General features: G+C 40.6%; 7 protein-coding genes across 11 annotated transcripts; 3 read left to right on the top strand and 4 right to left on the bottom strand.

Annotated features, from left to right (window-relative positions):
* Positions 1-3255: 3255 nt before the first annotated feature.
* Positions 3256-5917, top strand: mstnb (myostatin b). Its single transcript, XM_034134177.1, has 3 exons — positions 3256-4043; positions 4379-4749; positions 5523-5917. The coding sequence occupies exons 1-3, from the start codon at positions 3665-3667 to the stop codon at positions 5901-5903; spliced, it is 1131 nt and encodes a 376-aa protein (XP_033990068.1). The 5' UTR covers positions 3256-3664; the 3' UTR covers positions 5904-5917.
* Positions 5918-17592: 11675 nt separating this feature from the next.
* On the bottom strand, positions 17593-48547 carry pms1 (PMS1 homolog 1, mismatch repair system component). 3 transcript variants are annotated; one of them, XM_034134223.1, is made up of 13 exons: positions 48529-48547; positions 35456-35599; positions 35069-35251; positions 34095-34227; positions 33103-33266; positions 27514-27630; positions 24425-24547; positions 24148-24294; positions 22917-23707; positions 20092-20559; positions 19770-19900; positions 18074-18234; positions 17593-17996 (listed from the first exon to the last, which is right to left on the bottom strand). In XM_034134223.1, exons 1-13 carry the CDS (start codon positions 48538-48540, stop codon positions 17796-17798), a joined length of 2775 nt encoding a protein of 924 aa, XP_033990114.1. In that variant the 5' UTR covers positions 48541-48547; the 3' UTR covers positions 17593-17795. The 3 variants fall into 3 exon arrangements, with proteins under 3 accessions (XP_033990114.1, XP_033990117.1, XP_033990115.1); XM_034134226.1 differs by having other exon boundaries at positions 34125-34227; XM_034134224.1 differs by lacking the exon at positions 48529-48547 and adding an exon at positions 37308-37397.
* ormdl1 (ORMDL sphingolipid biosynthesis regulator 1) lies at positions 37677-43716 on the top strand. Of its 2 annotated transcripts, none has more exons than XM_034134230.1 (4): positions 37677-37810; positions 39077-39256; positions 41600-41751; positions 42789-43716. In XM_034134230.1, exons 2-4 carry the CDS (start codon positions 39083-39085, stop codon positions 42922-42924), a joined length of 462 nt encoding a protein of 153 aa, XP_033990121.1. In that variant the 5' UTR covers positions 37677-37810; positions 39077-39082; the 3' UTR covers positions 42925-43716. The 2 variants fall into 2 exon arrangements, with proteins under 2 accessions (XP_033990121.1, XP_033990120.1); XM_034134229.1 differs by having other exon boundaries at positions 37755-37832.
* Positions 43798-48584, bottom strand: adat3 (adenosine deaminase tRNA specific 3). The gene is made up of 2 exons (XM_034134227.1): positions 48529-48584; positions 43798-45268 (listed from the first exon to the last, which is right to left on the bottom strand). Exons 1-2 carry the CDS (start codon positions 48538-48540, stop codon positions 44231-44233), a joined length of 1050 nt encoding a protein of 349 aa, XP_033990118.1. The 5' UTR covers positions 48541-48584; the 3' UTR covers positions 43798-44230.
* Positions 46215-48590, bottom strand: alkbh6 (alkB homolog 6). Its single transcript, XM_034134228.1, has 2 exons — positions 48529-48590; positions 46215-47441 (listed from the first exon to the last, which is right to left on the bottom strand). The coding sequence occupies exon 2, from the start codon at positions 47434-47436 to the stop codon at positions 46732-46734; it is 705 nt and encodes a 234-aa protein (XP_033990119.1). The 5' UTR covers positions 47437-47441; positions 48529-48590; the 3' UTR covers positions 46215-46731.
* A 224-nt stretch (positions 48591-48814) lies between these two features.
* On the top strand, positions 48815-58137 carry osgepl1 (O-sialoglycoprotein endopeptidase-like 1). 2 transcript variants are annotated; one of them, XM_034134221.1, is made up of 7 exons: positions 48815-49218; positions 49778-50165; positions 51567-51771; positions 53502-53650; positions 57589-57719; positions 57811-57882; positions 57951-58137. In XM_034134221.1, exons 1-7 carry the CDS (start codon positions 49025-49027, stop codon positions 58033-58035), a joined length of 1224 nt encoding a protein of 407 aa, XP_033990112.1. In that variant the 5' UTR covers positions 48815-49024; the 3' UTR covers positions 58036-58137. The 2 variants fall into 2 exon arrangements, with proteins under 2 accessions (XP_033990112.1, XP_033990113.1); XM_034134222.1 differs by having other exon boundaries at positions 49181-49241.
* Positions 58138-63976: 5839 nt separating this feature from the next.
* LOC117485859 (general transcription factor II-I repeat domain-containing protein 2-like) lies at positions 63977-65581 on the bottom strand. The gene has a single exon (XM_034134565.1). The coding sequence runs from the start codon at positions 65579-65581 to the stop codon at positions 63977-63979; it is 1605 nt and encodes a 534-aa protein (XP_033990456.1).
* Positions 65582-121896: the final 56315 nt, after the last annotated feature.

Genomic DNA, 121896 nt, shown 5'->3' with positions numbered 1-121896 from the left:
AGCTAAACCCCATTAGAGAGGTCTACATGGCAGGAAAGGGTTGTTTAATTTGAAATAGAGAGAAAATGTAACAAGACGAATAGGGAAGAGACAAAAGACACAGAAAGAGACTAGAAAATCGGTAAGGGGAAGAAGAAAGAGAAGAGAAAGAGAAGAGTATAGAGCAGAGGAGAGGAGAGGAGAGGCGGGGGAGGCACCTTCTCATATCAAAGGTAAATATATGTTTTAACATTTCACCTTTTATTTACCTGTGTCTGCATTTGTTTATTTTATAGGCAAGGCAAGTTTATTTATATAGCACCTTTCAACACAAGGCAATTCAAAGTGCTTTACAAAATGAAAGACATTAAGAGGTATAGACAGGTGAGGAGAGGAGGGGAGACCACATGAGGGAGAGCAAACTAAGCGTTACCTCGTGCAAAAAGTTAAATCTAAATATTAAATGCTATTACCAGATTTTTCGATGTTCAGTTCATCTGTTCACAAGTTATTTTAACATTTGAACCCTTATTCTCTTTCTTTTTAGCAGAGGGGAGGGGGCCCGAGGACAAGTGGGACCTCTCACTTAAAAGGTAAATAGACATTTCTTTAATGTTTTCAGGATCCAACTATGAAGTTGTTTCAGATAAAAAGTCAACACTAGAGGAAATGTCTCTGTTGGGTTTCTAAGGTGTATGCTGCTGTTGATATTCTCTGTTGAAAAATCAAGAGGCACATATATTCATATTGTTTTATTATTATGTTTTGTACAGAGCTCTTATTTTTAAAATACGCTCACAGTGCAACAATAACACCATTTCCAAATGATTCAGGTAAATTGTTAAATAAGAATTAGGTTGTTAAGCCCAACCCTTAGGGCTAACACAATTCCACCAAATACACCACATAAAGACTCCTTTAAAATAATCAAATCCATAGGATTAATTGTAATGAAACATGCAAAATGTACAAATATGAATCCCAGGCTGAAAGGCAGAAACCCAGCAGTCCAGCGGCCTCCTCTTCTGCTGCTCTGGAGCTCTGGAGCTCTGGAGCTCTTCCTTCCCAGGTGCACCTCGCCATGCGCCTCGTTACAGCCATGCAGCACACCTGGGCAGATCTACTGGAGGGAAAAGGGCACAGGAACACAAATAGCCGTAGCAAGGTAAATGGTTAACTTAAAAATAAATAAACAATTCTATTATTCAGACCTAAGCTCTTAGGTCCTTAACTGTACTCATCACTCTGTGGCTGCAAGAGTTACACATTTTCAGTTAAGTTGTAGGTTCTGTATCTTGCCTTTACTCTCTTTAAACAGCTCTCCCATTATGTGTTTAGTTTGTTTTTATTACTGGGTATATTACTTTGTTGATCTTAGAAATGAATAAATGGATAGTCCAGGTTGCATTATAACGCTATCATTCACTCAGTGTCTGTTGTTTACCAAGGTGTATTGGAGCTTAGCCAAAGAGAACACACACTAAACTATACAAGCGACCGCTGAGATGCAGTCACATTGAATGCCACCATCTTTATGTTGTGAAATTCAAAAGGTTTGAAAAGCAAGAGAGTATAAGTACGTTGAAAATATCATGAAAAAGTCTTGGCATAGTATGTCAACAAATAGTAGTGTTTGTAGTAACACGTGAAATAAAAAAGTATACATTTGTATAGTATGGTGAAACTATCTTTAATAAAAGTCAAAGCAAATCATTTTGAAAAATCTATAGTATGGTATGTCAATGTATGGGAAAAGGAATAGTGTGTAGTGTATCGAAAAAAGTCTTGAAAATATAATGAAAAAGGTCAGTGTACCATGTCAAAACATTTGTTAAAAAGTCATAGAATAGTTTGTCAAAAAATATACAAATGTCATAGTATAGTATTTTGAAAAATACAATAGACTTGTGGTAAATTCTTTAGAAGATATCATGTAGAAAGTCATAGCATTATTATAAAATATCATGAAAAATAGTAAAAGATATGTGAAAGCCAGAGTAAAGTATATCCTATATGTTGAAAATATCATTACAAAATGTATAGTGTAGTGTGTTGAAATGTAATGAAACGGACCAAAAATGAAGACAAAAGTCAAAGTATAGTATGAAAGTAGATTATCATGAAAAAAAGTCATGGTATAGAATGTATAAAAATGAAAAATGAAAAACGTGGAAAAGTCACGTTACATAGTAGGTTGTAAATATGATGCATAAAGTTATAGTATAGCATGTCAAATTATGTTGAAAAAGTAAAAGTATAGTATGTTTTGAAAAGGTAAATTAAAGTCATAGTACACCATGTCAAATTAAAGACAGTATGTATGTATAATATGTTGGAAAAGAGGAACAAATACATTATACAGTAGTATGAGGTAAAATATTGAAATGATCATGACAAAAACCTGGTATTGTTTTTTGAAAAAGTCATAGCATATAATGTCGAATATCAGGAAGCATTCATGGTATAGAATTTCAGAAAATATTTTAAAAAGCAACCATATAGAATTTTGAAAATATCATGAAAAATGTCACAACATTAAAAACATTTGTACAATATTAATTATTTCTTTACATTATGTATTTAGTAGCCTTTTATACATTCAGATGTGTTTATAAAAGTAATAATAAATGGTTTATCAATCCCCGTATTTATCTAGCCAAGTGTTCGAAGCTTGGCTCTGTTCCTGACTGTATTTCATTTCTCCACCCATGTTCAGGTCGCCATGTGATTGCTTGTTGTTGATAATGACAGGTGTCATGGATGATGTGTCCTTGCCACACGGTGGCGCTATCCTCTCATATTCTACTCCCTGGTTTCACCAACAACGATTTAAACAAGAGGATTAAGGTTTCTTTCTTTATCGTTGCTGATTTATTTTTTAAATCCTGAACATGGAAAGATGCATCAGTTCCGAATTGATATGGGCCAATAATGGTATAAAAAGACTTGAAAGGGAGTTTACAAAAATTGTAAATGTATGCATGTGTATACAAATAAAAGCCCATCCACAAATCAAGAAACATAACTATAAAATAGAAGAACATTTGAATAACAATTTTGAAGAAATACTATAACATTATGTTTATAAATTCAAATAAAAGCTCTTAATAAAATGTATTTCCAGGAACATGCTGGCCCAGCCGCACATACCTGTCTTCAGTTAAAACACTTCTGACACAAACATTTTAGGTTGTATCTTTCTCAACGTGCGAACTCAAACACGTATTAGGCTACACTCTGATCCGAGTATGGTGCTACTTCCATTTATGAAGTCCACATTTGGTTGTCTGGTGTTAATGTGTGGTGATGTAACTTCATCAGGTTCATCTAAACGTTACATATAACGCAGACAGTCCGTGGGCGCCTCTCCGCTCATTGCGCAATCCGTGCTGGAAAGTGAATTTGTGTATCTGCGGACACGTGTTGCACATGCTCACAGCCTCCATCCCTTTATGGTTTGACAACGAAAAAAAGTGTTCATGTCAGTCGGTTAAAATTCATTGTTGCCTGTCCAGCCAATCATAGTTTTTGACGACACAAAAGAGGCTAAAGTTGGAGTATAAAAAGGTGTGCGCTGATAAAGTATGATGCCTATCATTGTGGGACATTAATCCATCCCAGTCCGCTCGCGCATCAGGTCCAGCACACACCCAGGGATCCTTTTAACTCAAACACCTAAGAGACAATGCATCTGTCTCAGATTGTGCTGTATCTCAGCCTGCTCATTGCTTTGGGTCCAGTAGTTCTGAGTGACCAAGAGACGCACCAGCAGCCCTCCGCCTCTAACCCGGAGGACGCGGAGCAGTGCGCCACCTGCGATGTCCGGCAGCAGATCAAAACCATGAGACTAAACGCGATTAAATCTCAGATTTTGAGCAAACTGCGGATGAAAGAAGCTCCGAACATCAGCCGAGACATCGTGAAGCAGCTCCTGCCCAAAGCGCCGCCGCTGCAGCAGCTCCTCGACCAGTACGACGTGCTGGGAGATGACAACAGAGAGGTGGTTATGGAGGAGGACGACGAGCATGCCACCACGGAGACGATGATGATGATAGCCACTGAACGTAAGTCTTTATTTCGTTGGTTTTTTTTGAATAATAAGAAGGACGCGCTCAGACGTCTCCAACATGGGGTTTTACTCACGGGACTGACCGCACGGGAGACGCAGTTCATTTTTAACGCGGAGCTTCAGCTGCTTTTGATAACAAAAGTGGGCAAGTATCAACATTATCTAGATTTGAAACTGTTGTATGGGTCGGTGCGTCATTACGCCAGGTCATTACGCGCACAAATGTCAGGGTTTTTAAACTGTAACAGCCCACTTCTAGAGTTTAAATGTCGTGTTAAGAATTTCTATTTTCTGTCTGTAAAGGTTTTTCTGTCTCTTTCTTTTCTGCAGCCGAGTCCGTCGCCCAAGTGGATGGGGAACCAAAGTGCTGCTTTTTCTCTTTTGCTCAAAAGTTTCAAGCCAACCGCATAGTGCGCGCTCAGCTATGGGTGCATCTGCGCCCTGCGGACGAGGCGACCACCGTGTTCCTGCAGATCTCCCGCCTGATGCCGGTCACAGACGGGAGCAGGCACATACGCATCCGCTCCCTGAAGATCGACGTGAATGCCGGGGTCAGCTCTTGGCAGAGTATAGACGTCAAACAGGTTCTGGCTGTGTGGCTGCGGCAGCCGGAGACCAACTGGGGCATCGAGATTAACGCATTCGATTCGCGGGGAAATGATCTGGCCGTGACCTCCACAGAGCCTGGAGAGGAGGGACTGGTGAGCTAAACCTTAATTTACATTAAACTGTATGATTATGGTCAAGTTTGTTTTACTTAAAGGGATAACAAGCCGTTTGTCTCATCACAAAATGTTATATTTACTGCTGTAACAGGTGAATTAGATCTGGGACCAGATCATCAATCGCTCATTTCTAAAAGTCCAGTTCTAACTCTGTTTAAAGAGACATTTTGGATTCTGTATCTTACTGCCCTGAGGCAGTAGTGTGCAGAGAGGCTTTGCAGAGTCAGCAGGTGGTTAAACATTCATGCATCTCACTGCTCGGAAAGGGAATCAAGATTTAAGACTTTTGAAAGCTGTTAATCAACACAGACTCCATGCAGGCGCACACCTGCATTTGGACACATGCCCGGCCCACAATAACCTCAAATCTTATTGCTTGATTACATAAAAGTTCACCTGCCCCACATTCCTCAAAGTGTTCTGTGTGACTGTGCAAATCAGACTAATTGCCTGCACAGACACACACACACACACACTGTTGCTATCAATGACAAACACTTATCATACAGCTCAAAAGCTGGCACCGGGCTCTGGGGCAATTAGAATACCTCGACGGCTGTGGCTAACCAACCATCATATGATTTAATTTCCTAAAAAAGTCAAAGTTTCATAATATTACCGTGCCGTGTTTAAAAACCAGCTGCCAAAGGGCACCAAAGTAAAAGATGTAAAATGAATGCTGTCACCCGCCTTCCTTTTCTGAAACCCAGCTGATGTCTAAGTATTCACACATGATCTCTCGTTTTTAGCAACCGTTCATGGAGGTGAAGATCTCTGAGGGCCCCAAGCGCCTCAGGAGAGACTCTGGCCTGGACTGTGACGAGAACTCTCCCGAGTCCCGCTGCTGCCGCTACCCGCTCACTGTGGACTTTGAAGACTTTGGCTGGGACTGGATTATTGCCCCAAAGCGCTACAAGGCCAACTATTGCTCCGGGGAGTGTGAGTACATGCACTTGCAGAAGTATCCGCACACCCACCTGGTGAACAAGGCCAACCCCAGAGGGACCGCAGGCCCTTGCTGCACCCCCACCAAGATGTCGCCCATCAACATGCTCTACTTTAACCGAAAAGAACAGATCATCTACGGCAAGATCCCTTCCATGGTGGTGGATCGTTGTGGATGCTCTTGAGTTGGGACGAAGATCCTGGCGAGAGGGACGGGGGGATGGGGGACGGGGGACGGGGGGGGGGGCACAGCTCAGTCCGCCCTCCATCTTCAGACTTTTTGACACAACCAACCCACCAGCTCCAATGCTTTCCTGCAGAACACGGTGCAATAGAACCAGATTAGAAACAGCCTGACCTTCGGCAGGGCAGCGCTTTCACACCCGCCACAGCTCTTACTTTTCTTTCCACCCCTTGAAATCTTAGCCATAGAGGCTTCAGGTCAAATGGCTGTGGAAAACACACACACACACACACACACACACACACACACACACACACACACACACACACACACACACACACACACACACACACACACACACACACACACACACACACACACACACACACACACACACACACACACACACACACACACACACACACACCTGCTGGACCTTGGAGTGAATGTAGAAATGATCAAAGTTATCCAAAACTTGTTTTCCTCTGTATTCTGTGCTGTCCATTTATATCCACATGCCGACAGATTATACTCATACGCCATCCACTCCACTCATACCCTCCATACAAGCTCTTAAACTCTCTGCTAAGCTGTGTGATGCTCGATAATCATATTAGAGTGAAACTCTTCACTTTTCTAAAGTTTTTGGAGACTTTGAGAGTGGTATTTCATACTGGTGGAACACGAAGGTTCATAGGAGTCGATACAAATATGAAAACGGATTCTTTTTATAGCCTCTTAAATAATCCTGGTCAAACATTGCAACATAAGTAATTTGGAAAATCATCTTTCTAGTATAGGATCAAACTTAAATGTGTGGTGGTGACTTGGTGGTTGACCATTCCTATGAACAATGTTCCACCTGTGTGAAGCACCACTAAAGGTCTCGACACGTCTTTGTGTACAAACCCGACCAAGGAGCGTTCTTGCTCAGCATTATCTTCACTCTCCAACGCGATAGCCTGACCTGCCCGATACACTTGAACTATTCTGATTGTAAATTCACATGACTGGACGGGAAGGACTTGAACTGAAGGCACAATGAATGCAGCCTACAAATAAAGAATGTGTTTAAGACAGAGGAAATGAGATGTGTGAATTTTGAGATCATGCTTAAACTCTGTCTCACCAACAACACAGTTTGCACTATGGCACACCAATAGAAAGAATTGGTTGCTACAAAAGTTGTAAAAACTGATTTTGATATGTTTGCTCATTTGTATTGTATACATATGCCATTGTTTCCATAAGGAGTTGCCTTTCTAAACCACTGTTGGTAAATGTATAAAACCACAATCTAGCAAGATGAAAGATGTAATACAGAAACTCTATATACTTGTTTTAACAAATAAAGTTTATGCTTGTTTGTTGAATACGGCTTGTGTGAGTATGTTGTTCCTGCGTTACATTCAGAAAGTCAGAGTTTTAAGGTTATAGTGTTGAATTTCAGGTACATTTAGTTCAGTATTCAGTACATCTATGTTCCTAGAATATGTGGAGAACAATGGGTTCTTGAATTCAGTTATGAAGCATACAAAATATGAAATGACCACTTGCAACTATAAAACATTAGAAAATAATTAAATGGAGTTGGTTTTGTTCTTATCATTCTGCTGACTTTGATTATATCAATACTCGATGTTTCAGTATCGGAACACAACAACCTGTAAACAAACATCGCAGCACACACTTCTCACACTCCAGCAGCTGGGAATCTTTATGTCTTCTACAAATGGGTGTAAACTGATAGGAAGGCAATGTGTGAGTGTGTGCACTTGATGGGTTGGTGTGTGTGGAAAAAAGTCAAAATACATACACACCACACACTGTCTACCTGACTACACCTGCACAATCCCATCAACATAAGCCTGTTTTGTCACGGGTGCAATTCAGACCAATTCCCCTGACTTTGCTTTTTATCCAGTGAAGGGATGTTGGAAGTATTGCTGTCTAATGAGAGGATGTGAACTCTGGTGTGCTCTGACAGCATGACCTATTCGACTGACGGCCTCATTGAGGCTTGACTTCCGCCCAGTAGAGGGCGAATTGAGCACTGCCCCTGAGAGCCACTTCCTTTCCTGCTGAGAGCTGGAAAGCTGCCACGCAGAGTGGATCCACAGAACCTCTCTCCCGGGGGAAGGTTTCTTGGTTTCTCCCCTTTAATGCTTTTTATTGACAGAGGGGAATAGTGTCTGAAAGGATCTTTAAATGAGAAAAGCAAAAGTTTAATATCAAATTTAATGTAGGTTGTATACATCATAGTAGATTTAGTAGACGGAACCAATTTAAACAGTAATCTCCATTCTCATGCGTGTTCCTACAACTGTGATGTCTCCATCTGCAAAGTGACATGAACTTTTTATAAATCTAAAAATCTCCAACAGTGTCCAACTCTTAACTTTCACGTTAATACTATGACATGTGTATTAAAAAAAGTAATTAAAGAGTATAAAAGTGCCATTAAACTGAGGTACTACCTATAAATGTCAATTCAATGTCAATGTTATAGCCAGCACAAAAATTACTTCACTTCTTGACTTTACATTTAAATGTAACAGCTGCTTATAAATACAGACATCCGACGGAAAGGTTTCAAGCATCTCTGCCTCTTTAGATAGTGAGATGTAGCAGGAAAAAAGAATGTCTGCCATAAAACAGGTTTATTGTGATGTGCCTATCAGCATTGTTCTTTTTACCTCCGCTGTAAACAGCATGCACCAGTATTCAGTTTATCATGCCCATGTGCATCGTTTCATTCCGTTGTGTCCTGCAGAGATGGCTGCTGCTGCTTGTTTCAGGCTGCTTCTTGAACAGGAGCTGGGAAACGTTTTGACTGAGCATCGCTGCGTCTGTCAGGAGTCGGACCCTGGAGGACTGTATCCGCCAGCGACATTCCACCTCTGACAGGTGAGGAAGTGAGAGTGAGAGAACGGGAAGAAGGATGTTAGGGGGTAAAGGAGAAGTCCAAGGCAGCTGGAGACCTTGTTATTGGAAAGGGTTCCTGTTGCGCAAAGTTAATAGAATTTGAATGGATAGAACCTGTATACCTCTTCACGAATGCTCATTAAATGACACATTATAGAGCTGCATACAAATTTGTGATAATTATATGAACCTGAATTCTGGTTATTTGATACTAAGTATACCAAAAGTTGATTTACCCAAATAAATAACTAAATAAAACATGTTGTAACCCGATTGCATTTACACGAGGTATCAATACGTACCTCCGGTGTCCTCATTGAGATCCTTTTGATATCCAATCTCTTTGTCCGACTCCAACAACCAAGCGTCACACCCTTCTAGTGTTTCTGCTGGGCAAAAAAATGTTGTTAACACTCAAACCTTGATATTTCTTGTGAAAAAACAAGACTGGTGTTATCAAAATAATTAGGCAATTGAGCAAGGATTATCACGGTCATCAGGAATCATCCTCTGGGAACAATGTAAAGACATTTGACTTCAACTTTAAATGTTCATCCAATGGTGGCAAGATGCAAAGTGAAAGGATCTTCACAGTCACCAGTATTCATCCTCTAAGAACTTGAACATCTGTAGAACATTTCATGGCATTAAAGCCTTGCTAATGAATGTTTACTTTTGCTTACTCGTGCTGTGAGTAAGCAGTACACAAGAGAAATGAGTCCCAGGTTAATTTTAGGAAGGTCTAATAGGTCTCTCAAGAGGTCATGTCTGTAGGTCAAGACACCTGACAGATTATTTTTGCCTTTCAAGAGATGAATCCTCTCTACGGGCCTTCCCAGAAAATGACGTCAAAGAACAAGGAATAAAACAGAAAATGTGTCTTGAAAATAAGAGAGAACTAAAGGTCAAAATTATTGTTTGAGTGTACTTGTTTTTATAGGATCTTAATTAACAAAGCAGTTGAGTTGATTATGTGTTTATCTATTACATCAGACTGTTACCTAAAAAAGGTGATTAACTTATTTTTCTGCTGTGTTTCACTTTATCTCCTATCAATATTGGTAATATGTAGGCCAGGGCTATTCAATTAGTTTGGAATGGGGGCCGGTTGATGAAAATGATCCAAAGCAAGGGGCCGGGAAAAAGATGGCTTGAAATATGAGCAATCATATTAAGAGCTTCAGATACAGTAAATACTACAACAGCATAGTGGAGTGCATATTGTGTTTAATTCAATCAAACAACATAGCCCCAAGGCCTTTATAGATCTAAATGGCAAGTTCAGAACTCAGTAGGCCTACATGTGAAGATCATTTAACCATCAACAACATTTCATTTCATTTCATTTAGGTGAAATGATCTAATCATTCATGCAGAGATGCAATAAATGACAGGAGTTGTCACTACAGTAGCTAGTGTCCGGCAGTGGCTCAGTAAGTAAGGGCTTGGACTGGGAGCTGTAGGGTCGCCGGTTCAAATCACCGACCAGACCTAAAATATGGAGTGTGGACTGCTACTTGGAGAGGTCCCAGTTCACCTCCTGCCCTGCATTGGTGCCCTTGAGCAAGGCACCGGACACCCCCCTTCCCCCCTCACTCCCATTGCTCCCTGGGCGCTGTACAATAGCTGCCCACTGCTCCTAGTACTAGACTCCTGATACTAGGATGGGTTAAAAGCAGAGAACAAATGTCACTGTGTGTGCTGTGTGCTCTGCATGTGTGACCATTAAAGAGGGTTTCATCCCTCCCAATTCTATAATAGGTGGGTTCGAAACCCGAGCCCGCCAAAGTTTTCAGAGTCTTCCCCTCTATCTCTCAATTTAACACCCTCTCTGGAATAAAGGCACTCTTTAAAAAATCTGGGGCCGCCAATTGAATAGCCCTGATGTAGGCTATTCTTCTGTTTGATTTATCGTATATGTTAAGGAATAATTCTTCTAGATATCTAACCTTTTACTCTGACATGTGTTATTTCCTTTAAGGAAAGGCCTTGGTGCCATATGTGTTGTTGTCACCAGTGTGAGACCGGTCAACTTGACTGGCACGAAGGGTAATTGTTGTGGGAACACTGAGGCACTTCTTTATCGGTGTTTGTGGGCTCTAGGATGTGAAATCCTTGAGGCCATGAGTGTCGGACACAAATTCAGTGTTTAGTCTACTCCTTCAGAGATGTTGATTTCTCTCTGTGAACCTGTTAAAAGGTCTAGCATAGAGAGAGGTTCTTCAGAATTGACGTGGCAACTCTACCGTGTGGTCAGAACCTCTGACTCTTTGATTTGTGATGTGAATCCTCCGGCCGAATACTCTGAATAAACCCATCAGTGTTTGACATCAAAGCTCCAACTCTCACCGTGTCTCCTTCCTGAGTCGGTGACTCCATGCATTACTACACAGAAGTTTCCTCCACAGTATACATATAGTGCACATACAATGACCACATGATCTGTGTTCATATATTTGGAGGCATCATATTTCAAGGCTTGGTACAATCGGTAAGCTACAGTTCATGAAGGTTTGCAGTTTGTTAACTGACATGCATCAATTAAGGCTACATGGACAATGTGTTACCATAGGAAAAACATTTCAATGAACATTCTACTTCAAGTTCGGTTAACTTTCCAGACGTTAAAACAATACACATTTTCGATATTCTGTAGAAGCCATTGCAGATATGTCATTTGAGCAGCATCTCTATTCCTTCTAGTTCTACAGGAAGGCATCCAGACTTCCCCAACATCTGGACAAAAGAAGGGATGCCCTGCCCTGGCCGTGGTGCAGGGCCATGGACAACGGGTTGGGAACGAAAAGGGGCTTGCCAGGTGCATCCAAAAACATCTGGAGCCTTCAACAGATGTGCAGAGCAAACCATCTGGAGAAGTGTTTCTGCTGACAGATTGCTCTGTGGCAAATATCTTACTTGACCATAACATCGTTCAAGAGCGATGACAGATCAAGAGACTGAAGTGAAAGCGTTCACAAGGTTGGCTGACATTGTGAAATATAACTTAAAAATGCTTACAGCAATAATGCACTGACAGTATTTCATTGACCTCTACACAGATTTGTGACAAATAAAAAACTGACGCCTGAAAAATCATTGAGGATTTCGAATGCACACAATATTTCTTCAAAAGTCTTGTTCCAGACCTCTGAAAGACTTCCCACCTTTCACATTTGTTCAATGATTTAAACAAGTCTTGAGTTTTGAGGATATCACCTTCCTACTTCTCCTAGCTAGCTAAATATAGCAGCTAAATACAGCTAGCTACTTTCATGAAAATATTAAATGAAAAATGGTCACAAAAATGGTGTCAACCATGTTGTATGTGCATGTAAGTGGTTTTAAAGACACAACAATCTGCACGACGCTTCTTTTGTAGAAAAACGTATTAGCTAACATTAGCTTTTTAGTATAAACTAATCCCAGTCTCACGGCATTTCGTGTAATAGGCACGAAATAAATGTAATCTATTGATTCGTGTTCACCAACACGATTTTCCCCTTTTTTTCGTGTCACACAGAACGATTTTAAAAGCAATGTATTTCTATTGGTAGTATGTTTCGTGCCTGCACCACGTCTTTTTGTCCGGTCTGGTCTTGGAAGACCGGAAGCTGTGTGGTTCATAAAAACATTTTCTTACTCAATATCAAGCCACGATTATTGTTTTTATTTTAAATTGTATAATGTCTTACTTTTCTTGCCGTCCTCGAGGAAAAGAAATGGGGCTCAGAGCCTCAGAATACTGAAATCTGTATTTTTTAAATCTTTTTTTCCTTCTAATTTGTTATTATTTGGTGCAGACACGAAACATACTACCAATAGAAATACATTGCTTCTAAAATCGTTCTGTGTTAGAATACTGAAATCTGTATTTTTTTTTATCTTCTTTCCTTCTAATTTGTTATTATTTACATTGCTTTTAAAATCGTTCTGTGTGACACGAAAAAAATGGGAACATCGTGTTGGTGAACACGAATCAATAGATTAATTTCGTGACTATAACACGAAATGCCGTGAGACTGGGTTGACTAATCCATTGGTCATCAACCTTGTTTATAAAATCATTACATTATAGACTGATCAGTGATCTCTTTGACCTAAAATTATAGCACACCTGATCGTTTCCATGTCTCACAAGGAAAATAATTAATATGGGTTGTTAGGTATTTTGTTAGAAACAGTTGTAACTATAACTTGGGATACAAAATAGCAGGTTATTGTTTTGCCACTAATGTGAGATTACGATCCAGTACATGTTTTATTCTGTGTAAAATACATAGATCAGGGTAATAGTATAGAGTGTCTAATGTACATCTGACTTAAACAGTGCGCCTTGGAAGTCACTTTATCTTATGAGGACACAATATATAAGATGCAAATTGTAATCACTTAAACAACCAGCAGAGGATGATCACCTCAGGCCAGACTGACAGGTTGTTTATGAAAACCCCTCTTGGGTCTACTGAAAGCAATGAAAAGCAATAAAATCAACCAGTCTGGGACACGATAAGGACCAGATGGCCAGCTGCTGAATGCTAGCTGTCTTCACTTCTCTGTTGATTTATCCTTTCCGTCTGCACTTCGCTTGCTTTTTCACTTAGGGATGAGGAATCACTATTCCTACCTCAAAACTGACAGTCACCTCTGGGAAGCCATCATATGATTAATGACTTTGTAAAGCTACTGGAAGTTTGGAGAAAGGTCAAATTTGGTGTTCACTCCAAATATGTTTACAAAATTCCTCAATGTCAGTGTTTGTTTGCAAGGAGGGGTTCGGTGACGAGCAAAAAACATGGACGTTAGCCATCCAAGGTCCAAAGCAGCAAAGTATCGTCTCTCTGGGGACAGAGGGTTGACAGTGATGAAGAATAGATGTTCCTCCAAGGAAAATAAGGAAGGGCAGATTATGGAAACCTCCTGTCTCCTGATGATATGCTATGCCTATGCTCTTAAGACAGACGGATGTAGAGAAGTATCAGGTATGTGTCAAGCGACCTTGATACATTTTGACATCTCAGAAACAATATTTATGTTACATTTGAACAGTTACTGTGCACAATAATATAATACAAGAAGCCAATTAAGTGATATTCGTGTGTCAAGTAGGACTTTCGACAGTCAGGCCTAGGTGGATAAAATCAATCCAGAATCCAACTTTCAACCGGGTTTCAAAATGCTTACGACATATTTTTATAATAAATCCACATTGTTTATTCCTAGGTTTACATTTCTTGAAGCGTAAAAACATCATACTTTGAAAGCAGATATGGGCATCATGAGCTGTTGGCCCTGGGAATTTCAGGTAAAACTCTACATTAATTTTCCTCTTTTCTTTCCTCACCTAAAATGTATCCTCCAAAGAAAAATGTCTTGCACTATAATTTCAAACTTGCTATAGGAATCGCTGACAAGTGATTAAAAATTAAAAGGAGTAGACTTGATGGCCCCACTGTGGATGCCCTTGACCCATGAAATTGAATGTGGTGTGGCTGTAAATTCACCAACAGTTGAGAACCTGTGGCTTTTTAACACCCATCACATTAGTGTGTGCCTGAAGCCCATAAAAAAAGAACTAAGTGGCTCTTCTGTGGTTGGCAGCAAAGTTGCAGAGTCACAGCATGGCACCACTACCAATTACCAGCTGAAAAACACAAACTCAGATGCAGCAAAGATTTTATAGCTGGTCCCATATGGACCATGGTATAGTTAACAGTTTACAACACTTGATTAACTCCTTCTGGCAACGTTTGGTGTGTATGGTGAGTATTGGGGTTTGTTGACAGATTAAAAGCCCTTTGTCTGCATCCAATTCAAACAGTCTTTAATGGTATTTTCATCAGAGATCAGAGTTAGGGGGAGATAAAACAAATTAATGTGTAGTAAAGAAATTCATGACAAATGAATAAGATCAATCAAAGGGTTAGTACTTTATTAAAACATTTCAGCTTAGTTTCGATATGTGAATTATTAGCATGAAGCGTTGATTAAACCGCTGTCACAGAGAGACGCTGTGATTCCCCTGTGTATAATGTGCGGTACACATTAGTATGGTAATGTTTTTGATGCAGCTATCATATTGTAAGCACTATCTGTTTCTACAGATGTTCGCTATCTCCCACTCCTGTGCAACTTCAAGAAACTGGCTAGCACATGCTTCAGTTAAATGCTTCCCCCCGTTTTCACAAAACCTAAAGAAAACGAGTGCAGATCATTTCTCATCAATCATGTGTCCCATTACACTGAGATAGGTGGCTCTAACTGATGTCCAGTGGTTTTCAGTCAATACATGTAGTTAGATTACGACTATACAGTATGAGTTTTAATCCTTTACGGGATCCTCTTAATTTTCCTTTAGCGTCTAGGAAAAAACATCTGCAGAAAGAGCTCTCCGTTGCAGGTCCACGGAAGAGGATTGGGGCAGTTAAAGATGGTTTTGTGACAATCTGACACTTTAGTTTAAGAATGACTTTAGTCTCTTCATGGACCATGCTGGCAATTTAAAAAAAGCTACATTAAGGAACGACTTGGTAAGTGATTTTTATTAACATGTTAAAGTGTTTTTAAAATGTAAACTATATTCTTTCATGGTTTGATTAATACCTTTACTCTCTATCTAGTTTCACATATCCAAACAGAAACAGGTGTTGTTTGTACCCAGGCTAGGCAAGATACTTTACGTGACTACTTCTCATAACCGTTCCAAAAATAGAGCGGGAAAGGGGTTAAATATAGTTCATGTCATTTTATTTTGGATTTGATGACTCTGTTAAAGTGCACTGTTACTTCTGGGTTGTGAGAGTGGTGTACAGTTGCCCTGATTGCTCAATACAACCTGAGAAGCAGTAGCTCTGCACATTCGGACAGTAATAGGAGAACTGATAGCTATCTAGATGACGCTGTATGTGAAATTAGTATTTGTGTATCCAGGTTTTGAGACTCATCATTTAGCATCAATTTCAAAATTCATCCCTTTTCCCATTCTTCAGGTTAGGTTCTTCATTAGCAAATACCTCAGTTTTGATGCAGAAAATGTCAAAAACAGTGAAACAGGTGGTTAAAGAGACAGCTGGCAATATGAACCATTGCTGACCTTTTAAATAGTGTTGTCACATGGTCAAAAGATGGTCATCAGTTAGTCCTACCTAATTACTCTGATGTGCCCCTTGGGTGCCGAAGGCAGCATGTAAAGAGTAGACTCTGCTGCTGCACACATTTCTGGACACGAGCAACTGAGGAGCACGTATCCAAGAGTGAGAAGTATCAAACAAGAGCCCATGCAGGCAGGAGTGAGGGGAGAAGGGTGAAAGGAGGGACGGGGGTCCTCACTGGCATTTATCTCCTTCCCAGAGGTACTTTGTAGTGTTGGCTCTGAAGCAATGCTGAAGCCATCTGTGGGTTCTCTCAGCAGAGGCCACGTAAAACAAGACGTGTGCTGTGGTTTGACCTTTCACGGTCCTAACTATAATATTATCATAAGACGAGAGCTCTGATTGCACTCGTCCCTGCGGTGGGATTCGGTGTCCATATGAAAAGGCGATGAGTGAAAACCTTGCGTGGCTATATGTTTTCCTGTTATCCAAATGTGGTAAAAGGACATAACCACATTTTCTCCAATTAAATCCTGTGTTTAGGTACCACCACTTCTTGAGGTTTATAGAACATTTTTAACTAATCATATGCGTTTATAGCTTTGCCAGCCATCTCTTTTTTAAAGTTTTAAAGCAAAGTCTTTCCCCACAGGAAACATCACGCATTACTGAGCACCAGAATGATGCAGTAACAGACTAATGTCTTTAGGAAGTGGCACCACCACAAGTTAGCACAGTGTCAAGGATTTTATAAACTTTGTGGTTGAAATTACAGTGCAAATCTCTAAAGCATTTGATACAGCTAGGGATAATATACAACTATCTGTCAATACTAACGGCCGAGCAGCTGGCACTCATTGAGGGAAAAGAATTATGGGTAGTAGCTGGCAGTGTACAGTGGCTCCGAGCTTGCCAATACCCATTCCAATGGTACCACAATGAGGCTCAGGGGCTGCAAGAGACCCTGGCTTTGGGACCGAAATCAAATTAGGGAGTCAGGTGTCACTCTGTGGGTGGAAGACGCTGTTGTTAATCCAAGAAAATGCAAACTATGCAATAAATCAATTTACAAAACCAAAACACAAATGTGTAATAGTTGGTACCCTTGCAAAGAGCAAATCTGTTTATGAACTAGATCAATATCTACATTTTTTGTACATCCGGACTAATTTGTATTTAGTGGGGTTAAAATAGTATTTCTGAGCCATCTTCTGAAAAAGGTTATTGGATTTACTTTTGTTGCACAATTCAAGGAATACTTTAATGGTACATAAATTGACAATTGTTACCCTGCATGTGTTCCTTTGAATTCTTGTAGAACTTATTTATAAAAAGACTTTTGATGGATAGAAGAAACTATTTCAAACACTTCTGCACCTTTAAGTGTGACCAGACCAATGTCTTTTCTTTACAAATCTCTAGGGCAAGATTTACCAGTTACCTGATAAAGATCGATGAGAATCGGGCTGTTTCAACACAATCATAAAATACATTCATATAGTGAATAACACACACCTGAATCTGGTCCTCAACTATTGGCGACTGATGTATTATTATACTTAAATGACAGACGTCTCTGTGTGTATATTTCTTTTTGATCACTTTAAAAAAAGGTCACAATCTAAACTGTGATTATTTGTTCACCACAGAGCAATCATAACAGCTTGGCTCCAGCAGTTCTGTCAAATAAAGTTATTTATTGTGAAATGAAGGAACAAAATGAAAAGCACAAAATGTTATGTTTGTGTTCTGTTTGTAACAATGTTGGACATCATCTGAGATAGAAACATATCAAGTAGCTTACATTGAAGATAATCAGCTGCGTTAAAATGAGACAGCTGGATATTGCACTTCTGTGATTTTTTTATTAAGATGTGTTCTTACAGCTCTAAAGGCTTCAGCAGAGCTTTAGCCTCCTGGTCAGTAGATGGGACATCAGATAGATGTTGGAGAAACGGTCGTCCATGGATGCAGCTCCGGCTGCTCTCTCCAAGCTGCTGATCCATCCTTACGAGAGTTTCCTCCACATCCTCCCTGGATAAATGTGTAGGTAACTGACGGGCAAGTCGTACTGCTTCACCCTGTGAGTCACAATTTAGATATTTAATAACATAAACACCAGTAATGCCATTTGTTATTAATGTATAGCATCTCTTACTTGTAGGTAGTTTGTGACTTTAAGTGGCCGGCACTCTTGCACGGTCTTAGCCTTCTTGTGAAGAACTGCAGTCAGGATCTCCCTGAGGTCCTCCACACCGAGGAAAGGCACGCAGTCTGCCATTGCTGTCACTTCCAGATGTCTCTCGTCTGAGGTGAGGCCTGGCCAAAACAAGCAGAAAACAAGGATTAATATACTCCAGACGCCACTACTATCTCCAGGAAAGAATAATAAATAAATATTGTGGTTTACGGTGGGAGTGATGACCAAGTTAAACAAGCGAGGGGCCAAATGGAGTGTTAAATGACTATTAGAAGCCCCAGCAGACTGGAAGGAAGTTGTCTTGTAGGGTAGAAGAATGATAGCTTCTCATTTCATGAGGAAATACTGCAAATCATGAACGATTTATATTTCCGATACACGTCTTTGGATGCAAAATGAACTCAGAATGGCTTGAAAAAAAACCTGGAGAGGCAATTAAAATATTTCTCAAATATTTCTGTGCTGGTTGTGTTGCCTGTGCATAGTCTGACACATTTGCCTTTTAAAATGTATGCAAAGAGTAATACTTTTACTTATTGGGAAAATAGCATGTTAAACGCAATACAAATATTTACAAATTGACAGTATCTGCAGGATCACATTATACACAATACAATATTACTGGATAATAAACAATATGACATGTAATATAATCATAAGAAATGGACAAGATATGCAGCAGAGATTGTGCTATGAAACCATCTTACATGTGCCGCTACCTTCACTCCCATGCACACCCACCGAGGCTGGCAGTGCCAAATGAAAATTCTTTGAATATCTCAAAGGGCAACCGTTCTCATCACCTGCACACTGGGGTACCGACCCACTGTGAGCGCACTCTGTCAGGCAGAGAGCCAATGTCAACTGAGGTGAACCGTTCCAGAAATAAAAAATAACCAACACATGTCATAATTATACAAAAACAAGTTTAATTGGAGGTGCTCTGGTTTATTTGTCCGTTATATTTATCATTTATGTTGACCTTACTTTTGACTTTGTTTAATACACTGTTTTTTGCAGAGCAATCCGTGAATAAACATGAATAAATTGGATTTGGCTTTCATAAAGAGAATGATGACTTCTGAACAATTATTTGCATATTTTATACTTGCAGCAATATTTTAACTGGTTGTTTAAATGTACCAGATTATTGGTAAGTATAACTGAATCACTAAGTGTTATGTCCCTAAGATAAAAATACATGTGTGCGCATAAAGATTTTGTGGTCAATGTACATAATGTTATGTATGGTTGTAATGTTTCAAAGTTATGACATTTGCCTTGATCTATTGTAAAGACAAGGTTTACATTGGTTGGTATTGTTCTTTCATGATTTACAACTTTGCTTATTCATCATTTGCTATTTTTCATGATGGACATTCTTTTTAAAGGAATGGAAATGGAATAATTGCCTGTAATCCAGTTACCTGAAACTGTATGTTTGACTTTTCTAAGTGACTGGTGAACTATGACATTAAATGACGACAAATGGCTCCAACATTTGGTAAATAAAACTAGGCCATCCATGAGATCTTTAAACAGCGTGATTTATAAGAAAGGCTTGTTCTTATATTGATGGTGGGAAACGATTAATATTCAATCAAATAAGACTGCTAATACAGCAGCATTTGGTCCACATTTATTTACAATGTACCTGGAGTGAATTGGATTTTAAAGCCATTAGCCACAAGCCTGGGATCAGAGAAGAGGGCCCCTCCGTGTAGCTCAGGGCTTTGTTTCTCCATGTTGCACAAAGCCTCAGTATATTCAGCCCCCCCGAGACTTCTATAAAGAGAGACAAGGTGAGGTTTAACAAACACATTAGGGAAGCCTTAATAGACATTTATCAGGATTTGTTTTTCTTAAAAATAGTCTGAAACATACATGCATGTAAAGAAATTGGATGAGTTTGCAGTTTTCTAGAAAAAACAACTCAGGCTTGACATTTTGCTGGTGAGAAGTGAGTGATACGTTACCCATCTGCTAACGGTATAGGGTTCTGCAGACTCACTGCTGGAAGTATATTATTCTCAAGGAGTCTCTTAAACAGCAAGCTTTCCTCCACCCGAAATGGGTTTAACAACATGAGCCTCTGACCACATAAAATGACCCAGGCGCTATGAGAGGCCAGCCGGTTTACAAGACGGAGGCCCCGTGGCACTGTGCTGCTCTGGGATGAAAGGCGCTGGAGCTGCAGCCGAAGGGCAGCTATGCTGCAGGGGAGGGGCTGCGAGGACTTCAGTGCAGGGCTCCTCATCTTCTTTTGGGGCTGTACAGAGAAGAGCTCATCCAGCAGCTGCTGGTTGGACAGTGGGGCCTTGCGTTTGTGGCCCTGTGCATGGCCCCTTGGGCTGCTCACACTCGTGTCTCTGGGGCCTTCAGCAGAGGCCAACCTGGTCTTCTGGTCATGGTGCTCCAGGTGTTTTTTTGCCTTCTCCTCATACCTGCAGAGTTTAACCAAGTATTTTAGACTAAAACCTAGACCAGTGTCGAACCAATTTGGAATCTATCCCAATTTCCTTCCCAGCATGCACTGATTTGGAAATGTGTATAATAAAACATACCCAGGCTTCTAGGTAAAAGCTAAATAAAAGGAACTTCCCATTTCACACATGAAGTTCGGTTTGATCTTAACTACTCAATCTGCAAAAACAGTAAAATAATGTCACCTGTGGCTCTTTTTTCCAAAGTTTGAGAGAAAATACCCCTTAGTGATGTCATCGGGGTTATCTTGGATTGGGCTTGAAAATACGTTTTTGACAAGAGCCAGCATTGGATCCTTAAAGTGCAGATACAGTAAAGTCCAATAATACAAAATCAGGATATCGCTTCTTCTTCATTTCCACTGATCTTGATTTTACCTTTATTTTGTTAGGCTACCAACTTTATGGAAGTGCAACCACATAAACATAACTTGTAACAACTATTCTGTGTTAAAATCGGCAGGGGGACACAGCTGTTAGCAGACGGTAGGCAGCAAAGTTCTGTAAACATTATTTTAAAAAGTAAATAATAAAGCTGACAGCTGACATTGTTAGAGGTTCCGTTGAGTTGCATTACGATACGTTCAAGCTCTATTAAAAATGAAAATTGGCAAATGATATTGCTGTAAAATGTTGTTTTTGTCAATACAATATATACATATTAGGAGAATTTTGGCCTGGTTCATAACACTAGTTCTAAACATCTTGTAATATATAATTAAACAAAACAAAAAAATACAATCATTTATTCACTAACCATTTGAGTTTTCAATCATAACATTCCGAATCTTTCTGACTATACATACAATTTTGTTCCTGTTGATAAGTTATTACATTTATTTTCTACAGTTTAGCAAAGCTGTTAAGGAGCTATCTGTTGATGTCTACAATTTATAAAGGAATATATTTATAAATATAATCTTTTACCTTGTTCTTAATAGAGAGCTTTCCTCAGCAAATCAGTATTCTGACTCATGTTTCCGTTGATTTTCATATGTTCAGCATTAGAACTTACACTTCAGCACCCCATTATTCTAAGAACCTGTTTCGTGAACTCGTGCAAGTGTAATTCCTAGAAGTGGTCAGCCACTTAACAGTGGCGATGAAAGGAGCAAAGTCCTTGCCACATCTTATTTCATGTTTAAGACAGCCGTACGTCGAGCCAGGATTCTAAACAGATGTCTTTTTCCATACACTCTTCGATAGCTTACATAAGGCCCCAACTAGTGCTGATGCACATTTTCCAACTTTGCAATTACTTTAAATTGGTATGCAGTAACATAATTAGGTTGAAGCGCGTTCAGCGCGGTATAACGGTGTTGTTCCATGATGCAACTTACAGAGTAGCTGAGTGGATAGAGATCAGTAGGAAGCAGTTTGTGCTTTCTTTTACTGACATGGCATCTGGACTGTATCAACAAATAACGATGACACTGTCAAGATTCACCTCTCTCCTATTAAATTATAAGTATTGAGACAATCAATTGATTGAACCTTAAGCATGGAATGCGCGCTGTGCTATGCTATTTGACCTGCAAATGGCACCAGTTTGTGAATGTTTTGTATACTTAGCTGTCAGACGGAAGCAAACGCAGATCATGAGCCTTGATAATGACACTATACTTACAAAAATACATATTTATCTGATCATTAAGTTTTATTTTTTTGTTTGCTTATCAAACTCCATTCCCGTCATACCTTCATCATTGTAAATCACTTGACCCTGAGTGAGCAAGGGTCAAACACAAACACTCGTTACCTCCATCTGTTCTGTGCCTAATCTGTTTGTGACTAGTCAACTATGTGTCACTCCTCATACCACTTGTAAAGTAAGCATAGTTGAGCTTTGAAATACAAAATGAACTGGAACCTGGGAACAGGACATTTAGATATTATACTAATGTTGTGCTTTTTAAATTAGAAATGAAATATCATATATAAAAAAGGGAATATTTAGTTTACATCAGCTAATGTCTCTTAAATCTAGTGTCTCTATGGATGTCTCTGTTCAGGGATCATTGTAGGTTTAGGAAACAAACACACATTCACTCGGTTTAATAATCTTATTCTTAATACTTTGGAAATAGAAGACATTTCACGACTAGTGATATCTGCCATACTGCGGAAAATGTCATCTACCCTAGCCCCTATTAGATGCGGTTGTCTGGAAATAAAAAAATACAGCTCGTATCAACAACATTTCCAGACTGGGCTTTTACACATGCAAATGACAGGTCAGACTTTCCCCCCTTGCTCTGCCTTGCAAATAACAAGAAATGGAAACAACTGCTTGGAAAGGTGAAGGTCTGGAAACTCACTTCTTACGGTCTTCCTCCCTCAGATTTTTCCACCTCTCCTGAACTGTGACGCTGATATCCTGCAGGCTGGCTGTAGGTTTCTCCCTGAGGACGTCTGCCCTGGCCTCCTTCTCGAACAGGGCGGCGGGGGTCAGTGGTGCCCTCATGGCGCGGTTGCTGATCAGGTCGTAGGCCGTCAGAGCGGCCCGCTTCTCCGTTATGGCGTTGAGCATCTTTTTGTTTGGGCTGCCATGACTCTTGGCCTTATCCGAGTCTGAATGATTGTTCTTTAAAGGTTGGTGGATGCTGACGGGCTGCAGGGGTTCACCTGATACAGGGTCGATCAAAGCCGCCCCTCGGCTCCAGTTTTCGGCAGATATCTCATCGTTTCTCGTGTCTGCACCTGACACAGCAATGTCTTCAAGTCTCTCAGGGGACTTGCTTGTAGTCTGGGCTGTTTCATCATCATAGAGAGAAAAGCTGGAGTCGAACCTAGCTGGGAACTGGTTTACAATCCAGTCCTCGGCTATGGAGGATGAAGAGCTGCCGTTTGAGGTTGGGCGGTCCAGTGAAGCTTCAGTGCTCAACGGAACTGTGTCAATGTGTTTAGGTGCATCTTTGAGGTAGGTCTTCTGTAGCTTGGTGAGACTGTCATCCCTCTCTACATTGTCCGGTTGTAAAGCCTCAGTCTGCGAAGGACTGGACGGTGTGGAGGATGTGTGATAGGCGAGCTGTTTCGCTGTTGGGGCATCATTACACCGATAGCCATAGAGAGAAACTAGAAACACCTCCACTGCGGTCAGCACAGCCTCCTACATTTCAAATGGATCACAGAGCGTAAAAAAATTATAAAATGGCACCAAAACATGTTCATCAAGGAACAAACATTTCTACGCAGATGGAACACCAACAGTCATAAATAAGGTCAACATAATACATTCAGTCCGCTTGCGGAGAACAACATAAATAGCAACATTACGTGAGTCTGTTCTTTTTTTACATGATAAAGACTGTATTTTAAATATAAGACTATTTTTAACATTTCTCTACCATGATAGCAAGCTAGAAAGCTTTTTCACTCGTAACGATATTCATGATTATTCCAATAATTTACCACATCTCATCTAATGTTATTGCAAGTGATTTTTACTGTGATCTGCAATAAAATATTATACAGCCCCATTCCTACTTTATCATGAGTGAATTGAACTCTGACCTAATTCTATCCAAACATACTGAAATCCATAGCTACCTTGTTATGAAGAAGAACCTGGGTCTTGTCCGGTGTCAGATTGACATCGACTGAGTTTGGTGGAACTGTAATCTTAAGCATGACAGTGGGATAACGGTTTCGCGCTGAGTCATCTGGATACTGAGCGGTGTAGTGTTGACGCAACAACTGACGATCCATCACACAATCCAACGAGGAGATGCAGAGGTTTTTTTAAATAAACATAAAAGAATGGTATTAGAAACAAAATAATATTCTTTGTATGGATTGTTTTGTATGAGTTATCTAAAATGATTACCTTCATTATATCTTTGTGGTGGACAGGCCGGTTGTTGATGTATATAAATGTTTTGTCCGGGTTAGAGGAGCTTGTAGAGGAGTAATCTGCTCCAGGCTTTGGAAAAAAGCCCTCTAAAACAATCTGAAAAAAAAAAAAAATGTATGATCAATCACAAAGTCGGTTTCATATACAGACTTTCCAGTAAGGAACCTTGACATTATTAAAAACTAACATTATAACTTTATCATCATTATATTTTCAATTAGAACGGCACGGTTGATCCATTCTGCTGACAGCACAGCCGCACAGCTGGGAAGGAAGCCATTAATTCTGCTTGTGCGCATGCAAGTCAGCACCCAGCAGCAAGAATGGCATACCAACATACACTGTCACGGCATAAAGAGGACGAGTAGTAAATCTAAAATCCCAGAGAAGCTTACTGCACTCATCCCATCAACTAATTTACATTTTTGTTGACATTGGGTTAAAATGTACCTATTTCTAAATGTCGGATCAAGAGGTTATTTCATATAATTGCTAGAAAAAGTTTTTTGAAAGAAAAATTCATGATCACTTCTTTCATTAAACTACAGGGTTTTATTCAAATCTGGTGTTATTATGTGTTGCCTATAACAAATTGAAATGGTTTCCAAATAGAATCCTGACTAAACACTGAGATGTCTTAACTATAGTCAAAATAATTATTTCATTTTTGTTTTGCCTTATAAGTTTGAATTTTGTGTAAATGAGGAAGATAGTTAAACTGTGTATTTGTTTGATTGAAGTTGCCTTGTAATCCATATTTTGGAATATGATTTATACTATATGCTTCATAAACAGTCAAACCAGGACAAAAGTTGTGCAGTTGACAGAAGGACAATACAAAGACTAATATTAAACTTGTTCTCAAGCAGTTTGTAATTTCCTCTCAAGTGTATCAACTTTCAGGCAAGTCGTATATGATCACGCTTCACCTAGAATCCTGCCAGAGCCACTCTTCATGAGCTGAAATTGATTAACCGAATTACAACTGAACAATTGCACCTAAAACTGAATCATCATCCTGAATGTAAGCTAGTAAGAAATTATGGAAGGCTATTAATGCTCTACAGATTGCAAGCGGCATAGCTATGCCTTTTTTCCACATTGCCTAGGGCTCATTATTAGCAGCAACGCACGCCAATGAAGTTAATAAATGAACTGCTGTTTCAGGTCGGGGCACATGTGCTTCTCTCTATTTCTGCTCATTAGGGTCACTTTATGAGAGCACGAACGGCACCTCTGGCCCCAAAGGACCGTGGCTATGTGAAGTCATGCTGCCAAAAACGAGTGTCACATTTTGTTCTGCAGTAGAACGGCTCTTAAGATTCTCCCGGAGCGAGGCCCCGGTGAAATTGTCAACCTGGTTCCCTTGATCACTAAGCTTTGGTGTTGGGGACAAAGAGGACAAAAGTTCTCTTTCATTGCTACAGGGAGTAGGAGGAAGAGGTGAAAGGTCGTTCTCATAACTGGGCACAGAGGTGCAGCAGCATAATAACAACAAAGAGAAAAATGAGAGAGGAACAGGGTGAAAAGGGCTGCTCCATATCTGTCAGAGTGGATTAGCTGGCAGCCTGGCAGCAGGTACGAGCCACATGACATCTACCGTGACCAAGCAGAAAGTTACTGCTCGACAATAATTTGATTATGACGAGCGCAGCAAAGCTTAGCTAACACAAATCTCTCACTTTTCATCAGAAAAGAACTCAAGAGAAAAGGGCAAGGGAACAGTTGGCCAGCCACCAACTGACCACATGTGCTGGCTGCAGACCAGGCGTTCATGATGAGCTCACGGTCAGGTATAACGTGCATGCACACATTTGCTCTGCGAAATGTATCAATCTTAACTAGACATTACATGTAATATTGACAGTTATATTAAGATTAAGATTTGAAAAATTAGCTTTTTTAAGGGGGCAAGTTTGTGTATTATGATGAACTACCATAATTGCCACACAATGAAGGGCAAAGGGGCATGGGAGCCTCAGTGTGAGAGCAAAGAGTGCAAGTAGTGTAGTGGAGGTGTGTGGGGGGGGCAGTTTACGGCTTTGTGCCAAATCAAATCTTATTTATATAGCACATTTTTAAAACGATTTTTGGTCGAGCCAAAGTGCTGTACATGCAATAAAAACACTTTACTACAATAGCAAACAGAAGACAACAAACAGCAAAAATAAAAATCACATACAGGGAAATGTCAGGAGTCGTGCTCCGCTCTGACTAGAAGGCCAGAGAGAAGAAGTGAGTCTTAAGTGTAGATTTAAAAACCCCTAGGGTCTGGGCCGACCTCACATGGAGGGGCAGAGTGTTCCAGAGCCTAGGGCCAGCTGCTGCGAAGGCTCGGTGCCCTCGGGTTTTGAGCCTGGTCTTGGGCACTATCAGGAGCAGCTGGTCAGCAGACCTTAAAGCTCTGGCTGGGGTGTAGCGCTGGAGGAGTTCGGCTATATAGGCCGGAGCCAGCCCATTTAGTGCTTTAAAAACAAATAAAAGGAGTTTAAAATCAATTCGGAACTGAATTGGAAGCCAGTGCAGTGAGGCCAGAATAGTGGTGATGTGGTCAGCTCAGCCGTGCAATGTGCCTGTGACGCTTATCTGTCAGAGTGCATTGCACTCCAAGTAGTCTCTTCACATTCACGCCACCCTTTTCTTATGAATAACAAAGGTGACTTTGACCATAAGACAGTCAGGCAGGTTTAAGGAACATTTCACCTCCGAAATGATCATTTTTATATAAATTCCTCACTCTGTGTTCACTCTTACTCACTCTTAGATTATACTGCAAGAGTTCTTTAAAAGTTTGTAAGCAGATATTTTGACATCGTTTTTTTGTTCATCAAGGATTCTTCATTCCCCGTAGAGGTATGCAAAAAATATCATGAAATCAAGGATACATGAGGGTGATATATAAATAGTTATTTTGTGGGGAAAATATATATCAAACTGACTTATCAAAAATGTGAAATCATTTTTGTAGCTTATGTAAAATTTGCATTGCAGCCAAAGAAAACTTTAACAAAATGTATTCGCTATATTTCTCTCTGACCTCTGCATATTTGCCCTTAACTGACCTCTGGTTGCTCTTGGCGATGGTGGCAAGGGAGCAGGTTGGCAACGGTGCTGGCCCCCAGTGTAGCAACGAGGGCACTTCTGTGATCGGCCACCTTGGCCTTCTGCCAAACCACCACCTGCAAACAATATGACACCAGTCAACCTCCATAAGTCCACATCAGGCGGATCACACAGCATAAACACCCGTCAAGATAGTAACTGCAGCAGCACACATACCTGCAGAGCATACATTTTGTTTCAGTCATGAGCTTCAGCAAGAGACACACAAACACCAGCATGAACAGAAGCCTTATCAGAGCATGTCAAAAATGTAGGGCAGGGAACATTAAAGACATGGTAAAGACAATGTTTTTCAAGTGAAAATTAATGGCTTTAAACAAACATGAAATAAACCATGCTTTTATTTCATATCAACAAGAACTGTTGTATTATTTAAACTTTGAACACTATACAGCAGTAGAAATATTGGTGTGGATACAAATATTAATATACAGAAGTGTTAAACATTACAACTGTGCCCTCTGCTTTTGTTCGGGGGCAAATGAAGGTTTTTACTTATTTATTTCATTTTATGTGTTTAATATATGTAGACATTTATTTTTTCGTACCCCATGTTAAATCACTCCTCATAAACCACTTGTATACAGCTGCATTTCATTCCGCTGATTTTGTATTTCTTTTTTTTACTTTTATGACTGTTGGTTTGAATTCATTTTATTGTTTTTATATAAATATTTGACATTGCACCTGTAGTTCTCGATTTGCTTCCTGACACTTTGTATCTTTTCCCATCTTTGCTCTGTTTTATGCATAGACAACACTTTGTAACTCTTTTACTGAAAATACATTTTAGAAATAAAGTTATTATTTAAGGTCATAATTATTTTCCTAAGCATTACAGAGAATATTGACCCCCAGGAGTTAGCTTCTGTCCACCATTGAATATATTTCGCGGGTGTTGATTTCTAAAAGCATGCACTCTGTTGCAGGGCATGTCTCGGCTATTAAATACGCAATTTAGCGCATGTAAATGGATCACTCCTGTAAACGTTTTTTCAAGAAGCTGTGAAACACGACACAGTACAAATAGCAGAGTTGGAGATAAGGGATAGGGGCAACAGAGTGCTGATTGCACAAAAAAGGTTCACTAGCTTCTTCTGAGTCTGATCACATCCAACCTGATTTCTATGAAAGTTATAAGGTGGTCGTTTGGCCCCTGTGTGACCCACACCACACCACTCCTGTGGCTGCAGCTGAAACCGAATCTGGGGTTAAGTGTGCAGCTGTGTTCAGCAACTTACTCAGGCGTCATAATCAGAGTTAACAGTCAGTAATGTTTGTGTTCGGAGCACCTGACAGTTACGCTTAGCTGCGGTGGGAAAGAGCATAAGGGATGGAAATATGTAATTCCTAAATAGTTCCACAGCTAATTAATCTTATTGTGAAAAGTCTGCAACCCAGGGCGAAGGTGATTACAAGTAACCAAACAAAACTGGCCTAAAATCATGCAACCTAAATATACTTCCAATGATAAATAATGACTGGTGTTTAGGTTGATGATAAATGCTGTCAATACAATTGTACATTGTGGAATATAATGCATTGCTTTGGTATGTGTGTTAGTTATTGTGAACTACGTCACCGAACAATAAACTTGTTTATTGGCTTTCCATTCACTAAAGGACATAAACAGTCCTTAAAGCTACAATTCCTATGTTGCAATTTAGAATCACTTTACGTCAGAGAGTTTTTTATGAAGGAAAAATCGTCACTGTTCCCTGTGGAGTCAAACTAAGTGGTTGGAAAGATTCATACATGTCATCATTATACTAGAAGTAAACATTAGAGCTGCAACCTTAGTTTACTAATGGTCAGTTGACACAATATTAATTGCCAACTCATTTGATAAACGATTGATTGTGAATAAAATTGTTCATGCCCGAATCTTAAGAAATACTGTTATTAGCATCTAGAATATCCGTGCACATCCTTTCCCAAAATATTTCACATTATCAAATAAGTGAAGTTTTCACCGGGAAACATCGTATGACAAAATGGCATCATCAAGTATTTTTGTCCCCCCCAACCCATGTGTCTTGTTTTTAATGATTATTTTCATTGATTGATTAAAAACAAAAACAAATGTCAATGTTTCCAATGCAGCGCAAATGCAGATAATAAAGTTATTTCTCTTAATGTATGATGTTGTAAACATCTTTTTGACTTCTTTCGAATGTTTAGTATAAATATAATTTATTATTATTATCATTATTATTATTATTATTATTAGAAGAAGTGGTAGCAGTACAGTTAAAGTGTAAAGGACCAGATTTTTTTTCCCTCCAATATGAATTACACTTATAAAGTATGGCATTTTACATGTGCTTGCACACATTGGCATTGTCTCAATTAAGACCACACATACATCACTGTGCCATAAATATATGGCATATGAACAAAAACTGAGGGAGATTTTGAGCCAGTGATGTGGGAACAGTCATTGGAAGACTGATGAGGACACCTTGTGGTTGCTGTGCGTTAAGGACAACACACAGTATGAGAAGTGATTAAAATGTCTTTTATGTGTTCTTTTAACAAATTTTCCAAGGCCCCAGCCACACGAGGACGATAACGGTCATATCTGCTACAGTTCTCTATCATATAGACGGTTCGGCCACACAAGGCCGACATGGAAACGCATAAAACGATAACGATAACGGGTCCCAAGGTGGGTAGATCTGCGAACGAAATGCTCTGGGGGGGCAAACGGCTGTGTTTACGCCTATACGATAATTTCCTGATAACGTTGAAGCAATAGCCCCGCCTCTCCCACCTCTCCTGCTCAGAGATCAGCTGCTGGGCTGTCAGAAGAGGGGGAGGAAAAGAGAGGCTCCGTTTTTTATTCTTATATTATGATATAGAGTCGTTATCAATTTGTTTTAAAGCTCAATAAATAACAAAGAAGACCTTTGACCGGCACTTTCCTAATTTTGTCCGGAAGATTTCAACTTTAACGGACATGTTGACTGGCGAAAAAAAATCTAACTGAAACTCTGCCGCACGGTCTCCTCGTCCCTTGGAAGAGGCGGAGAGGTGGGTGTTTTTCATCTGCTGGTGGACTACCGGAGAGATTTACAGTAGGAGCAAACGCTTGCCTCGAAGAGGGAGAAAAAGAGCCAGAGCATCCACAGCGGAGAATAAACAGAAGGGCAACCATGGCAACCATGCGCGGGAAGTCTTCTTCGCTGCTTTTGTGGCAGGAGTACACCGCCACTTACAGGCCCGGCATATGTACTACAGCATCTCCAGCGCTTTTGAGCGGTCTCGTGTGAACGGACACGTTTCTGGTGCCTATTGCGTGTGGACGGAAGACTTTGATATCGATTTCGGTCCGTTTGCGTTATCGTCCTTGTGTGGCTCCAGCCCAAGTGTAATACCCTTAACTGTACGGACTTGAAAGGCGACTATAGGGAATGGAGACTGTAGTCGGGAAAATCTCAACACTTGCAGTAAACAGTCAGAAGACAGTTGACATCCAACACATTCAGCGTCTCTTGCTGATCTTGGCATCTTCCTTGTCTACATAATAGCATAAAAGAATAAAATGTTATCCCATGTTTTTTTTTTGTTTTAATCGTTGGTCATAGGACTGGCTGTAGAAGCCAGCAACATAACAGTGCATACTAGGGATGTTAAGATTCACCGATTCACATCGGTGCACCGGCATAAACGTTCAAGATGCGAGTGCACCGATTGAAAGAGTGCACATCGGCTACAGTTTGGGTTGAACTCGCGATGCATCGATTGTAGCGTCTTTGCATCGGTAAAAAAACGATTCATTCATATAATATCCCCTCATCTTGTCAGCACTCAGCAGAGACGATCTTTGATCTTTGCTTCGCACTAAGGAGGCCGAGAGTCTCAGTTCAACACACATGGAAGTCGAGGAGAAAGAGAAACACAGCGCACCGAAAAATACCTATAAATCAAACGTTTGGCAACACTTTGGATTTTTCAAGAAAGACGGACAACTTGAAAAATCGCTCGCAAATTGTAAACGATGCCGTGCCGCTTTAAAGTACACCAGTAGTACGAGGAACTTAGCGACGCACATAGAGGCAACATGGGGTCTGCGGCTGAAAAGAAAAACCTGAAAGTTAGACATATGAGTTAAATCACTCAGTGAGGTGTTCTGTCAGTGAGAGTGGTGTTTAGTTTACAGCAGCCTGTGACTGCCAATAATAGTTTACATGTCTTCCTTACAATTGTAAGCAGTTATGAAATACCTGTTTGTGAAAGGTTATTTGTATTCTTTATTGTTCACATAGAAACCACTGCTTTCTGCTCACTGGTGAGTTAGCCTATGGATGAGTGTTAAGCACATCAGGCTGGCAGCTGTATGGGCATTGCACTATGGTAGTTGTTATTTCATTTGCACATTGCACATGGGCAATGCATCCTTAAATTGTTTAACTGTGAGGTGTTATACAATTGTACTGTACTCTGGAGAGTTGTTTAAGGTCAAAAAGGTCAAAAAGAAACAGCATGATGGGATGTGCAGTACTAGTAGAGAGAACCAAATATGTAAAGCACTTTTTTGTTAATGTATGATTTGCTGCATATAAGGAATACAACAAAATCCTCTGTCGTACCATATTGAAGTATCATTATTTTGCATCGTGTTGAATCACATCGTATCGCCCCGAATCGCATAATGTTGAATCAAATCGTATCGAACTGTATCGCAACAGGGGTGAACCGTATCGTATCACACCGCCTGGTGTTTCAAATGTATCGTTAATGTATCGTATCGTTGGCAACGTATCGAGATGCGCATCGCATCGGCCTCAGTGATGGAGATGCACATCCCTAGTGCATACAGACCTTGTTTAAATAGTTTAAAGTGAAAATGGATAACTAATGTGGCAGGTTTTTACAGTGGATAAGATGCACTCCAACGTCCACAGACACTCCTCACACCACTCCTGATGCATTATCCCCTCTTGCTGTCCATCTCTATGCTCAGATTAAAGACACAGATACCAGTGTAGCTCTAAGTAGGACACAGCAGTGTATTTAATATATTTTAAGGAAATGATGATTGCCTGTAATGCACAGACAGCTAAATTGTGATTAATGCTGTGGCTTGTTTTTGGTTTGAAACTAGGACAAATAGATATGTTTTTTTATTCAAAATTAAATCTTTATTGTAACTTATATGTACGTTTTTTCCACAGTAAAAACTATTTTGTTACCTACATAAAACCAAGCTGACCAAAACTGCCTTTATCCCTGATGTACCGAACTACAAACCTTTAAAGTTCACCTTTCAAATCCTCAGTGTTTTATACTCATTTTTGTAAAGGCACATCACTTTGACAAATGAAAAATAAAATGTATTACAAGTAATTTTAACTTTGCCTAAATGTAAAATGTCACCAGTAACCATTGTTAATTGTATATATAATGCATTGTGCTAAACGAAAGCTGCCATTTACATTTGGCATTAAATTTAGCCTACTCACAACTCAAATTTGTTGAAAAAACATTACCTATTTATATCTGCAAATTTAGGAGGAGCTACTGACCTTATTGTGAATGAGTGTGAGCCTTAATTCAGGTTTTATAATGGCGTAGGCCAGCAGCAGGTCCTGCACCTTCTTCAGTTCTTCCTTGCACTTCTTGGTCGTGGAATAGTACTGTCGTCTCACTGGAAGATTTTTGAAAAGCTTCAGGACACTCACTGTTGTTCCTGCAAAACACAAAGAGCAGAGGTGTGCAACAGATTGTAAGATAAGAGGGTTTTTAAGCATCACGGCTAAATGACTCAAATAGACTACAGTGTTTCCCCTACCATTGTCTTGGCGGGGTGCTGCGCCCTGCCAACGGAGCCCCGCACCCCCCCTGAAATTCAAGGTGTTTTTTTTTTGTTTTTTTTATATATAGCACCACATTGCCTCCCCAAAGCTGTAAATGTAGGGGAAACACTGGACTAACTGGTTAGTGTTCAAGGTGTTTGTTTTTCTGTAATAATATTACCTCTATCGTCAATCATTTTAAGTTATCCCTTGATGGATAGTTTGGATGTTTTAAAGTGAGGAAGTATGAGGTCAGTGTTTTACCGACAGTAGATATAAGGAGAAGCCAGCAGCAAATCCTATTTAACCACCCAAAAGAAAATCAATATCCCACAGCAAGGTAAAGCCCCAACTATAGTGTATGCTTTAACTTACAAAAACGTATCATTCACAGCAAGTCAAAGCTGTGTCAAGCTGCATTGGTTTCTTTAAATAACAAAGACTGATTGCAATGAATGTAGTTGATATAACAATTGAATCTTATACTTATTTGACTCTGTTATCATGTGATAATTTGCCACTCCTCACAGCAGAATAGAGTAGATACTGAAATTAGCAGCCCTATGTACTCCATCCATAATAATTTCTGAATTAAGAATCCATATTGAAGAAAAATTGAAATGAATAGTAGATCCAGAAAGATTCAAACCCAGAGTGACTCCAACTTCAGTGACCCACTCTACTACTATTGTATAAAGCTGTCTCTGATTTTGGCTACTCACTAAAGACGGATTGAATTATTTGTGTCTTGCCTTGACCCAAGTGAGACGGCTTCTGAGAAACAATCTGTCCTGTGAAGTTCAGCGTGTACTGTGTGCTGATGTCCTCCTCCTCTGTCTTTGTGATGACAGCCACCTGAAAGGAGAAGAGTACAATAAAACATCAGGTTGCCAACCATCACACTTTATATGCTGTAATAAACCAGGATGTATATTTAATTCCTAATAAAACTGATATGCTTAACAACCACCTTAAATTTATAATATTATAATTGACACAAAAGTGAGAATTGTGTTCAATTATTGTATGTATATGTAAAACTTGTACACATTTTAGAGCAATATGTATCACACATGCACGCACGCATGCAAGCACGCACCACTATGACAACACTGTTGTGCAATAATCTTTGCTTATGTTCAATATATATTATTCTTGGCTGCTACTTCATTACTTCAAGCTGTAACAAAACTGTTGTAAAATAACACATTCTTACAATATGTTAAAAAGGCTCTATTAGGCTTTTGGGGGTTTTCCCTTTCCTGTAGCACAGAGCCAGCCAGCTAACCAATCAGAGACCGGGCTCTGGTTTCAGACAGAGGGTAAAAAGACAGGCAGTATTTTGTCGAGACACAAAATACAAATATGAACCTGAGAATGAGCATACAAGGGCCCCTTTAAATGTCACTCATGGCTGCTACTTTACTTCTTTTATACGTTAACTTACTGCTTTTTGTTTATATTTTTTACCATGGGTGTGTACTTATTTGATTTATATTAATTTTATGAGCTTGCCTCTTTTTTAATATGCTAGTCTCATTTTATTTGGACTTTTATATGCATTGTCCCCTTGGCTGTAACTATGTAAATGTGCTGTGAGACAAATAAACAATTTCCGATTCTAATAACACGGTCCCATTTGCCTATTCTGATCTGACTGTAATATAATACAGACATGTTGGTGAATAGTTGTCACCTCGGCCACAGCACAGATGGAGCCCAGTGCCTCTCCTCTGAAGCCGTATGTCTCCAGTCGCTCCAGGTCTTCGTGGCAAAAGATCTTTGAAGTAAAATGTGTCAGAGCCATCACAGGAGTGTCTTCAGCTTTGATTCCATGGCCGTTATCACGCACTTCTATCCGGTCCAATCCGTAGTTCTCCTGCAATGTGAAATCCAATAATAAAATGTAATCTGCCTTAGCAAATGGAAGGGAAATCAAAATCAGTGTTGTGAGTTCTGAAGACTTAAAGAACATGTTTACCTGCAGGAAAAAAACCCTATTCTCAAATTAATCTTTAAAAAATAGGCAATAAAACGCCAATTCACTCTTCAATCATATTTTCTAAATGAATTGCTACTGTACCAGTTTAATGTCAAGGCTTGTAGCTCCAGCATCCAGGGAATTTTCCATCAATTCTTTCACAACATTCAGTACAGAGGTGATGACCTGTGAGCTGGACAGCAGCCGCACAGTGTCTGGAGGTAGCTGCTTCATGATTTTAGGAACCTGTTGAAGAAAAGTCCTGTTTCAGTGTGGTTCTTCAGCGTGCAATTGAGTCGCAACCATGGTCGCAACATCAGCTAGACATTGGGGTGTTGGAGAGAAACCTTCAAACATGTTCAGGATTTGCATGAGATGTGTGGCTCCACACACACACACTACAAAACACCTCTGCTGGCTAGTATTTCGAAGTAGAAATGATACCATAGAGTTAAAATAATTAACTAACATTAAAATACAGGCATTGGCATTATTGCAAGACTGTGATGTTGACAACAATTACAAAAATGACAATGATAGAAAACAGACTCAAAAACTTGCACTGCTTTCTTGCACAATGTTATGTCTTTTTATGTGTATGTCTTACATATATTGTATGTTGCACTGTTTGAGGAGCCTGAGACTTAAGATCTTCAAATAACTTTGCTGTAGCTGTTGTGCATAATACAATAAAGCCTTTTAATCTTGAATTATGTGAGACAAACAAAATGTGCCTCATTGTCCATTTGTATTTATTAGCAAGCTTGATATTGATATATTCTAACATAGTCTTGATATCTAATGGTTATTTGTTTAAAATCATATCAATTATATTCTTTTTTTTTTTTTAAAACAAATGAGTGCCTTGAGTTACTAAGACCTCTGAAACGACAGGCCACTGACACAAGACAATCAAGTTACTTGTATTGTATTGAAGTGAAAATGTATTGCGTTACAGATTATTGATTACCCATTTCCAATTGCAATTAGTACTGTTAATGTTGTATTAACGTCATGACAGCAGAATGTCACCTGAAATAACGTTACCTGATAGTGGCAGTCAGTGCCAATGTCAGTTCAATCAAGTTGAACTGACTTCAAGCATTTGTGTATGCTGCTCTTGCTCTTTTGCACTTTTTGCATATCATGTATTTTGTTTTTACCATGTTTGTAAAATGTAATTTTCTTAAATGTTTAATGCTCAAAGCTAAATCTGGCACTGTTACGCTTGACACATTTTAATGTTTTAAGTGTTCATTACTGTGCATTGTCCCTGCCAAATAAACGATTAAATAAAATAAATAAATATCTTCTTTCGGCCATGACACAATTTGGTCGGAAGAAATGTAACAATAAAGAGAAATGTAATTAAAATAATTGAATTGCATTTAAAGTAACATTAGGTTACATTTACTTAGGTTAACCTAAGCTAACTTAAAGGTGGGGTAGGTCATTTTGGAGTGTGCTAGAATTTGAAAATACACAACCGGAAAAAATCTACCACTTCCTTACAGAGCCCCTCCTCCAACACACACGAACGCGCACATGACCAATGAGGGCATGAGATAAATTTGTGCACAGATGGAAGGCTGACAGACAGGTAGGCCATCCAGTTATTTTAGCCGGGCCGGCTAAAATGATTGGTCGTAGTTTTTACAGTACTACGGCTTCCACAGATGACATTTTTTTATGGATTTTTTGTCAAAGCACTTAAGATATTCATTGCTATCGGGATGTTAAGAGCATTCCATGGAATATAACAAAAAGTGTATCTCGAGCCGGTTTCTCAAACTTACCTACCCCACCTTTAACGGCTCGCGACTTACTTGAGTAGACTCGTTAGCTTAAAGATAACAACCTTATCTCTTGCCAACTTACGTGGCGACTTGACACAATTAGAACCTTAATGTAACATATTAAATAGCAAGGCAATGCAGTTTCCATAAAGACTTACTTAAGAGTTATTCTGACTGCAGCCGCTGTTGAATCTTTCATAAACAACAGACACGAGCTACACGGCGGAAATGACTTGATTCCCGCCCCCTTAACTACACGCTCATTTGCTAGAAGTGACACGAGGGCGGGTTAAGTAAAATGGGACATCTCTACCCTGAGTTTAAGCTTACAGGTACAGACTTTAGTATGGGCTTTTTGTAAGATTGCCTTTAAAAAAACACACAACCAGGCTTTAACCCTTATTTTCAACACATACAATATAAACCTTAATATAACAATTTGGTTCGTTTAACTGGTTGGGGCATAGGTGTATAAAGTTAGGGGGCGGGACACAGCCTGAGAAGTTACCCCCGCGAATCATCAACACCGCAACTACTTCCGCTCAGGTCAGTGTACGACGTGCCGTCTGCGCTGGTGAACTGCACACATCAACAAGGAGATAAACCATTTCTCTCCATAGCAGCTTGTTTCTATAAATACCTCTACTGCTCGCTACTACCTGTAAGTTTGCAACACTGGCTGTGTGAGTGTTCAATGTTATACTTTCAACCACATAACGTGTCTTAATGCTTCTTCTTTACGTAATGAGGCTTAACAACTTGGTTTAGATTAGTAGTGGTTTGGTCTGGGCTATGTACTGGAGACGACTGAAGGCAGTCCAAGGCAGGGGACGTCTCGTGTTTACATGTCTACCTGACAGGGCAAGATAGCCATTAAAACAAAGATAACATTCAGTTCACAGTCAAGAAGAAGTTTAATCACTTTGTTCACTCAGCTAATGGTTCAGCTATTGCTACAAAATGCGAATAGACTAAATCAGTGACAGTGGTTTAGTACCAAAGTATTATTTCTATGCAACTTTAGACATATATCCTCTAATGAGGCTTTTCTTTTGTCTGAATTTCTGTCGTTGCCGATACTTATTTTAAAGTAATTTGTCTAATCATCGGTTATGTTATGAGATCATACATATCTACTAATTCATGTATCGACTTGAATCTCAGCTGGCTGATATGAGCTCTAGTATCCCAAATAAGGCAGATACCTTCATGTAATACTAGGTGAATGTCACTAAATGTTATTTATTAACAGTAGAACATAGTGTAATCCGGCTGGTAACATGATGACATCGACAGCTGGATGTTTGCATGCACCAGGCCTCATTAGGAATATGGACGAAAGTCATCATTGAACTTAAGTCGACCCGTTATCTGTACTCCAGTCTGCAGCTGAAAGTGTGCCAGAGGGTAAAGTTCATGCAGATTGCAATGTGTGTGTTTTTTGTTATCACATTTGGACTTGCAGGGAATGCATAGCGCTACACTTGCTTTTTGGTAAAATAATTTGCTTCTTCAGACAAAGGTATGGCATATAGAAAATTGTGAATATTACATTTCTATTTTTCCTGCAGGACGTGTCTATTATCACGTTTATTATAGAGCTCCTTAAATGTTTCAGGATTGTGGTATTTGGAGCTTGAATAACAGTTACAGTGCTTATTGTGTCAAAATCGGATTAATGAATATTACCTCAAACATTTATCTGACATTTTAAACCTTTTAGAACTTTATAAAGACCACCAAATTAACACATTTATTTTGGGTTAAAACATTTTCACCCCATTTATTAGCTTGACAGACATTCCCGAAATATTACTTTTTATTATGAGGGAACTTCTTGCAATAGGTGACGGGGAAGAAAAGTCCAATACTTATGTGGCACAGAAGAGTACACTGATTTGTGAATATCTCTGTTTTCTGTTCCCAGAGCAGGATGAATGTGGGTGTGGCACACAGTGAGGTGAACCCGAACACTCGGGTCATGAACAGTCGAGGGATCTGGCTGACCTACGCTCTCGGGGTTGGAATACTTCACATTGTGCTCTTGAGCATTCCTTTCTTTAGTGTGCCGGTGGTGTGGACCCTTACGAATGTCATACACAACTTTGTAAGTCACAGTCTCACACTTTCATTGCTGCTTAGCACGCTACAATACTACACTAGCTAATCAGGTCATTTTGAAATTGCTTTATCAATGCATCAAATGTTATTTATATAGCTCACTATTACACATTACACATGTCTCAGAGGGCTTTACAGTGTACAGCATATGACACCCTCTATCCTTAGACCCTAACAGGGTGCGAGGAAAAACTTTAACTTAAAATGAACAGGGAAGATACGTAATAAACCTTAGGGAGAGCTACATAGCAGGGATCCCTCTCTGAGGATGGACAGAATGCAATATATGTATTTTGTATGGATTAGAAAAAGATAATAAAAAAAAGTCATAGACTATCCAAATTACAGAAATTATAATATATATAAAAATCAGGATTCAGCTTCGGATTACACGTTTTTCTCTTAATTAATGAGCGAAACAGAATAGCTTTTCTCAGAATAAATATAACTGCAACTAGAGATATTTTCAGTATCAATTCATCTACTGATGATTTTCTTGATAAGTATAGTACATAACAACAAAATGGGGAAAAAAAGTCAGAGCTGAGTCTTGTTTTGTCCTCCCAAAATCATATTAAGAATCAGAAACAGGTTTATTGCCAAGTAGGTAACACATACGAGGAATTTGCCATGGTGTATTTGGTGCCTACATAAACACACTTCAGGAAGATAAATTGTAAGACAAGGACCATAAAATAAAACAGGATAAAAAACGACTGCCAGTGTTATGATGAACAACACAGTGTTTGCATAGTGTGCATTAATGTAATATTCCGTTTACCATGATAATTAAGGGATATTTTACTGTAGATAACATTTTGAATAAAATAAAATTCAGTTGTAGCCTCACAAGCCGAATGAATCTTGCATGCATGCTCAGCACACAGCCTGGTGTGTGTTACCTTCTGCCTGTGCTTGTGTGTGCTTGTTGAGATATGCTCTATTTTTGGGGAGGCTGTCCTTGTGACCTATTATGATAATTTCCCCACTCCACATCAAGAAAGAAAAATGACCATTCATTGTTACATAGCTGGCTTAAAAATAAGAAACAAAGTCCGTGTGTGTGTGTGACATCATCAAGTAGTGCAAGCTGCAGGCAGTTTACAGGGATTGTGTATCAGCAGCCGGTACATGAGGCTATTAACAGTAGCTGCTAAGGTCAACTAAGGCTTATTGTTTGTCACACACTACAGCTGCAGTGGGCCGATTAAGACAGCATTTTAGTTGTATTACTGTGTAATGCACGTTTTCTATTTCCAACTGCATTCTTTCGTTTTTTACCTAGGGGCATCCGATTGGAAAGTGTCATTCCCAAAGAATTTAGCCATAAATCTTCGATTTTTCCTGTGTTTTGAACATGTATTTTCAGGCGCCCAAGCCTCAGGCAGGAGCTGGTATGTTTCTGTTGGGAGTCTTTGTGCAGCTCACTCTCAACACTCCTGCAGAAACCAAGTTATTGTTTTTATCCAAGCTAGTTTGTCAGATAAGTAAGTTGGCGTGAATTTGTTGAGTTTTGAGAATCTGCAACTAGAGATTTCTGTCACCATCGATCAATTTGCTGATAATTCATTCATTCAGTAATCGGTGATGTAGAATTCTCTATATGGCCCTTTAGTTCTAGTCATCTAAGCTGTTGCCTCTCCTCTCACTCCTCTGTCTCATGCAGGCATTGGAGCCCCACAGCTGTGTCTTGGTATGACCCAGAGAGTCGATTTGGCTTGACCAAAACATTCATAAAACAAGCTCTTCATCAGATAATAACAGGACCAAGCTGACGCACAGTGTCAGAGAGCAGTAAGCAATAACTCCCTTCTAGGAACAGAGCTAGCTTTGACTGGTTATCAAATGTGAAGAAAACTTCATCAGCTGTTCACTTCGTGGCTGCAGCAAATGTCTTTGTCAATTCTCCGGCCATAACTTAGTGTTCTCCTTGTGTTCCGAGTCCTTGATCCAAAAGTCTCATTACAATTGCTACTTAATCATTTGGTGTATAACAAAAAAAAACTGGAAAAATGACCTACACAGTTTCTCAAAGTCCAAGGGACTTTTTGTGAGTCAAAAACCAAACACTTTTAAATATGGCAAAAAGCAGGAAATCCTAATTTGTGAATATTTAGAAAGCACTACGATCAGAAACTTAACATACTTTACACAAAAAAAATCTCTAGAAACATTTTTTTTTTTTTTATTGTGAACATAATTTCTACTCTACAATATTTTTCAAGTTTAAATGGAGACGTAGAGATGTAAACAGAGATGTCATCAGTGTGCTATGGTATGTTAACAGATTGTTAGCCCTACATTATCAGCCATGTTCTTGTCTCTACAGGGGATGTATGTGTTCATGCATGCAGTGAAGGGCACTCCCTTCGAGACCCCTGACCAGGGAAAAGCCAGGCTGCTCACACACTGGGAACAGCTTGACTACGGCGTGCAGTTCACCTCATCTAGAAAGTTCTTCACCATCTCCCCCATCATCCTGTATGTATTACATATAATATGGTTGTGTCTTTGTACTGATTTAGATAAAGGAAACATTTTAATATATTTATCAAATCCTGGGTCACACTGACTACCAAACAAAAAAGAAAGCATCTATAAAAATGTTGACCGTGACAACACCATTTAAGGTATAATATGTAATTTTGTATGCATTCAAATAGTTTAAACAACTAGACCTTTAATATATTTCGTACTTACATTATCCCAAATGGTTCCAACAATTTTCAGAGAAATATGTAAGTTAAATCAAGGTAACGTATTTCATTTGGTCTCCTGTAACGTTGTTGTGTCCCCCTTGCCAGAAGCTGTCATTAATTCATTTTTAACAATACACTTTTTTAGATCCTGCAATCTTTTAACACTATATTTAATCGGATTAAGGACTTAGTCATTGGACATAGGGATGTTAAGTCATCAGAGAAGCAAGCTGAGCTAACGTTAGCCGTGGCTCTGCTCTCAGCCCTATCTGTGTGACGAACAGCATCGGAGAAATAATGACTAAACCATGACTTTTATCATGGAACAGCTTTATTTAGTGTTTTACTGGTTTTCATCACCATGTATGTTTGTTTTGAAGAGGAGACCTCTAAAGATAACTAAAAAGCTGCAAAAAATCTCCCGAATGTCTGGATCTAAAGTTGTCACAAACCCAATGAGCAAATGTTAGCTCGCAACGCAGTCTGTCTGAGAAAAACACTGATTCTTAACATGAAACTGATTTATTCAGTGTTCTTATCAGTTTGAATCAGTATTGGGAAAGAGCAGACTTCAGCATATAATTGTGCAATAACTTCAGAGGTGTTGTAGTCAACGACTCCCATGATTCCACACTACTTCACGACATGTCCAAACTCTGTCTTTTGTTATAGTTTTGTCGTTGTAGTTCAGAGACCCATGCATCAGGAAAATGACATATTGTTCTTTTGAACAATCAGAAAACTGTGGGTTTGTCTTGCAGTTACCACTTAGGCAGGGATATTTGATTTCCTTTTTTAACCATTTGTTTTGCTCCACAGATACTTCCTGGCAAGTTTCTACACAAAGTACGACACGACACACTTCGTCATAAACACCGCCTCGCTTTTGAGCGTCCTGATCCCCAAGCTGCCACAACTACACGGAGTGAGAATCTTCGGCATCAACAAGTATTAAGTTATCGTGAGCACTGTGCCTCATAGCAGCAGAAGTGACTTCCTGTGTAGTGTGTGCCTCCGATGTGTGTACCGAGTCGTACAGTTTGTCGTCGTTTAGATGTATCAGATTGAGATGAAAAGTTTCAAAGGAAGGCAGGAGTAGGTTCGTAGAGGACAGGATGCCATATGCATTACTAACTTATGTGAATATTTAATGATGTATTTTTGGCCTGCATAGACCTGGGCTGGCCCAGGCATCAGTGAGGCTTTTGGTTGTTTCTTTTTTTTGCCCTCAGTTCACATGGCAACACAAACTGGGAGTATGTCGCTAGCCACAGAGAAGCCCCAAATGTATTTTTCAAAGATGTTTACTTCCTAAGGGTGAGGGGCCGGTGGCTCGTTGTTTTATTGGTACACTCTCATTTTGTAATGGGTGTCAAACGTATTCATGCTGAGTGAAGAATGGAATCATACTCTTTTTTTTGCACAGTTTCCTTGGTATGTGAATCATTTGTAGCTCAATCAGAACAGGGCAGGTTGTTTTCATTGTACAGATGTATTTGTGAATATTATGTCCTGTATGTTAAAGAAGAAGTCCTGTGTTTAGAAATAAGAGGATATGTTGTCTAAGTGTTTACCGAGGGAGGTCTACAGTATCTCTGTGATCCACTTACATAATGTAGCTGCTTTTCTTTAGATTATGACTTTGCTTTGCTATCATCAAGGCAGCTAGTTCTGCTTTGTTTGGCCATAGCCATTAGCTCTTGATATGTCTTGTTCTTTAATCTTATTAAAATGTTTGAGCCCTCAAACTTTCTTCAAAGATTATTCTTTAATGGCAGAGCAATGCAAGGACAAGATATCATCGGGAATGTAACAAAAACTTTTTGGTACTTTTCTGAGACTATCAGTGCATTCTACACATGGTTTTCTTTAAAAAAGAATAAAGTATTCACAAATTTGATGCGAGCTGTTCTGATAATAAACTTGAAGGTAAGTAGAAGGCTTCATTTTTGACCTGAGAAGTAAGACTGGTAGACCTGGGTTTATAAAAAAAAGCCTTTTTTATATACATTCCGCAGGATTAACATGAGAAAGCTTTGTATACAACATCTGAATTATTTTTGACACGCTTGGAAAGATGCTGGATTCTGTCAGATTCCACAGAGAAAAAGGTAAAATGTACACACACTTGAGCCAATTGCACTGCAAACAAGGGAAGAAAAAGAGCCTCTTCAAATCCTGATACATCAAACTTTACAAAAATCACAGATAGACATTTACCATTTTGCATCAGATTTAATTAAAAAACTTAAACTGATCCGTTAATAATCCACCTTCCTGTAAACCTCCTCTTTGGATGTCAGATCCTCACACTGCTCTCCCAGCACTCCTCTGTAAACCTCAAAGTGATGGTTCAGATCTTTCTGCGTGTGGATTTTATATTTGCTCCCTAAGGCCCCGTCGGCAGAGGCTGTCCCGTAGAAGACCCGCCCTATCCTGGAGTGGACGAGCGCCATGGCACACATGATACAAGGTTCTCGGGTCACGTAGAGGTCGTACCCAGTGCAGATGTATGGCAGAGAGCTGGGAATACTTTGAAAGGTGTCAGAGGCTGGGGGAGTAAATGTACAAGCGGGGTATTGGTCAAAATAATAACTCCCGCCGGCCTGGCTACGTGCCACGAGATCAATGCAGACCATGACTGCATGATGGAGGGGGTGGTCTCCTCTGCAGTCATGGCCCACTGCAATGACCTTCTCTGTTGATGACCCCACCACCACGGCTCCCACCGCGTCCATCCCCAACTCACTTCCTGCTTTGGCCGCAGTCAGAGCAGACATCATGTGCGTGTGCATACTGGCCTTCTGAGGTGCAGTGAACAGCTCCCCCCTCAGGGCCACCGTCACCTGTTTGTCCTCATGGAAGGAGGTGGGCCAGTGTTTGCCCGCCTGCTCAAACTGGGGGCGGGTCAAGGGGGGACGTGCAGGGATCTTAACCCGAAAAGGCTCACCTAAGGCGTCATGTTTCACTCCTGAGGGGAGCAGAGAGTCGATGCTCAGAACCTCCATGTGTGGTGCGTCCCTGACAAGACACAGGAGGACCTCCAGAGGGTGGGGGCTGCCCTTCACCGCCCGCACCCTCTTGATGTGCTGAAGGCCGCTCATCGGGTACAGGCTACTCAGCTCGCGGAGAAGTCGAGAGGTCTCCTTCTTGTTGAGCACAGGTGCAGCAAACGCCTCCACTAGCTCCAGGTCTTTCGACTGCTCATCTGACAGCACAGGGTAAACTGTCCAGGAGTCAGAGCCACACTCGGAGCCTTTCCAGCGCTTCCTCTGGGGCTCCATTGTTTTGGCGCTCTCCTGTGAAATATGATTTTGCACCAGAGTGAAACAAAAGTCAGTGCATTTTCAGGACAACACTTGATGACAAAGCCTTTCAGTTGTGTGGGGACAGAAACTAAGCCTGGTCTATACAAAATGACAGCTTGAGCCCAAAAGACATTTGCATTATGAGATTTCCATAACAGAGATCAGCCAACAGGCTTTTCCAATACTGATTATCGATTACCTGCCAATTGTTTTCTAGATTAATGGTTTTGTCCATAAAATGTAAAATCGTCGTGAAAACCGTCCATCCAAATTTCTCAAAATTGTGACGTCTTATTTATTGTTTGGTCCAAAACCAAGATATTCACTTCAATATTATTTTGAAATAAAGATCAGACAAAAGTAGGAAATCTCCATATTTAAAAAAGGAGCTGAAAACAGCACTTTTGCATGAAAAAAAACTGACTATAACATTAATCGTTTAACAAAACACTTGCTGTTTATTTTTTCTACTGGCCCAACAGTTAAGGAAGATTTTTTTGTATAACTTCAAGGATTACAATGAATTTGTAATAAATCCTATACCGTCTTGTTTTATTGTTTTTTAAATAAATGTCTAAAGTAAAATTAAACAAAAAGTACATTGCATTTGAAGGTGGTAGTTGAAATAAAGTGGATTTCTAGAAGAGCTCAAACAATACTCTATTTTTGAGTCCAACATTGATACACCTGAATTGGCATTCTTTAAAGAACGATTGAAATTGTCAATGCTCTGTAGTCGTGTCAGATTTTGGAGTTACCTCAAACATTTCCCTGCATTTCTGTACTACAGTTACTCATCTGCCGATACTTGTACACCTGTGAAAAGCCGAAATCCACCCCTTATTGAGCATGCTTGTATATCGGTTACACTCTTATTTGTAGCTGTTAAAATAAATTCATAAAGTAAACATTTATACACGAAGCAGCACAACCAATACCAATTGTTTATCCATTTTATGCTCAAACAAGAGTTGACAAATCAATACAAAATAATTCCAGTTATAAGACCTGAATAATTATTACAGACATTCAGCTAATGCAAATACCAAACAAAATAAAAATGTCTCTTCTTCAATAGATATTTGCAACAAAGATGCCATACACCCTCAAAGGGGCCCCATTATGCTTTTTTGGGTTTTCCCTTTCCTGTTGTGTGTTCTATAGGTTTTAGTGCATGTAAATGGTCTGCAAAGGCCAAAATCTGTGTATGTGTTCCCTCCAGAGCGTGTTTAAACAATTTATAGTTGCAACTATATTCTATTGTTGCCTTTGATAATGTCGAGATTAAAATTACCGAAGCAGTGAAATTACTTGATACATTTAACAAAGCTGAAGTGATACAATACAGACAATTTGTATAAAATAGAACTGATAAGCATCCTGGCTGAGACTAAACTAGATGGTGTCAGTGGCAAACACAACATATAGTACCATAGCAAATATTAGGTCTTTCTTCATTTTCTCCCCAGTAAAAGCTTTGCCTTCATAACTTTGGGCACGTGTCGTATGGTCAGTGACACTCTGGTGCCTCGGGTCAGTGTCTCTCCTGGCTGGGCCCCGGCAGCAGACAGGTTCAGCACCTTGTCCGTCAGCGTGTCCTGTCCCTGGGGCCGGATGCCGTGAAGGAGACGCTGGTACATGTCCTCCTGCAGGATCAGAAGACTGCGCGGCTTCACCAGCAGGGAGAAGAGGAAGCGGCTCTCCTCCGTCTGCGGTGCATCATCCTCCCGGCTGCTGACGGGCGTGTAGAAGTCGAGCAGGGTGTGAGAGCCCAGGCTGATGGTGGTGACAGTAGGGTGGTACAGAGGGCCGTCCTCATGAGGCATAATCCCTTCCCCTTGTTTGTACTCGTTCACCAACACATGATTGGCCGTTTTCCCACTGAATGCACCAAGAGAGGAGATTTTCTCACAGTAGGTTTGGAGCCAGTCAGGAATCTTTTCTGCCAGCATGCCTTTGGGGTGTGGTAACCCTCCCCAGTTCTGAAGCCGTCTGCCTGACAGCTGCGTCCATTTAGTTTTGGGAGAGTTCAACACTTTCTGTTGAAGGTAGGACTCCTCCTCTTCCGATATGAAATCTGGGATGTAATACACTGTTGGTGGGGCCTCATTTACGACATACTGCTTCAACTCCTCCAAAATACAAGCTGGGTGTTCCATGACTCCTTTAGAAAAGTCAACATGAAATGCTTGTTAAAACCCAGGTTAAAAGAGGGCTAATGCTAGCTAAAGCTCCCTGGTCATGGCAGAAAGTGTACAACAGCCTTGTTTAAAAAAACTACTTTACAAAAGTCATTATTATTCACGATCTGAAAAAAAACTTAAATTTCACCTAAGTGCTATCAACAGGATTTCCCTCATTAATCGCAGCAGTAATATTAGGACGTGATCCGAGGAATTAAAGTGTATTTTGATAGCATTAGCAACATTCAGCTCCCCCAAACACTTTAAATACGTTTATGTCTACAGCACAATAAATACAGTAGAGACAGAGTCAAACCGATTGTATGACACATTACAAATTTAAGGACACATGAAATGAACGTGAAATCCAAGAGACATTTCAAAATGTTATGAGTTATTTCAGATATACAAATTAGAATGTTAATATGTTGCCTTCAAACAACCAGAGATGGAAGAAGTACTTAGACTATTTACTTATTAAAAGTAGCAATACTACTGAGTACAAATACTCAAGTAAAAGTCCTGTATTCAAAATTGTGCTTAAGTATAAGTGAAAAAGAATTAGCATCAAAATAGAGTACCAATTTTGCAGAATGGACCATTTTAGAACCTTGTATTAATTAATTTATGTGTTCATCACTTCAATGTTGCACTTGGGAAAGGTGGGGTTTATTTGAATTACTTTATATACAACTGGTGAGGCTTTTTTTTCATTTATATTTTGTATTAATAATCTAAATCTGCAAAGTTGTTAGTAACTACATTTGTAAAATAAATGTAGTGGAGTAAAAACTACAGAATTTGCCGTTATGTCAAAATACTCAGGTAAAGTAAAGACAAGTACCTACATGTCTGACTTAAGAACAGTTATTGGGTAAATGTACTTTGTTACATTCCACCACTGTAAACACTGAGCACGGCATTTCTAGTAATCGTGAACGCAGCACAGCCAACTGCTACATGGAAAAGGCTGATTTCAATTTTTAAACACGCGCAATGTTTGTTACACACAGCACACACCAGATACCCGCACATTCTACAGTTTTAATGACAGTAAATCAACTATACCTCTTCTGACATCAAAACGTTGAGGAAGCAGTCAGGCGCTGGACTCCATGCGCACGCATTTGTGCAGCTGACTAAAATGTCCCCCTAGAAAGTCATACATTATTTGGACCTATCCTTGATTTTCTATACGAATATTCCATTTATTAGCTATGTGTATTTATAATTTAAGTTACCGTAATAATTATATATTTTAGGTATATTGCAAATGTTTGGATTAGTGCCTGTACTTTATCAGAGGTCACAAACTCGGTGGTGCACGGAATTATTTACATGTGACACAGCCACACGCTTTAGAGTAGCAGAGACAGAAAACAGTTTTCTGCTCGGAACTCGACAAGGTTGTTGTTTTGTCTGTCTTTTGTTAATTTCCTCGAAACCTTATGTCATGCCGTTGCCATATTCGTCGCCGTTTTTTTTTATGGAGAGAAATCAATGGGAAATGATGTGAGGTCACTATCTTTACCCCCCTATTTTAATTCCTAGAAGAGGCATAACTATGTTCCCTACGAAAGTAAAAAGGCTGCTACAGTTAAGACACACATTGTGGGGCTGTGCTTCACTTAAAGCCCCCTGCTCCAGACTGGTTTTGGGCATTGAGACAAGCTGTGATGACACTGGAGCTGCAGTTATGGACGAGACAGGGAAAATACTGGGGGAGTCTCTACACTCACAGAAAGAAGTCCATCTCAGGTGGGTGTCACATCTCCATTCAGGTAACAGGCTAACTGCTTTAGGGTTTTTTTCAAACCCACTTAGACTTTATTGTATGGGGTCAGACAAAATAAATAAATGCACACAGAATGTTGAGATATTTGTACTTCAGTATGTGTTGCTACTTTGCACAGGTAAATTATTTACTTTTATTCCACTTCATTAGGATTGTAGATGTGAAATATAATACAATTTGTATTTGCACCTGGAGTAAATTCACAAGCTTGCAGTATACAAAGTCATTCAAACTAGCTGCACCCTTACCAGCTTTGATAACACTTTAATGCATCGATCATTATAATCAAAACACATCATATATATTATTCTGAAATGGGCCAATCTGCAGAATGAGTACTTTTACTTTTGGTTCTTGAAGTATTTTTTGATGCCAATACTTTTCTACTTTTACTTGAGTAGTATTTTGTTTGCAGGACCTTTACTTGTAACCGAGTACTTCTACACACTGATACTTCTACTTTTACTTAAGTATAAATCTGAGTACTTACTGCTTGTATCTCTTCCCTTTTCAATACTGCAGGACTGGAGGCATCATCCCCACAGTGGCCCAGCAGCTCCACAGAGAGAACATAGAGCGGGTGGTGCAGGAGGCCCTTGAGAGGAGCCACGTGGCCCCCAGCCGGCTCTCAGCTGTGGCCACCACGGTGATGCCCGGCCTGGGCCTGAGCCTGGGCATCGGGCTGGACTTCAGTCGGAGGTTTGTCAGGCAGCACAACAAGCCCTTCATCCCCATCCACCACATGGAGGCCCACGCCCTCACCGTCAGGATGCTCCAGCCGGTTCCCTTCCCCTTCCTGGTGCTGCTGGTCTCTGGAGGTCACTCGCTGCTCGCTGTGGCTCGAGGAGTGGATGACTTCCTGCTTTTGGGTCACAGTCTGGATGAAGCTCCAGGCGATACGATGGATAAAGTAAGGTCATAAAGGGATTGGTCAATTCAAAATAAAATACCTACCTGTTCTGCCATTTATCTATCAAGGTCAGGGGTTATTCAACTCTTTGAGGCCAGGGACCCCTTACGGAGCTTACACACGGCGGCGTGCGTTGAAGCTTCACCGCTTCTGCCCATTCACTTTGAATGGGGTGACGTCACGCTCCGCCGAACTGCATTGTGGGAGCAAAGTGTAGCTTTGCTCGCGTTGATCGCTTCAAATGTAGAGCAATGTTCTACTTTTGAAGCTTCGACGGAAGCATCAGCCTATCGAACCATATGCCAGTACAAGCTCTAGCCAATCAAACCGCTGCTTGTGTGTCCGGGGCGGGAGATTCAGGTGATTGGTTGTTGGTCTAGCTTCAGACATGCCCGCCGGCAATCTTCAACGCACGCCGCCGTGTGTAAGCTCCGTTACAGTGGAGACAATGAACAAGTGTTGGAGATGTCTTCCTTCTCTCCACATTTTTTTTTATTGTTCTAACATATTTATTTGATAGGTTTTTATTTTTTGCGTATTTATTGGTTTTGTATTCCTTTATTTTACCAAGAGGGGTCATTATTTATTTTATTGTGTTTTATTTTTTATTATAATACCTTTTACCTCCTGTGTACCTTAAACTGTTGACGCTAAAAGGTTTTAACGTCTGGTCTGATTTGAAATTCTTCATAAATTGTGATTTGTGCCATGTTGTTAAAGCACATTTGAGCTACACCTGCTGTATAAAAGTGCTATACAAATAAAGCTTTATAATGAAACTAGAAGACTTGTGGTTCTCAGAGAGCCCAAAAGTACATTTTTAAAACTCAACAGCAATGTCTTTTACCAGAAATAATTGCCCGGTTTCTCAGGATAATCCGCTGACCTTAGTGAGCAGTTTCATATAGGAACTATTTTCTTTCCACCTAACTACACCTGCCAAACATCGTCATGCAGAAGGAAGCATGCATCTTCTCATGGGTGAAAGGGGTGTGACTGCACGAGAATTAAACATTAATGGCTTCCTCCTTGGCTCTGCTGTACCATCAGCAGGCTTGTTGGTGAGTGTAGTTTGGTAGAAAGAAAATAGTTCCTACAAGTAATGGCTAACGACAAGGTCTTTGAATTTCCCCTGTAACCGGGTCGTGATTTCTTGAAAGAGACAATTCTGTTGAAGTTTTAAAAAAAAAAATGTTGGCACTTTAAGCACCACAAGCCATTGAGTTGCATTATAATCAGAGAGAAAACTAGTTTTATAGAGATGAATAGCACTACATTTAACATAAGAAATATATATTTGATGATTTCAGGGTGAATTCTTCCCTTAACCCCAATATTATTTAGTTTTCATGTTGTTCAATTTGTGTATGTTAACCTAATGTATTTTTTTTCCGGATTCAGGTTGCAAGGCGTTTGTCTCTCATAAAGCACCCACAGTGCTCCACACTGAGTGGAGGACAGGCTCTAGAGCTCCTAGCAAAGGATGGAGACAGGTCAAGGTTCCCGTTCAGGACCCCCATGGGGCAAACGTACGACTGCTGCTTTTCATTCACTGGGCTACGGAATCAAGTTAACATGGCGATAATGAAAAAAGAGGCAGAGGAAGGTATGAAGACACATGGGCCCTTTCTCATTTCACTAATTCCCCTCCTCGACTCCCCTCCTCGACTCCTATCCTTGAGACTTAGTCCCGCCCACAGGAGATGCGAGCGGAGGAGCCGAGGAGGGGAGCCGAGGAGAGAGGAGGGGAGCCGAGGAGAGAGGAGGGGAAGCAGCAGGCGGTTAGAGAAATGAGAACTCCTCTCCTCTGAGCGGTCATTTTAAAGAGAAGTCCATTAATGATGACAGGAGGCACAGCAGCTCATGATGACTTGTATATTTACTTTTAATTCATTCACAGTGCGGTATAATGAGACAATAACAGGCTACAGATGCGGACACACACACACACACACATACACACACACACACACATTTCAGAATCAAGCAGAGCACTCTCATAATAACGTAACACTATCAGAGACTGGATATATCCCCCCCCCCCTCTCCCCTCTGGTCGCTACAATGAGGGAAATAAATTACGGGCCAAAAGTTTTATTTACAAGTATTACAAGTAAGCAGAGGACACCAAACCAACTGAGACCGGTCTGTCCGCTGCATCTACGCACACACTGAACCACACACACCTACAGCTCCTAAAGCATATAATCAGGCTACAGCCGTTGTGTATTTTATTATGTGAAGCACTAAATGGTTTTAGAAAAATATCGACTCTTTGTTTGTAGATATCTACTAAACTAAAGCAAATAAAGAGAGTAGGCCTGTTATACTGAGTGATATATATTATACACACTGCTCTGCTTTCTGCACGGACCTCACAGCTGTTCTCTCTGTAAACATCGCGTTGCGATGAAAGCAGTTAATAAAATAATATCCAGGGGATGCATGCAGAGCTGTCATTGGCTGAGATCAGTCCGGCCGTGCGTCACGACTCTTTGAAACATCTCTGTTCCCGGAAATGCATCCACGGAGGAACCGTGGAGGACCGTGGAGGACCCATCAGTGTATCCTCGGTTATAGCTCCTCCAGAGAGCCTCCTCGACGCTCGATCCTCGGTCCTCGATGTGCATTTAGAGAAATGAGATGTCCTTCAACATGGCGCGCTAAAATTAATTTCCTGGTCACTACCGGAGGACCGAGGAGTCGAGGAGGGGGAATTGATGAAATGAGAAAGGGCCATGGTCTCAGAAAGGAAAACCACAACCACCAGATTCTTTCAGCTTATATTGCTCAAAACATCAAACAACAACAAACACGACTACTGCACTGAACTGCACTAAACCATGGGATCATACATGTTAATAGTTTCACCTGTACTTTTCATGCAAATGGAAAGTCAAAGTGTCTGAAATTCAACGCTTCTAAGAATTTTGTTTTGTTTTGGAAACTGTAGTACAAACAAAAAACAGAAGTACATGAATAGAGGTTTAAGATCTATTTATACAACTGTTTGGGAACATTTTTCATTTTTCAAATGCATCATTATAAGCTGTAGCTTCAGCCATAACATATTACAAATGGAGCTTTCCTGCTGTGTATATCATATGAAAGTGAACGTACTTTGGTTTTGGACAAAACAAGACTTTTTTTACCATGTTCTCACCTCTAGAAAATAATGGGGCAGATTCATTTATATTGACAATAATTCATAAGTTAAGTTAGTAAATTGCAGCCCTAGAATAAACACACTCTTGATAATGTTTGTTTAAAAAAATTATACTTTCTGTCACTAGTTCCCTAGTATTCTCACATGTTACTTACTTGTACCCTCTGCAGGTATAGAGCAGGGGACTCTGCTTTCCTGTGTGAAGGACATTGCAGCTGCCACACAGCACACGGTGGCCTCTCATCTGGCAAAGCGCACGCACCGGGCCATCGTGTTCTGCAAGGAGAACGGTATGCTGCCATCCAGCAATCCCACCCTGGTGAGTGTCACTATTTATTTAATACTCCCATAGACCTTTGAGACAATGTAGCTGATGTTCAACATTTCAGTTATTGATTCTTATTGGAATCTTTTTTTAAAGATAAAGCCTTTTACATTCATATAATATGCATTTATCACAACAAACAGTTGCAGTATTTACTGACACGAAAAGAAAAAAATGTAAACGTACACAAGATTCAGGAAAAAAAGGATAATAATTGAGGTAAAACACGTTTCATTTATAAATCAAATGGTACTCTGTTATGCAAAGTAAATGTATTGTTAAATATTCAAAATATGACATGTTTATGACAAAAGATATATAACTCTACAAGCTTGAAGACTGCATTACTGCAATTACTTGCGCATTTGATCGGTTAAATCCAAATAATTAAAGGGGACCTATCATGCAAAATGCACTTTTGTACGTCTTTTATACATGCATATGTGTGTCAGGGAACTCACCAATGCCGCGTTTCCACTTTTTCACGCTTGGCCTCGTTAGGACCAGCTCACTTCATGGCGCGTTTCCATTACAGTTAAGGAACTGGGGTAGTATCTATAGTAACGCAGTGTAGGCGGAGCGACGCTGCTTAAAACTGCCGTGACGTCATCTTCAATGTGACACAACACACAACAATGGAGGATGTGGAAAAGATCGTTTGCTTGTTTCTTGCTGTGTGGTTTATTATCACAAGAAATGCACTGTGCAGTGCTTTGTGGACGATGATGGTGTTTATGATATTTCTGACTGCAGAGGGACGCCTAGATGATGCCATCTTTCTGTGTGATCGCTGTTGGGTGCAATTATTTATCAACAAGCAATAAGATAAGTCAAAGAAGTACTTTATTTAACACAATTTGGGAAGTGTTTTCTTGCAGCAGCATAAAAAAGGCATGGCATTGTAACTTACAAATAAAAAAATAAGAAATGTTGGTTGCAGCGCAGCAGCATAAAAAAGGCATGGCATTGTACAATACAAATTAAAAAAAAAAAATTGTATTGCAGCAGCATAAAAATACATGGTATTGATTGTAAAAATAAACATTTTAAAGATAAAAAATAAACAAGAAAGTACAAATGTAAATAAACAATATAATCTCAGCCAGAGGTTATTTGTTGGATCACAGAGGCGGAGGAGATGGGGCACGTCGGCTGCCCGTTCCCCCTAGCACCTGGCAAAGAGTGCGCAGGAAGGATAAATTAAAGCTCTCTGCGTGAGCGATCTCCTCCCTTCTCAAGGCTGCTTCCAACAGCCTCGCCTCCACCAAGGTCTGGTTCATGTGCTGAGCCTGCAGGGCCCGGTCTTCCTTCTGCTGGGCCCGGTCTTCCTTCTGCTGGGCCAGGTTCTGCTCCTGGTGTTCCTTCTGCTGGGCCAGTTGCCGTTCCTGTAGGGCCAGATCCTCTCCCCCTCGGTTCCTCTTGCCTGGGTGACAAGATAATTATAGCAATAATAATTAGCAATAAGAATGAAAAAACACAGCACAGGTACAGGTCACACAAGGATATAAGAATAAAATGTATAAACAGAACAGTAAGGATGAATTAAAGAAAGTTCTGGCCCTAGATACTAGCTGCTTACTAGCTAGTTACTTTACTTGTAACAGAGCATTCCCACACAGTGGTACAGCTTATTTTACTTACTGACGATGGTTGATCTAAAGTTTAAAAAAAGTCACAATTCCAGCCTATTTCTTACCTAGAACCACACGCAGCGGTGTCAAGCTGGCACTCGGTGTTGGTGTCTGTGGTCGAGCTGGAGTTTGTGCTGTTGATGTGGAGGATGTCGATGCAGAGGACGTTGTTCGGAACTGTTCCTCCTCGCTAGTCCCAATGTAATCATCTAGAACAGAAACATGACTTGTTAATTCCACAAACTACTGCAGCACAATACTATAAATAGCAACAACAACTATAGAAAAGACAAACTGAACGTAAACAATGGCACATATGGTGTTAGCAAACAATAGCTCTAGCTAATGCTATCTGCCTTAGCTAGCTAGCTAGCCTTCGGGGCTCCATAAAAGCATGGGTCGAACATAAATGTAAGGATAAAATAGACTTATTTGTTAGAAGTGAGCTTTAGAACAGATAGGGACACAAAGCTTTCAAGCAAATAACAGAGCGTTAGCAAAAACTTATCATGCAGAGACTCCAGTAACGCTGTTGCAGAGTCCAGGCCTCCCTCCTAATGCTAGCCGGTCGATGGCCGTAAATGGTGTCCATTAGGTCAAACCACTTCCAGTTTTTCCTACTGGCACCACTCGTGTTGTTGTTGTCTTTTACCAAGCGATATTCACTCTTCATCTTTTTGAGTTTTTCCCTACACTGCACGACAGTCCTTGAGTAACCGCTTGTGGACATCAGTGTAGAGACCTCCTGAAAGACTTTGATATTGCGAGTTGTCCCGTCGAGCTCCCGCTGGACCTTATCATCTGCAATATAATGGAGGAACGTCGTCACTTCCTCGACCGACCATGGTGTGCTTTTCTTTGCCATTGTTGTAGCTCCTCTGTTAACAAAAATGCTGTTTATAAAAATGCTGCAAGCTTCGCTATATATATGCGACGCTAGGGATTATCTCGCGCGCCGATTGTGACGGTTCTCTCCGACCAATCAGCAGTCGAGAGTGTTGACGTCACACACTCAGCCTGGTTGTCCCTGGCCCTCGAACCACGATTTTATGAGGCCAGAAAAACTGTGAATTAGGACTAGGCCAAGTGGAAACGCAACCAAAAACGGGCCGCTGACGTCACAGCCCTCTTAAACCGTGCTCCGCGCTGTAGTGGAAACGCGCCACAAGTGTCAGTAAACACAACCCTCTCTCTTTTCCTCCATACCCAAATCTCTAAAAACGGGGCTGCAACGGAGCTGATACAGATTTGAAATTGTTCTGACGTCAGAAACAGGGAGCTCCGCCTATATGGGCAACTCTCCACCTATCAGGGGAATGGGGGGTTGGGCCACGGCCACGGCCATTGTCGCTCGAAAGCGCTGGAGACGCTGTAGTACATATGCCAGGCCTGTAAGTGGCGCTGTAGTCTGCCACAAAAGCAGCGAAGAAGACTTCTCACAGAATCAGCCCTTGCAAAAACAGGGCTGGAAAAGAGCAAATAGAGTGAAATGAGGCATGGCTAAAATGCATGATCTGTTTGGTATTTGGAAAAAAAAACTTCACAGACATGTTTTATATAGGTATGGCCCTACAATATATTATTCAAATATAGCATGATAGGTCCACTTTAAACCTAAATACAAATAAATACTGTAAATAGCCGCTGAAATGATTCAATAACAAATTTACACATAACGTAGTAAAGAACAACAATGCCCAGCTGTTTTTCAGAAACTATAGAAATACTTCACCCACAAAATGTGTATACTAATAACTCACTCTGTTACCTTAAATTCTCTAATTCTAGCAATGCTTTTGTTTTTTCTCACATGCCTTTTCATTTAAACTTTACCATTCAAATTTTTTTCGTATAAACAGTCTGAAGCTAGTGCAGACCAGCGACTCCAAAGTGAAGCAAATCCAAAGAGTTTTTTATTGTTTGGTTGTAGCAAAAAGTGCATGTGATGGAAAAGTAGTGAGTATACAACTGGATACATTTACTTTACTGCATCAGTTGTGTGAGAGCTTGTAAACAAACTTTTTCATATAGTTTTGCTGTTGTAATTTACTTATCTAATCAGGACTTTTTGGATTCTCAGTTGACCTTGAAAGTATGTGAGAAAAACAACATTTTCTTCAAGAGTTCTACACAGGGTGAGCAGTTAATATACAAATGGTTGACAGTATGTGTTCTGAACTAATGAGCTTTCAGTGGAAACCCAAAGATAGTGTACTGGTGTCTGAAAGCACGGAACTAGGGACAAACACATTCTGTTCCTTTCAGGGGATTTATGAGGTGAACACTGTGAATTCTGTTCAGGTCCTGTCTGGAGGAGTAGCCAGCAATGAGTACATCCGCAAGACTCTGAGCATCATCACTGAGACCACAGGACTACATCTGCTCTGCCCCCCTGCCAAATTCTGCACTGACAACGGAGTGATGATTGCATGGTGGGTGTACTGAGGTTCAGTAAAGCTTAAAAATGTATCCGATTGGATGATTTGCCCCACTGTACAGTTCCTTTTTGTCTTTTTATACCAGGAATGGTGTTGAGCGCCTGAGAGAAGGGAAAGGGATACTACCTCCAAATGTGGATGTCCGCTATGAGCCAAAGTAAGTATTTACAATGTCAGTAGATAGCTCCTATTATACCATCAGCTCTAATGCGTGTTGTGTTGCAGGGCGCTGCTGGGTGTGGACATGAGCGCCGAGGTGAGGGCAGCGGCTATCAGGCTGCCGTCAGTCCGGATCAAGATCCACAACTGAGGCTGCTGCTTTTCTTCTGTCACTCCTATAGCCCAGATCAGAGTATATACCGTGTATATACTGTATATGTACAAACACATTACAAATATATTGTTTAATGAATCCCAGTTGAATTTTTTTTAAATATCTGTTTCAAAACTCTCTGAAATACAATTTCCATCACAGTGAAATATGCAGGGTCCTGCATTAAATTCATTAATCTGAATATACAGCCTAAACTGGTATTGAAATGTTTCAGAATCAGTCTTTCTAACCTCCTAAAAATGCCAAGGATTGAAACGTTTATTTTTTTACATTGCAAAACCTCAACAATATTTGGTAACATTGTTTTTTTTATTAATAATTGGCTAAAGGCCGCTCTCAATAAGGCCACGCAGATCAGGTTAATGGGACCGGAAACACTTAAAGGTGGGGTAGGTAAGTTTGAGAAACCGGCTCGAGATACACTTTTTGTTATATTCCATGGAATGCTCTTAACATCCCGATAGCAATGAATATCTTAAGTGCTTTGACAAAAAATCCATAAAAAAATGTCATCTGTGGAAGCCGTAGTACTGTAAAAAGCACGACCAATCATTTTAGCCGGCCCGGCTAAAATAACTGGATGGCCTACCTGCCTGTCAGCTTTCCATCTGTGCACAAACTTATCTTGTGCCCTCATTGGTCATGTGCGCGTTCGTGTGTGTTGGAGGAGGGGCTCTGTAAGGAAGTGGCAGATTTTTGAGGCGGTTGAGGCGCTGTGGCCACACATTTGCTGAATGTGCGTGGGGATAGGGAATAACCGAACGGCAGCCTGTTGTACTCGTAGGCTATTCCCTGGAAGGCAAAACGCAGATACTTTCTGTGCTCTGGAACAATTTCCACATGAAAGTACGCGTCTTTCAGGTCGATGGTGGTGAACCAATCGCCTGGCTGCACAAGCCCTAGTAACTGTTTCACAGTTAACATGCAGAATTTCCTGCAGGAAATATGACGATTCAGGCCGCGGAGATCTAGAATAGGTCTGAATTCCCCTGTTTTCTTGAGAACCAGGAAATACATGGAATAAAGACCCTTTTCTCTGTGCTGAGGATGCACAACAGACACAGCCTGTTTATGCACCAGAGCCTGAATCTCTGCTGAGAGGAAACCCACCTCCTCCTGGGAAGACAGATTTACCTCTCGCATGCCCATAAAAGGAGGTGGGACGCTGCAAAACTGGAGTGAATAGCCCCGTTTCAGCGTCCTGTCCATCCACTTTGTCAGTACACAACTGAGTTTCCATTCCTCATAACATGTGTTAATGGGCAAGCCCTCAGCTGTGGGGCCGCAGCTATAAAGCTGTGATACTCTCTGATGACCCGCTCCGCCGCAAAACTCCCCGTAAAGGGAAGATTTGCCCGTGGGGGGTCGAAACAGAAAGGGCCGATTATCTATTGAGGACCCTGAACGCACGCTCACGTGTGAGCGCACGCTCCATCATAATGCTATTTCCGTCACTATGGAAAACAGCATTAACTGGAATTTTTACAGGCGTAGTGTGTCTTACTAAGGCCCCTGAACGCACCGCCATGCGCCCCTTTTACAAGTGCGGGCGTTGCTATAATGCAGCCCCTACCACTATGGTAAACAGCATTATTTGGAGTCTTAGCTTCAGGCATAGAATGTTTTCTAACAGAAAAACGTCGGCCATAATGTCCCTGTACCTGCATCGCACCATAATAGCGCTGCCTGCAGTTTATCACTCTCATCTGCGCACTCCCACTAGCCTCCTCCCTAACAGGAGCTACAGCTGGGGCGAGTGGGGAATTGGTACAGTCATCAACATGTGTAAGTGTATTGTGGAAACAAAGGACAATCAGACTTGGATATAGATCAACACCATCTTTATTTTTAAAAGTTTTGACAGGGATCTGGGCATTAAATAGGGAGTCAACTCCGTGAAGATGGAGCTCCCCACCCGGGTGCTCTCTGCTGTTGCGGAGCCTGCCTCGGTCGGGCAGCCCTTCCCCGTGACTGCCGGTATGCCGGTGCCACGGGGTGGGCCGTAGAGGTGGAGGGCGCCGCAGCTACGGGACCCCCGTGCCGGCGCCTCTCCCTCCGCTTCACTGTCGCACTACGCTCCCTCCCCTGCATGGCAACGCGAGGGGGGGCACGTAGCGGGGCCTGAGGAGGAGCCAGCGGTAGCATGCGGCTAAGCTGGACTCTCTCCTCCTCTAGGCGGCTGAAGCGCTGGGTGACCCGAGGAGACCGACCCAAAGAGCCCCTCCGTGGAGATCTTCTCGGTCCTTCTTAGATAGGGCCGTGAGCCCTAGCCACACATGACGAGACGCCACTGTGGCCAGGGAAATCATCCGCCCTGCTGCGGTGGCCACGCCATAAATCAGGTTATTCATCTGACTAACAGCGCCGTGCGAATAATCGCTCTCGTCCTGAGACGGGAGGGCGGGGGCGTCTGCCTGAGGGGTGATCAGGAATACGCCAACACGCCAAGATTATCGGCCGCGGCCGCCATCTGCGTACCGAGCTTGAACTTATCCAGATATTCCAGGTGTCTCGGTCCCGGGGCAGCGGGGGCAGAGGACGTTTACCCTCCGCCCAACCAGCCGCGGAAGCAGATGGGCCGCCAGGCTCTCATCGAGGGGGGGGGCACACCTGGACATGTCGTGTCCGAGCGATCCACCACCTTAACGATACCCGCCATGGCGGCTATCGGGGCCTTCGTTTTTAATGGCATGTCGCCTCCACACACCGCCATACCTCTGGCAGCTGGGGCGAAACGAAGGTCGGCGAAACGAAGGTCGGCTGCGCCGGACGCACCGGGCCGTAAATCTCAGGCGGTTTACAGGCCTCGGTGGCAGCGGTGGGGGGAGCGGTAAGCCTATACGCAGAGTCATCACCACCGGGAAATCGATCCGCGCAGACCTGAGAGTTGGACCTCCGGTCAGCGAGGCGTCCTCCTCGTCCTCCATCGGAACCAAGCCCGCCTGGTCCCATGGAAGGGAGAACCGGGACGACGTCACCTCGCTCCCCGAATCGCCCACGTCCACGACGTCGAGCTCCAGATCCTCCGTCTCCTCCTGCGGGGTAGCCCTCGCCAGGAAGTGCTGCCCACGATGCTCTCGTGTGAGCCGCGGGATCATCTGGCAGTTTGGGCATGTCGGCGTCAAGGACGTGAAGCAGAAGGGTAATTCGATTCGGGCATTTCGGGCAGGTCCTACACTTTACTCTCTCTTAGCTCGTGATTCCATGTTTCTGCATAAGCTCTTCTGTTAGCTTCATCACTTGAAAAGCACACTCTGGCTTGTCTCTATACTGTGCAAAACTGTCTTTTAGTCCCTCGATTAGGTCAATGCATTCAGAGACTGACAGTGTTGGGCTTTGTAATCCCTTTGTGGCAAAATCACTCGTTTCAAATAATTGACCAAATGTGACAAGCAAAAATATGAACTTTTTGGTTTGTATCTGTTGGAGCAGGGACTGGGCTTCAAGTTTTGTTTGGCCACTGCTTTCCGCATACTCAGCAAGCACTTCAAGTATTACATCAAGTAATGTTAATATGTTGTCCACTGATCCAGCTTTGGAGCTCCAGCGCGTGTCCACAGACCGCTCAAGTTCTAGACAGGGGCGTCCTGGATGCAGCTCTTTCTGTACCTCTATAAAGCGAGCGTGTCTGCTACTGCCTGTCATGAAACTATGCAAACTGTTCACTGTTTCAAAGAATGTGGCAACGTGTCCAGACGCTTTTGATGCTGCACAGAGTACCACATTTAATCTGTGTGAATTACAGTGCATGTAGACAGCATGAGGAAAAGTTTGTTTTAAAATCGTCTGCACACCTCCCTTTTTGCCCGACATAACCGAGGCCCCGTCAAAACTGAAGCCAGCGCACAGAGATGGGTCAAGTTGCAGTGGTTCGATGATCTGTAATATCTTGTCTGAAATTCCCCTTGCACTCAGGTCACTTGTGTCCATGAAGCCGATTGCGCGTTCTTTTATTTTCCCCGTGTGAATGTATCTCACACAAACAGCAACGAGTTCGCGCTTGGAAGCATCCTTATACTCATCTGCCATGAGAGCATAATATGTACCCGGTGTCTCACAGACCTCCGCTTTTATTTTACGCAATAATAAGGAGGCGGCTGACTCCAGCAACTCGTTTTGCATTTCAGGGCTCAATCGGGTCGCATTTTTGGGCAACTCGTCGAGACGAGCTTTGATCTCCGGATCATATTTACACATGAATTCAAATAATTCTAGGAAGTTACCATTATTAAGATCTTCCTTGGTTTCCCTGTGTCCACGTAGAGAGATGTCTTGTTTGGCACAGAACAGCGCAATATCAAGGACGACTTTAAGATGCTTCCGATTTCTTTCTATAAAGTCATGATCATGTGCCTCTTGGTTCATTTGGTCAACAACATTCTCCCTTCTTGACGTTTGGGTTCCCTTGTAGCATTCAAACCTGCTCATGGACTTGCAGTGGGCCTCGCTTTTTTCATGTCTCTCCAACGACTTACGCAGGTGTTTCCAGTCTTGATAGCCATCCCTCGTGAATGCACCTTCAGCTCCTGGGCTGGGGAAATGTCTGCACATTTTGCAGAAAAGTGCGTCCGTACTTGTGCTGTATTCCACCCAGGGAAAATCCAGGATACTCTGCAACTTCTACAGGTGCACCTTAGAGAGTATCCTGACTGGCTGCATCACGGCCTGGTACGGCAGCTGCACCGACCTCAATCGTAAGGCTTTACAGAGGGTGGTGAAAACTGCACAGCACATCACCAGGACGGAGCTGCCATCCATGGAGGACCTTTACTCCCAGCGGCTCAGGAAGAAATCCCTACGGATTATCAAAGACCCCCATCACCCCAGCCACAAACTGTTATTTCTGTTGCCGTCTGGCAGACGTTACCGCAGCATCCTGGCAAAAACAAAAAGATTCGGAGACAGTTTCTTCGGGCAGTGAGACTGTTAAACAATTGAACTGCTGAAACAATTTCAAAACATTCATCTGCTACTTAGTAATATATATCTACTATCTAATATATATCATTCCAATAACTTGTATATACTCTTACTGCACTATTCCACATACTCACTTTATTTTAGAACTATTTTTCTTTTTGTATTACTTTTACTATCTGTATTATTATTATGTTGCATTGTTGGAGAAGCCTGTGACATAAGAGCCTGTGACATAAGATTTTCAACGACATAATTACTCTGTAGCTATGTTAGTTTGACAATAAAGAACCTTGAACCTTGAATCTCCATACCACCTCGATGAGAAGCACCTTGCTTTCCCATGATTAAGAGCAGGGGTCCCCAAACTTTTTCCTGTGAGGGCCACATAACTTTTCCCTTCTCTGATGGGGGCCGGGGTCAGTTTGTAACAGAAAAAGTGTGACGATCGCAGGGGTGCCTAAACGTAAACATTTATTGTTTTCCAGAAAGCCACACATAACCAAATATTAATAACCTTTTCCGGGATCTTCACAGAAAAAAAGTCAGGAAATAAATAATAACACTATTAATGAAATAAATAATAACCAAATAACCCTCTCTGGGTTCTTCACAGAAAAAAAGTCCACTGAACATTAACTTTCTGTTGTGCCGTGCACAATCTTAACAGGTAAAAGTTTAGCTTAGTTGTCAGAGCAGAATCTCTTACTCAAATGACTCATATGAGCAGTCTCTCAAAGTTCTTGTGTTCCTTCCTTATAATCCTTTTGTAGGTTCCAGTAGGCTTGTAGACACCGCTGTTTGCAGCTCTCTCTCATCAACTTCCCTGTGAAAACCACAAAGCAAGCAGGCTGAGAAACCGAACTAAGTGATACAGCACCTACACAGCACAATACATTTCACTACCAGTATGGTTGTGGAGATGGATTTTATCCCAGTAGATTTTATTATGATTACATTTGTTTATACTCAGAAAAGTGATCTTACCTATGTATGTTCATCAGTGTGAACTGTGGGCCTGCATCTGGCTGGTGAGAAGTTGAATGTCAGGTTCCATTCTAGTCACAGCCAGTCTCAAACACTGATGCAGATGTTCATCTGTCAATCTTGATCTCATCTGAGTTTTCAGGTGTTTCATGTGTGAAAAGGTTTGCTCGCAGATATACGTGCTGCCAAAAAGTGTAAACATCTTCATTGCGTGTTTTTTTATGTTAGGGTACGTGTCGTTTGGTAGGGCGGCATAGAAGTCAATGAGACTGTTGGGCTTGAATGCGTCTTTCAGAACATCACAGTTCTGTAACTCGGCCAACTCAAACTGATAAGAAGGCTGGGCTTCATCGATGTCGGCAAGAAAGGGGTTCTGAAAAAGACGGATTTCTTTTGCATTAACACGTAGTTGCCGGAATCGCACACCGAACTCCGCCTTCAGCATTTCCAGTGCTTCCACACACTTTTCAGCTGGGAACGGGACCGCTGGGTTCTCTGCAGAGAGGTTTTGGGTAGCAGGGAGATGGATGAAGTTGTGCTTTTTCACTTGTTCCAAAAGCAGCGCAAGTTTCACCTCAAATGCTTTTATGTGAGAATACATGTCGCAAATGAGTTTCCCCTGGCCTTGTAGCTGCAAGTTAAGGCTGTTCAGCATTTCTGTCACGTCTGTTAAAAATGCGAGGTGCCATTTCCATTCTGGGTCGATCAGCTCTGGGACCGTTTTGTCTTTTGAATGAAGAAATGCGTTAATTTCGGGTAGCAGCTCGTAAAAACGCCTCAAAACTCTGCCCTGGCTCAACCATCGGACCTCTGTGTAGTACAGCACATCGCCGTGCGCAGACTCCAGTTCAGACAGGAATTGTTGGAACTGCCTGTGTTTAAGTCCCTTTGCTCTGATGAAGTTTATGCATGACACCACAACCTTCATGACAGAATCCCACTTCAACACTTTGCAGCACAGTGCTTGCTGGTGAATTAGGCAGTGGATTTGTAGCGGGGCGGTGAGACCCCGTTCTTCCATCTCCCGGTTCATGCGTCCTATTAGACCCCGAGACGCGCCCACCATACTAGGAGCCCCGTCAGTCGTGATGCTGGCAAGCTTTGACCAGTCTAGGTCCAACTCTTCCATGGTTTGGCATACTTTGCCGAAAATATCCTCCCCCGTTGTAGTCCCTTTGAGACTTTGGAGGGCTGCCAGCTCCTCGCACATCTCAAAGTTTGCGCTAACTCCGCGAATAAAAATGAGCAGCTGCGCTGTGTCTTGCACGTCCGTGCTCTCATCCAGTGCTAATGAAAAAAAGTCAAATTCTTTCGTCTTCTGCTGCAGCTGGGCATATACATTACCCCTGATTTCTTCAATGCGTCTGGTGATAGTACTCGCCGACAGACTCACGGCATTAAAGACATCTTTCTTCTCGGGACACACCTCTTCCGCGACAGCATTCAAACATTTCTTGACAAACTCTCCATCAGTGAAAGGTTTACCGCTGCTTGCTATCAGTTGAGCAACCCGAAAGCTGGCCCGAACGGATGACTGGTTCAGCTGAGCTTGGCGTACAAATGTATTCTGCTGAGCTAACAGTCCACTTTTTAGCTTTGAGAGTTTGTCTGCTCGCATTTGGCCTTGCAAGTTATCATACTTGTCTTTGTGACGGGATTCATAGTGTCGGCGCAGATTGTATTCTTTGAATACCGCCACCGCCTCTTGACAGATGAGACAAACAGCCTTTTCTTTCCATTGAACAAAAAAATAATCGTTTGACCACTGCAGGTTAAATACCCTGCATTCTGAATCAATTTTTCTCTGACCTAACCTTTTCGCCATTATTCCGTTATATTTGACAGGGGCTAGTCTAGGATTCGCGTGGCCAGACTGAAAAAAAAATCATAATGCGTCTCTGGTATTGTTCAGGGGGCCGGGCCAAATGTGGAGGCGGGCCGTATCCGGCCCGCGGGCCTTAGTTTGGGGACCACTGATTAAGAGTGTAAGGGAACTTCTTCAATTGTGGCTGTGAAGGCGGTTCATCAATTGCAGACAGACCAGCGGGTACGCCTACACCTGCTTCACGCTGACGACCGGGAGCAGGAGGGAGCACTGCTAGCGCCGTGGAGCAAGCGGCCGTAACAGTCTCCGGACTAGTCGGAGAGCCTGGCCCTGGATCGCTGCTAGATGAGGGCAGTGGAGTAGTAATGATTTTATATGCTTTTTTAATGATAAAATTGTTACTCTTAGAAACAAAATCAATGACCTCTTGCCTTTGACCAGCATAGTGTTATCAACAGCTCCCGGAAATGTAAGTTCTAATATTACACTAGATAGTAAATTAGAATGCTTTTCAGCCATAAACCTTGAACAATTGAATTCAATGATTCTTTTGTCTAAACCATCAACGTGTATCTTAGACCCAATTCCAACTAAGCTGTTAAAGGAAGTTTTTCCATTAATTAGCACTTCTTTATTAAATATTATGAATATGTCTTTATTATCAGGCTATGTTCCACAATCATTTAAAGTAGCAGTAATAAAACCTCTTCTTAAAAAGCACAACCTCAATCCAGAGGTTTTAGCCAATTGTAGACCTATTTCTAATCTTCCGTTCCTCTCAAAAATTCTTGAGAAAGCGGTCGCAAAACAGTTGTGTGATTACTTAAAAAACAATGATTTATTTGAAGATTTTCACTCTGGCTTTAGAATACATAGCACAGAGACACCTCTGGTTAAAGTCACAAATTACATTTTAATAGCCTCAGACAAAGGACTTGTCTCTATTCTTGTTTTGCTCGATCTCAGTGCTGCATTTGATACTATCGACCATGATATCCTATTGCAAAGACGAGAGCATTTAGTTGGCATAAAGGGAACTGCTTTAGGCTGGTTTAGGTCCTATCTATCTCAACGCTCTCAGTTTGTGTGTGTCAACGATGAATCTTCCATGCAAACCAAAGTTAGCCATGGAGTGCCACAGGGCTCAGTGCTTGGACCTATTTCGTTCACACTATATATGCTTCCGCTAGTCAATATTATAAGGAATCATTCTGTAAATTTCCACTGTTATGCGGATGATACTCAACTATATTTATCCATCAAGCCTGATGAAACCAATCATCTAAATAAAATGTAAGACTGCCTCAAGGACTTAAAAACGTGGATGACCTTAAACTTTTTTATGTTAACCCTTAAAGACCGAGCGAGCCGCCCGCGGCTTCAAAGAGGTAGCGTTCTAAAATTCTTAATAACTTTTTAACCGTTAATCCTATCCATCTGATTTAAAAAGTGAGGTAAAGCAGCGATTATAGGCTTTTCGCTGGTATCACTATGTCCTTTTCCGGGATTCAGAGGCTCCGACGTGATCGGGGCAACGTCATCATATTGTACAGCCTTGATTCGTCAAGGAGACCCACGCGGCCCCTCCGTCTGAGCCAAACAGCAAAGGTTTTAGACTAAGTCCCACCCCCCTGTGTCCGGATAGGTTTAAAATGTAAAGGTCCAGGCAAACCTCTGCCCATGCTACCATCTTCTCGACCAATCAACATAGGTTGCTGTGTATGTTTTTGGCGGCGGGAGATAAACAAAGAGAAACAGAGAGACGAGAGAGTAATACTAAAGAAGAGTAATTTTGCCAGCGTAAGAGAAATAAATACAACACGAGATATCTAGATACAGTCACACACACACACATACACATACATACATATACACACACACACACATCCCAAGACAAATTCAAACCAACATGTCAAAACGGCGTTACACTACGGAAGAAGCCGTAGAATTGATTTTGTCCGGCGGACCGCTTAGCGATGCAGCGGTGGATTCCTCAGATTCCGAAGCTGACAGCTGGCGTGATGAAGAGGAGTATGATCACGGGATTGATCCCTTCGAAGATAAAAAGTGAGTAACTTTGCTTATTTCTTATTGTTTGTGTTGCATTTATCGGTTGCTATCTGTATAACGCCGAAAATAATTAGTCCTAAGAGTTTTTATAATGGATGGCCATTTGCCGTAATTGTGTCATAAAGTGAAGTCCTGAGCTCAAGATTCACTATCAATAGAGGCTACTATTTATTTCAGTAAAAAAACATCAAGCAATACCTTTCATTTATTGCCTCATTCCGCTTGCCCTCTTTGGTTGTTTGTTACGCAGCCTACACACGGCGGCATGCGTTGCCGCTTGGCGGTGGGCGTGTCTTGAGCTTGGGGAGTAAAGGTAACAGATATGGTTCTAAACTGTATTGAAGTAAACATGTATTGTTTGAACTGTTTTAAGTAATCCCATATATATTGTCTTCTCACTTACAACTCACTGACCCAGAGATCCTGTTACACGCACACATACACCTCCTCCCACCATGTTGTAGCAAACACTGTTGGATGGTTGGCTTAAAGCCCCCCCCCTCCGCTACGCGCCGTTCGTTAGATGAGGCTGGTTCTATTTAATAAAGAAAGGGATTCAAAACACCGGAATAAAGGTTATAACAATAATCTGATTTTACTGGTAAGAAACAAAACACGTATACAAGTTTTACAGAGTACTCCGGACTTCAGGTTTCTACTGCTGTGCGATACAGGTATCGGGACCAGCCAGTCAGCAAACAGGAAGCATTTTACATGCAAAAACAACAGTATTCATATTCATATTTTGGGGCGGAGATGTGTTGACTTCTTCCTTCCCATTTTACTCCGAAGCGAATCAGAGAGTCCGTGGGGAGGAGCTGTGTGAGCTGCTCACTCCCCCAGGTGTTTTTACTGGTTGGATTCACTTCTGGTCGGGTCCAATACAGCGAATCAGAGTTCTGAGAAAAAGTATGTTTTCTTCTGAGCAGAATGTGAGATTCTGAAGTTCACAAGGACAGAGTCAATCTTATCTCTGCACCGATATTCACTCCTTTACTTTCCCAAGGAATATTTCACACAAACTATTCTTTCCCAGACAACCAAACATTGTACACAGATATATTGATGCCCAGAAAGAACCTTGAAAAGAATATGTGTGTGTGCTGGTGGGAGGAGGTGTATGTGTGTGTAACAGGATCTCTGGGTCAGTGAGTTGTAAGTGAGAATACAATATGTATATATGTGATTACTTAAAACAGTTCAAACAATACATGTTCACTAAAATACAATTCAAAATAATACATGTTTACTTCAATACAGTTTAGAACCATATCTGTTTACTTTACTATGGTGCTATTTTATACAACATTCCATGCTGGCTAAATACTGTCTATGCCTGCTAGCTGTCCATTCAAACGAAGTACACTGGATATAAACTCCCCAAACAGGCAAAAACCTACCAGTTTCACCCACTGTCTCTGCCACCTCCCTGGCTCCTCCGGTTTGTATCCCGGCAGGTGAACAGGGACTGAAAGCACCGGGTGATTCCCTATCGCTACGATTATTTTCTCCATTTTTTGGCATATGAGGAAATGAACTGCGGTCTGGCTCTCCCAGCATACACGCGGTTTGATTGGCTAGCGCTTGTACTGCCAGATTTGCATACGCGGGATTTGATTGGCTGACGCCTCCGCCTCAGCTTCAAAAGTAGAACATTGCTCTACTTTTGCAGCGAGCACCGCGAGAAAAGCTACGCTTTGCTCCCACAATGTAGTTCGGCGAATCGTGACGTCACCCCATTCGGGGGGTGGTTGCTAGTGGATCGCCGGAGCTGTTAGCACCAGAGCCTCGCAGCGGGGAAACTGACTTTTAAAGATGAAAAGAACATCTACACATTATTGTAGTTGTAAGTGCAATGCCTTGCTGCCTGTAGCACCATCCTTGATGAGGACCAGGAAAGGAGTGAGCAGAGGGTAAAGTTGTCCATTCTTGCTCTATGACTATCTTCCTCACCATGCTAAACACCCTCTCAGACTTTCAGTTGCGCGCGCTACTAAAGAGATGCGCTACCATGGAAACCAAACAATGGTGTAGCTGTATTAAAAGTCCTCAGTGGAAACAGTCGTGAGTAAATCTGATTTTGTCAGAAATCGGGAGAAATGCGGGAGAAATATGACCCCGGGAGGAAACCGGGAGAGGGCAGTGAAATCGGGAGTCTCCCGCGAAAATCGGGAGGGTTGGCAAGTATGAACGGACCTGAGGTGCCAGATACTGCCCAACAACTACCACACTTTTGCCCGAAAAGAGCCCCTGGAGTCCAAGGTTTTGTTGGTGTGGAGTATACTCCTGCACAAATATTTAGACATTTTTTTAACAACAAAGCTGTAAATATCATCTGCAAAAACACAAACAAAAATGCTGAAAAGGAGCAGGCTAAGGGGAAAAAGTTTGTTTGGGAAGAGCTAAAGCCGGTAAAATTCCTCATGTATGTCGGCCTTACGATGTTCATGGCACTTCTAAAACTGCCAAAAGTAAGAGACTACTGGAGGAAGGGATCACACCTAAGTGTTCTCTTTCCTGCTTCTGTCATGACAAGAGACAGGTTCATGGCAATCAGCAGAGCTGTACACCTGAGCGACCCAGATCATGATTTGGCAAATGTCCGGAAAAAGGACACCCCAGAGTACGATCCACTCCATCGCCTAAAACCACTTCAAGCCACCATAAAAGAGGCATGCAAGGCAATGTGGCAGCCTAGGAAAGAAATGTCAATTGATGAACGGATGGTGGCCACAAAAGCCAAAATTGGACTGAGGCAGTACATGAAGGCCAAGCCAACTAAGTGGGGTGTGAAGCCGTTTGTGTTAGCAGACTCCAGCAATGGGTATACCATCGATTTTTCCATCTATACTGGAAAGAGCCGCTTCATTTCAGGGCAGGGTCTCTCCTATGATGTTGTCAGCGGCCTAATGGATAAATCCTATTTTTTGTAGATAATTTCTACACCAGCCCAAAACTTTTTACTGACCTATTTGCAAGGGGTTTTGTGGCATGTGGTACATTCCGCGACAATCGGAAGAACGTACCTAAATCAAAATTGAATGCGCTAACCTCAAAGAGCCCCAGGGGCTCAATCCGATGGCTCAGAGAGAAGGAGCTTTTGTTTGTGAAGTGGATGGATACGAGAGAGGTGTCAGTGTGCTCGACAATACACCAAGCCTTCAATGGAGACACTGTCACCAGGAATGTGTATGCTAAGGAAACGGGGAAATGGCAAAAAGAAAACATCATGGCACCTCGTTGTGTGGTTGAATATAATAAATACATGGGTGGGGTGGACTTGTCTGACCAGCTCATCCAGTACTATTCAGTGCACAAGAGGTCCAACAGGTGGTACAGGACACTGCTGTACCACTTTATAGACATTGCTGCAACCAACAGCTATATTCTGCACAAGGAGATGTGTCTGTCCTCAGGGTCAGTGGCCATGTCCCACGCCCAGTTCATGGAGGAGCTGTCTGGAGAGCTGTGTGTAGTCCCAATTGGCAGCTTTGTGCCACCCAGAGGGGCACAGTGCTTGCCAGAGTCAATGTCCTGTGCAGACTAGGAGGAGGAGGAAGAGGGAATTGACTCATTTGCGAGACGGAGGTCAGGAGACACGGCAACAAAAGGTCGGCGAAAATGTGTGCTCTGCAAAAAACGTTCCATCTGGAAGTGTGCGCGGTGTGATGTGACACTGTGTCTTGTGGCTCACAGAAATTGCTTCAGCAAGTGGCATAGCAGCTGCACGTAAAACCTATCGATTGACTGAATCAAGTCTGATTGTAATTTAATGTAAATAATTTAAGAAATGTTGATACATTTCCTTTGCTCTTTGTATATGTTTCTAATATTTTGTTTATAGTTTCAAGATAATTTGCACTTTATTCATTTGCACTTTGTATCTCCAGCACTTGGAATTTGTTTCACTGTTTGTGTTGGTATTTAAATGTTAAAATGATAATATATTTCTCTGAAACAAGTTATTTTTGTTGCAATGTCATCTGTTATGGTTCAATGTTTTTTTTTTTACTCTCTCAACCTTTTTTTGACAGAAGAAACATGATCAGTCATTTAAATATGGAAATGCATTTCGTTTTTATTATTCCATATTATCCTAGGCGTTTTTTCAGTGAAAAACGCCTAGGATAATATTGTAATAAATAGCTGTAACTTGCTCAGGGAACATAATATGCAGATTAAATTTCATTTGAAAGCCTAAAACATCTAAATGCAGCTTTATAAATAATAAAAAAGAAAATTCCTATGTTCCTGGCGGAGTAAACAGTAAAAAAACACAACATTTGTACTGGCGTTTTTGAAAAGTGCTGGTAAATTCAGCCATTATCACTCAAAGTTAAGGTAAAATTTGGACTTTAAATTAACCAGACTTGAACTAGAGGTTCTCCTGAATCAAATGAGGTAAGGCACTTGATGCTGACTGCTAGAAAAGGTTAGAACAGGTTAGGAGAAACAAATAAATACAGGAGAGTCAGGCAGGCGAAAATTCCGTCTAGGTCTTTAAGGGTTAAACACGGCTAATAAAGTTATTGTACTCGGCCAAAATAATCTACGAAACAAATTATCTAAAGATATACTAACTATGGATGGCTAACTATGGATGGCATTAATTTGGCCTCCAGTGAGACTGTAAGGAATATATTTGATCAGGATTTATCTTTTAACGCCCACATAAAATCAATCTCAAGGACCGCCTTCTTTCATCTACGTAACATTGCAAAAATCAGGCATATCTTGCCTCAAAACGATGCAGAGAAACGAGTCCATGCATTTGTTACTTCTAGGCTGGATTATTGTAACTCTTTATTATCAGGGTGTACCAAAAAGTCAGTTAAGTCGCTGATTCAAAATGCTGCAGCACGCGTACTAACCAGAGTTAGGAAAAGGGATCACATTACTCCTGTTCTGGCTGCCTTACACTGGCTCCCTATAGAACACAGGATAGAATTTAAAATTCTTCTTCTCGCCTACAAAGCCCTTAATGGGCAGGTGCCATCTTACCTTAAAGGGGACCTATCATGCAAAATGCACTTTTGTACGTCTTTTATACATGAATATGTGTCCCCGGTGTTCCAGGGAACTCACCAAGTGTCAGAAAACACAACCCTCTCTATTTTCCTCCATACCCAAATCTCTAAAAAAGGGGCTGCACCGGATCTGATAAAAACGGATCCAGATTTGAACACTGTCCTGACATTAGGACGGTGGCGCTACGGCTATTGCCCAACCTCTCATTCGCATATAGGCTGTCGGCAGGCTCCCCCAGTCACATCTATGTTTTTGCGTACTCTAACAATGATGTCGTCCAAGAGAGTTAAACGTTGTGCTGTTGTTGGCTGCAATAATCTGGACAAGGGCAAGGTACTGCATGCACTGCCATCACTGGAAAAAGACAGGAATCTGTGGCTAGAGTTTATTTTCCAGGGACATGTGCCAGAAGACTACAGCAGATTTCTGCTTGTGTGTTCACAACATTTTGCCCCGGACATGTTTATGAACGTCACTCAAGTCAAAGAAGGATTTGCCTCCAAACTAAGGCTAAAACCGGGATCAATATCCACCATCCGGGACCAGGCCAGTGAGGCCACATCCAATTTGGAAGCTGTACGTTTTTATTTAGCGGTGTTTTTCCTGATAAAGCTATTCTAGCTTGTAGCATGTAGCATGTAGCTTCACCGTATCAATGTCGCCTCAAACCCAAACAGTAATCGGTTAGGTGTTTATATGTTTTTGTAACATTTTATTTTATTTTGTACGCTCCGCTGTCTTTGCTTTTATTTTAATTATCAGGCATTTGATAACATGCTCAGACATACTGCCGCAATGGCGATCTGTGTGAAGGCTGTAAAGCCACGCCATAGCAGATAACAGAAGTATTTATTCTCGTATTTATTAGTATTTTGTATCCTCTAAAATCATATAAAGTAAGTTATAATAACAAACGTAATCTTCTGTAGCTAAGTGCCGTTTTTTGCAGCGTTATATGTACAAGCTTTTGTGATTGTAGTCTGTAAGAATGATCAGATATCATCGATCTGTAAGCTACGCTACGCTAATGAGACACGCCGTTTTTTGCAACGTTATATGTAAAAGCTTTTATGTGTTTACTTGTTAGCACACATGAATTTAAATGGGTGTGTGTGTGCACGACTGTTAGGATCTATGGGGGAGGGGGGAGACACACCACGAGTAAAACCGAGCTAAAGCACCGTTGGTTTGTTGTTGTTGTTGACGGGGCCTTACCTCCAGCAACAGGCTAATTAGTGGCACTCATTACAGTCAGTCTACTGAGCACAGCCCCTCTCCAACACATCATCTGTATCCTGTCAGAAACACAGCATGCACGTTACGGTTCCAAACTAACTCATATTGGAAAAGGCTAAGCAAAGAGCTTTGCTAAATAGACAGTTTTAGCCCCCATCTTTTGGGATTTCAGACTATAACTAGAGAATGCAATTCCTGAAGAAATTGCTAGTGGGAATGCTTTATGCTGAAAAGTAATGTGTAAGAAGAAAGTGAAGAATTTAGATTGAAATGATACATGAACAATGGGGGCTTGAATGTGTGATGAGAGAAGAAAAGAAAGTAAAAAGGCTTGGAAAAGCAGCAGAATATTTGAACTGCAAACCTTTGAACTAACTTGATGGTGAATGATCTGTCGCCATGCCAACGGCATTTGAAGAAATCTCAAAACTGTCCCGTAGATGTCTTCACGGCTGGACTGTTAGCACACATGTGAAGTTTTAGCACTTTTTGAACATTTTCATAGGAGTTATAACGACATCGTCTTTTATGGCGAGGGATGCGTTTCCATGGAAACGGCATATGGTGAGATCTCAGATTTGACGTAGAGCTGTTGAGGCATGGGCCGGTGATATACAAGTGAAGATTGGGGGACGATCGGACCGTGTCCATTGGACTTACAGCGACATCGTGCTTCATGGCGAGTATTGTGTTGCCATGGCAACGGCATTTGAAGAAATCTCAAAACTGTCTCGTAGATGTCTTCACGGCTGGACTGTTAGCACACATGTGAATTTTGAGCACTTTTTGAACAGAGAGAGAGAGAGAGTTTGTGAGAGAGAGAGAGAGTGTGTGTGTGTGTGTGTGTGAGTATGAAATGAACAGTTAGAACTGACTGCTGTCAGTTGGAGTGATGACATCATCGTGTTCCATTGCACAGGTGTTTATCGTTGAGCTAACGAGGTGCCTAGACTTCAAAGGTTTCATTGTTCTAAATGAGAGATGAACCTCTTACATAAGAACGATAACAGATATCTGTGAAATTTCAAAACGTGAAGCATGTCAAGGAAGTTGAGTATCTGAAGTGTAATTTTTGTGTACTTTCGGGTTAATAATGTGGCCTTTTTGGCAGTTTAAGAAAGGTGTGCGGCTGCTGCTGTGAGGAAATATCTGCCTGAAATTACAATGGGCTTTAATGGAGACATGTTGAACGTTTTTGTCACTTCATGCCCTCAAGAGGCATTTTGTTTAATTATTTTTGCTTAATTATTTGTCATTTTTCAAGCTACGAGATGTTTTCCTACGTTTCCCATGAAAAATGATGTCTCAGGAATGTAGGGTTTGGGAATTAAAAAAAAATATGAAGGGAAATTTCAAGATTTCCTACCCTCTAGCTGTGACATCACGCACTCTAATTTAACGAGCTGCGCAATGTTAAAGTTCAAATGTTAAAAATGTGATGAATTATGGGATGTATCTCTGGAATTATGAAAGTTATGAATGATAAAAGTAATAGCAGTCGATTCCCGACCGAGCTGAACGTTTTGATGTTCGAACGGAGTTTCTGCGATGTTGAATGTGGGAGAAGACGGACAAAATAATTGGACGGAATAATAAACTTTTCATCCGTAGCATAACATATAGTTGGAATGCTGTATCAGCATTCCCACTAAATTATCCAAATAGTATTTTCTCATCCTGAATACTAAATTGAGATGATTTTGTTCTAACTATGTTTTCTTCTTTACAGGCCAGCACCTCACATGCTACCAGCAGATTATCTGTGATGATAGATTCTGCATGTCAGACTGACCCCACATTCCGTAAGTGTTTAAAATATTTATTATACAACTATTTACAACCAAAGAGTAGACTTTCATATAAATTCGGACGCAAGCACATGAAAAATAAATCTATACATCTATTGAAGTGCCAGTAATATTCACATTTTTAAAATGAAGTATGTATTCCACAACAAATTATAAAATAAAAAAAATAGAAACAACTTTCAGTGTTTTACATGCATATCAAAATCTAAACCAAATATTTGTTTTGCTTTTTTTAACATTGCACAGGCTACGTGGCCAACTTGATGGACCTCATCTTCGACCAAGTCTTTGTAGACCCTGCACCATTCACACAGGAGCTTCTGAAGATACCCATCCCAGAGGACCTGTGTTCCCAGTATGAGCGACCTGACAGGGAGGAGGTCATCGCCGGTTATGCTACACGGTTCAATTTGACTGTCTGAACCCAACATAGTTGTTTTGCGGATCAGGAAACTCCCTGTGAATCCTGAGGACAACGCAGGCCGGAATGACTACTCTGATCTTGCGTCCAAGGAAGCCCCAGCACCAGCTCACAAAGCTTCTGTAGGCTAGATACCTGTGACGCCTGAAATAATTGTAAATAATATTTAGTGAAAAGCCTATTTAATTTATGTAAAATACCGTTGATTTTGAATAAAGTTCCGACAGTTTATATCAAATGTGTCATGATTATTCATGTTTGGATGGGTAAAGTATATGCTGCTTTCAAAAGCATAAGGTTGTGTGTGTGGACTTTTTTTGTCGTACACATGGGTGTGTTATGCCATTGCTGTGTAGTATATCATAATAGTAACGCCATGTACAATGACAGAATGAAATGAAAGATTGCATAAAACCATATACATCAGTATTTATTTTCATGAACAATATTAGCAGACGTTTTACAATTTCAGTCAAAACAAACAAACCACTCACTGCTGTATTTGCCTCATCTGTAGTCTCCTATGTTCAGCTCTGTATATATTGAAAGCATTCTGCAGGGAGAACACATTTAGGCACACAGGCTCCAAACCAGGATGGTCCACCATACAAGGCACAGAGACATGGGCGTAGGAAGCATCCTGAATGTGGGGGGGACATTTTTAACGGGGGGTGTGGGGGCGGAAAAAAATATAGATTTCCTGTATTCTGGTGCATTTTAACAGGTGGTTTGATACTTTTATGTGGCTATACTAGCATGAGGAAAATGATGGGTACATTTTGTAATTTCATCCAGTAGTAAAGAAAGGAAACATATTTGATTATTAATTCAGAGCCGTCTTTGAATTAATAAAAAGCAGTTTAAATGCCTATTTTTTGTACATTTATATACAACAATAAATATTTGTGAGTGCATTGAGAGATATTGTTGTGGAGAGTCATTTATATATAAATCGCAAAATACATTTGTGAATCCTTCTGTGAGCATTTATTAATATTGAGACTGATCTGACTCCATACGGATGTTAAGTTCACCTAGGAATGGTATCATTGACTTAAATGTTCAAATAAATGTTGCTCTTCTGTCTATATTGGTCATATGATGCCCCTTGACTGAAATGTTTCCTGTTCAATATCCCCACTGATTTCCTTAAAATCCTGGGATGAGAGTCCACATCACAATTTACTCTCAACTGTCATTTCCCTTTCATCACTCACCTCAGCAATGGACCTCTCTCCACTGTCCCTGTATTCTGCCTCTGACTCACTCTCAAGTGCCTAGATGTCAAAAGAGGTGGTGAAGTGATAATTATTTATTGAGCCGTATACTCTTTCACATTGAATCATAACAAGTCATACTGAATGTAAATACAACTGACTCTAAAGTAAGTCCCAGTCTGTGACATTGGACATTTTGAAGACTCAAAGTCCCAAGCAGTAGGTAGAATATTAGCTAGTCTATGTAATGTGCACAGAAAATAAATAGTTAACTGAATACTGGGATGGAAATAGCCTATAAGCACTCAGTAAAACATAAACACACACAAAAAGCTTCTGAATGATAAATATAATTAAAACATAATGCACATTACCATTTTGAGAGAGAGTACCTAAGTTAAAGAACTCAGAAAAGAATCTCTTATCGAACTGAGGCTCCAGTAAAACACACTGACTGCGTCTCTACATGGACATCAGTAAGCCGTTTATGAGTATTATCCCGGTTATGATCATATTGGGGATATGGTGTTTACATGAGCACAGAGAGATCGGGTTATTCATGTTCCCTGTTTACATGATAAATACTAGTAACCTGGCATTTCGATGCCTTTTCTCATCTAAACTATTCAGTATTTGCATCTCTCTATCATGACATAAAGACGAAACTCCTCTCCAGAAGTGAGACGCCGCCATCACTGTTAACTGATTAACTGCTACCAGCTGATGACTTACTTTCCTCTTCTTTGATTTTTTTTTTCTTATGTCCATGTTGTGTGGGGGAGAAAACATATCAAACCAAGAGATCGTCAGCTTTGATTTTCGCTGTATTGACCATTTCCTGAACATTTGGTGTGTGTGCCTTACCTCCGCTACCGGCATCGCTTCATACAACAGATCTGGGGCCTCATTTATAAAGGGATATACGCTCAAAAAATGGCGTACGCCAGTTTCTATGCAATGTTTGCGATTTATAAAATACTAACTTGATGGGAAAATGTGCTGTCCTCCACGCAAACTCTAACCCATGCGTACGCACTAAGCACACAAACGGGAGAGACGAGAAACTGCGACACCGTTGGCAGAAGGAAGAATGGAGAGAAATATGTGGAAATAAATAAAATGTTACCTCTCATTTATCATATATGAAGAATTCATTTTCAAACATTGATTAAAGCCAATCTTAAAATGATTAAACAAACGCCTGTTTGAGACTCCTCAGTGCACACAAAAACATAACTTGGAGAAATAAATAAATACGGATATGTTATTTAAAACCACCTCGAATATGTTGTGTTAATGTTATGAAATGTTTTCTCATAAATGATGCGGTAAGCAGGAGGACAGAATTACGTCTAAACTGACGCCGTTTTGCATTTCTATAGGTTGTAGATACGAGCATGGTTTTATATACTATCACGTTTAATCGTGTTTTATGCCGTTTGCCAAGACTTGATAAGTCGCTCGTAAAACACAGGAGGTATGGAAACTAAGAACACCATATGTGGTAAATTGTACAGCTAATATAACACAACACATTAGTTGTATTTCCTTTAACTGGTGGATTATGGATATATAGTTGCTGATCGACAGCTGGAACACAAACCACCAAATACAACAACATAATTCAGATCCAGTCGTCATGACTCCACTCCGGAGGGATTCCCCGATCATTTCTTACAGTTTCTCATCAAGGGGGTGTCTCCTGTCCCCGGGACAAACACACTGCCTGTGGAAGGTTATGTGTATTTTTTTTGTCATTAACTTTTTTCGGACCACTTATTTATTTATTTTGGTGACGATCCGACCTCCATGCTCCTACTCTGGTTCAAACTGAATCCACCAAACAATATGATTTATCTCGACCTCCCCAAAATAACCAAAATCTGACACGGTGTGAGATGTCTTTTTTAGCTGTTCGGTCGTAATTTCCTGCGATCTTCTTCATGCAGTCAGTCAAAAATGAATGAATGAATGGGCGTTTCTTTGACTATTTATAGGCAAATATGGGCGTTACGTGAAGCCTGCAAAAGCTGCGCCGCATTTCGAGTCGATTGTGATTTATAAAGGGAAACAGGCGTATGAAGTGCCGGTACGCACTTCCCTCGCAATGTTTTGTGAATCGGAAAATGTCGGAAACATTTTGTACCTATTTTTTTGCTTTGTACTACGTAAGCAACCTTCTCACGTCAATCCTACGCAAGGCGTTATAAATGAGGCCCCAGAGCTGTCCAACTATGACAAAACTCATTGAACATGCGCGCGCTATGTGAGAATCTGCCTTGGTACAAAGTAGCAGTGAAAACATGGTACGGAGTTTCATTGATTTGGGCATTCTCTCAATAAGCAAGTGGAATGGATTTCATTTGATAGTGAAGCACTGACACAGCGCTCTACAAAGTGCGGCGAGTGGATAGACCGATTCACGGACTTTCCGCATAGTAAAAGTGGGGGGGTTTAAACTAATCATTTGAAAAAGTGGGGGGGACTTGTCCCACCCTCATATAATGTCTGCGACGCCCATGCACAGAGAGCTCAAGTTCCTGCATCCGTCTTGACACCTAGTGTGATAAACATATTGAATGACATGTGAAAAATGTATTCTCTAAACAGAGAACTTAGTGAAGCTATCAAAAATGTTACCTGTGGTATCTCCATGCAGCACACATTCTCTGGTTCAGACGGCATTGCAGCGCAATTTGCACATGTACACCTGTAGAAAGAAGTCAATAACTGAGGTGTTTAAGCATCTGGAGTTATACTTTTTATGACCCTAAGTTATTGAACTTTCCAACGGTAACAGTTGTTGCACGATGTTGGAAGAAAAGGACTGTATATTATTAATAAACGCAATGAGGCCATTGTATATATATGCTGAAACGATGAATGTCTCCCTATGTAAATATATATATGTACCGCTGTTTTTGCGTTACAAACTCTATGTTACAAACTGTACACATTGCATTCTTTCTAATTAGCCAAAATATGAACGGAAACGGAATAATTAGCAAGCATCGTAACAAATAGCTTGTCAACTAACCATTCAGAAACGTCCTGCTGCAACCGAGATGTTTGCACCTCCACCGAAACCTCCGCTTCTTCAGGGTCAGATTCTGGATCAAATTCGTAATATGCTTGAACACATGCATACTCTGAGATAACATGTTTATTCTCCACTCGTAATCACAGCAAGCATGGTAACATGACACTCGTGCCGGGGCCGGCATGGTAACATGACACTCGTGCCGGGGCCGTGGTCAGCTGCAGCTCACAGAATCAGACCGTAGACAGCAAACAGCACATAGAGCGAAATGAGGCATGGCTAAAATGCATGATCTGTTTGGTATTTTGAAAATTAGGGCTGTCAAGTTAACGCGTTAATAACGCGTTAACGCAAAAAAAAATTAACGCCACTAATTATTTTAACGCGATTAACGCATGTGTATTTTTTGTCCTCGGCCGCCGTAGTTTCAGAGCGCATCGAGTTTAAAATACCATCTACAAGCTGATGCTGACAGCCCCGCTCCTGCTGCCCGCTTGTGGCAGACCACACTTCCACGCTCACCGGCAGGCCCGGACTGGCCATCGGGAGGACCGGGAGGGTGTGTGTATGTGTGGCGCGAGCGAAGCACAACTTACGTGTTGTTGTTAGCATCTGGTGCTAGCTAGCTGAGCTAACGGATATAAGGAGCTGTTTCAATGAAAACAGAGGAGCGACATTTCGCCGACAACTGCGCCGAGCACTTGACTTTATGCAGGTAGCCAGACAGCACACTCAGCACGGATAGTGCGCGCAACACAGCTCATACACACAGGCATATATGCCTTGAGCTGCACATAGCTCCAACACACACACACACACACACACACACACACACACACACACACACACACACACACACACACACAGTATTGTATTATTGTATGAGAGAGGTTCTAGGTTGAATTGAGGCGAATATTTGTAATGTTCAGAGGTTGTTGTGTTTAATATTCATGAGAATATTTGTCATTGTTCAAATGATAATAAACAAACATATAAAGCATAGTTGTCCACTCATATGTTGATAAGAGTATTAAAAACTTGAAAAATATCCCTCTAAGGTACATTTAGAACAGATAAAAAATGTGCGATTAATTTGCGATTAATCGCGATTAACTATGGACAATCATGCGATTAATCGCGATTAAATATTTTAATCGACTGACAGCCCTAGAAATAACGTGATGTTGTACACTAAACACCCTGAGTTTAACACTCATTTATTGACGCTGGAATGAGGTTTATTAGGGAATGTTTAGATGACCACAGACATCAGAGTGATGTAATTTAGCAGCAGAAACCGACAGGATTTGCATTGGACACGCCCCCGTCGACGCCGGCCAATAGGAGAAGACTACAGGTCTTACCCGGGAGACCCAAGAAGGATCTCTCTCTCTCTTTGCCCCCAGCTGACCCGGCGTGGAGGCGGCCAAAACAGCTGGCAGGAGCAAACCACCAACGAGCACATTTCTTTTGTAAACCACCGCATCTTTTGTGTAATTAAATGCTGTTAACTTGTATAAGCTTGCCTTGACTCTTTTCAGTCTCTCCTGCTCTCGGGGTTCAAGAATATCCAACAATAAGCTAACTTCAGGGGTTTCCGGTCCTACGAAGCTGGTTCACTTTTTAGCGTGCTAGATAACTTATTCTGAACGGCTAGCCTCCGGAGCAGGATAGGTTCCAGGATAAAAGCACTGCCTGCTGACCAATCAGAGCTCAGTGTGCGGAGTTTAAAGCGATCAATTCATATGACAGGAGAAAGGAAATACAGTTTAAACTGCCGTTGCAGGAAAGACGGCCGGCCAAAATCACCGACTGTGTGAACGTGAAAATGAATAGAATATCACCTCCCATCTTCAGAGCAATCTGACTATTATAACATTAGCATTAAGAAAGCTTACTTAAATATCTGCCACAACATAAGTAACCGGATCAAAGTAACATTACGTAGCCTACAGTCCGCGGCACTGTGAGTGCAGACGTCGATGTGTCCCATTATCATTCATATCACATGATATCACATCATAATGTATCATGTATTTCCTTATCTGAGTCAGCTTCTTGAGCCGTATCTGGCCGTGCAACACTTACAGTGTCACATACTGTATGCAGAAGTATTATTTTAAGCAACACATTAAGTTGACGAAACACTCGAGTCAAATGTAATTAAAGTCAGATCCACTCGTGTTTTAGACGGGGCAGCAGTGATATCATAAAACTGTTAATGAACGTATTCAAACACTTTTTCTTTTACCAGCAGTATTCACCTTGCAGCTGCAACTATGTGGCTTTTATCCTGGATAAAGTGTTTAAGTCATGGATGATAGTTGACTTTTCATTCAGGAAATATATGACGCGCTGCGCTGTCAGTACACGGCTTGTCCATGTTTGTGATTGGTCGAATGCTCCAAATACCACCCCTTTTATGTGAACGTGCACCTAACTAGATAGGACACGGCTGGCTTGAGGATCGAGTTGATAGCCAGCGTCGTAGGACAGTTTAGCGAGAGCGTTTTTTTTTTGGATTTAGTCAACCGGATAACTCAAAACATATCCAGGATATGTTGAACTAGATTCGTAGTATACCCCCCAGGTTAGCCGCTCAGCATAAGTTACCATGGAGATCTATCCCGCTAAGAAGTGAACCAGCGTCGTAGGACCGGAAACCCAGAGTTTTCTCTGAAGTAAGCTCGCTAAGCGAAAATCCGGCTTCGTCGTACAGGCCTCTGGTGCATGTTGCTACAAAAATATTGTTCCAGTTGAGGTAGGGGGTGGGGTGTTTAAAGTCAAAGATGAATTTTGATTGGGACAAATTTGACCTCGAGTGACCCACAACATTTCAATGTAGTGCCGGGTCTTCCCAGACCCGAACACCAAATTATACACAGTAGTGTTACCAATCCCGCTTCAATCACATTAGTATGCATAAAAAAGTGACAGGTCACACCTTCTAAGTCCCGCCCCCTAATTATGCTAATGAGCCCCCTTTGATATGCTAATGAGCCCCTTTGTTCGAGGTGTTATCGCGTATAGGTGTTACATCCCCCCGGTAGCCCCCACCCCCCTCAGCCCGCCCCCCTCCCCCTCACATACAGGTGTTACATCCTCACCGGTAGCCCCCACCCTTCTCAGCCCCCACCCTTCTCAGCCCCCACCCTCTCAACCCACCCCCTCCTTACAGCAGGTTTCACATCCCCCCTGTCGCCCCCACCCCCCTCCTCAGCCCCCACCCCTCTCAACCCCCTCCTCCTCCCCCCTCCTGTCCGGTCGGCATGTTCGTTACAGTTTAAATCTTCCGGGGCAGAATTAGAAAAGTGCCGGTTAAAGGTCTTCTATGTTATTTAATGAGCTTTGAAACAAACTGATATGATTCGATATTAAACCAACTAATTATAGTAGATTAATTAACTATTCAAAAACGTGTACAGTAATTTACAATAACACGGGAATAATAAACGGACTGCTCTCCCCCCTCCTGACAACACGACAGTATCAACGTCGCGGGTCCAATAATGAGTGACTCGACAGTAAAACTAAAACATATCTATAAATAGTTTAGGTAGTTTGAGAGGTAAATAAAATAGCTACGTGTGATATCTGAAGAGTGTGTTTTGTTCCGCTCACCGCATGCAGAGATGCATGTCGAATAGTCCGCAGCATCGGATCTCCCCCCCGTCAGCAACAGCGGGTCTCCCCCGTCAGATTAGACTTTACTAGCGTTTATGTCCATGCGCAATCAGCCCATACAGGACATCTTTTGTCTGTCACACACTATTCTTGTATGTCACATAAGTGGTGCAGCTGATGCTGTATTGCGCTAAAGGGGATATCATTCTGGCCGGAGAGATTTCCCTCCACACACACACACACACACACACACACACACACACACACACACACACACACACACACACACACACACACACACACACATACCTGTATTCCCCTCCTACCCAGCCTTTTCTTTTTTTTTTAAATAAGAGTTGGGTTAATAACTAAGGAGGCTCTCTTGAAGTGTACGGATGGTGAACTAATGTTTAATTACTAAACTAACTATAAGGGCCTCTCTTATTGAAAGGAGGGGTAATCTGGTAATAAATGCAACAAAGTCTCTCTGAAGAGGTTGGCAATAAATTAAAGATCTTAATGACCCCATGGTGTTTGGTTTTTTCTTTATGTTTAATTACATCAATCCATTAATAAAATAATCCCTATATGAAGTTATATGTGTCATCTTTCCTGAAACTGACGTGCTGTCCGTTTTACAAAACAAGTTATCTTTCTGCTTCTTCACCCCTGAATTTTCCTCCCCCGTCCCTATTACTTCAGCCATCACAACAGCAATCAAGTCAGATCTGTGAAATTAAACACCTCTTCCCAAAGCGTGACTTCCCTATTGGGGGAGTGGGGCAGTAAGGCCTAACCCGATTTGGCCAAATATACTAACATGCAGAACATATGGTATGTTTGAAAAAAGACTAACCATCTATCCAGTTCAAGCTGTCTTTAAGATGTGACATTGCGCTCTGACTTTTTCCCGTAAAATCGTGACAAACTATTACTTATTAAATTTGACCTCATACTGCTTGGTTGAAAATGATAGATGAGCATTTTACCAACAGATCAACGCGCAATCAACCCATACAGGACATCTCTTTCTACACATTATGTGTTATCACTATAATATCATGTCATTATTTAATGTTGTTTTGTTTGTGTGTGTGTGTGTACAACGAAGTCTCTTTGAGAGGAAAAATTATAATTTAAAGATCTTATTACCCCCTTATTGTTTAACTACTTCACACAACTATTAAAGAATCCCTATATGAAGTTACATGAGGCTACATTTACTGGTGTGCTTCCCTAGATGATGTAAATAGTCTAAGTGTCATGTTAGGGGGGCATTACGGACCTCAGGAGTCCGCCCTTGGAGGCTTGGAGAGCGGATAAAGAGAGGTGTATTTTACTGGTGTTGAGCGCTGGATGATGTAAATAGTCCAAGTGCCATGGAACTCAGGAGTCCACCCTTTGAGGCGTTGTTAACATTAATGCTTTTTGCTTTTGTTTTTGTTACTAAGATACTTTTTAGCCTTATGATAGGATGAACTTAAGCTGTAGTCAATAAAGACATGTTTAATAGAGTGTTGCTGGTAGAGAACATACCTGCGCAGCACTCCACCACGTCGTGGCTTTGGCTTCATGGCCTTCACTGTCCTCTCCCTTTGAGTTTTTTCAAAGGCTGGGATACATTTTTCCAAATGATCACTTGTTACCTGGTGACAAACATATGGTTATATAACCTTAAAGAACTAACAAAAAATAATTAAGTATTTGCAATGCATAAACATAGAAGTTATCACTGTCATATTATGATCACTTAATGTAAGTAAGTTTAAGTAAAACTAACACAAGTCAATATTATTCACCTGGGCATTAGTGGGCTTGAGGGTCTCAGGGAGCGTGGACAAAGTGACTTGTCTCTGTATTTGAGGATTCTCAGTGCAGGCACTAACAGGAAGCTGCTGTGCATTAGTGGAGAGTCCTCTGAAGGCAGCTGTTATTTCATTCACACACTCATCTGTTACCTGCTGACTCCTCATAGTAAGTCTAGCCAAGTCAGCTGTTAAGTTGTCCATACCATCGCTTGATAACTGGTAACTTTTGATTGACAGTCCAGCCATGGCAGCTGCCAACTCGTCCATATAATTCTTAAGAACGTGGCGACAATACTACAAAAAAGTGTATATATTAGGTCAGTTAACCTTGAAGAGCTAAACAGTTCAAGTGGTAAGTAACTAAGTATTTGCAATGAATAAACATAGAAATGATCACTGTCATATTATATAATCACTTAATATGGAGATAAGTAAAACTGACACAGACAGTTTAAACTGCTTGTTAAAACGCTATTGCTTATTGTGTTTTCTCAGCACACTAACATAAATAAGGATGTATAATATAAAAAACTAGAAAACGATATAGTATTTTCAAGTCTTAATTTAGTATGGTAAAATTAAGAATAAGTCACATTAAAGTGTGTCATGATTTTCCGTAAAAAAGTCAAGTATAGTTTGTCAAAAGAATATGAAAAAATCATTTTGTAGAGTAGTATGTTGAAAATCTCAGTGTTTAACTGAATACACCTACATGTGATAACGCCTCGAACAAAGGGGTAATTAGCATACAAAGGGGGGTCACTAGCATCAGTGGGGGAAAGGTGCTACGGGAATGAACTTTGAGGAGGGGGAACTTGTAAGAATTTCCAGCTTTTGAAGACAATTATATGGTACCCGTCCTTACAGCTAAACAAATCCTATGCCAGGTATTCAACAGACCACAAGAAGCACAAGAAGCCCCAGAAAGGATTACATTCAGAGCTAATAATGGTGAAACCGAAGAAGAAGCAAAGCAGATTATAATCGTTGCGGGTGAAAGGATAGAGAATTTGCAAGTGATGTTAATGCACTTATCTGATATAAAAAATGCATTCATTTACTTCCAAGAGACCCCTAAACATCTACTTGGGCAATGTGAATTGAACGATAAACCGATCACTGTAAATGAAACGCGGAGAGAGGCAGCAGTGCAAATCGTTAAGTCTATTACCTTGTATGCACTACGACATTAACTTGGTCAAATGTAATATGTCTTTCTGAAGATGTGGCGAATGGTGTGTTTTTTCAATTAAACAACCATAACAAATGAAAATGTGTTTTATTTTTGCTTTCATATATAGTAATAGTATTAACTCCTCTGACTAGACTGTACTAAAATAAGACGTTTCACTGTTAAATAAAAATGGAAGTAGAAAATCGAGATAATGATGAGGCTCGTTATGTATCCAGTAACTATGAACAGCAGTTTGAAAATGTTATTTAACCCTTTAACTCTAATTGACAAATCTAAAATAGCCTCTAGCTTATCTATAAGTTTGTGATTTTAACACTTATTCACTGACACAAGGCAGATTATGGCTTTTTTCTCTTGCCAAGATACTTTTAGACACACTCTGAGGTATGCAAAACCTTAAAACTAGAAAATGAAGTACATTGTCTGATTAGATTTTTTCGTAAAGACTGTTTCTCTAAAAGGCAAGTTTGTGATTTTTAACACTTATTTACTGACACAAGGCAGATTTTGACTTTTTTTCTCTTTTCATGTGTTACCAAGATACTTTTTAGATACACTTTTATGTATGCAACACTTAACAAAGGGGTATAATATGAAGTACTTTGTAAGGGAATGAGGGTTTCTTTAATACCCCTTTTTATTTCTAAAAAACACTTGTACAGTTAAATAATGTAGGTTTTTCTCTGATATTCTAGTTATTTTCAGCTACCAAGATACTTTTGTTGATACACTTTTATGTAGGAACATTTGGCAACTGGTAGAATGTCAATTATTTTGTAACAAAAATGTATTTTCTTAAAGACTGTGACTCTAAAAGGGAAGTTGGTGATTTTAACACTTCTATTTTTCCCCCGTTGTCTTTCACTTACTGTTTTGATACAGTTTTATGTATGACAACTTTACAACTGGTAGAAAGTTAAGTACTTTTTCTTTCATATTATTTTAACACAACATTACTTTTTTCATATTTTTCAACATACTGTGATATATATATATTTTTTTTTTCTCTCCATTATATTTTTGAATATACAGCAAACTCCTGGACTACTATCGTCACCACCATTGTGGACACCCACATATTGCAGTACTACTGCTGCTGATGTTACTCCTGGGGCCAAGACGTCTCTGTTTCTGAACATAGTGAAATCGGAGTTGGTTGATATTCTGGAGAGGGTGCTGCATCGGTACAGAGAAGAAATCTGCAATGGATGTCGAGTCAGCCACCCCAGCCAGAGGCAACACGATTGTCTGAATGACATTCCAGAATATTTCTTCAGAAACAATTACAACGCGTTAATGAAAAGACTTTGGCTCGCCGACTTCATTACTGTGATTGACCAGAGTCTTAATGATAAAAACATTTACACGGCTGAATGGAGGATCCAAGGCGCTTCGGAGGCTTTTCTGCACAATCTCAAAAACTGCAGACGCCTTAAGGAGAGACTTGAAAAGATCCATGCCGAGCTGGATGGAGAAGAAGAAGACTAATAACCAGCGGTTGATTGAAGCCAGGGATTTTTATTTTATTTTTTTTCCGATACTTTGACTTTTCTTTAAAGTAAAATTAAAAAAAAAAGGGATAACTACTATGGAAAACAATCTGTATATATTTATCAGAATGCAGTCAATACCTGTTTAATAAGTGTGTTGTTGATGACGATTGAAAACAGAATGAGTAGTGATCCCTGTGTAAACAGAATGGCTGAAGTTTGTAAACTAGAAGACATTTTGGATATCGTTCATTCTGGCAGTACTATTCCGGGTCATTGGGAAACGATTGTAAACGAAACATTTAAAGTGGTACTGGAATCTTCATTTTCCGAAACATTCTGTAACATTAGTCAAGTCATAGTATAGTTTGACAAAAAGATCTTGAAAAAGTCATGGCATTGTGTGTTGAAATGGTTTTGAATAAACACATCAGTATTTAAAAAAGTAAAATTGTATCAAGTGCATCAGACAACTCAAATTACTCCATTTGAACCATATTATAAATAAGTAAAGAATGGTCATAGTATATAGCAGGGCTGTTTAATAGTTTTCTGTGTTCTGTGTTTTGTGTGTCAGTGTGTCAGTGTTTCTGTGTTTTTGTGTGTCAGTGTTTCAGTGTTTCAGTGTTTTGTGTGTCAGAGTGTCAGTGTTTACAGCCTTTCTTTGCTCTGATCAATCCCCAGGGATCCTCCCCTGGAAGGAATATAGCAGGATGAGAGAAAAACATTTAAAAAAAACGTATCTTAGAAGTGGCTATAACATTTGATGCAATTCTAAAAGATAGTCAGATGCCTAAAAAGTTACAAACGGATGCTGGAAAAGAATTATTTGTTTCTTCAGCAAGGCTTCAAAAAATCTTGTTAAATAATTCTTTTCCAGCATCCGTTTGTAACTTTTTAGGAATCTGACTATCTTTTAGAATTGCATCAAATGTTATAGCCACTTCTAAGATACGTTTTTTTAAAATGTTTTTCTCTCATCCTGCTATATTCCTTCCAGGGGAGGATCCCTGGGGATTGATCAGAGCAAAGAAAGGCTGTAAACACTGACACTCTGACACACAAAACACTGAAACACTGAAACACAAAAACACTGAAACACTGAAACACAAAACACTGAAAACACTGAAACACTGCAACACTGAAACACTGACACACTGAAAACACTGACACACAAAAACACAGAAACACAAAAACACTGAAACACTGAAACACAAAAAAACACTGAAACACTGAAACACTGAAAACACTGCAACACAAAAACACAGAAACACAAAAACACTGAAACACTGAAACACAAAACACTGAAAACACTGAAACACAAACACACTGAAACACTGCAACACTGAAACACTGAAAACACTGACACACAAAAACACAGAAACACAGAAACACAAAAACACTGAAACACTGAAACACAAAAAAACACTGAAACACTGAAACACAAAACACTGAAAACACTGAAACACTGCAACACAAAAACACAGAAACACAAAAACACTGAAACACTGAAACACAAAACACTGAAAACACTGAAACACAAACACACTGAAACACTGAAACACAAACACTGAAAACACTGAAACACTGAAACACTGAAACACTGACACACTGACACACAAAACACTGAAACACTGCAACACTGCAACACTGACACACTGACACCCAAAACACTGCAACACTGAAACACAGAACACTGAAACACTGAAACACAAAACACTGACACACTGACACCCAAAACACTGAAACACTGCAACACTGAAAACACTGACACACAAAAACACAGAAACACTGACACACTGACACACAAAACACAGAACACAGAAAACTATTAAACAGCCCTGCTATATACTATGACCATTCTTTACTTATTTATAATATGGTTCAAATGGAGTAATTTGAGTTGTCTGATGCACTTGATACAATTTTACTTTTTTAAATACTGATGTGTTTATTCAAAACCATTTCAACACACAATGCCATGACTTTTTCAAGATCTTTTTGTCAAACTATACTATGACTTGACTAATGTTACAGAATGTTTCGGAAAATGAAGATTCCAGTACCACTTTAAATGTTTAGTTTACAATCGTTTCCCAATGACCCGGAATAGTACTGCCAGAATGAACGATATCCAAAATGTCTTCTAGTTTACAAACTTCAGCCATTCTGTTTACACGGGGATCACTACTCATTCTGTTTTCAATCGTCATCAACAACACACTTATTAAACAGGTATTGACTGCATTCTGATAAATATATACAGATTGTTTTCCATAGTAGTTATCCCTTTTTTTTTTTAATTTTACTTTAAAGAAAAGTCAAAGTATCGGAAAAAAAAATAAAATAAAAATCCCTGGCTTCAATCAACCGCTGGTTATTAGTCTTCTTCTTCTCCATCCAGCTCGGCATGGATCTTTTCAAGTCTCTCCTTAAGGCGTCTGCAGTTTTTGAGATTGTGCAGAAAAGCCTCCGAAGCGCCTTGGATCCTCCATTCAGCCGTGTAAATGTTTTTATCATTAAGACTCTGGTCAATCACAGTAATGAAGTCGGCGAGCCAAAGTCTTTTCATTAACGCGTTGTAATTGTTTCTGAAGAAATATTCTGGAATGTCATTCAGACAATCGTGTTGCCTCTGGCTGGGGTGGCTGACTCGACATCCATTGCAGATTTCTTCTCTGTACCGATGCAGCACCCTCTCCAGAATATCAACCAACTCCGATTTCACTATGTTCAGAAACAGAGACGTCTTGGCCCCAGGAGTAACATCAGCAGCAGTAGTACTGCAATATGTGGGTGTCCACAATGGTGGTGACGATAGTAGTCCAGGAGTTTGCTGTATATTCAAAAATATAATGGAGAGAAAAAAAATATATATATATATCACAGTATGTTGAAAAATATGAAAAAAGTAATGTTGTGTTAAAATAATATGAAAGAAAAAGTACTTAACTTTCTACCAGTTGTAAAGTTGTCATACATAAAACTGTATCAAAACAGTAAGTGAAAGACAACGGGGGAAAAATAGAAGTGTTAAAATCACCAACTTCCCTTTTAGAGTCACAGTCTTTAAGAAAATACATTTTTGTTACAAAATAATTGACATTCTACCAGTTGCCAAATGTTCCTACATAAAAGTGTATCAACAAAAGTATCTTGGTAGCTGAAAATAACTAGAATATCAGAGAAAAACCTACATTATTTAACTGTACAAGTGTTTTTTAGAAATAAAAAAGGGGTATTAAAGAAACCCTCATTCCCTTACAAAGTACTTCATATTATACCCCTTTGTTAAGTGTTGCATACATAAAAGTGTATCTAAAAAGTATCTTGGTAACACATGAAAAGAGAAAAAAAGTCAAAATCTGCCTTGTGTCAGTAAATAAGTGTTAAAAATCACAAACTTGCCTTTTAGAGAAAACAGTCTTTACGAAAAAATCTAATCAGACAATGTACTTCATTTTCTAGTTTTAAGGTTTTGCATACCTCAGAGTGTGTCTAAAAGTATCTTGGCAAGAGAAAAAAGCCATAATCTGCCTTGTGTCAGTGAATAAGTGTTAAAATCACAAACTTATAGATAAGCTAGAGGCTATTTTAGATTTGTCAATTAGAGTTAAAGGGTTAAATAACATTTTCAAACTGCTGTTCATAGTTACTGGATACATAACGAGCCTCATCATTATCTCGATTTTCTACTTCCATTTTTATTTAACAGTGAAACGTCTTATTTTAGTACAGTCTAGTCAGAGGAGTTAATACTATTACTATATATGAAAGCAAAAATAAAACACATTTTCATTTGTTATGGTTGTTTAATTGAAAAACACACCATTCGCCACATCTTCAGAAAGACATATTACATTTGACCAAGTTAATGTCGTAGTGCATACAAGGTAATAGACTTAACGATTTGCACTGCTGCCTCTCTCCGCGTTTCATTTACAGTGATCGGTTTATCGTTCAATTCACATTGCCCAAGTAGATGTTTAGGGGTCTCTTGGAAGTAAATGAATGCATTTTTTATATCAGATAAGTGCATTAACATCACTTGCAAATTCTCTATCCTTTCACCCGCAACGATTATAATCTGCTTTGCTTCTTCTTCGGTTTCACCATTATTAGCTCTGAATGTAATCCTTTCTGGGGCTTCTTGTGCTTCTTGTGGTCTGTTGAATACCTGGCATAGGATTTGTTTAGCTGTAAGGACGGGTACCATATAATTGTCTTCAAAAGCTGGAAATTCTTACAAGTTCCCCCTCCTCAAAGTTCATTCCCGTAGCACCTTTCCCCCACTGATGCTAGTGACCCCCCTTTGTATGCTAATTACCCCTTTGTTCGAGGCGTTATCACATGTAGGTGTATTCAGTTAAACACTGAGATTTTCAACATACTACTCTACAAAATGATTTTTTCATATTCTTTTGACAAACTATACTTGACTTTTTTACGGAAAATCATGACACACTTTAATGTGACTTATTCTTAATTTTACCATACTAAATTAAGACTTGAAAATACTATATCGTTTTCTAGTTTTTTATATTATACATCCTTATTTATGTTAGTGTGCTGAGAAAACACAATAAGCAATAGCGTTTTAACAAGCAGTTTAAACTGTCTGTGTCAGTTTTACTTATCTCCATATTAAGTGATTATATAATATGACAGTGATCATTTCTATGTTTATTCATTGCAAATACTTAGTTACTTACCACTTGAACTGTTTAGCTCTTCAAGGTTAACTGACCTAATATATACACTTTTTTGTAGTATTGTCGCCACGTTCTTAAGAATTATATGGACGAGTTGGCAGCTGCCATGGCTGGACTGTCAATCAAAAGTTACCAGTTATCAAGCGATGGTATGGACAACTTAACAGCTGACTTGGCTAGACTTACTATGAGGAGTCAGCAGGTAACAGATGAGTGTGTGAATGAAATAACAGCTGCCTTCAGAGGACTCTCCACTAATGCACAGCAGCTTCCTGTTAGTGCCTGCACTGAGAATCCTCAAATACAGAGACAAGTCACTTTGTCCACGCTCCCTGAGACCCTCAAGCCCACTAATGCCCAGGTGAATAATATTGACTTGTGTTAGTTTTACTTAAACTTACTTACATTAAGTGATCATAATATGACAGTGATAACTTCTATGTTTATGCATTGCAAATACTTAATTATTTTTTGTTAGTTCTTTAAGGTTATATAACCATATGTTTGTCACCAGGTAACAAGTGATCATTTGGAAAAATGTATCCCAGCCTTTGAAAAAACTCAAAGGGAGAGGACAGTGAAGGCCATGAAGCCAAAGCCACGACGTGGTGGAGTGCTGCGCAGGTATGTTCTCTACCAGCAACACTCTATTAAACATGTCTTTATTGACTACAGCTTAAGTTCATCCTATCATAAGGCTAAAAAGTATCTTAGTAACAAAAACAAAAGCAAAAAGCATTAATGTTAACAACGCCTCAAAGGGCGGACTCCTGAGTTCCATGGCACTTGGACTATTTACATCATCCAGCGCTCAACACCAGTAAAATACACCTCTCTTTATCCGCTCTCCAAGCCTCCAAGGGCGGACTCCTGAGGTCCGTAATGCCCCCCTAACATGACACTTAGACTATTTACATCATCTAGGGAAGCACACCAGTAAATGTAGCCTCATGTAACTTCATATAGGGATTATTTAATAGTTGTGTGAAGTAGTTAAACAATAGGGGGGTAATAAGATCTTTAAATTATAATTTTTCCTCTCAAAGAGACTTCGTTGTACACACACACACACAAACAAAACAACATTAAATAATGACATGATATTATAGTGATAACACATAATGTGTAGAAAGAGATGTCCTGTATGGGTTGATTGCGCGTTGATCTGTTGGTAAAATGCTCATCTATCATTTTCAACCAAGCAGTATGAGGTCAAATTTAATAAGTAATAGTTTGTCACGATTTTACGGGAAAAAGTCAGAGCGCAATGTCACATCTTAAAGACAGCTTGAACTGGATAGATGGTTAGTCTTTTTTCAAACATACCATATGTTCTGCATGTTAGTATATTTGGCCAAATCGGGTTAGGCCCTACTGCCCCACTCGCCCAATAGGGAAGTCACGCTTTGGGAAGAGGTGTTTAATTTCACAGATCTGACTTGATTGCTGTTGTGATGGCTGAAGTAATAGGGACGGGGGAGGAAAATTCAGGGGTGAAGAAGCAGAAAGATAACTTGTTTTGTAAAACGGACAGCACGTCAGTTTCAGGAAAGATGACACATATAACTTCATATAGGGATTATTTTATTAATGGATTGATGTAATTAAACATAAAGAAAAAACCAAACACCATGGGGTCATTAAGATCTTTAATTTATTGCCAACCTCTTCAGAGAGACTTTGTTGCATTTATTACCAGATTACCCCTCCTTTCAATAAGAGAGGCCCTTATAGTTAGTTTAGTAATTAAACATTAGTTCACCATCCGTACACTTCAAGAGAGCCTCCTTAGTTATTAACCCAACTCTTATTTAAAAAAAAAAAAAAAAAAGGCTGGGTAGGAGGGGAATACGGGTATGTGTGTGTGTGTGTGTGTGTGTGTGTGTGTGTGTGTGTGTGTGGAGGGAAATCTCTCCGGCCAGAATGATATCCCCTTTAGCGCAATACAGCATCAGCTGCACCACTTATGTGACATACAAGAATAGTGTGTGACAGACAAAAGATGTCCTGTATGGGCTGATTGCGCATGGACATAAACGCTAGTAAAGTCTAATCTGACGGGGGAGACCCGCTGTTGCTGACGGGGGGGAGATCCGATGCTGCGGACTATTCGACATGCATCTCTGCATGCGGTGAGCGGAACAAAACACACTCTTCAGATATCACACGTAGCTATTTTATTCACCTCTCAAACTACCTAAACTATTTATAGATATGTTTTAGTTTTACTGTCGAGTCACTCATTATTGGACCCGCGACGTTGATACTGTCGTGTTGTCAGGAGGGGGGAGAGCAGTCCGTTTATTATTCCCGTGTTATTGTAAATTACTGTACACGTTTTTGAATAGTTAATTAATCTACTATAATTAGTTGGTTTAATATCGAATCATATCAGTTTGTTTCAAAGCTCATTAAATAACATAGAAGACCTTTAACCGGCACTTTTCTAATTCTGCCCCGGAAGATTTAAACTGTAACGAACATGCCGACCGGACAGGAGGGGGGAGGAGGAGGGGGTTGAGAGGGGTGGGGGCTGAGGAGGGGGGTGGGGGCGACAGGGGGGATGTGAAACCTGCTGTAAGGAGGGGGTGGGTTGAGAGGGTGGGGGCTGAGCGGGGTGGGGGCTGAGAAGGGTGGGGCCTGAGAAGGGTGGGGGCTACCGGTGAGGATGTAACACCTGTATGTGAGGGGGAGGGGGGCGGGCTGAGGGGGGTGGGGGCTACCGGGGGGATGTAACACCTATACGCGATAACACCTCGAACAAAGGGGCTCATTAGCATATCAAAGGGGGCTCATTAGCATAATTAGGGGGCGGGACTTAGAAGGTGTGACCTGTCACTTTTTTATGCATACTAATGTGATTGAAGCGGGATTGGTAACACTACTATACACCTTTTTTTTAGAGACCTTCAGACTTGGCTCAAATTGTCAAAATCAGTTTTCTAGTGTTTATATAGCCGTTGTGGAGGATATCATGAAGCCTCGTTCCGATAAAAAAAACTAAGGGGTAGTTATTATATAATTTTAACTTGAAACGGGTCACGGGAGACCAGAACACAACATAAGGGTTAAAGAGGCACAATGGAATGCTCCTCAGCTCCTTCCTTTCACGGAAAATGTTAAGAATATGCACATGTACCTTGACAAGTGCAGTGACGAGTACAAACTGCACCTTGACAAAGTTAAAAAATAACTGGGCAAAGTTGGCCAATTTGACCCTTTGTCAAATAATTCTGTTCAATCGCAGAAGAGAGGGTGAGGTGTCCAAAATGCATGAGTGCATTCACCCTTACGGACCGTCTCCACAGCAGCGTTAAAAAAATCTTGGAGGTGGGCGTATCTGAGGCTTGGGGATTTTTTTGCGATCAACCAATCACATGAATCTCCCGCCCGCGACATACGAAGCCAAAAAGCCCGAAGTAAACTGGATATAAACTCCCCAAAACAGGCGAAAACATACCACTGTCTCTGCCACCTCCCTCCATGCCTGGCTCCTCCAGTTTATATCCCGGTAGGTCTGGTCATAAAGCACCGGGTGATTGATTCGCTACCGCTAATTTCTCCTCCATCTTTTGGAATATGAGGAAATTACCTGCGGTCTGGCTCTCCCAGCATACACGCCGTTTGATTGGCTAGAGCTTGAACTGTCAGATTTGCGTACACGGGATTTGATTGGCTGACGCTTCCTCCTCAGCTTCAAAAGTTGAACATTGTTCAACTTTGGATCTTGAAAATCCTGAGAATCTCCGCTCGCCTGCCCACAATGCATTTCGGCGAAAGCGAAAAAAAGTGACGTCACCCCATTCAAAGTGAATGGGCAGAAGCGTTTCAAGATTTTTTAACGCTGCCGTGGAGACGGCCCGTTAGAGACACGTCTAGTGTACATTCAGTTCTGGCAGGAGGACTTTCAGAGTTAGAGCAACATCTCTGTAAATATTTCCAAAGCATCGAAATAAGGGGGAAAAGAAACAATAAAGTACCCATCCTCTTAACGCCGGACATAATGTCATCGATGGAAGCCCTGGTTGCACATCACCGTGCCGCTGGTGTTCCTGATGAAAACCCCTATTTCTTCTTCAGACCTGAGACAGAGAATCATTTAAGGGGATCTGATGCAATCAGACGGATTGCGAAGGAATGTGGGGCGAAGCATCCTGAAACCCTGTCGTCAACAAAGCTGAGAAAGCACATATCCACATTGTCAACTGTTCTCAACCTGAAAGATAATGAAATGGACATACTCGCACATTTTCTTGGCCATGACATCCGCGTCCATAGACAGTACTGCAGACTACCAGAAGGAACCCTGCAGTTAGCTAAAGTTAGCAAAGTGCTGCGAGCACTTGAAGAAGGACGACTTTCAGACTTCAAGGGAATGAGCCTGGACCAAATCCAAATCGATCCAAATGGTAAATATATATATATATTTACCATTTGGATCGATTTGGACTGTGTTTTCAGTATTAATGTATTTTATATTATCATATTTGGTTTTGTTATCCCTACTTTTCAGAGGAACTGCCAGAAGCTGTTGAAAGTGATCTTTCAGACACGGGGGCAGAGAAAGATTTGTCTTTCGGTTACTGAAGGAGGTGTAAGGTATAACTAAGTACATTTACTAAAGTACTGTACTTAAGTAATATGTTGAGGTCCTTGTACTTTCCTTGAGTATTTCAATGTTTTGCTACTTCACACTTCTACTCCACTACAGTTCAGAGGTAAACGGTGTACTTTTACTCCACTATATTTCATCCCTTTAGTTACTTTACAGATGTGGATGAATGATGTGAAATATAATCAAGTGTTAAATCAGACTTTAGTTCCACCTGGAGTAAATTCACAAGCTAGTATACAAAGTCATTAAAACTAGCTGCACCTTTACCAGCTTTGATAACACTTTAAAGGGCCCATGTCATGCTTTTCCGGTTATTACCCGTCCCCTTGTGTGTTATGAAGGTTTTTATGCATGTAAACGGTGTGCAGAGTCAAAACCCTCAAAGTACACCCTGTAGCGAGTAAAACTCTAACACAGGAAATACCTCCCCAAAACGCCTCGTTGGAGATAGGTCACTGCCCATTTGAGTCTTCCATTTAGTTCCGGGTACGGCATGATGTCATGCCGTACCCGGAACGAAATGGACCAATCCGGAAGAGCTATGGCCACACCCAGCGGCGCTGGCCACACCCTCTGCCAGCCTAACATTTACTGTTGGAAGCTCTGGTTCAGTTCATTTCATTTCATTTCAATCTTTATTTCGAACAGATTAAAAAATAACAAATAAAAAATAACAAATGTGAAAAAACAGAATACCGTATTGTTAAAATACAGTATTTATCCACATTCACGATAATATTTATATATTCAACAAAAAAAATCTTCATATTAATAATAATAATAATAATAATAATTAAAAAATAAAATAAATAAATCATATGTGTCCGAAAGGGAGTAGGAGGAAGCAAATGCTTATTAATTCCCACCCCTTACTTGATCAATGATTGTCCTTTAAGTCATTGTGCAAGTTATTCCTACTTACATTTACATTTATACATACATATACAATAATTTCTCATCTTCAATCACCTCTCTTCATTCTCATAGTTTTCCAAAAAAGTGTTTCTGTACATCCTTTTAAACTGAATTATGCTTGTGCTTTGTTTTAACTCCTGCTCCAAACCATTCCATAAAATCACCCCACAGATTGTTATACTCATACTTCTCAGAGTTGTTCTGACCTTGAGTTGTTTAAAATGTAGATTTCCTCTCAAATGATACCCACCCTCTCGGTCTATGAACAATGTTTTTAATTTCCTAGGAAGTAGATTATGTCTTGCTCTGTACATGATTTGTGCCGTTTTAAATTTAACCAGATCAGTGAACTTCAATATGTGTGACTTCAAAAATAATACATTAGTGTGTTCAAGATATCCAACATTATTGATAACTCTTATAGCCCTTTTTTGTAATGTGCATAACGGCTGTAGGTTGGTTTTGTACGTGTTTCCCCAAATCTCCACACAGTAAATCAGATATGGCAATATTAGTGTGTTATATAGAGTATACAATGAGTTGTAGTCCAGAATGTGTCTGGCTTTTCCCAATATTGCGATAGTCTTAGCCAGTTTTGCTTTGACATGAGTGATATGAGGTTTCCAGCTGATTTTGTGGTTTAAAACCACACCAAGGAACTTAATTTCATATACTCTTTCTATGTTTATGTTGTCTAGTATTAATTGCACCTGTGGATTTGTTTTATGTTTTCCAAATAACATAATCTTTGTTTTGCTTATATTTAATGATAATTTGTTTGTGTCAAACCAATGTTTTACTTTAATCATTTCTGCTGTTATCACTTCCATTAGCTCTTTCAAATTGTCACCGGAACAAAAAATATTAGTGTCATCTGCAAATAAAATAAATTTCAATATATTTGATACTCTGCAAATGTCGTTGATGTATATTATGAACAGCTTTGGACCCAACACGAACCCCTGAGGTACTCCACAAGTTATGTTCATGTATTCTGATTTATGTTCACCAATTTCAACAAATTGTTGTCTGTTGCTTAAATAATCTCTCACCCAGTCTAATCCCACCCCTCTGATGCCATACCGTTCCAGTTTTGTCAGTAAAATATTGTGATCTATGGTGTCAAATGCTTTTTGTAAGTCTATAAATATTCCCACTGCTTGTTTTTTATTGTCCATGCAGTTTGCTATTTCCTCACTTAATTCCATTAGTGCCATAGTTGTTGATCTATCTTTCCTGAATCCATATTGACTGTCGTCCAAAAGCTGATGTGTTTCCATTAAATTGTCAAGTCTTTTTGTAAAAAGCTTTTCAAGGATCTTGGAAAACTGAGAGAGCAATGAAACAGGTCTGTAATTTGTGTAATGGTGTTCATCCCCAGTTTTATATAATGGTATAACTTTTGCTATTTTCATTTTATTTGGGAATTTACCAGATTGAAAAGACAAGTTAAAGAGATGAGTCAATGGTTCTGCAATTTCTTCAATAATGTCTTTTACTATAATCATATCAATATTATTCCAATCGGTCGAGGATTTGCTTTTACATTTTCGCACAGTATCTATGATTTCTTTTTCTTCGACTGGTGTGAGGAAGAAAGAGCTATTATTTTCATTCCAGAGGTCCGTATCTTTAGTTGTTTCTACGGTTTTAATTTTTTCTGCCAGATCTGGCCCCACATTTACAAAGAATTCATTAAAACCATTAACCACATCATCTGTATTATTAATAACATTATTTTTGTCCACAAAAAACTCAGGGTAACCTGAACTTTTTGCTCCATTTCTAATGACACTATTTAATACTTTCCATAAACCTTTCATATTATTCTCATTATTCTCTAATATTTTATTATAGTATTCTTTTTTACATATCCGTAGAATATGGGTTAATTTATTCTTATATCTTTTATATTTATTTTCTGCTTCTGAAGTTCTATATTTTATGAATTGTCTATATAGTGTATTTTTCTTTTTGCAGGCATTTTTTAGGCCATTAGTGATCCATGCACTGTGAGTTTGTTTGTGTCTCTCTCTGCATTGCTTCACAGGACAGTTTTTGTCATAAAGTGATTTAAAAATGTTTAGAAATTCATCATAGGCCTTGTCAATATCGTCTCTCTCATATACTACCCTCCAATTCTGATTTAGTAAGTCATTTTTAAATGCAATTATGTTATCTTCAGTTCTCAATCTTTTGTATTTGAAATGGCTGGTGACTTTAGGTTTCTTAGAACTGCAGTGATAGACAATAAAAATAGTCCGCCTACTGTATTGTTTTCCATAATGTTTGTGAATATGTTGTCTATTAATGTAGCAGAATGAGAAGTGATTCTACTAGGTCTGGTAATTTTAGGATACAAACCCATACTGTACAATGTATTGATGAAATGTTCTGTCATTTTATGCTTATTTGGATTCAACAGGTCAATATTGTAATCCCCACAGATAAACATAATTTTTTGTAATGATTTAGTAAACATGTTTTCTACCCTATCTGTAAATGTGTCAATACAGGTTCCAGGAGCTCTGTATATACAACTCACAATAACATTTTTAGACTTTTCCATACAAATTTCTACTGTAACACATTCAAACAAATCGTCAACAGCTGTTGTCATGCTCTCCGCCAACTTATAGTTCATTCCTTTATCCACATAGATTGCCACACCCCCTCCACTCTTATTCCTTCTGTTTGTATAATTCAGTTCGTAGCCATCCATCTCAAAGTCCACACCTTTCTCAGCACTGATCCAGGTCTCTGATATTGCTATGATGTTGAATGGGTTCTTAAACTGACTTAGATATTCTTTAATGTTGAGGAAGTTGGCATATAGGCTTCTGCTATTGAAGTGGATAATTGATATGTTCTCTTCTGATTGACACGTTACATTGAATTGCTCTTCTGTGAAATAGTTGCAGCTGTTGTTGATATTGTTCAGTAAGTTGTTTTCCGGATCAATGTCATTTTCCATGTCCTGTGCTTTATGCTCTGTATACAGTTCACAATCGATCCAGTCATGCCAATGCCAAGGACCTGTTTCCTGAAATGTGAGGAGAAATCTGAGCTGTTTGTCCTACCGACGGAAGAACCACAACGAAGTCAGTGGTTGAAATGTCTTTTTAACACTGTTCCTTCAGAGGTTCGAAGAACGTTACTGTGTGCGCGGCATTTCACAGACGAAAGCTTCCAAAACATTGCCCAGTTTGAGGCCGGATATGCACAGCATTTGAAACTGAAGGACGATGCTATTCCTAGTTTGTTTGGACCGTTTGGAGCAGGGGAAGATTTGGGTACACAACCTGTAAGTTTGCATTGTTATTTGTGTATTTATCAAACAAGGTATCTACCACGACTGTTTAAATGTGTAAACGTGTGTCGGACTGCTAGCGTTTCCATATATCAACTCTAATATCAGCAGATGGCCTTACATACATGTATCTCATAGCAGGAGAATGTCTGCATTCACACACGAAATACTCATAGACAGTATACTCCGGGTGATTTACCGTACGGTCAGTCGCGAAACGTAATTACATTATAGCTCGCATTCCTAGCGTGTATACTACCGAGCTAAACAACGGAGCTATCTACCACGACTGTTTAAATGTGTAAACGTGTGTCGGACTGCTAAGCCATTGACACAATGCTAACTGTGCTAACTAAGTTGCTAGCGTTTCCATATATCAACTCTAATATCAGCAGATGGCCTTACATACATGTATCTCATAGCAGGAGAATGTCTGCATTCACACACAAAATACTCATAGACAGTATACTCCGGGTGATTTACCGTACGGTCAGTACATTATAGTTGGCGTTCCTGGCGTGTATGCTACCAAGCTACCGTTCATAGCGTGTATGCTACATAGCTAAACCACTAGGCTACCTAGAGCTAGACATGCTAGGGAAAACATTGTTTTCATGCCAGCTACAATGAATGACCGAACGTAGCAGACTACCCGTATAAGATTACAATTGTAAACATGTTCTTGCTAGCCTAGACCAGCGCCATATAGAGAGATCTATCTATATGGCGCTGGCATAGACTAGCTGTTATTCATAGTAGATTGGCATATTACAATGAACAACTAGCAAACGTAGGTTAGCATATTAGCTAGCAAGCTAACTGTGTTGATTAGATAGATACACACTCCTACCACAACTAATACTAACTAATCTAAAACAACTAAGTTCCTCTAATATTTTGTGATTTGCATTTGATTTCGTCCAGCCAGATCAGGAAACTCCTGACGTATCTGGCGGACAACACACACACGGGATGACCCACTCTGATGCCTCGCCCTAAAAAGCCCCGGCAGCCGCTTACAAAGCTGCGATAGGCAAGATGCCGAAAACGCCTATAAGGGGAGGAATGGATGATATACAGTGTGTATATTTACCAAGCGGCAAACTCTGGGGAAGAGCCGGGACGCCAATACGGAAGTGCCACAAACTGCAGTTCATATATTGGCCGATAGGCGATGACTGCAGAAAGGAGCAATTTCCATAGACCCCATGTTAAAATGCCCAATTTCACAGCAGAAAAAAAACGTTTCTAGCCCTGGATGCAATAAATATTATTATGTATATAGTTAGATTCCACCTTCATGATTATGAATCTGTGAGTGAATTGTTTTCTAACATGACCCTTTTATTTATATTAGGTCTTACAGTTTTTGCATAAATTAGGGCGTGGTCACATTGAGTGACAGCTCTGTCAAGTGACTGCTGCTGTTAGCTTCTTGTCTCTCTGCTAGCTGCTCCGTCTCCGTGAAGCTACAGGGACTCTGCCTGCTCAGTTCATCCAGGGAACACAACTTGACCCCGGCCGTGTTTGTTTGTTCTTCATGCTTATATATCGGACTATTGTGACTCACTCTGCGGTTAAAACAGACGGTGCATGAATGCTGTTTTGCGGTAAGTGAAATTCGAGTACTTTATTTATGTGTTTATGATTTCAATCAGCTACGTAATGAATGTTAAGGCTTGGGTTAGCGTATAAGCGAGTGGTAGCTACATCGGTGCTAACGATGCTAATCTTAGCCTCCAAGTTAACTTAAAACCATAGACTGTATATATAAAGGTTAAAACGAAATAGACAAGTGTTAAGCGGGATAATACTGTAGAACAAAAGGCTTCTGTTTGAGGTTGATAAAATAAGGTCATCCTTGTAACTTAGAGAGATATTTTATTATGTAGGTAGGAACTGTATGCATCGCTAAGGTTCATTTAAATTGGCTATGCTCAAGTATGTAGACAAGCTAACGTCGAAGTAGTGTATGTGAAATCAACCTCACAATAAGATGTGTGTATATTACAATTATTAATGTCATATTTCAAGATGATTACTTAGATATTACAATATGGTTGATTGAGCTGGAGTTCATTATTGAGCTTACACGTTAACATCACAGTCATCTGAAGAACGAACCCAAACCTTGTTGTTTTTATTAATTGCATTACCAAATTGGTATCAAATAAACAGTAAGCATTGGTAACACAACTTCCAAAGTTACAGTAAAATAAAAAGGACCCTGACTCGGACAATACACAATCCAACATGTTCAACAGAAGATAATAAGTTATATTGTTTGTACACATGGTTCTTTACATATATATCTGTTTGTTTAAAGTGTCCAGGTGATGCAGACAGGCTGGACCAGAGAGTGAGAGACAGAACTGGACTCCTCACAGCAGTGAACTTCAGCACAGGTACACATTTTTTCATACTGTACAAAGAATCAAGAAAGATATTGGTTTAAATAAATGAAGTATTGACTTTAATACACTGATATACATTCCATTAAACAATACTAAATACTAGATCACCTACACATCAGTGAAGTTGAGGGTTTTTTCCATGCAAAGGGTTACATTTAGATGTTAACAAGCAATATGACTGTCAGCTTTCTAATTTAATGTATTGAAGGCAAAGATATTTAACGCATAGTGACAACTGCTATTTATCTCTCAATATTGTCTGTAAAAACGTGGTAAAAGTTATTCTTTCAGTGAGACAACAGAGCAAGCTTGTTTTAATAACAGTTAAATATTATTTGGATAATAAAATACATTTCAATGTTGATGAATTTCATACTGTTCATTCATAATCTGATTGTCTTTGTAGCTCAGTTGAAATAAAAAAAAACATTACAATTACAAAATAATTATATCTACAGCCCCTAAACACAAACACACCTCTTTCATAAATAACACACTTGTTCTGCAATAATATGTTTTATGTTTCCTGTAATTTTTGTTAGGAAAGGACATGCCTGAAAGACACGACTCAGCATCTCCTCTTTCTCTGAGGGTCAAGAAAAACATCCAATAGGAAAATTAAAAGCTGATGTTATGAGATGTTAAGACCAGTACAGGACATTCACTAAGAAACTATTTTTATTGTGAAAACACAGTCAGCTGATCGAATGCACCTATTTCCACATCTACACTCCATCAGCTGATTATTTCTATTTGCCTCACTTCATGAGCTTCACAACATGTACCTTGTACCGCAGAGTTTGCAACGCAAATAAATGGGGCCAATCTTCAGTCGGATGTGAATGTGTAATCTAACATTTTCAGTAAGAATAATGGACAAAAGGAGTGCAAATACAAATTCAATTTATTGAAATGTGAACCAAAAGTTAATCAAACATGTTTTAAATAAAAAGCACATATGGACAGAAGGTGTAAACCTATTAAATGTATAAGTAAACACATTTAGTCAAATAAAGTGACAGACTAGCCCTTAGATTCCACCGGGTCCGTCTGCGCCGCGTTGCGGTTTTGGTCCGGCCTCCTCCGGCGTCATACCCTACCAGGCGCGTTTCAGAAGCATTTCAGAAGCGGAGCGTCTTGCCTGCCGGCTCGCAGTTTTTGTTGATTTGGGCATATTTCCTGGACAGGCTACTTTGTACAGACAAAGTTAATAATAACTGTAATATTCCAGTTATAAACGACATGAATCAAAGATGTGTTGCTGTATTTTAGTGGTAAAAAAATGCATTCATCATCATAATTATTCTATATATATAATTTGCACAGTGCCTGTAAACCGGAGGAGAACGTTGGCATTCCTCCTCCTACTTGAAAGACTACGGAGGGATAGGGTCTGCAAAATTAGTTTGTGTGTGTGTGTGTATATATCTATATATATATATATGCTATATATGCTCTGAAAGTTCCACTTTCTGCCTGCCCGACCTTACGTTACGGCTGCGCCGCGACAAAAATAGGATTCGATCCTAATTTTAGAGGAGCCCTGCGCCGAGCCGCTTCTGGGACGCTTCTGAGCCGTAACGCGCCGCGTGTGGTGGAATAGCACCCATTGACTAGAGTGGCCGTGATCGCCGTGATCGCCGTGAGCACCGCGGCGCAGCCGTAACGCGCCCGTAACGCGCCGCAGACGGACCCGGTGGAATCTAGGGGTAAGACTAACGGCCCGTCCACACAGCAGCGTTAAAAAAATCTTGGAGGTGGGCGTATCTGAAGCTTGGGGATTTTTTGCGAGCAAGGCACCAACAACCAATCACATGAATCTCCCGCCCCCGACATACGAAGCAAAAAAGTTTGAAGTAAACTGGATATAAACTCCCCAAACAGGCGAAAACATACCACTGTCTCTGCCACCTCCCTCCATGCCTGGCTCCTCCGGTTTATATCCCGGTAAGTAATTAGGGACTGGTCATAAAGCACCGGGTGATTCCCTACCGCTAATTTCTCCTCCATTTTTTGGAATATGAGGAAATGACCTGCGGTATGTCTCTCCCAGCATACACGCAGTTTGATTGGCTAGCACTTAAACTGTCAGATTTGCATACACGGGATTTGATTGGCTGACGCTTCCACCTCAGCTTCAAAAGTTGAACATTGCTCAACTTTGAATCCTGAAAATCCTGAAAATCTCCGCTCGCCTGCCCACAATGCAGTTCGGCGAAAAGTGAGGCAAATGACGTCACCCCATTCAAAGTGAATGGGCAGAAGCGTTCCAAGATTTTTTAACGCTGCTGTGTGTAAGACTAAATCAAAAACAGCTGCCAAAATTAACACTGCGCCAGCACAGAGGTTACCGGACACTGCCGGTAAACAATAACCTCTTATTGTTATGTAATATAATGTACCCAAATCAAAGAATATGTAGAATATTACAACGGACATTCTTCTAATATTACGTTGACTAAGAGTTTATTTGCATTTAGAATGGGTTATGATCAAAAAGTGATCACTCAAGATGCACGTGGAGGCGTGTTCTAATGGCAGATGTAAACAGACGCATTAGAGCTGTCCTCTTGGGATGGGATCACTAAAGACAGATGTTAAAGTCGGGTCTGAACAGGGCCTAAGTGATAGCACCTCTGGCCTGACAGCAGGAGATAGTGGCCTGTAAATATTTACTACATATATATGTACTTTAGCTTTTAATTCTTTAAATCTCCAGTTCATTTCTACAATGTTGAATACATATCAGGTTGGCTACCAAATCAGTCATACAACTGATGCTGTTTTAAAAATGTATGTTTGACCTGGTGTCAGAATATAGGCATTCAAGATATTACTTTAAGAAATTACACCTTTGATCAAAATAATAAGCTCATTGGTCCCTCAATAATGTTTTATGTCACTTGTCTGTATGCCTGATTGTCTTTTCTTTCTTTTACTAGAAACCACAAAGAAGAGGAGTTGGACTCGTGCAGAGGTCAAAGTTGTTGAAAATACACTAATGACCTTTATCAAATCTGGTAAAGTACCAGGAAAGTTGGACTGCATTGCTTGCATTACAGCTTCTCCAGAAGCACTGATGGAAAGAAGCTGGACAGCGGTAAAGTTTTACGTAAAAAATAGGATCACTGCCCTTCAACGTGAAAGTGCAAGGAGAATTTACTGAACAAATACTAATATTTGCTCCTTGCATTTGTTGGAACTATTGTTTTCAGTTTTAATTTTGAATTGTCACAGTCTGTCGGTTTCCTGTTTTACTTTGAAAGTTGTTCACCCCTGTCTGTCATGTCTGTATTTGTTTCCTGTCTGTGTGATCATCAGAGACAGTAAAAAGTCATAAAGCAGGACTGGTGGGTATTTAATTTTTTTATTATTTTATTTGCAACCTGTCGAATCATAAACAGTGTAAACAAATTGAAATAAATGTAAAAGTCGAATGATCCTCCTCAACCTTTGGCTATTGAAATCTTAACAGTGGAAGGTAGTGTATTGTTTTAATTGATTGTATGGTATAAAGGTCACCATTAGGCGCTTTCACACCGGAGTACTTTTCCCAGGAATAGTTCCGATAGTTCTTGGGATTTTGCTTTCACACCAAAAAGTTCTGGAACTAGAACCCCCAGATAGTTCCTGCTAGAGAGCAGGGACTTTCCTGGGGAGAAAAAGGTTTGTGGGTGTGTCGGCCACACTAACAATTTCTGATTGGCTGGGCGAATTGCAAACCACGTCCCGTAAAACTCTGAAAAGTTTTGTGAAGCCGCCATTTTATTTGCTCGCATTAGCATTATTAGCATTAGCCCAGCGCACCAATGGAGAGAGACTTAACTTATGGCAACAGAAAAGAAAACATGGGAGCGGTGGAGTGATGAGGAGGTGTCGGCGCTTCTGGCGATTTACTCGGAAGACGCTAACCAGCAGCTTCTACTGAAGCCAGTCCCCAACTCCGGGGGACTCCGGGACTTCGGGTGGCAGTATACGCCGTGAAGTTGTTTGCGGCCTGCCAGTAAACCCAAAGCAGAAGAAGAAGTGACGTCAGCGGCTTCATTTGCGTAATCCTCCCTCAGGGACTTATTCCGGTGTGAACACGATCTACTAGGACAGTTCCAGGAACTAAAGAGTTCGGGGGGAACTAGTGTTATGTTCGTCAACGACCTTTTTTTCCATGACGAGACGGCACCGACGGCAGTGAACAATAACTAACGAAATCATCATGCAATATCGTTGACGAAAAGTGACGAGACGAAAATGTAGTTTACTAAATAAAAACTATGCCAAAATCTCTCTTTACTTTCGTTGACGAAAAATGAGGAGACGAAATATTATCAAAGATAACGTTACATCTCTGATAGTCAGTTTTTCTCCCAGCAGTTCAATTTCCGGTGCTGCGGCTGGGTGCAGCAGCTGTGTGTCTGTGCCGCGCGCGGCGGTACATTTGAAATAATACACCGGACAGCGGCACACTGTGAACTGTCAGGAAGACTCGGGTCTAACTCATGGTCTAACTAACCTTAGTTAACAGAAAATAAAATGGCAACAACAGGGGAGCAGTGGTCGCACTCGCGTTAACCGAATACCCCCCCGTCAGCGCGAGTGAGTGATACATTGTGCACTCGATGGGTAATAATGGATTATGACGGAAATGTTACGATCTTGTCTGTCAAAATTACTGACAACGAAAAAGTATAAAGCCACCACTGCTTGGGAGAAAGAAACAATGTGATATTTGGGCCCATTTTCGCTACAATGAGGCTGAGAAAAAAAGCGAATGCATTGTTTTATCAGAAGGGAAGCAATGTGGCCATAACACAGCTGGTAAAAACACCACAAACCTGACCAGATACTCTCTGCAAAGCTGCATTCTTAATCATTCAACCTGTGTTTTTCATCAAATAAGGACAAGATATAATCTTATTGTGAAATAAGTTTGACTAAAATGACAAATTATTGGTTTTGGCTAGACTAGTTTGACTGAAATGTTCAATATAATCTGATGACTAAAAAAGACTCAACCGTTTTCATTGACAAAAAGTAGACTAAAATAATTAGTTTTCTTCGACTAAAATAAGACTAAAATGCTCAGACTTTTAGTCGACTAAATCTTGACTAAAATAGTTACTGTTTTAGTCGACTAAAATAAGACTAAAATGCTCAGACTTTTAGTCGACTAAAACTTGACTAAATAAAAACAGGATGAAGGTGACTAAATATGACTAAAAAGGAAATTTAACACAGGACTATAGGCGCGTTCACACCAAGTACTTTTCCCACAGTAGTTCCTGAGAACTTTAGTTCATGAGAGTTCTTTTAGTTCTGACGAACTAAAGCAGATCGCGTTCACACCAAAATGAGTTCCTGGGGGTGGATTAGGCAAATGAGCCGCTGACGTCACTTCTTCTTCTTCTGCTTAGGTTTTGCTGGCAGGCTGCAAACAACTTCACGGCGAGTACAGTAGGTGGCGGTATGCACCTTAAAGTTGCAATCCGCCAAAAAACCGAGAGAAGAAGAAAAAAAACTTCCGCTTCCGCTGGATGCTTCTGTTTACCTTCCGACCTCAGACACGGTATGGAGTTGACGTTTTGGTGCTCGTGTTATACAGCTTCGTAACGGAGTTATTTAAGCCAATAACTCAGCCACAAATACAAATACAGATCGACCATTCAAATGCAATAGAAATGCTGAGTCGGAGGCGAAGGCGGTTAAGAAGCCTTAAGAAAAGGATTAGACGACGAAATCACACGCGATGGACATGTTTCGCCGTTGTACAGCCGAGGATGATGGCCGTTATCACGCCCAAAGAACAGCAATGGTACGTTCATTAAATCACATTAATACTATCTAATGTAGGATTTATGGAGTTATGTAGGGCTAATTTGTGTCTTTGTATGTGTTCCAGATATGCGAATACTACGGAACTCTGGGTGAACAATAGAACGTTGGCCTGGTGGGAGGTGGTGCCAACGTGTGCAGTGGATCGAAGATTTCCGAATGTCCAAGGGCTCTTTTCAACTCCTCTGTATTCGCCTGGAAGCAACGTTGTGGAGAGGCATCTGAACAGCATGGAAATTGTAAATTGACAATAAAGCTGATATTTTGTACAGTGCATTTGGTTCTCTTTTATTTACCAGTCAGACACAATTACAATAGTGCAGACGCACCTTAGTGCAAAGATTAAATGTCAATATCAAAACAGTACTCATACTGTATATTTGTATATTAATGAGTATATTATGTTAAATGTGTGTTAAAGACAATGGGATGAGGTTGAAAGCTCTTTAAAAACGTTTGTATACATACATGTTAACATACATGTTAAGCATGCACACCTGAAGAACTACGTTACACACACACAGGTTAGTCTGTGTACCGCTGCACTGCTGCTGGTTTAAACAAAGACAGTCATGATGCTAGTGCCGTGCATGTAGGTTCTCTTTTATTTAACAGCAGCAGATCAATAAGTGTCAGTAGTATCAAAACAATATAATAACAGTGGCAATATATATATATATATATATATATATAATAACAATAGGTAGGCTCAGCAGCAGACACACCTTTGTGCAAAGTTAGGTGTCAGTATTAATAACAGTGGCATATATATATAATCACAATAATACAAAATTAACTGTCACAGGTGTAGGCAATTTGGGGTGAAGTGTCTTGCCCAGGGACACAACGACATCCTGACTGCAGTGGGGTTTGAACCTGTGCTCCCCTGATCCGAACACCAACGCACCAGACCACTGCACCACACGCCTCCCAACAAGTCACTGTACAGTTTATCAACGACAAGTTTTTCTTAATTTTTGTATTGAAGGCCTGTTGGATTTAATCAGCTCGCTTAGCACTGCTAGAAGCCCAGCCAGAAAGGTATTTTGTTGCTCCACCTCGATTCCTGGGCCTTGTGTGAATGCAGCAGCCGTTCGTCGTGCATCTCCTTGGCACGCAGGTCCTCATTCTCCTTGCTGACCATGGCACGGCGGGCCATCGCCATGATGGTGTCAAGGAAGCTGTCATCGCGTGCCCACTTTCCTAAGGTGAAATATGCAAGATACAAGATCAGTTTAATCGCAACAACGACACAACATTGTCCAAATCTGTCTCTGCAGGCACACAACAGGAGGAACACGGGGAACACCTTTGATTTGACTATTAACATTTTAAATGGTGAAGGCACTAGCAATTGGGGGATGGAGGGCTCTCAGGACATGATAGGGAGGCGTGTGGATAAGTGCATTGGTGTTCGGATCAGGGGAGCACAGGTTCAAACCCCACTGCAGTCAGCATGTCGTTGTGTCCCTGAGACACTTCACCCCAAAGTGCTCCTGTGGGGATTGCCCACAGTATTGAGTATGTAAGCTTTGGATAAAAGCGTCTAACAAGTGACATGTAATGATTCAAAAAGCTTTTGAATATTGAATAACAAACCAATGTGGTTTACTTGTTATCCACAGTTTAGCTGCTAAATGTTTTTTAGCAATGCTTTTCTTTGTGCTCCACATATCTAAATGTATAAAGTGTGTTTTCACCTCCGTTCCCTCCTGTTTGCTGCAGTATGGCAGCAGCGGTCAGGATGGTAGTCCTGAGGGTGTGGAGCTGCCTACTCTCAGCGGGGGGGAACTGAACGTGGAAACTGTGTTTCTCTGAGGGATCCTCCATGTAGTCTGAGAAGCCTTCTGAGGAAACAAGGTCAAACTATTTAGGATAATACAAGGAACAATGTTTAGGCAGTAAATAGAATTTCAATTACATTTCTACTTAAATGTGCAAAAATATTAGAACATCAGTCTTTGTGGCATGCAGGTAATCAACTGTTTAAGCTTTTACCATTAACATGTAGAATGAATGTTGCAAATTACTTGATATTATAGCAACTACAATCTATTGTTTACCTCAGTGTAGCCACAGAGGTCCAGCTAGCATGCTAATTGCTAACGTTATATTATCGTTTTATCCCGGAGGGGAAAACTAGTTTCTAATCCTGAGAGAAACACCTCGCCTGAAACACACGATTAGTGCCATGAGTTAGTGAAGCAAATTACAGAACATTGCACACTTATTCACAAGTCAATACGTGTTTATAGCGGGCACGGCTGAGAATAGCTAGCTAGCTAGATGTTGTTAGCCAGCTTGGACCTAACGTTAGCAAGTTCTAGCATGGCTAGCTCGATCTACTGAGCAAATAAAAGTACATCTAAGACCAGTATTGTGCAGATTAAAACAGTGCAGTGCATGTATTTTATTTTACCTTCGTAGTCGTCACGACATGACTTTGCCAGGTCTGCTAACTTTGCTGATCCACTGAAACTGCATGCAGTAGAAGCTTCTGAATGCCGCACTTTGCGTCCTCCGAGTAAATCGCCAGAAGCGCCGAGACATCCTCATCAATTCCACCGCTCCGATGATTTATTTAGTGTTGCTATAATAACTGCTTTCACAAAAGTAATCTCTTCGGGTAAACGAGCAAATACAATGGCCGCTTCCAAAAAAAAAATCGGAGTCAAACGGGCGTGGTTTGCATTCCGCACAGCCAATCAGACGTACGAACTGTTTTCTCCCACGACAGTCCCTGCTCTGTAGCAGGGGCTGAAAAGCGGGTCGGACGAACTCATTTGAGCTACTTTAGTTCCGGTGTGAACGCACCTTATGACTAAAACTAAATAAAAAAATAGCTGACGAAATTAACACTAGGGGGAACTAAGTACCGGGAACTAAGTACCGCAAAGTACTTGGTGTGAAAGTGGCTATTGTGCTGAGAGAACATCTTTAATGTTTAATGTTGAAAAGGCAAGAAAGTATAGCTTTTGTTGGTTCTGTGCAGTGCCTAACAGTGGTGTTGATAGTATGACAATGAACATAACATTCGTTTATTTTTCTTTTGAGAGTTTGTAAAATATCAAGTGATTTTTGTGTTAACAAAAAATTATAACGATTTTAGCAGTTAAAATCATGTCTCTAGACCACATGTGTCAAACTCAAGGCCCGGGGGCCAAATCAAGCCCTTGGTGAATTTAATTTCGGCCCGCAGGATAATTTGTAATTACTATTAGATCTGGCCCGCCGGTATATTGCACGCACACCTTCACTCAATCCTGAGGATTTCCTCAGCTCAGAGCCTGATCCCAAACATTGATGAACTTGCACCCAAGATGAGATGCCAAGTATCTAGCTTAAAGGGGACCTATCATGCAAAATGCACTTTTGTACGTCTTTTATACATGAATATGTGTCCCTGGTGTTCCAGGGAACTCCTCAAGTGTCAGAAAACACAACCCTCTCTATTTTCCTCCATACCCAAATCTCTAAAAAAGGGGCTGCAACGGATCTGATACAGACTGATCCAGATTTGAACACTTCTATGGCCGTGTCTCAATTCAGGGGTTTCATCCTTCGAAGGGTGCATTCATAGACCGCATACGTCACTTCCGCCGAAAGAAGGCTGTCCCAATTTTTTAAAAAGACGAGACTCCTCCGAATGCGGCCCACGAATGCAGCCTACTTTTCCCCAATTTGAAGGATACATCTGATGTACACTCCGCGGCCTACCATATCCCAGGGTGCAATGCGCGCAGGGAAGAGTGAGTTTTTTTCAAATTAAATGGCTTCCGGTCTCCCCAGCAGAGTGGATTTAAAAGCAGCAGCAAGCGGAGGAATCACTAATAAATGTGAGTATTGGGTTTTAACTTACTTTAAATTAACTAATGTCACACACGTCAAACGGGCATTAAGGGGCATTAAAACGTACATTTTCGTTAAATAATACGGATAAATATGTGACGCTAACTAGCTAGCTGGACGTACTGCACTGTTGTTTACACTTATTTTTAATTCAATTCAGAAGTTTACTAAAGTCATACCGAGATCTTGGCTCTGTTATAGATAAGTTATAATTTATATTACATAAATAGAGCAAAATCAAAACATTTAGACCGGTATAGCCTACAGTACGGTGGGATTTATAAAATGCTACCCTGACGTGTAGCTGCTGTTAGCTTTATTTATTTCTCTGACATGTTGCAATGTTTTACTGTTTATTAAACTTGGGGACAACATTACAACCTTTGTGTTCAGCTCATGCTGCTTTGAGGTTGGGCTAAAAAAGAGCCTATTTTAAATATTTCCACCAGATTTGATCATCTTTTATAAGGTTAAAGTTTATTTAATGTATCCTAATCCCATAATAATAAGACAATCAAAAATAGACAGCAGCCTTTTGCTTGATGTTAGTTTGTGCAGTGCTGTCAAAGGGATGCAGGTGTGACTGTCATTTCATCTCTTTAGTTTTTTAGAAACCAGAACAGTACATCATTTTAAATGATCCTTTAGGGATTGTTTGTCTGAAATGCTTAGAGTTCAATTTTGCAATAATACCTCTGCAACCCTGTGTTTAATATGATTAATTCACTTTTTTGTTTTTCTCTGTAATTAGGACAATTCTGGAGAAATGGATCTGCTGGAGAAGGACCCCTAATCTGAAAAGTGCACAGCGGATCATCAGGACAGAGCTGCCATCCACCTGGACCCCCCGTGGTGCTGGAGAAAGCAAAACGGCGATCAGGAACATCCTCCACCCAGACCTCTGCTTACTGCCGTCCTACAGACTTGTGTCTTAGTTTCAGAATTAGATTTTGTATGTGTCCTTTCTTTTAATAGATATGTAACGATTATAGCTTGAGTCTGTCTGGTTCCCCAAACAGCTGCTTCTATATACTTGCTGCACATATAATACAAATAAACAACTCCATAAACACACTTTTGCTGATATTTGTTTTACTGCTGGTGATGTCAAATAACATGATTGATTTCCTCTGTCTCAATGATGAAAGTTATAATAATAGAAGACATGAAGCTGCAGAGAGAGGATGGATATATTCTTACCTCTACTTTGTGATTAGATGAAAATACAATATTAAATTGTAATTGTTAAACACATTGTTTATTTCATTTACTGAGGTTTTAACCATTATTTCCAACATGTGTACATAAGCAGTGGAATAATAGGATATCTCTAGGTCATTAAACTGTCTTCAGTTTAATTGTATTAATACAAAAAATAGGTAATAGAAAATGTTTAATTGTGTATTTCAGCAGAGCGGGGGGTCACGGTGCTGCTGGACCTGGAGGTGCTGACCTGGGGTCAGTGGGACATCATCTGGGCAGGTTTAGGGGAAGAAGGAGAATATAAACTGTTATGATCACAGCTATTAAGATTAGAACACTAATATTGTTAAGAATCAATCTATACAACATGCTTTTGTTCATTTAAAAAAACATATTGTTTTATTAGTACAGAAACATTTAGACTTATTTTAAATATGAAATAATATGATTAAATTACATCAGCTATATATAATGTACTTGTTAACTTACTAATGTAACATTACTGGGGGCTAAAGGAACAGCTTCATCTTATTTACCTGGCCATGGTCCTCTTTAATTCATCGCCGACGGTGATCTCCAAAAAATGTAAAAGTAACGTTTCTGGATCCTTTTCAGCTGAGTTAGCTTGTAAGCGAATTTGCTAGCAGGCTGCTGGAGCAGCGCAACCGAACAGCGCGTATCACGTGACGTAAATACGAAGCCCTCCGTAGGCTAGACCGTCTCATTTCATAGGCCGCTCGGTCCAGCCTACCCGGTCTACGTGGGCTGGGTCCTGTTGTAGCAAACACCGTGGTGGTGGCTTAAAGCCCACCTCCGCTACGCGCCGTTCGTTAGATGAGCCTGGTTATATTTAATAAAAGAAGGAGTTCAAAACACCGGAATAAAGGTTATAACAATAATCAGATTTTACTGGTAAAAAACACTTATACAAGTTTACAGAGTACTCTGGACTTCCAGTTCTACTGCCGTGCGATACAGGTATCGGGACCAACCAGTCAGAAACAGGAAGCCCAGAGCACTCAGGACTTCCAGCTCTACTGCCGTGCAATACAGGTATCGGGACCGGCCAGTCAGAAACAGGAAGCATTTTGCGTGAATAAACAACAGTATTCATAGACATTTTTGGGGCGGAGATGTGTTAACTCTTCCGTCCCATTTTACTCCGAAGCAAATCAGAGAGTCCGTGGGGAGGAGCTGTGTGAGCTGCTCACTCCCCCAGGTGTTTCTACTGGTTGGATTCACTTCTGGTCGGGTCCAATACAGCGAATCAGAGTTCTGGGAAAAAAGTATGTTTCTTCTGATGGAGCGTGAGATTTTCGGAAGTACACAAGGACAGAGTCAATCTTTATCTCTGCACCTGTATTCACTCCTTTACTTTCCCAAGGAATATTTCACACAAACTATTCTTTCCCAGACAACCAAACATTGTACACAGATATATTGATGCCCAGAAAGGACCTTGAAAATAATATGTGTGTGTGCTGGTGGGAGGAGGTGTATGTGTGTGTAGCAGGATATCTGGGTCAGTGAGAATTACTTAAAACAGTTCAAACAATACATGTTCACTAAAATACAGTTCAAAATAATACATGTTTACTTCAATACAGTTTAGAACCATATCTGTTTACTTTAGTCCTCCGTGGACCGCAGAGGCTGCGTACTCCGAAGGGTGCAGCCCCTGAATTGAGACACGGCCTATGTCGTCACAGAAGTGGCGCTACGGCTATTGGGCCAACTCTCCACCTATCAGGGGAATGTGGGGTTGGGCCGCGGCCGGCCATTGCCGCTCAAAAGCGCTGGAGACGCTGTAGTACATATGCCAGGCCTGTAAGTGGCGCTGTAGTCTGCCATAAAAGCAGCGAAGAAGACTTCCCGCCCATAGTTACCATGGTTACTCTTCCGTTTATTCTCCATTGTGGCTTTTTTTCTCCCTCCCCGAGGCAAGCGTTTGCTCCCGCTGCTTTAATTCAATGCAATTCCTCCCCGTAGAGGCAAGCACTGTAATTCTCTCCGGTTAGTCCACCAGCAGATGACAAACACCCACCTCTCCGCCTCTTCCAAGGAACGAGGGGACCGTGCGGCAGAGTTTCAGTTTCAGTTACTTTCGCCGGTCAAGATGTCCGTTAAAGTTTAAATCTTCCGGACAAAATTCGAAAAGTGCCGGTCAAAGATCTTCTTTGTTATTTATTGAGCTTTAAAACAAATGAATAACGACTCTATATAATAAAACACGGAGGACGGAGATCTCTTTTTCTCCCCCTCTTCTGACTGCCCAGCAGCTGATCAGAGCACGGCTCACCTCTCCTGCAGGGGGGCGTGGTCAGCAGAATCAGACCCGTAGACAGCAAACAGCACATAGAGCAAAATGAGGCATGGCTAAAATGCATGATCTGTTTGGTATTTTGAAAACAGAAACGTATAAATATTAGGGCTGTCAAGTTAACGCGTTAATAACGCGTTAACGCAAAAAAAAATTAACGCCACTAATTATTTTAACGCGATTAACGCATGTGTATTTTTTGTCCTCGGCCGCCGTAGTTTCAGAGCGCATCGAGTTTAAAATACCATCTACAAGCTGATGCTGACAGCCCCGCTCCTGCTGCCCGCTTGTGGCAGACCACACTTCCACGCTCACCGGCAGGCCCGGACTGGCCATCGGGAGGACCGGGAGGGTGTGTGTATGTGTGGCGCGAGCGAAGCACAACTTACGTGTTGTTGTTAGCATCTGGTGCTAGCTAGCTGAGCTAACGGATATAAGGAGCTGTTTCAATGAAAACAGAGGAGCGACATTTCGCCGACAACTGCGCCGAGCACTTGACTCTATGCAGGTAGCCAGACAGCACACTCAGCACGGATAGTGCGCGCAACACAGCTCATACACACAGGCATATATGCCTTGAGCTGCACATAGCTCCAACACACACACACACACACACACACACACACACACACACACACACACACACACACACACACACACACACACACACACACACACACACACACACACACACACACACACACACACACACAGTATTGTATTATTGTATGAGAGAGGTTCTAAGTTGAATTGAGGCGAATATTTGTAATGTTCAGAGGTTGTTGTGTTTAATATTCATGAGAATATTGGTCATTGTTCAAATGATAAACAAACATATAAAGCATAGTTGTCCACTCATATGTTGATAAGAGTATTAAAAACTTGAAAAATATCCCTCTAAGGTACATTTAGAACAGATAAAAAATGTGCGATTAATTTGCGATTAATCGCGATTAACTATGGACAATCATGCGATTAATCACGATTAAATATTTTAATCGACTGACAGCCCTAATAAATATACAATATATCATTTAAATATAGCATGATAGGTCCACTTTAAACTAGCATAACAGAGCAGCAAACTGAGTTTAAGTTTAAGTTTCCTTTTGCACTTTTTTTCTTGCGACAACAGGGCATATTTGTTTTTTTTCTTTGAGGGGAATTGTTTTTTTGAAGCTGTTGTTGGCCTGTGGAAAAATGTAATCATAAGAAATGACTCCGGAAAAGCTGCAGATAGAGCCATAAGAAATGAATGCAACTGATTCATTTTTTTTTTCTCCAACATCTCTTTATTAGTTTTTATGCATATAAATGACACTTAATAAACAAGACTTTACATACTATCAGCAAAACAAACAAGACAGAAAAAGAAAGAATAAAAGAATAAAATAAAAAAAACACAGCCCAAATAATATTCAAGTGTCTTCATTCTCCCAATCATGTTGTAGACCATTATGCTCCAGGAAGTCGTAAAAGGTTTTCCAGATTTCCCAAAACGTATCCTTTCAAGGTAGAAAGTCATCCCTTTCAGCCATTGAGAAAGTCCACAGGTTGATGGTTCCTTCCATGTGCGAGCTATGCACCGTTTAGCCTCCAAAAAGCAAGCATTGAGCAGAAATCTTACATTCTTGGAAGTTCCAAAGTCATGAGGGTATATATTCAGGATACACAATTTAGGATCAAGAGGTACCTCTTTACCAATAACCACCCTGATCAGCTCTAACACCCTTTTCCAAAAGGAGATTATTTGTGGGCACTCCCACATACAATGAAAGAGCGACCCCTTCACGTTGTTACATTTAAAGCATACAGGAATATTAGGATTAAAGTGGTGCAACCTAGCCGGAGTAATGTACTATCTGGTTAGCCATTTAGGCCCCGGCTCCACGAGGACGAAAACGGGTTGAATCCGCATATTTCTCATGCGTATAGCCCTCTAAACTCGACGACGCCGTAAGGGAAACGTAGAAACAGACCCCGCAAACGACAACGGGTCCAAAGGTGGATAGATCTGGGAACGGAGCGCTCTGGGGGGTCCAACGGGGCCGTGGAGTCGCCTATACGGTCATTCGTTTTCATAGCCCCGCCTCTCCCCCGCAGGGTTGCTATCGTGCTCCAGTCGCTACTGACCATGCTACAGTTCTTTGTGCAACATCTACAGGAGCTCCTCCTTGAATTCAGATTATTTATCTTTATCTCGATATGGACATAAACGCGAGTGAAGTCTAATCTGACAGGACGGAGACACGCAGCTCCTGCCGCTGTGATGCAGCGGGAGCAAAACACACACTTCAAGTCAGATCATCACCCTTAGCTATTTTAATTACCTCTCAAACTACCTAAACTAGTTATAAATATGTTCATTTTTACTGTCGGGTCACTCATTACAGGATCAGCTGCTGCATGAGACAGACACTGACGCTGTCAGAAGAGAGGAAAAAGAGACAGGCTCCGTGTATTTGATGATTATATATCATTATATCGTCGTTATTCATTTGTTTTAAAGCTCAATAAATAACAATGAAGACCTTTGACCGGCACTTTTATAATTTTGTCCGGAAGATTTAAACTTTAACACACGCTGACCGGCGAAAAACTCTGCCCGGTTCTGTCGGCCCCCACCGCGGAGAATACACAGAAGTGCAGCCATGACAACCATTCTTCTTCGCTGCTTTTGTGGAGGAAGTTGCTGCTTTTGTGGAGGAAGTTACAGCGCCACGTACAGGTTCGGCATATGTACTGCAGCTTTTCCAGCGTTTGGATGTAAACGGAGCCGTCTCGTGGAGCTTGACACAATCCGGTGTATATTGCGTGGGGACGGAAGGTTTTTTGCGGTTGCATTTGCGTTACTCCGATGCGTTTTGCCGTATTTGTCCTCGTGGAGCCGGGGCCTTATACTGTAGTCATTTGGAGTGTGTGTTCGTTGTTTGAGTTTGAGCCAAGGAGCTACAATCAGTCTTGGTAGAAGTCCTGAAAAGTATCATTGATTTATTTTGGGTCAGATGTAACTGCCCCTTTATTTGTCTCAATTGAGTTTAACGCTTTCTCTGATTGCAATTGTTTAATACGCCAGGCTAATAGTTTACCAGCCTTCTCACCTTGTTCAAAGTAAGACTGCTTTAATTTCATCAAACTATAAGTTGCTTTGTTTGCAGACAAAACATTATATTTGGCTCTCATTTTGTGAAGCTCTGTATTAAGCTGACGGCAGGGATTTTGGAAAATATGGGTCTCAAGTTCTTTAATGGATTTTTCGAGTTCTTCCAATTCCTGTCTGTGAGATTTATTTTTAAAACTAGTATAACTTATCATCTGACCTCTTATAAATGCTTTAAATGCTTCCCATCTCACACTTGCATAAGTCTGATCAGTATTAATTTCAAAGAAACAATTTGTGCTCCAATAAAACGTATACATTTGGGATCTCTAAGCCAAGTTGTTTGTAGACGCCACCTTGGAAAATGGGGTACAAAATGTGCTAATCTAAAGAGAAATGAAATGGAAGCATGGTCCGAGATTATTATGCTATCATACCAACAACTTTTAATTTTGGAGATTAAATCAGATGACATTAAATAATAATCGATTCTAGAGAAAGTCTGATAGGTACTGGAGTAGCAAGAAAATGTTAGCTGATCAGGGTGTTTACTTCTCCACACATCCACCAAATTAAAGTCCTTCATGCATTGAAGTAACTCTAATCATGTCTGAGGGTGTGAGGTATCTGTCCCGGTAGATCTGTCTAGATCTGGTTGAAGCACACAAATCAAATCTCCACCTATGATGAGATAGCCAGGCAGAGCAGCCAGCGTTAGGAAAAGGTGTCTGAAAAAACCTGGGTTATCATTGTTCGGTCCATACACATTCACCAGATTTAGTCTGATTGAAAGGATTTTACATTGGATAATAACATATCTACCAAATTTGTCTTCAATGACATTAATAAGATGAAAAGGCACAGATTTATGAATAAGGGTGATTATTCCCCGAGAGAGTGTGAACCA

The sequence above is a fragment of the Trematomus bernacchii genome, unplaced genomic scaffold, assembly GCF_902827165.1.
Source record: "Trematomus bernacchii unplaced genomic scaffold, fTreBer1.1, whole genome shotgun sequence".
Taxonomy (NCBI): Eukaryota; Metazoa; Chordata; class Actinopteri; order Perciformes; family Nototheniidae; genus Trematomus; species Trematomus bernacchii.
The sequence above is the reverse complement of the archived record's forward strand: the minus strand, read 5'-3'. Positions and strand labels throughout refer to the sequence as shown.

Excerpts from the sequence above, each read along its gene's own strand:
- mstnb (XM_034134177.1), top strand. The coding sequence starts at position 3,665 with ATGCATCTGTCTCAGATTGTGCTGTATCTCAGCCTGCTCATTGCTTTG. Across the intron at positions 4,044-4,378 it reads GATGATGATAGCCACTGAAC|CCGAGTCCGTCGCCCAAGTG; the intron begins GTAAGTCTTTAT and ends TCTTTTCTGCAG. Across the intron at positions 4,750-5,522 it reads AGCCTGGAGAGGAGGGACTG|CAACCGTTCATGGAGGTGAA; the intron begins GTGAGCTAAACC and ends TCTCGTTTTTAG.
- alkbh6 (XM_034134228.1), bottom strand. The coding sequence starts at position 47,436 with ATGGAACACCCAGCTTGTATTTTGGAGGAGTTGAAGCAGTATGTCGTA.
- LOC117485859 (XM_034134565.1), bottom strand. The coding sequence starts at position 65,581 with ATGCGAGCAGACAAACTCTCAAAGCTAAAAAGTGGACTGTTAGCTCAG.
- osgepl1 (XM_034134221.1), top strand. The coding sequence starts at position 49,025 with ATGTTCCCTACGAAAGTAAAAAGGCTGCTACAGTTAAGACACACATTG. Across the intron at positions 53,651-57,588 it reads CATCCAGCAATCCCACCCTG|GTCCTGTCTGGAGGAGTAGC; the intron begins GTGAGTGTCACT and ends AATTCTGTTCAG. Across the intron at positions 57,883-57,950 it reads GATGTCCGCTATGAGCCAAA|GGCGCTGCTGGGTGTGGACA; the intron begins GTAAGTATTTAC and ends GTTGTGTTGCAG.
- ormdl1 (XM_034134230.1), top strand. The coding sequence starts at position 39,083 with ATGAATGTGGGTGTGGCACACAGTGAGGTGAACCCGAACACTCGGGTC. Across the intron at positions 39,257-41,599 it reads CGAATGTCATACACAACTTT|GGGATGTATGTGTTCATGCA; the intron begins GTAAGTCACAGT and ends TTGTCTCTACAG. Across the intron at positions 41,752-42,788 it reads ACCATCTCCCCCATCATCCT|ATACTTCCTGGCAAGTTTCT; the intron begins GTATGTATTACA and ends TTTGCTCCACAG.
- pms1 (XM_034134223.1), bottom strand. Across the intron at positions 33,267-34,094 it reads AATAATTCAATCCGTCTTTA|GAACAACAGTGAGTGTCCTG; the intron begins GTGAGTAGCCAA and ends TGTGTTTTGCAG. Across the intron at positions 17,997-18,073 it reads AAGTCACAAACTACCTACAA|GGTGAAGCAGTACGACTTGC; the intron begins GTAAGAGATGCT and ends TGTGACTCACAG.